This window comes from Haliotis rubra, unplaced genomic scaffold (genome assembly GCF_003918875.1).
Source record: "Haliotis rubra isolate DU_JTF1 unplaced genomic scaffold, ASM391887v1 Scf762, whole genome shotgun sequence".
NCBI lineage: Eukaryota > Metazoa > Mollusca > Gastropoda > Lepetellida > Haliotidae > Haliotis > Haliotis rubra.
Window position 1 is genome coordinate 293,226 of NW_025767482.1, and position 121,670 is coordinate 414,895.

General features: G+C 41.7%; 5 protein-coding genes and 1 long non-coding RNA gene across 23 annotated transcripts; all 6 read left to right on the plus strand.

Moving 5' to 3' along the window:
• The first annotated feature begins 16,125 nt into the window (after positions 1 to 16,125).
• LOC124260436 (cell wall protein DAN4-like) lies at positions 16,126 to 24,714 on the plus strand. Of its 5 annotated transcripts, none has more exons than XR_006894080.1 (6): positions 16,126 to 16,419; positions 21,640 to 21,765; positions 21,883 to 22,488; positions 22,653 to 23,171; positions 23,277 to 23,367; positions 23,980 to 24,121. XR_006894080.1 is itself a non-coding variant. In XM_046694756.1 (6 exons), the coding sequence occupies exons 1-6, from the start codon at positions 16,338 to 16,340 to the stop codon at positions 24,158 to 24,160; spliced, it is 1,047 nt and encodes a 348-aa protein (XP_046550712.1). In that variant the 5' UTR covers positions 16,127 to 16,337; the 3' UTR covers positions 24,161 to 24,714. The 5 variants fall into 5 exon arrangements, 3 of the variants coding, with proteins under 3 accessions (XP_046550713.1, XP_046550712.1, XP_046550711.1); XR_006894079.1 differs by having other exon boundaries at positions 16,127 to 16,419; positions 22,809 to 23,171; XM_046694756.1 differs by lacking the exon at positions 22,653 to 23,171 and having other exon boundaries at positions 16,127 to 16,419; positions 21,883 to 22,257; positions 22,297 to 22,488; positions 23,980 to 24,714.
• On the plus strand, positions 19,162 to 20,560 carry LOC124260437. Its single transcript, XR_006894081.1, has 3 exons — positions 19,162 to 19,394; positions 19,866 to 19,992; positions 20,321 to 20,560. It is a non-coding gene; the product is annotated as an uncharacterized LOC124260437 (long non-coding RNA).
• Positions 24,715 to 26,471: 1,757 nt separating the features above from the next.
• On the plus strand, positions 26,472 to 37,249 carry LOC124260433 (uncharacterized protein DDB_G0271670-like). Of its 6 annotated transcripts, none has more exons than XM_046694749.1 (8): positions 26,472 to 27,934; positions 28,084 to 28,272; positions 28,655 to 28,922; positions 29,016 to 29,074; positions 30,806 to 31,186; positions 34,477 to 34,564; positions 35,107 to 36,384; positions 36,416 to 37,249. In XM_046694749.1, exons 2-7 carry the CDS (start codon positions 28,209 to 28,211, stop codon positions 35,879 to 35,881), a joined length of 1,635 nt encoding a protein of 544 aa, XP_046550705.1. In that variant the 5' UTR covers positions 26,472 to 27,934; positions 28,084 to 28,208; the 3' UTR covers positions 35,882 to 36,384; positions 36,416 to 37,249. The 6 variants fall into 6 exon arrangements, with proteins under 6 accessions (XP_046550705.1, XP_046550706.1, XP_046550703.1 ...); XM_046694750.1 differs by having other exon boundaries at positions 26,473 to 27,934; positions 30,809 to 31,186; XM_046694747.1 differs by having other exon boundaries at positions 26,475 to 27,934; positions 28,655 to 29,074; positions 35,107 to 36,003; positions 36,060 to 36,384.
• A 2,179-nt stretch (positions 37,250 to 39,428) lies between these two features.
• Positions 39,429 to 49,444, plus strand: LOC124260435. Of its 2 annotated transcripts, none has more exons than XM_046694754.1 (6): positions 39,429 to 39,812; positions 46,989 to 47,285; positions 47,592 to 47,936; positions 48,041 to 48,139; positions 48,259 to 48,343; positions 48,563 to 49,444. In XM_046694754.1, the coding sequence occupies exons 1-6, from the start codon at positions 39,752 to 39,754 to the stop codon at positions 48,834 to 48,836; spliced, it is 1,161 nt and encodes a 386-aa protein (XP_046550710.1). In that variant the 5' UTR covers positions 39,429 to 39,751; the 3' UTR covers positions 48,837 to 49,444. The 2 variants fall into 2 exon arrangements, with proteins under 2 accessions (XP_046550710.1, XP_046550708.1); XM_046694752.1 differs by lacking the exon at positions 39,429 to 39,812 and adding an exon at positions 44,461 to 44,683.
• A 6,144-nt stretch (positions 49,445 to 55,588) lies between these two features.
• Positions 55,589 to 115,761, plus strand: LOC124260417. Of its 7 annotated transcripts, none has more exons than XM_046694724.1 (8): positions 79,335 to 79,548; positions 80,456 to 80,755; positions 81,403 to 81,762; positions 81,994 to 82,083; positions 113,061 to 113,141; positions 113,461 to 113,557; positions 114,074 to 114,535; positions 114,581 to 115,761. In XM_046694724.1, the coding sequence occupies exons 1-8, from the start codon at positions 79,419 to 79,421 to the stop codon at positions 115,290 to 115,292; spliced, it is 2,232 nt and encodes a 743-aa protein (XP_046550680.1). In that variant the 5' UTR covers positions 79,335 to 79,418; the 3' UTR covers positions 115,293 to 115,761. The 7 variants fall into 7 exon arrangements, with proteins under 7 accessions (XP_046550683.1, XP_046550679.1, XP_046550680.1 ...); XM_046694725.1 differs by lacking the exons at positions 79,335 to 79,548; positions 80,456 to 80,755; positions 81,403 to 81,762; positions 81,994 to 82,083 and adding exons at positions 107,359 to 107,676; positions 107,988 to 108,555; positions 110,159 to 110,458; positions 110,933 to 111,289; positions 112,065 to 112,154 and having other exon boundaries at positions 114,074 to 115,761; XM_046694726.1 differs by lacking the exons at positions 79,335 to 79,548; positions 80,456 to 80,755; positions 81,403 to 81,762; positions 81,994 to 82,083 and adding exons at positions 107,359 to 107,676; positions 108,046 to 108,555; positions 110,159 to 110,458; positions 110,933 to 111,289; positions 112,065 to 112,154 and having other exon boundaries at positions 114,074 to 115,761.
• Positions 57,880 to 64,786, plus strand: LOC124260419. 2 transcript variants are annotated; one of them, XM_046694729.1, is made up of 6 exons: positions 57,880 to 57,957; positions 58,655 to 59,011; positions 59,214 to 59,303; positions 59,946 to 60,026; positions 60,883 to 60,976; positions 64,444 to 64,786. In XM_046694729.1, the coding sequence occupies exons 1-6, from the start codon at positions 57,894 to 57,896 to the stop codon at positions 64,709 to 64,711; spliced, it is 954 nt and encodes a 317-aa protein (XP_046550685.1). In that variant the 5' UTR covers positions 57,880 to 57,893; the 3' UTR covers positions 64,712 to 64,786. The 2 variants fall into 2 exon arrangements, with proteins under 2 accessions (XP_046550685.1, XP_046550686.1); XM_046694730.1 differs by lacking the exon at positions 59,946 to 60,026.
• Positions 115,762 to 121,670: the final 5,909 nt, after the last annotated feature.

Below are 121,670 nucleotides of genomic sequence, written 5' to 3' on the forward strand. Positions count from 1 at the left end.
AACATGGAAGGTATATCTCCTTAATATCCTACCTGCTACACTAATGCCTGTAGGCCACCGGGTGGTAAACTGGCGTTACGAAGGGAGATGCGGTGTAGCTGTCCGCAATCACAGTCTGGTTGCAGAAACGTATATTTGACTTATATACGTGATAGATATCAACAAACGTTAGCAGTGCATGTACAACGAGCAAGTTAGTTCTGTAGTGTTAATTAATACATTCTGTGCTTCTACTGAGTGGCAACATTCTGTGCTTCTACTGAGTGGCAACATTCTGTGCTTCTACTGAGTGGCAACAATCTGTGCTCCTACTGAGTGGCAACATTCTGTGCTTCTACTGAGTGGCAACATTCTGTGCTTCTACTGAGTGGCAACATTCTGTGCTTCTACTGAGTGGCAACATTCTGTGCTTCTACTGAGTGGCAACATTCTGTGCTTCTGCTGTGCTTCTAGTGGCAACATTCTGTGCTTCTACTGAGTGGCAACATTCTGTGCTTCTACTGAGTGGCAACATTCTGTGCTTCTACTGAGTGGCAACATTCTGTGCTTCTACTGAGTGGCAACATTCTGTGCTTCTACTGAGTGGCAACATTCTGTGCTTCTACTGAGTGGCAACATTCTGTGCTTCTACTGAGTGGCAACATTCTGTGCTTCTACTGAGTGGCAACATTCTGTGCTTCTACTGAGTGGCAACATTCTGTGCTTCTACTGAGTGGCAACATTCTGTGCTTCTACTGAGTGGCAACATTCTGTGCTTCTACTGAGTGTCAACATTCTGTGCTTCTACTGAGTGGCAACATTCTGTGCTTCTACTGAGTGGCAACATTCTGTGCTTCTACTGAGTGGCAACATTCTGTGCTTCTACTGAGTGGCAACATTCTGTGCTTCTACTGAGTGGCAACATTCTGTGGCTTCTACTGAGTGGCAACATTCTGTGCTTCTACTGAGTGGCAACATTCTGTGCTTCTACTGAGTGGCAACATTCTGTGCTTTTACTGAGTGGCAACATTCTGTGCTTCTACTGAGTGGCAACATTATGTGCTTCTACTGAGTGGCAACATTCTGTGCTCTACTGAGTGGCAACATTCTGTGCTTCTACTGAGTGGCAACATTCTGTGCTTCTACTGAGTGGCAACATTCTGTGCTTCTACTGAGTGGCAACATTCTGTGCTTCTACTGAGTGGCAACATTCTGTGCTTCTACTGAGTGGCAACATTCTGTGCTTCTACTGAGTGGCAACATTCTGTGCTTCTACTGAGTGGCAACATTCTGTGCTTCTACTGAGTGGCAACATTCTGTGCTTCTACTGAGTGGCAACATTCTGTGCTTCTACTGAGTGGCAACATTCTGTACTTCTACTGAGTGGCAACATTCTGTGCTTCTACTGAGTGGCAACATTCTGTGCTTCTACTGAGTGGCAACATACTGTGCTTCTACTGAGTGGCAACAAGTGGTCCATGTGGCCACTTTTCTTTGTTAATTTTCATTTCCAGTATACACCATCATGATCAATGTTATATATGGCGACACTCCAGTCAAAATCCGGTTTAGAATTAGCATTCAGCATCCCTATGGTAGTCGTAGGAAGCGACGAAAAGGATCCGGTGTTCAGCTTGTCTTCCGAAAACAGTGTACAGTATACAACATATAGTTAAATGTCAATCTTTTTGTGTTTATAACTTGGGTATGTGTGAAAATCTGGTTATAACCCGTCCGAGCGTTAATGACGATTACAACTATTAGGTATAGGTGCATACTAGGTATTGGATGATAGATTATAGATGGCGCTGTACAGTAGCGACACGCATCGTTAGAGCTCTCCAGAAATTATTTTATTATTATCTCAGATGAGGTAACACCATAAAGTTTCGAAGTTTGGGGCTTAGACAGAAACGCAGAAAGAGAGAACCCGGAAGTACAGTTCAGACTCCCTCTCCCAAAATTCATTCTGTCAAATGTCGGAAATCTACGGCGCCAAAAAAATGAAATGGAAGCTTGTGTGGAGAATATGTATGAGTTAGGAGAAGCTGTCTCCTGTGCTTTACGGAGACATGGTTGGACAAGACTATCTGCAATAAGGACATTGAACTTTTGTCTATTTCACTGCGGCCCTATTATCTTCCTAGAGAATTCAGACACGTGTTTGTGACCAGTGTATGTATTCCGCCGGATGCTAGTTCAAGCAGTAACGGGGCTGCGGACACTATTCATACTACTGTGGACAAACTTCATTATTTTTCACCAAAATTCATACTCGGAGATTTGGACGCATGTGATTTAAAACATGTTCTGCCACCGTACCATCAGTATGTGAAGTGTCCGACATGATCTAGAAAAACTATTGACTTGTGCTATGGTAATGTGAAAGACGCCTCCAAATCTTTTGCAAAGGCTCCGATGGGGACCTTTGATCACAAGATTGTTTATCTTATTAGTTCCTTCGTATCGTCAGCATTAGAGTAAGAGAAGCCAGAGTTAAATATGTAAAGTCATGGACTAACGATTGTTTAGAGCAGTTGAGAGCGTGTCTTGTATGTTTCAACATACTAGTGATATATTTGAATGAGTTTACAAATACTGTAACTGATTATATAAATTTCTGTACAGAAAACATTATGCCTGTCAACTGTATTTACATGTTTCCTAATAACAAGCCTTGGGTTACTAAAGCGTTCTCAACAGTTTTAAGGAAAAGGGCTTTTTGTGTAGGGGACAAGGTCAAGGTCAAAGCGATTCAAGAAGAGATTGCTTGTTTAACAAGGAATACAAAAAAAATGATTGAAAGACAATTTTCTGTTCATAATTTACGTAATGTATGTAGTGGCATAACAACTATGATTGGAGACCACCACCAGTAACCCTTCCTTACCTCCTTTGTCCATCTGGCTTCCACGCTCACCTTTGTGCTTGCAATCACAACTAGTGTACTTCAACCTACTTACGTATCATCATGCCATTGTATGTCAAACTCATCAATTGTATAAACTCAACTCTAATCACAATCAATCACTCTGTACATCAACCTCCTCTGCTGAAATCACTTATCAAATATCCAATGTACATCAACATTGTTAATTGTATATACTCACTATGCAGCAATGTATATATTCTCCTTGTTACAAATTGTTGTATCACTTGCTTGATAGCGGTGTTAGTACCTACACCGAAATGTCGCACTCATTGCAATAAAGAAGTTGACTATCCAAAGAACTTAGTTTTCCCTCATCTTCACAACTTCTAAAATGCCTTCAGAGAACTTGTTGTTGAATGAAATCAGCCATGTTCTTGACCCATTACACACAATATATTATTTGCATGCAGAGCTAAGCGTGGTGTAAATGATGCACCCATCACTCTGTTAAACAATATCTATGAGCATTTAAAAAACTGATACTTATGTCAGAATAATGATTTTCATTACTATTCAACCTTATTTATTGATTGATCAACTTTACAAAATGAATGCTTATTCTAACGCCATCAAATCTAGTTTGTAAGGATTAATAATATGAAATAATCAATTGTAAACACATCCGTGGCACTCCAGATGATCGTGTTATGTATATTTTGTACACCAATGACTGTAAATCCAACGCAGAAACATGTTTTACAGTTAAATTCGCTGATGATGCTACATCGGTAGGCCTTGTTAGGGATCAGAACTTAGCTACAGAGCTGAAATTTCAAAATTTGGAGAATTGTACAAATCTTATATTTTTTAATCTAAAAAAACCTAAATGGGCACCATATTTCCAAAAAAGCAAACAAAATTCTAAGTGATCCTGCTCACATACTTTTTTCTGAATATTCAGCGCTACCTCCTGGACGCAGGCTTTAGAACAAACGGGGGTTGTAACTCCTTTTTTTCCAGTTAGGATTCGATGTATTAATAACAAATTCAATGAATGACTTTGTATGTCTTCCAAATGTGCAACATAGATTTTCTTGTCAATACCAATATTTGTGTACTTGATCCTGATCCTTATTTGTGCATTTGTATCCTGATTATCTTATACAAATAGTTTTATGATTATCATTTGCGATGTTATGCGTAGCTGTTTCATTAATGTAAAAACTGGAGATCTGTACATGGTGCAAATCAAATTTCCCTTTGGATAATAAAGAAAATATTTTATCTTATCTTACTTCATCTTATCTCAGGTAAAACGAAAAAAGCAAGCTGACATCGTTCTACAGTAGCAGAGTGGTGACACAATGAGTAGCTACATTGTCATACATTATCTACAGGACCAGCAGTGGTGACACACTGAGTAGGTACATTGTCACACATTATCTACAGGACCAGCAGTGGTGACACACTGAGTAGCTACATTGTCACACATTATCTACAGGACCAGCGGTGGTGACACACTGAGTAGCTACATTGTCACACATTATCTACAGGACCAGCAGTGGTGACACACTGAGTAGGTACATTGTCACATTATCACACATTATCTACAGGACCAGCAGTGGTGACACACTGAGTAGCTACATTGTCACACATTATCTACAGGACGGTGCAGTGGTGACACACTGAGTAGGTACATTGTCACACATTATCTACAGGACGAGCAGTGGTGACACACTGAGTAGGTACATTGTCACACATTATCTACAGGACCAGCAGTGGTGACACACTGAGTAGGTACATTGTCACACATTATCTACAGGACCAGCAGTGGTGACACACTGAGTAGGTACATTGTCACACATTATCTACAGGACCAGCAGTGGTGACACACTGAGTAGGTACATTGTCACACATTATCTACAGGACCAGCAGTGGTGACACACTGAGTAGGTACATTGTCATACATTATCTACAGGACCAGCAGTGGTGACACACTGAGTAGCTACATTGTCACACATTATCTACAGGACGAGCAGTGGTGACACACTGAGTAGCTACATTGTCATACATTATCTACAGGACCAGCAGTGGTGACACACTGAGTAGGTACATTGTCACACATTATCTACAGGACGAGCAGTGGTGACACACTGAGTAGGTACATTGTCACACATTATCTACAGGACGAGCAGTGGTGACACACTGAGTAGCTTCATTGTCATACATTATCTACAGGACCAGCAGTGGTGACACACTGAGTAGGTACATTGTCACACATTATCTACAGGAGCAGCAGTGGTGACACACTGAGTAGGTACATTGTCACACATTATCTACAGGACGAGCAGTGGTGACACGCTGAGTAGGTACATTGTCATACATTATCTACAGGACGAGCAGTGGTGACACACTGAGTAGCTACATTGTCATACATTATCTACAGGACGAGCAGTGGTGACACACTGAGTAGCTACATTGTCACACATTATCTACAGGACGAGCAGTGGTGACACACTGAGTAGGTACATTGTCACACATTATCTACAGGACCAGCGGTGGTGACACACTGAGTAGCTACATTGTCACACACATTATCTACAGGAGCAGCAGTGGTGACACACTGAGTAGGTACATTGTCACACATTATCTACAGGACGAGCAGTGGTGACACACTGAGTAGCTACATTGTCATACATTATCTACAGGACGAGCAGTGGTGACACACTGAGTAGGTACATTGTCACACATTATCTACAGGACCAGCGGTGGTGACACACTGAGTAGCTACATTGTCACACATTATCTACAGGACCAGCAGTGGTGACACACTGAGTAGGTACATTGTCACACATTATCTACAGGAGCAGCAGTGGTGACACACTGAGTAGCTACATTGTCACACATTATCTACAGGACGAGCAGTGGTGACACACTGAGTAGGTACATTGTCACACATTATCTACTAGGACGAGCAGTGGTGACACACTGAGTAGCTACATTGTCACACATTATCTACAGGACGAGCAGTGGTGACACACTGAGTAGCTACATTGTCACACATTATCTACAGGACCAGCAGTGGTGACACACTGAGTAGCTACATTGTCACACATTATCTACAGGACGCAGCAGTGGTGACACACTGAGTAGCTACATTGTCATACATTATCTACAGGACGAGCAGTGGTGACACACTGAGTAGCTACATTGTCATACATTATCTACAGGACCAGCAGTGGTGACACACTGAGTAGGTACATTGTCACACATTATCTACAGGAGCAGCAGTGGTGACACACTGAGTAGGTACATTGTCATACATTATCTACAGGACGAGCAGGTGGTGACACACTGGTAGGTTCATTGTCATACATTATCTACAGGACCAGCGGTGGTGACACACTGAGTAGCTACATTGTCATACATTATCTACAGGAGCAGCAGTGGTGACACACTGAGTAGGTACATTGTCACACATTATCTACAGGACCAGCAGTGGTGACACACTGAGTAGGTACATTGTCATACATTATCTACAGGACGAGCAGTGGTGACACACTGAGTAGGTACATTGTCACACATTATCTACAGGACCAGCAGTGGTGACACACTGAGTAGGTACATTGTCATACATTATCTACAGGACCAGCAGTGGTGACACACTGAGTAGGTACATTGTCATACATTATCTACAGGACCAGCAGTGGTGACACACTGAGTAGGTACATTGTCACACATTATCTACAGGACCAGCAGTGGTGACACACTGAGTAGGTACATTGTCATACATTATCTACAGGACCAGCAGTGGTGACACACTGAGTAGGTACATTGTCATACATTATCTACAGGACCAGCAGTGGTGACACACTGAGTAGGTACATTGTCACACATTATCTACAGGACCAGCAGTGGTGACACACTGAGTAGGTACATTGTCATACATTATCTACAGGACCAGCAGTGGTGACACACTGAGTAGCTACATTGTCATACATTATCTACAGGACCAGCAGTTGTGACACACTGAGTAGGTACATTGTCATACATTATCTACAGGACCAGCAGTGGTGACACGCTGAGTAGCTAAATTGTCACAGATTATCGACAGGACGATCAGTGGTGACACACTGAGTAGGTACATTGTCACACATTATCTACAGGACCAGCAGTGGTGACACACTGAGTAGGTACATTGTCATACATTATCTACAGGACCAGCAGTGGTGACACACTGAGTAGCTACATTGTCACACATTATCTACAGGAGCAGCAGTGGTGACACACTGAGTAGCTACATTGTCATACATTATCTACAGGACGAGCAGTGGTGACACACTGAGTAGGTACATTGTCACACATTATCTACAGGACCAGCAGTGGTGACACACTGAGTAGGTACATTGTCACACATTATCTACAGGACGAGCAGTGGTGACACACTGAGTAGCTACATTGTCATACATTATCTACAGGAGCAGCAGTGGTGACACACTGAGTAGGTACATTGTCACACATTATCTACAGGACGAGCAGTGGTGACACACTGAGTAGGTACATTGTCATACATTATCTACAGGACGAGCAGTGGTGACACACTGAGTAGCTACATTGTCACACATTATCTACAGGACCAGCAGTGGTGACACACTGAGTAGGTACATTGTCACACATTATCTACAGGGACCAGCAGTGGTGACACACTGAGTGGAGGTACATTGTCACACATTATCTACAGGAGCAGCAGTGGTGACACACTGAGTAGCTACATTGTCACACATTATCTACAGGACCAGCAGTGGTGACACACTGAGTAGCTACATTGTCACACATTATCTACAGGAGCAGCAGTGGTGACACACTGAGTAGGTACATTGTCATACATTATCTACAGGGACGAGCAGTGGTGACACACTGAGTAGGTACATTGTCACACATTATCTACAGGAGCAGCAGTGGTGACACACTGAGTGGCTACATTTGTCACACATTATCTACAGGACGAGCAGTGGTGACACACTGTGAGTAGGTACATTGTCACACATTATCTACAGGGACCAGCAGTGGTGACACACTGAGTAGCTACATTGTCACACATTATCTACAGGACCAGCAGTGGTGACACACTGAGTAGGTACATTGTCACACATTATCTACAGGACCAGCAGTGGTGACACACTGAGTAGGTACATTGTCACACATTATCTACAGGACCAGCAGTGGTGACACACTGAGCTACATTACATTGTCACACATTATCTACAGGACGGCAGTGGTGACACACTGAGTAGCTACATTGTCACACATTATCTACAGGACCAGCAGTGGTGACACACTGAGTAGGTACATTGTCACACATTATCTACAGGAGCAGCAGTGGTGACACACTGAGTAGCTACATTGTCACACATTATCTACAGGAGCAGCAGTGGTGACACACTGAGTAGCTACATTGTCATACATTATCTACAGGAGCAGCAGTGGTGACACACTGAGTAGGTACATTGTCACACATTATCTACAGGACCAGCAGTGGTGACACACTGAGTAGCTACATTGTCACACATTATCTACAGGACCAGCAGTGGTGACACACTGAGTAGCTACATTGTCATACATTATCTACAGGACCAGCAGTGGTGACACACTGAGTAGGTACATTGTCACACATTATCTACAGGACGAGCAGTGGTGACACACTGAGTAGGTACATTGTCATACATTATCTACAGGACGAGCAGTGGTGACACACTGAGTAGGTACATTGTCACACATTATCTACAGGACCAGCAGTGGTGACACACTGAGTAGCTACATTGTCACACATTATCTACAGGACGAGCAGTGGTGACACACTGAGTAGGTACATTGTCACACATTATCTACAGGACCAGCAGTGGTGACACACTGAGTAGCTACATTGTCATACATTATCTACAGGACCAGCGGTGGTGACACACTGAGTAGCTACATTGTCACACATTATCTACAGGACCAGCAGTGGTGACACACTGAGTAGCTACATTGTCATACATTATCTACAGGACCAGCAGTGGTGACACACTGAGTAGCTACATTGTCACACATTATCTACAGGGACCAGCAGTGGTGACACACTGAGTAGCTACATTGTCACACACATTATCTACAGGACAGCAGTGGTGACACACTGAGTAGCTACATTGTCACACATTATCTACAGGACCAGCAGTGGTGACACACTGAGTAGGTACATTGTCACACATTATCTACAGGACCAGCAGTGGTGACACACTGAGTAGCTACATTGTCACACATTATCTACAGGACCAGCAGTGGTGACACACTGAGTAGCTACATTGTCATACATTATCTACAGGACCAGCAGTGGTGACACACTGAGTAGGTACATTGTCACACATTATCTACAGGACCAGCAGTGGTGACACACTGAGTAGCTACATTGTCACACATTATCTACAGGACCAGCAGTGGTGACACACTGAGTAGCTACATTGTCACACATTATCTACAGGAGCAGCAGTGGTGACACACTGAGTAGCTACATTGTCACACATTATCTACAGGACCAGCAGTGGTGACACACTGAGTAGGTACATTGTCACACATTATCTACAGGACCAGCAGTGGTGACACACTGAGTAGCTACATTGTCACACATTATCTACAGGACAGCAGTGGTGACACACTGAGTAGGTACATTGTCACACATTATCTACAGGACCAGCAGTGGTGACACACTGAGTAGGTACATTGTCACACATTATCTACAGGAGCAGCAGTGGTGACACACTGAGTAGGTACATTGTCACACATTATCTACAGGAGCAGCAGTGGTGACACACTGAGTAGGTACATTGTCACACATTATCTACAGGACCAGCAGTGGTGACACACTGAGTAGCTACATTGTCACACATTATCTACAGGACGAGCAGTGGTGACACACTGAGTAGGTACATTGTCACACATTATCTACAGGACCAGCAGTGGTGACACACTGAGTAGGTACATTGTCACACATTATCTACAGGACCAGCAGTGGTGACACACTGAGTAGGTACATTGTCACACATTATCTACAGGACCAGCAGTGGTGACACACTGAGTAGCTACATTGTCATACATTATCTACAGGACCAGCAGTGGTGACACACTGAGTAGGTACATTGTCACACATTATCTACAGGACGAGCAGTGGTGACACACTGAGTAGCTACATTGTCATACATTATCTACAGGACGAGCAGTGGTGACACACTGAGTAGCTACATTGTCACACATTATCTACAGGACCAGCAGTGGTGACACACTGAGTAGCTACATTGTCATACACATTATCTACAGGACCAGCAGTGGTGACACACTGAGTAGCTACATTGTCACACATTATCTACAGGACCAGCAGTGGTGACACACTGAGTAGGTACATTGTCACACATTATCTACAGGACCAGCAGTGGTGACACACTGAGTAGCTACATTGTCACACATTATCTACAGGACAGCAGTGGTGACACACTGAGTAGGTACATTGTCATACATTATCTACAGGACCAGCAGTGGTGACACACTGAGTAGCTACATTGTCACACATTATCTACAGGACCAGCAGTGGTGACACACTGAGTAGGTACATTGTCACACATTATCTACAGGACCAGCAGTGGTGACACACTGAGTAGCTACATTGTCACACATTATCTACAGGACGAGCAGTGGTGACACACTGAGTAGGTACATTGTCACACATTATCTACAGGACCAGCAGTGGTGACACGCTGAGTAGGTACATTGTCATACATTATCTACAGGACCAGCAGTGGTGACACACTGAGTAGCTACATTGTCACACATTATCTACAGGAGCAGCAGTGGTGACACACTGAGTAGGTACATTGTCACACATTATCTACAGGACCAGCAGTGGTGACACACTGAGTAGCTACATTGTCACACATTATCTACAGGAGCAGCAGTGGTGACACACTGAGTAGGTACATTGTCATACATTATCTACAGGACCAGCAGTGGTGACACACTGAGTAGGTACATTGTCACACATTATCTACAGGACGAGCAGTGGTGACACACTGAGTAGGTACATTGTCACACATTATCTACAGGACCAGCAGTGGTGACACACTGAGTAGCTACATTGTCACACATTATCTACAGGACCAGCAGTGGTGACACACTGAGTAGCTACATTGTCATACATTATCTACAGGACCAGCAGTGGTGACACACTGAGTAGGTACATTGTCACACATTATCTACAGGACCAGCAGTGGTGACACACTGAGTAGCTACATTGTCACACATTATCTACAGGACCAGCAGTGGTGACACACTGAGTAGGTACATTGTCACACATTATCTACAGGACCAGCAGTGGTGACACACTGAGTAGGTACATTGTCACACATTATCTACAGGACCAGCAGTGGTGACACACTGAGTAGGTACATTGTCACACATTATCTACAGGACCAGCAGTGGTGACACACTGAGTAGCTACATTGTCACACATTATCTACAGGACGAGCAGTGGTGACACACTGAGTAGCTACATTGTCACACATTATCTACAGGACCAGCAGTGGTGACACACTGAGTAGGTACATTGTCATACATTATCTACAGGAGCAGCAGTGGTGACACACTGAGTAGGTACATTGTCACACATTATCTACAGGAGCAGCAGTGGTGACACACTGAGTAGCTACATTGTCACACATTATCTACAGGACCAGCAGTGGTGACACACTGAGTAGGTACATTGTCACACATTATCTACAGGACGAGCAGTGGTGACACACTGAGTAGGTACATTGTCACACATTATCTACAGGACCAGCAGTGGTGACACACTGAGTAGCTACATTGTCACACATTATCTACAGGACCAGCAGTGGTGACACACTGAGTAGGTACATTGTCACACATTATCTACAGGACGAGCAGTGGTGACACACTGAGTAGGTACATTGTCATACATTATCTACAGGACCAGCAGTGGTGACACACTGAGTAGGTACATTGTCACACATTATCTACAGGACCAGCAGTGGTGACACACTGAGTAGCTACATTGTCATACATTATCTACAGGACGAGCAGTGGTGACACACTGAGTAGCTACATTGTCATACATTATCTACAGGACCAGCAGTGGTGACACACTGAGTAGGTACATTGTCACACATTATCTACAGGGACCAGCAGTGGGTGACACACTGAGTAGCTACATTGTCACACATTATCTACAGGAGCAGCAGTGGTGACACACTGAGTAGCTACATTGTCACACATTATCTACAGGAGCAGCAGTGGTGACACACTGAGTAGCTACATTGTCACACATTATCTACAGGACCAGCAGTGGTGACACACTGAGTAGGTACATTGTCACACATTATCTACAGGACGAGCAGTGGTGACACACTGAGTAGGTACATTGTCACACATTATCTACAGGACCAGCAGTGGTGACACACTGAGTAGGTACATTGTCACACATTATCTACAGGACCAGCAGTGGTGACACACTGAGTAGGTGTCACATTGTCACACATTATCTACAGGAGCAGCAGTGGTGACACACTGAGTAGCTACATTGTCATACATTATCTACAGGACCAGCAGTGGTGACACACTGAGTAGGTACATTGTCACACATTATCTACAGGACGCAGCAGTGGTGACACACTGAGTAGGTACATTGTCACACATTATCTACAGGACCAGCAGTGGTGACACACTGAGTAGCTACATTGTCACACATTATCTACAGGACCAGCAGTGGTGACACACTGAGTAGGTACATTGTCATACATTATCTACAGGACCAGCAGTGGTGACACACTGAGTAGGTACATTGTCATACATTATCTACAGGAGCAGCAGTGGTGACACACTGAGTAGCTACATTGTCACACATTATCTACAGGACCAGCAGTGGTGACACACTGAGTAGGTACATTGTCACACATTATCTACAGGACCAGCAGTGGTGACACACTGAGTAGGTACATTGTCACACATTATCTACAGGACGAGCAGTGGTGACACACTGAGTAGGTACATTGTCATACATTATCTACAGGACCAGCAGTGGTGACACACTGAGTAGCTACATTGTCACACATTATCTACAGGACGAGCAGTGGTGACACACTGAGTAGGTACATTGTCACACATTATCTACAGGACCAGCAGTGGTGACACACTGAGTAGCTACATTGTCATACATTATCTACAGGACGAGCAGTGGTGACACACTGAGTAGGTACATTGTCACACATTATCTACAGGACCAGCAGTGGTGACACACTGAGTAGGTACATTGTCACACATTATCTACAGGACCAGCAGTGGTGACACACTGAGTAGGTACATTGTCATACATTATCTACAGGACCAGCAGTGGTGACACACTGAGTAGCTACATTGTCATACATTATCTACAGGAGCAGCAGTGGTGACACACTGAGTAGGTACATTGTCACACATTATCTACAGGACCAGCAGTGGTGACACACTGAGTAGGTACATTGTCACACATTATCTACAGGACGAGCAGTGGTGACACACTGAGTAGGTACATTGTCATACATTATCTACAGGACGAGCAGTGGTGACACACTGAGTAGCTACATTGTCACACATTATCTACAGGACGAGCAGTGGTGACACACTGAGTAGGTACATTGTCACACATTATCTACAGGACCAGCAGTGGTGACACACTGAGTAGCTACATTGTCATACATTATCTACAGGAGCGAGCAGTGGTGACACACTGAGTAGGTACATTGTCACACATTATCTACAGGACGAGCAGTGGTGACACACTGAGTAGGTACATTGTCACACATTATCTACACGAATAATCACAATATAATATACTAATAGGTCTATAATACATATAATAATAATAATATCACATAATAATAATAAATGTTAATCTGTAAAACATAATAATGATGATAATGGTCTAATGATACATAGGGACAGTCTTTTACCATATTGCTAAACACCACGCTTGTGAGTAAGAAAGATTATTCGTTTCTTGTGAAAACAATATTTTACATGGGGACACTCTTTTACTGGTTACGGTAATCCATTAATTAATTAATATGTTGGAAATGTGGCTTTACCGTCTACAGCCATGTAATTTAAAGGTGTCCTCCCAAAAGTTAGACGTCCCAAAACTTAGACGCGTTAAAGCAACCAAGGTTATGGTTGGTTACACTGAGGTTCACTACACTGTCACCTTCGTTAATTAATGGACTAGTCCGAAATGTACTTATCCAAACACAAAGAGAAGAGATTGTGGATAATGACAATGACTTTATTTGACATAAAACAAAATAAGTTATTTCAACAAGATAATTATAAATGATCTATGGATGACTTTGTAATGACTTTATTTGGCATTAAAAACCCTTGAATTTAACAAGATAATTTAAATGGTCAATCAAATCATTCAAGATTTAAGATTTCACATCTTTCACATAATTCACTATACAGGCAGTAACAAGGCAAGAATGTCAACCAAGTCTGAGCAAATGCCTAACTGCATCAAGGAACTCCATGTTTGTCATCCCTGCTGCACGCAGTCTCCCTTGCAGACGCATCAGCCTGTTCTCAGTTTCCCTGTACACCCTCTTCGTCTTCCACATCGCCAGTGAACAAACTCTCCCCTGACTCTGTTCTTGGTGTATGTGTGACGAAGGAATACCTGAGGAGTACCCTTCTGTGACTTCACGTATTCTACTCTCTGAAGACCAGCCATCGTTTGTTCTTAACCCTTAGTTAGTTATTTGCTTTATTTAGCGTCGCACGCACAACTAAGGTAAAAAAGGAACAAATATGAAATAGGTAAAGAGTAATAGAGATGTGGAATTTAATATATATGTAGTGTAATAAATGGTTATTGTTATTGTTTGAGGACAGAAATCTGTTTAATTTGATTGTATTTTGTTAATATGTTGCTTTACAACCAACCCATGTTTAAAAACATATTTATTAAGTGAATAATGATGAACATATAAACGGTTAAAAAATGAAGTCGATAAAAAGAGAGAACTCATTTCAAAAGTTAAAATAACACATATACATATTTATAACAATTTTTTAAAATGGTAAAAAGTCGAATTATTGCATTATTGTTTTTGTTGCTAGATTGTTTGGTATAATTTTGTATGAATAAAATATTTAGTGAGTGGTTTAATTAATTTGGGGTTTGTTAGAAGGTGCTTGAGATCAGAAGAGTTAGCATTATTGAATTTGGCAAGTGATACATATGCCGTTTGAACGTTGTGAAAACACATTTGGAGAACCCAGTGATTGAGTAAGCCAGTCAACATTACCATTCTGACTAGGTTGTAATCACAGTCATGTCTGATTGATTTGTCTGGCAACTGGGACGTCTGACTTTTGGGACGTCTAACTTTCGGAGTAAAATATGGCCTTCCCGGCAATAGTCATTTCTGAAATGTTGCTTTCCCGGCCTGACACCGAATGAACGTTCAGTAACCCAAGCTTGTAAGAGGCGACTAACGGGATCGGGTGGTCAGGATCGCTGGCTTGGTTGACACATGTCATCGGTTCTCAGTTGCGCAGATCGTTGCTCATGCTGTTGATCACTGGATTGTCTGGTCCAGACTCGGTTATTTACAGACCGCCGCCATATAGCTGGAATATTCTTGAGTGCGCGTAAAACTAAACTCACTCACTCACTCACTCCTGCACGGCCTTTTGTGACAACAGTGCACAGGCACGAGGAAAGTGGTATGATTGTAGTGCATGTTGTATTGGGAGGTCAACAGGTGGTGGTAGTTTCATCTGGGGTCATTTGTAGTTGTTTAATTATTAGAAACGTATTTTTTATCAATTGCTTTTTTCCCTGTCATGTTGCAGGGAAGGAGTGTGTTTTAATTCACTCTTGTAAACAAGTCTTGTACACAGCGGCTGGTAGAGTTTTACATCCATGTGACGGTGTTGTTGTCTGCATGTCCGCATGTCCGCGCGGGCAAACACACAATGGACCTGGCAACTAAATATCAGGCACACCAGGTCACTGTTACAGGCGACTTACATATATATCGTGTATCGCGGTTATTCAAAGCAAACAGCCACCAGAAACACCATGATCCTTTTCCTGACACAATATTGACTCATAACTAGCTCGCAGGACAAAAGAATGTTAACATCCCGTCGACGGTTGACTGCAAATAGAGCAACGAGCGGGTTCTCTATGCGGAACTTACATCCTTGTCACCCTGTTTACACCGGTGTGCACACGGTCTATGTGGTTTCAATATGTCTATGCACTACTAGGAGTTAGGAGGTACTGTTTCATCGACTGCTGGTGAGAACACCATGTTGTTATGTCAACTACTCCACGATTCCAACCGGGACAATAAATGACAACTACGTCTTCGTTCCCAACATCTCTCACGTACTGATGTTTTGAATGGTGATTAAAATGACTATATTCCATGCTTTCTCCGTGACTGTGATGTTACTTCAAACCTGCCAGAGTGTGCTGTCACAAGGTGAGTAATATGCTCTTAGCTGGAAGCTTAACCTAACATAACACCACCTCGAGTATCTGCTTCTTCAACTGTTATTCACTGAGAATGGATTATATTACATGAACTATCTGTCTTCGGTGATGAGGCAGATAGGCAAGTACTATGTTAATCGTGTCATCTGTCACAGTGAGGCCAATAGCGGAGGATTATTATTAATCGTGTCATCTGTCTACAGTGAGGCCAATAGCGGAGGATTATTGTTAATCGTGTCATCTGTCTACAGTGAGGCCAATAGCGGAGGATTATTGTTAAACGTGTCATCTGTCTACAGTGAGGCCAATAGCGGAGGATTATTGTTAATCGCACCAACTGGTTTCATTGAGATAAGTAGTGCAGCACTATATTATTCGTATCATCTGCCATAGCAGAGGTCAGAAATGTCATTTGGCATCAGAGAAGTCATCAGAGAATTTGAGATTGGTTGTATTATCTCACTTCACTGAGTTCGATAGAGGAGGTTTATGGTATTTAGAACTATTGTTTGGCTTCAGTGAGGTCGATAGAGGAGGTTTATGGTATTTGTATTGTGTGCATGAGGTTGATGGTATTTGTATGGTTTGGCTTCAGTGAGGTCGATAGAGGAGGTTTATGGAATTTGTATTGTCTGGCTTCAATGAGGTCAATGGATGAGGTTGATGGTATTTGTATTGTCTGGCTTTAGTGAGGTCGATAGAGGAGGTTTATGGTATTTGTATTGTCTGGCTTCAGTGAGGTCAATGGAGGAGAATTATGGTATATATATTGTCTGGCTTCAATGAGGTCAATGGAGGAGGTTTATGGTATTTGTATTTTCTGGCTTCAGTGATGTCTATGGAGGAGGTTTATGGTATTTGTATTGTGTGGCTTTAGTGATGTCTATGGAGGAGGTTTATGGTATTTGTATTGTCTGGCTTCAGTGAGGTCAATGGAGGAGAATTATGGTATTTATATTGTCTGGCTTCAATGAGGTCAATGGAGGAGGTTTATGGTATTTGTATTTTCTGGCTTCAATGAGGTCAATGGAGGAGGTTTATGGTATTTGTATTGTCTGGCTTCAGTGAGGTCGATAGAGGAGGTTCATGGTATTTGTATGGTTTGTCTTCAATGAGGTCAATGGAGGAGGTTTATGGTATTTGTATTGTCTGGCTTCAAAGAGGTCAATGGAGGAGGTTTATGGTATTTGGATTTGTGGCTTTAGTGAGGTCGATGGAGGAGATTTATGGTATTTGTATCGTTTGGCTACAGTGAGGTCAATGGAGGAGGTTTATGGTATTTGTATTGTCTGGCTTCAATGAGGTCAATGGAGGAGGATTATGGTATGTGTATTGTCTGGCTTCAGTGAGGTCGATAGAGGAGGTTAACTGTATTTATATTGTCTGGCTTCAATGAGGTCAATGGAGGAGGTTTATGGTATTTGTATTGTCTGGCTTCAATGAGGTCTAGGGAGGAGGTTTATGGTATTTGTATTGTCTGGCTTCAGTGAAGTCAATGGAGGAGAATTGTGGTATTTATATAGTCTCGCTTCAATGAGGTTAATGGATGAGGTTGATAGTACTTGTATATTTTGGCTTCAATGAGGTCAATGGAGGAGGTTTATGGTATATGTCTTGTCTGGCTTCAGTGAGGTCGATAGAGGAGAATTATGGTATTTATATTGTCTGGCTTCAATGAGGTGAATGGAGGAGAATTATGGTATTTATATTGTCTGGCTTCAATGAGGTCAATGGAGGAGGTTTATGATACTTGCATCGTTTGGATTCAGTGTGGTCGATGGAGGAGGTTTATGGCATTTGTATTGTGTGGCTTCAGTGAGGTCGAGAGAGGAGGTTTATGGTATTTGTATTGTGTGGTTCAGTGAGGTCGATAGAGGAGGTTTATGGTATTTGTATTGTGTGGTTCAGTGAAGGTCGATGGAGGAGGTGTTTGTATTGTTTAGTGGAGGTCGATGATTTGTATTGTCTGGCTTCAGTGAGGTCAGTGGAGAAGTTTATGGTATTTATGTTGTGTGGCTTCAATGAGGTCAATGGATGAGGTTTATAGTATTTGTATTGTCTGGCTTCAATGAGGTCAATGGAGGAGGTTTATGATACTTGTATCGGCTTCAGTGATGATGTCGATAGAGGAGGAGTTTATATTATTTGTATTTGTTCATCGATGAGGAGGAGTTTATGGTATTGTCCAGCTTCAGTGAAGTCGATAGATGAGTTTGATGGTTTGTATGGTTTGTGTTCAATGAGTCAATGGAGGAGAGTTTATAGTATTTGTGTTGTCTAGCTTCAAAGAGAGGTCAATGGAGAGGTTTATGGTATTTGGATTGTGTGGCTTTAGTAGGAGTCGATGGAGGCGATTTATGGTATTTGTATTGTTTGGCTACAGTGAGGTCAATGGAGGAGGTTTATGGTATTTGTATTGTCTGGCTTCAATGAGGTCAATGGAGGAGGTTTATGGTATGTGTATTGTCTGGCTTCAGTGAGGTCGATAGAGGAGGTTTACTGTATTTATATTGTCTGGCTTCAATGAGGTCAATGGAGGAGAATTATGGTATGTGTATTGTCTGGCTTCAATGAGGTCTAGGGAGGAGGTTTATGGTATTTGTATTGTCTGGCTTCAGTGAAGTCAATGGAGAAGAATTGTGGTATTTATATAGTCTCGCTTCAATGAGGTCTATGGATGAGGTTGATGGTACTTGTATATTTTGGCTTCAATGAGGTCAATGGAGGAGGTTTATGGTATATGTCTTGTCTGGCTTCAGTGAGGTCGATAGAGGAGAATTATGGTATTTGTATCGTTTGGCTACAGTGAGGTCAATGGAGGAGGTTTATGGTATTTGTATTGTCTGGCTTCAAAGAGGTCAATGGAGGAGGTTTATGGTATTTGGATTGTGTGGCTTTAGTGAGGTCGATAGAGGAGATTTATGGTATTTGTATCGTTTGGCTACAGTGAGGTCAATGGAGAAGGTTTATGGTATGTGTATTGTCTGGCTTCAGTGAAGTCGATAGAGGAGGTTTATGGTATTGATATTGTCTGGCTTCAATGAGGTCAATGGAGGAGGTTTATGGTATTTGTATTTTCTGGCTTCAATGAGGTCTATGGAGGAAGTTTATGGTATTTGTATTGTCTGGCTTCAGTGAGGTCAATGGAGGAGAATTATGGTATTTATATTGTCTGGATTCAATGAGGTCAATGGATGAGGGTTTATGGTATATATATTGTCTGGCTTCAGTGAGGTCGATAGAGGAGAATTATGGTATTTATATTGTCTGGCTTCAGTGAGGTCAATGGAGGAGTTTTATGGTATTTGTATTGTCTGGCTTCAATGAGGTCTGTGGAGGAGGTTGATGGTATTTGTATTGTCTGGCTTCCATAAGGTCACTGGAGGAGGTTTATGATACTTGTATCGTTTGGATTCAGTGTGGTCGATAGATGAGGTTTATGGTATTTGTATTGTGTGGCTTCAGTGAGGTCGATAGAGGAGGTTTATGGTATTTGTATTGTGTGGTTCAGTGAGGTCGATAGATGAGGTTTATGGTATTTGTATTGTCTGGCTTCAGTGAGGTCAATGGAGGAGAATTATGGTATTTATATTGTCTGGCTTCAATTAGGTCAATGGATGAGGTTGATGGTATTTGCATGGTTTGGCTTCAGTGAGGTCAATGGAGGAGTTTATGGTATATGTATTGTCTGGCTTCAGTGAGGTCGATAGAGGAGAATTATGGTATGTATATTGTCTGGCTTCAATGAGGTCGAGAGAAGAGAATGATAGTATTTGAATGGTTTGGCTTCAGTGAGGTCAATGCAGGAGGTTCATGGTATTTGTATTGTCTGGCTTCAGTGAGGTCAATGGATGAGGTTGATGGTATATGTATTGTCTGGCTTCAGTGAGGTCGATAGAAGAGGCTTATGGTATTTGTATTGTGTGGCTTCAGTGAGGTCGATGGAGGATGTTTATGGTATTTGTATTGTGTGGTTTCAGTGAGGTCGATAGAGGTGATTCATGGTATTTGTTTTGTCTGGCTTCAGTGAGGTCGATAGAGGTGATTCATGGTATTTGTATTGTCTGGCTTCAGTGAGGTCGATAGAGGTGATTCATGGTATTTGTTTTGTCTGGCTTCAGTGAGGTCGATAGAGGTGATTCATGGTATTTGTTTTGTCTGGCTTCAGTGAGTCTAGCATCGACTGGCGGCATGGACACCGCAACATCAGCACCGACATCAGCATCAATCCAGCCATCCACCTGGCAGTCCCAGAGTACACAATCGCCTGTAGCTACATCTGTAGTCGCACGCACTGGACTTGATACATCTCTCACTGGACCCGCTGGACTTGATACAGCATTAACCATACTTGATACAATCCTCACTGGTCTTGATACAACTCCCACTGGAACCACTGGACTTGATATAACAACCACTGGAACCACTGGTCTTGATACAACACCCACTGGAACCACTGGACTTGATACAACAGCCACTGGAACCACTGGTTTTGATACAACAGCCACTGGAACCACTGGACTTGATACAACAACCACTGGAACCACTGGACTTGATACAACAACCACTGGAACCACTGGACTTGATACAACACCCACTCGAACCACTGGACTTTATACAACAACCACTGGAACCACTGGTCTTGATACAACACCCACTGGAACCACTGGTCTTGATACAACACCCACTGGAACCACTGGACTTGATACAACAACCACTGGAACCACTGGACTTGATACAACACCCACTGGAACCACTGGACTTGATACAACAACCACTGGAACCACTGGACTTGATACAACACCCACTGGAACCACTGGACTTGATACAACACCCACTGGAACCACTGGACTTGATACAACAACCACTGGAACCACTGGTTTTGATATAGAAACAACATCAGCCTCAAAAACTACAACATTGTCAACAGAAACAACTTTACCAACAACAGGTTCTCCCATATTTACTGACCATTTGACACTATGCTAAATTATTGCTTACTTACTTCATTGCTTACAATAATGCCCCAGTGTGTTTGAAATTTGCCTTCAGTTAAAGATCCGTGTGTTTTTGTTTTTTAAAAAAAAAAAGGTAAGTTGGCATTTAATCGTACAAGTGGGACCTTGGTGAATCTGTCTTGTTTAACTGTGGGCAGTAACAGCATAAACAATGTCCATTTTGTAAATGTCTCACATCGCCTCTAAACCAGAAACGCCATATCTGCCATCAACAACATCTGCTGACACGTCTACAACGACACAGGGGGATTCACAGACGACGACAACAGCAACAACAACCGTCATGGCAGCTGCAACTGATGACTTCATGATGACAGGTAAAGACGCTAATTGTACTGCTGTTATCTCTCCGATACAATAACCGTCTATAAGTCACCAATTTCAACATGAATCAGACAACAATACCTGTCTAGATTATGACATTTGTGCTCCAGCTTCATGGACTGGCAACGAGGATGCCCTACAGTCTACAACGTTAACGCAGGGTGTCTCTTCATCTGCAACTACATCTGTCACTGCATCCCTTTCAACAACATCTACGTCCACAAACCCATCTACATCTACACCCCCAATTACACGAACAACTACATACTCTACAGGCCTAGCTACATTCCCATCTATGTCTGCATCAACAGTTACATTTACATCCACATCTTCATCTGCACATTACTCAGCTACTGCTACCTCCATACACACATCCCCAATGCCATCTGTAACTACATATGCTTCTACACCCTCATCAGCATCTATATCTGCATATCCGGCGCTAGCTAAATCAACACCTACGTCTTCTACATCTGGCCCAGATGATACGTCAACGACTTCTATATCTACATCTGGCCCAGCAGATACGTCAACGACTTCTATATCTACATCTGGCCCAGCAGATACGTCAACGACTTCTATATCTACATCTGGTCCAGCAGATACGTCAACGACTTCTATATCTACATCTGGCCCAGCAGATACGTCAACGACTTCTATATCTACATCTGGCCCAGCAGATACGTCAACGACTTCTACCACAGCCAACAATGACGGTGCGTATCCATATATTACAGACAAAGAAGTGCACTCAGTAAGTTCATAGTAACCAGAGATTCTGTCCCTGCAGAAAGTATCCAGAGAGTGAGTTAGATAACCGCCCCGTCAGTGGCAAGTGTAAGGTGTTAGCAAGCTACAGTGTGCTACGATATTCTTGCAGAGACGTTCAGGCATATTATACCGGCTGTATCCAGTGTAAGGTGTTAGCAAGGTACAGTGTGCTACGATATTCTTGCAGAGACGTTCAGGCTTATTATACCGGCTGTTTCCAGTGTAAGGTGTTAGCAAGGTACAGTGTGCTACGATATTCTTGCAGAGACGTCCAGGCTTATTATACCGGCTGTATCCAGTGTAAGGTGTTAGCAAGGTACAGTGTGCTACGATATTCTTGCAGAGACGTCCAGGCTTATTATACCGGCTGTATCCAGTGTAAGGTGTTAGCAAGGTACAGTGTGCTACGATATTCTTGCAGAGACGTCCAGGCTTATTATACCGGCTGTATCCAGTGTAAGGTGTTAGCAAGGTACAGTGTGCTACGATATTCTTGCAGAGACGTCCAGGCTTATTATACCGGCTGTATCCAGTGTAAGGTGTTAGCAAGGTACAGTGTGCTACGATATTCTTGCAGAGACGTCCAGGCTTATTATACCGGCTGTATCCAGTGTAAGGTGTTAGCAAGGTACAGTGTGCTACGATATTCTTGCAGAGACGTCCAGGCTTATTATACCGGCTATATCCAGTGTAAGGTGTTAGCAAGGTACAGTGTGCTACGATATTCTTGCAGAGACGTCCAGGCTTATTATACCGGCTGTATCCAGTGCTGCTGCGGGTGTTGCCCTCCTGACCGTGGTCCTTGTGTCCGTGATTTGTTACCGGTAAGAGAATCCCTCTTTCTACAACACCAGGATAATACCTGTCACTAGAGGTAGACATTAACCATTGGACCAATACAGAACTTTTGTCGGAAGCAATTATTGATACATTGCTTCCATAAAACTGATACAATAGTCTGTGGGCCGGTGTGGGGAGTCTCCGATCAGATTACCCTGTGGACCAGGTAATAATTGTCGGTGCTGATTGCATGTCACCGTGGCCCGACTTGCCATTGGACGTTTATCAGCCATTGCCTCGTCATGCTCGGCCATTTACAGCCCTTTTCCATATATCTGGAATATCAAAAATGAAACATACAACTTTATGGATGACAACTTCTTATTTATTGCATTCAGCGACGTTTCGATGTCCTGGTTAGGACATACCTCTGTAACACAGAGGGTCTCCTTAAAAAGCTTTGCCGTTGTTCTGTACAACTTGAAGTATAACCCGCACAATTATCTAGCCAGGAGGTCTTTGAATGGCATTTAGAAGTGATACACCTAAGGAAGATACACATTATCCATTGCTTGTTTTTAGATATTTACTCGTATTCACAAGATGTTGAAAGCATGGATCGCTGCTTACATACATGTCTCATCTGCCTGTTTTAGAAGAAGATCACAGGAGAAACCCCTCGCCGATGCAGATGACATCAGTTACCACAACTTCCGCGTCGGTCGAATGGAGCTTCAGTCGGTCAGGAAAGACGACCCTTACCTGGACCTTGATTCTGATTTCACTAGCCAGGACGTTGAAACTAAACACAAACTATCTACGTTCGGTCGGAGTTGAACGCGTCCTGTTGAAACAATGTCATACATGATAAAGATGGTTTCATGGTTTCATTGACAGTGTTAATGGAAGCGCGAGTGTGGTTGTTTCATGCAGTAAGGTAATTATCTGTCACAGGGGCGCTCAAACCAACCATTGTTAAATACTGGCATTCTTAATATGACACGGATATGTACAGATGAAGAGCCTCCGTGATCCGTGGCTCCTCTCTTACTGCTCTGCTATTGTTTTGTGGCTGCTGTTACTTCCCAGTTAATGCTCTGTTACTGCTCTGCCCTTGTTTTGTGGCTGCTGTTACTGCCCAGTTAATGCTCTGTTACTGCTCTGCTATTGTTTTGTGGCTGCTGTTACTGCCCAGTTAATGCTCTGTTACTGCTCTGCTATTGTTTTGTGGCTGCTGTTACTGCCCAGTTAATGCTCTGTTACTGCTCTGCCCTTGTTTTGTGGCTGCTGTTACTGCCCAGTTAATGCTCTGTTACTGCTCTGCTATTGTTTTGTGGCTGCTGTTACTGCCCAGTTAATGCTCTGTTACTGCTCTGCCCTTGTTTTGTGGCTGCTGTTACTGCCCAGTTAATGCTCTGTTACTGCTCTGCCCTTGTTTTGTGGCTGCTGTTACTGCCCAGTTAATGCTCTGTTACTGCTCTGCTATTGTTTTGTGGCTGCTGTTACTGCCCAGTTAATGCACTGTTACTGCTCTGCTATTGTTTTGTGGCTGCTGTTACTGCCCAGTTAATGCTCTGTTACTGCTCTGCTATTGTTTTGTGGCTGCTGTTACTGCCCAGCTAATGCACTGTTACTGCTCTGCTATTGTTTTGTGGCTGCTGTTACTGCCCAGTTAATGCTCTGTTACTGCTCTGCTATTGTTTTGTGGCTGCTGTTACCGCCCAGTTAATGCCTGTTACTGCTCTGCTATTGTTTTGTGGCTGCTGTTACTGCCCAGTTAATGCCTGTTACTGCTCTGCTATTGTTTTGTGGCTGCTGTTACCCCCCAGTTAATGCACTGTTACTGCTCTGCTATTGTTTTGTGGCTGCTGTTACCGCCCAGTTAATGCCTGTTACTGCTCTGCTATTGTTTTGTGGCTGCTGTTACCGCCCAGTTAATGCACTGTTACTGCTCTGCTATTGTTTTGTGGCTGCTGTTACCGCCCAGTTAATGCTCTGTTACTTTGTGGCTGCTGTTACTGCCCAGTTAATGCCTGTTACTGCTCTGCTATTGTTTTGTGGCTGCTGTTACTGCCCAGTTAATGCACTGTTACTGCTCTGCTATTGTTTTGTGGCTGCTGTTACTGCCCAGTTAATGCACTGTTACTGCTCTGCTATTGTTTTGTGGCTGCTGTTACTGCCCAGTTAATGCACTGTTACTGCTCTGCTATTGTTTTGTGGCTGCTGTTACTGCCCAGTTAATGCACTGTTACTGCTCTGCTATTGTTTTGTGGCTGCTGTTACTGCCCAGTTAATGCTCTGTTACTGCTCTGCTATTGTTTTGTGGCTGCTGTTACTGCCCAGTTAATGCTCTGTTACTGCTCTGCTATTGTTTTGTGGCTGCTGTTACTGCCCAGTTAATGCTCTGTTACTGCTCTGCTATTGTTTTGTGGCTGCTGTTACTGCCCAGTTAATGCTCTGTTACTGCTCTGTACGCAGCGTACGGTGTATGGGGTTACTTTTTTCCAAACGTCTCTTTGTCAAGTGACATTATTTCCTTCTTGCATTCATCCGTGTATCAAGTAAGCTGGAGCTGTACATCAAGAGTATGACAACCTTTGTGTAAGTCTCACTGACATATCATATGACGGGAGCAAATATATGACAACCTTTGTGTTAGTCTCACTGACATATCATATGACGGGATATATACATCAAAAGTATGACAACCTTTATAACATGTTATATTTGGGATTACACTTTCTTAGTAAAGTACACATTCTAGTACTTTTTGGGTTGAGTCCCATCCAGGATTCGAACCCACACCCTCAAAGTCAGGCACCTAATCGCCAGCACACAAAGTCAGACGCCTAGACCGCTCAGCCACCGCGGCTTCCACAAAAATGGAAGTCGGACAACTGGTAGTCTAGACAGCGGACTTTGTGTACCCCTCTGATAAGTGTAAATTGGCACGGCTCCCATGGCCGAAAGCTATGAAATACTATGACAACCTTTGTGTAAGTCTCACTGACATATCATATGACGGGAGCAAATATATGACAACCTCTGTGTAAGTCTCACTGGCATATCATATGACGGGAGCAAATATATGACAACCTTTGTGTAAGTCTCACTGGCATATCATATGACGGGAGCAAATATATGACAACCTTTGTGTAAGTCTCACTGACATATCATATGACGGGAGCAAATATATGACAACCTTTGCGTAAGTCTCACTGACATATCATATGACGGGAGCAAATATATGACAACCTTTGTGTAAGTCTCACTGACATATCATATGACGGGAGCAAATATATGACAACCTTTGTGTAAGTCTCACTGACATATCATATGACGGGAGCAAATATATGACAACCTTTGTGTAAGTCTCACTGACATATCATATGACGGGAGCAAATATATGACAACCTTTGTGTAAGTCTCACTGGCATATCATATGACGGGAGCAAATATATGACAACCTTTGTGTAAGTCTCACTGACATATCATATGACGGGAGCAAATATATGACAACCTTTGCGTAAGTCTCACTGACATATCATATGACGGGAGCAAATATATGACAACCTTTGTGTAAGTCTCACTGACATATCATATGACGGGAGCAAATATATGACAACCTTTGCGTAAGTCTCACTGACATATCATATGACGGGAGATATAATCAGAACACCACATGTGAAATGCTGCAAAAAGACGTCCGATGCAAATACACGGCAGTGCTGCAGGCAGAACTGATTGCCACGAAACCCAACAATGGTTGAGGTAATTATCTAAAGTTCCTGCAAAGGATAAAGTGATTATTGCCAGTTAGATCTGAATTCAGGTTCAGTAGTCAGAATAAACAAGTTTGATACGCCAGCCGTATTGAATTATGAAATGTTTATTAGATACTAAAAGAGGATATACACATCACATGTTGCCCACCACCGGAAGTGATACTCACAGTACAGTACTTGTTTCCATCAATATACTTTACTTCAATGTACTTGTTTGAATTCAGCACTTCATCTGCACTGTAAGATTTATATATTGTGATATAAACAATAGGAAAATGGGTAATGGTGTTGCTTTGTTCCTCTAGTATTACTGCATTCTTGCAGCGGAGAGAGTGAGTGAGGGAATGAGTTGTATCTGGAGTAGGAGTATCGGTACCACTAACAATTGATGAGTTAAACCGCGGTTGTGGAAAGGTTTTGTCGCTTTCATGTATTTCCTGTGACTGGTATGCTGATTATTGGACGGGGCTGGTCACATGACGAGCATGGTAATGGCAGAAGGGCGTATCCTGTTTACGTAACGCCCGTGTCACCCGAATGTGTAAACATGTTTTTCCAAACCAGAATGGGACCACGATCGGGTCACGCTGACTCACATTCGTGACCGATCAAGTGTTAGGTTGCCATGGTAACTGCTATGTAAAACCAGTTGAATAGCCATTACCCGGTTTTCCTGCTATGGCCACGTGACCAGGAAAATTAAACACCCTTGAAGTCATGGATTTGAAATATAGTCAAGTTCAGAGCTATCACACACCACAACAAGCAGGAACTGTAAATCTAGGTTCAGGGGACGGTATTTGTGTAGAGAGGGCAGACCTACCTTGTAAGTACATTGTCAGGAAAACCATGGACATATACAACGCTGCTTCCGATGGTAATCTTTTCAAGGCACCAGACGCGTATACTTTCACCAGTATGTATGTATGCGTGTGCGTGCGTGCATGCCTCTTATACTTTCTTTCTGTGTGTCAGGTTGCAACCCCTGTTATCTAACGTGTATCAGTTCACCACAGCGAGCGCTGGGACGATGAGGACACGGACACAAGGCGCACATCCATGAACTACATCGGTGTTCTTCTCGCTGCACTACACTTAAAATGGCAGCATTGAAACTGTTACCTCTTGTGGTCATAGTCGTCCTATTCCCGGAGTCCATGTCACGTGAGTAACGGACGCAACAGTAACAACGTTCGCGACTCTCCTAGTTTTGTTTAGACTATTATTACACAATCGGGTTTACACCTGTGTTGCATCCCGGGCTTTTGCACTTAAACGCAAACCTCGAGTCTGTCCTTAACATAATCCTGATACAGTGTTAGACCAAGGAAGGTATGATTGTTGCAGCTGTTGTTGTTTTGTATGATAGCATGTGTACATAATCTTTTTATATCGGTATTATTGAATGTAACCAATTTGTAATTTGAACAATATGGAATGTGTGGTGTATTCCATCCACTGGTACATGCAATAAAGCTGGTTGTCATTTCTTCACTGTCGTTTGTGTTTTCAGCAAGCACAGTCTTTTTCACAATGTCTTTTTCAGCATCACGATTGTCTGTGTCAGCTTTAGCCTCATCAACTCCGACGTCGTCATCACAACAGTCTCAGTCGACTACTACCACGTCACCACAACCGTCTTCTTCAGCCTTGTCCTCATCAACTCCGACGACGTCATCACAACAGTCTGAGTCAGCGATGAGCTCATCAACTACAAGGTCACCACAACCGTCTGTGTCAGCCGTGTCCTCATCAACTTCGACAACGTCATCACAACAGTCTCAGTCAGATATGTCCTCATCGACTACTACCACGTCACCACAACCGTCTTCTTCAGCCTTGTCTTCATCAACTCCGACGACGTCATCACAACAGTCTCAATCAGCGATGTCCTCATCAACCACAAGGTCACCTCAACCGTCTGTGTCAGCCGTGTCCTCATCGACTCCGACAACGTCTGCTTCAGGTACAGTCGACAGTAAGACTGACGTTTCGAGGTCTGTCTTTCCTAAAATAAACTTGTCTCCCGTCTGAAATGCCTGACCAGCTATATTTAACGGTACAAAACTGTCAATCCGTTGATTCCAATGAGCTTGTATAAGAGATTAAATAAATTGATTGGAAGCCTTATTTAATCACTTATACAAGCTTTGTACATCAAATACATCTATTGTATATGCATCTCATCCCCAATGTTGGGTTTCACATATCCTTAAGTTACTCTTTGAAACTGGTTTTTTTTACGTTTGGAATAGCCAAGAATGTAGTAACATCAAGATTTTATAGTTTTTGTTTACACAGAGATGTAAAGATATTGAGTATCAATATTGGCATTCCAAGATTTTAACGTCATCCTTTTTTAATAATTATGGAAATTTTCAAACTCTTTTGGGTGAGGTGTGGTGAGGTGAAATTGGGTTTAACGTCGTGCTTGAGAATATTTCGCTCATATGACGACGTGCATGCGTGTGTATGTATATGTGCGGCTGCTTGTACTAGTCCAGACTAAAGCTGGTTCTATAGTGCTAGCCCACTGAGATACCATGCCGCAGTGAAGCATGAATACACCACCCAGACACATTATACTGACTCCGAGCCGGCCAGTCCTTGTTGTACCCATTAATGCCGAGCACCAGGCAGGGACCAATAAGTACCATATTTTAACGTCTTTTGGTATGACGCGGTCGGGGATCGAATCCGCGACCTTCCGCTCTCCGGGCGGACATCTTTTGGGAGTTGAGAAGTATGTATTAGAGCTGTAAGAATGTACTGTAAATTTGTTGTGCATCGCATTCATTGAATGTTCATTTACTACTTTTTAAATGTTTGAAAGATCACAACCAACTGTTATGCTCGAAGTGTAATTAAGGATGTAGAGAACTGTTTATACGACCATATTATTATAACAATCCATCCCATGATAAACTTGTCTCATTAATGTCAACAACATATTCCTGTTCTTATAAAGAAGATATCACTGTTCCTCAAAAGATATTTACCATGTTAAGTAGTTTTGCGTGGTATATTAGTGTATCTTGCGCACTGTATGATTTGCGTATCTTTGCACTATGGACCATGAGGTCTTAAATGCAAAAATAAACTCACATCTCATCCCCATTCTATTGTAATAACAACGCATGTATATATTCTCTAAAACTCTTTATCGTGTATCACCTGCTTGACAACGACATTAGAATCTATGTCGAAACGTCGCCTTTCACAGGATAAAGAAGTTGTATATCCATAAAAAAGTATCCTAATTCTTCATCACCCCAACTTCTAAAATGTCCGTCAAGGAAGTCTTCTAGGTTTACTTGAGTCACCATTATATTGACATATTGTTATACGACGCATCTATCATTCCTGTTATTTTATCGGTGGACGTTGTGAGGATGTCGGTTAACAATGTACTTACATAGCCTACATGGTTATTACGTCAATAAACATGGTTCTAACCTCCAGATAATAGAATACCCTTAACATTATAATTACATCTATCAAGGTCATTTGGTCAGTTTACTTGTTATAACTTCACTGTACATTCCCTGTACACCTGTACACATGTTAAAAGGTTTACAAGACAATTTACACTTCGGTTAATAACGTGACGTCAGATTCCATGTTGTAACTTCTGTTACCATAGTAATTATATCTCCTGGCACGGTTCTTGTGTAAGTGTATGTGGTTATGGCTTCAGCAGCAAGTTCGTCTGATACATCGTCGCCTTCATCACCAGAGTTGGTGACATCAGCCTCGACCTCCCTCAACAACAGTTCATCTGATTTATCAACCACTTCAACAACACCCAAACTGTCTGCATCGACAGAAGCATCAAGCCCTTCAACGGCATCGACGGACCTGAAGTCCACGTCTCCGTCAGTGACAGCGACACACTATACAACGGGTAGCACCAGTGGAGAGCCTCACTCGTCATCAGCAACTTCATCAGCAGCTACAGAGCATGCAACCTCATCCCAGTTTACAACTACACCAGTAGCTGGAACATCCTGGTCGACACAATCAACATTATCAACTGGGTCATCAACTACGGAAAAATCAGCTAAAGAGACAAAAACAGGTGAGACAGGAGAAGGAATAGCAGAAGGATGTAAGTGAAAATGACGTAAGGCTGGAGGAATAAGTCAAGAGGTAAGACATTAAGATGTAGGTGAGAGGAGGCAGACAGAAGGATGTAGGTGAGAGGAGGCAAAACAGAAGTATGTAGGTGGAAAGGACATACGACTGGAGAAGGTAAGACAAAAGGTAAGAAATTAGGATGTAGGTGGAAAGGACATAAGACTGGAGAAGGTAAGACAGGAGGCAAGGCAGAAGAATGGATAGGGTGCAAGACAGAGGGATGTAGGTGGAAAGGACATAGGACTGGAGAAGGTAAGACAGGAGGCAAGACATTTGGATGTAGGTGAGTTTAGGCAAGACAGAGGGATGTAGGTGGAAAGGACATAAAACTGGAGAAGACAGACAGGAGGCAAGACATTTGTGGGTGAGTTTAGAAAGGACATAGGACTGGAAAGGAGAAGGTAAGACAGGAGGCAAGACATTTGGATGTAGGTGAGTTTAGGCAAGACAGAGGGATGTAGGTGGAAAGGACATAAAACTGGAGAAGGTAAGACAGGAGGCAAGACATTTGGATGTAGGTGAGTTTAGGCAAGACAGAGGGATGTAGGTGGAAAGGACATAAAGGCAAGACAAGACAGGAGATAAGAATGAGGGAGTAGAGGGAGGGTAAGGCAAGACAGAAAGGACATGTAGAAGGTAAGACAGAGAGGCAAGACAAAGGACATAAGACTGAGAAGGTAAGACAGGAGGACAAGACATTAAAACTGGATGTAGGTGAGTTTAGGCAAGACAGAGGGATGTAGGTGGAAAAGGACATAAAACTGGAGAAAGGTAAGACAGGAGGCAAGACAGAAATGGAGGGTGAGTTTAAGAGCCGGTAAGACAGAGGGACATTAAGGATGTAGGTGAGTTTAGGCAAGACAGAGGGATGTAGGTGGAAAAGGACATAAAACTGGAGGAGGGAGGTGGAAGACAAGAAGAAGACAGAGGGATGTAGGTGAGACAGAAGAATATGGAGGTGAAGGAGGGATGTAGGTGGAAAGGACATAAAACTGGAGAAGGTAAGACATGGAGGTAAGACAGAAGAGGGATGTAGGTGAGAGGAGATGCAAGACAGAGGGATGACAGGAGGCAGGCAAGACAAAAGGATGATATGTGTGAGAGGAGAGCAAGGCAGAAGGGTGTAGGTGAAAAGGACATAAGACTGAAGAAGGTAAGACATGAGGTAAGACATTAGGATGTAGGTGAGTTTAGGCAAGACAGAGGGATGTAGGTGGAAAGGACATAAAACTGGAGAAGGTAAGACATGAGGTAAGACATTAGGATGTAGGTGAGAGGAGGCAAGACAGAGGGATGTAGGTGAGAGGAGGCAAGACAGAGGGATGTAGGTGAGAGGAGGCAAGACAGAGGGATGTATGTGAGAGGAGGCAAGACAAAAGGCAGGTGAGACAAGAGGCAAGATAGAAGGATGTGAGAGGTGAAAAGGACATAAAAGACTGGACAAGGAGAAGACAAGAGGCAGGCAAGACAGAGACAGAAGGGTGTAGGTGAAAGGAGGAAAGACAGAAGGGTGTAGGTGAGAGGAGGCAAGTAAATTTTTATGGTAAAAATTTGAAAATTCACACGTCTACAGACAAAGAGTTCGCCTAGATAACAGCATCCTTTATTGTTGTATTTCTGTTTACTTGAGTCCACTAGTCCACAAGTCAGTACTTTGTATGGCCTCCATTGGCAGCAATTACTGCTCGGCACCGTCTCCTCGGCACAGACTGCATAGGTCGACGAAGTCGCTCTTGCGAACTTCTTCCCCACTCTTCCTGCAATGCGGAAGTGTCTGACGCTTTTCTTTACGTTGACGTACACATCGACCGAGTTCATCCCATCTATCGGGTTTAGATCTGGTGATCGGGAAGGCCATGGCAAGACATTGCCGTTAGAATTGGCAAGGTAGCGGACCGTGACACGTTCTGTATGTGAAGTACCGCTGTCATGCTGGAACAACACCCTTTGTCGGTCCATAATCGAAGCATGTGACGTGCGAGGATTTCGTTGATTTGCTGTCAAATTCCCCTCAACAACCACTAAATCAGATCTTTGAGATCTTTGTGTGCTGGATATCTCATCCAACACCATGAAACTTTCTCCACCGAATCTGTCACCCTATCGAATGCAATTAGGGACAAAACGATCAGGGGCAATGTCACCAGTGAAGAAGGAATCCTGATTCATCAATGAACCAGACCCGCCTTCAGTTTTTAAGATTCTAGTTCCGGACTCGACGTCACCACCACAAGCGATTGCGCCGATGGAATTCTCTCAAAACAGGGGCGACAACTGGCCTTCTTGGTCGAATGCCCACTTCACGCAATCCCCACAGCTGTGGCAAGACGCAAGTGAGCAACCCAGATGAAGCGGTCCTGGGCATGGGTTGTAACTTTTGGATGGCCGCTTCTCGGGCGATTTTGGGCGGAATTGGTCAGCACGATCGGACACGGTGCTCTGTTAAACGTTGAAATGTCGGGCAACTGCAGACTGCAACTCCCCAACTTCAAGGCGGCCTACGGCGATGTTTCGATTGGCGGCACTCAGTCGTGGCATGATGATTTCCTCTTTTCCAGGCAAAAACGAATGACAAAATTAAACACAACGTTTGCCATTTCAAAGTGACCGATACCGCATTCTTTTCCACCTAATTGCACGTGCATTTTGCTTTGCGTGCTTTCTTGGTGACGTTTTGGCGAATATTTCTTCTAACGCTTTTAAAACAAGGGAAAAAGTTAAAATTGACGCGTTTGGGCGCTGAATCTGTTTACAATCACACAAGATGACGTTTGGAAAGAAATAGCATATTTGTATTATTTTTGCCGCCGCTGCATGCGTCCAATATTCTCCAAATAAACTATGTGTTTCTTGTTTTGAAGGGTGTATAAGTTATATTCTGAAGAGATAATAAGTTCACCCCACCTGCAGTGACCAGAATCCACTGTATGATTAACAAATACTATTCTATTATACTAGTAGGTAGCGACAACCAAACTCACTGAATTAGGGTGTTAAGATATTGAGCAGTGCACCACTTCAGTACATCGTGTGACTGAAAGCTAGAGCATTCGCATTTGCTGTACTTGTGATGTTGACATAGAAATGTTTGACATTTCCTAACCATCGCCGGCTATGTCGGCTTAAAAGTTTCCTTTTGTGAACACATGAAGATAGAAATTAGTGAACAAATAGACCGTCGATGTTGTATTTCATATATGGCAGACGAGTTCACAGCTGTTACACTTCCAGATGATTCCGTGGTGACAATAGTGCTGGCATCCGGAGTAGCAGCAGCGAGCGTTGTCGTGGCTGGTGTTGTCCTTATCGTATTTTGCAGGTAAAAGAACACAAAACAGTCCATTAAGATCGTATTACGTGTCTCTCTGATGATCCAAACGTAAACTATCAATTAAACTCGATTTAAACCTGCACCGACATATAATGTTTCCGGTCACGTGACATCTTATCACATGTACCCCTACTGAAACGGCAAAAATGGATAAGTTTGAGTACAGAAGAGTCATAAAGTTTTGGTCCTCGAGTGCCACCCGGTGAAGCACATTGAAGAGCGACTGACAGCAGTTAGAGTACCCCATGGGACTCAAACTTATCCATTTCTGCCGTGTCAGTAGCGGTACATGTGATTAGATGTCACGTGACAGGAAACTGGTGACATGTGCATGTCAATATTACGTTTATGTGAATGATATAAGGTGTCTTCAGTATCATACAGTTATTTTTATCATGCACATATCAGAAGTATTTTGACTCAAAACTTTTGATAGCCCTTCGAATATTAAGAGTGACCATGAAGTTGACAATTTTATAACACGGTTGATCCTGCTGTCTGGTTTTACATAATCACTGTTGTTTCACCAGGAGGAGAAACGCCAAGTCCGAGCCAAACCTCGAGGAAACAAATGAACATTCTGCTATCGGTCGAACTGAACGGTCTGCGTCTATCGTGACACTAGTGACTGGCCTCAAGGGTGTGTTGGGAGCCAACTGCTGGGAAATAGACCCTGCTTACTTCGTCGCCACCAAAGTTGAAGAATCTGACAACGTGAAGTCAAATGAAGAGCACTTAGGGCACACGGGGACAAGCGACTGTAGTGTTGAAACAACGGTGCGTGCAACTGCAGACTCACTCACCAGCGTTTGTGAAAACAATGAACTAACAGGTCCAAACTCGGCCACCATTCAGGGTCAGGTCGCTGGTCAGGCGCCCATAAATGGTCGGCCCAAGACAGAATGCCAAGAAAGGATAAAGGATCACATTAACACAGAGAGTCAAGGAAATAAAGACAGCCAGTGTGCGACAAACGATCACGTCATGACTGATAGTCAGGGTGCGAGAGACGGTCTAGTCAAGACTGATAGTCAGTGTCAAGTAAATGTTGAGACAAAGGGTACAAATTATGAAAAGAAAGGTCTTACAAAGATAGGCGAAATAGTTGTGGTAGATGGTCAGACTACGATGGATGGACCAGCCAAACTAGATAACCAGGGAGCGGAACAACACGGCACCATGACAGCAGATCTACTGGAGAGATACGATGAAGGAAATGATGACACAGAACGTCTAAGGGTCAAAGAGAGCTCAACACCAGATGCTTTCAGGCTGAGAGCTGGCATGGTAAAAGTGTTCCCGTGAAGTATGGCCATTAGTCTCGCGGCGTCCGGCGGTGGCGGGGGAGGACACCAGCAGGTGTCAGGAATGTACACTATGTGTGTGGCGACCAGTGGCCTGCATACAATGACGTTGTACATCGGAAGGTGGCTTGTATATGATCATCTTTACAAGGTGACCTGTATATAATCTATCTCGCAAGGTGACCTGTATATAATCTATCTATCTCACAAAGTGGCTTCTATATATTCTATATCACATGGAATCTGTATATAATCCCAAAATGCCCCTTATACATTATGTATTACACAATATGGCTTGTATATGACCTCTCTCACGAGGTACCTCATTAGGTGGCTAGTATCTGACCCATCTCAGGTCCTGGTAAAACAACGGCCGACATCATGAATAGCAGGGCAGGACATGACCAGTGTTGGCACTTATACCAAGATCATGGTGTACAGAGAATAGTATCACCCATAGAAGGATCCTTCCCAGAGGGAGATGACATACTCATATTGCACTATGTAATGTACGTGCGGAACAATCTTAAAATAGCTTTATTATTATTTTGACCTTTCCCCCACGCCCATTTGCAATTGAAATCCTTTTCAAACATACTGTAGTCTATATTCATTCACTCGATAATACAACTAATTTATCAGTTTACGCTATAACTGGGTGTATCACATCCGGGTGGTGCCCTGATTTAGCTGGAGGAGGAAGGTGCTGTCAGCTTCCTTGTGTCCATAGCTTGTGAATCTATCATGGGTGTTCACATTCAATCCAACGAACCACGCCTTTGTAAATACGTTTCATTGACGTTGCTACCCGCTATGATACGTATGGATTACACAATTCTATGCTATCACAGCCACGGGGCTACCTCCGTTATCATATATGTTGAAACAGTTTTCCTTACAGATATGTTTTTATAATAAAAGGGTTTCCTTATAAAATACCCAGTCTTGAATATCCTCAGCAACATATTCCGTTTCATGTAAAAGGATAATTACTTGAAAATTACTTGAATATTTGGTTTTATGTATCGTTGTACAAGATATTGTAACATAGGATATACAGAAGAAGGTTAGGAAAGTTGTGTAATGTTTGTTTTCTCTCAAACTTCCCAATAGGTTTGAAATATAAACGCGTCAGGTAGCAGTTTACAGTTTGTTACAATATATATAGCGACCTTGCTATTAGTTGTTACTGTTTTAATCACAACTATCCTTTTCATGCATATCGCCCTGCTGGGTTTTAATCCCTATCCCTATCAGATGTATATAAGTCTATGCTGTGCTGTAGAACTTCACTCTTGCTTGTCAACGGTGTAAGGATCTATACCACAACGCCAGATCATATCAGAATAAATAAGTTGTTATTCATAAAGTGTGTTGCCTTTTTGTATTGGAGTAATTGGCAGTAACAGGTGGAAGTGAACACATGTCTGGGTGGAGATACTGATCCTTCTACAGCTGTGAACAAGTCAGTTCATCATGTGTCAGGGCGTACCTCCACAGGTCAGGTCGTCATGTGTCAGGGCGTACCTCTACAGGTCAGGTCGTCATGTGTCAGGGCGTACCTCTACAGGTCAGGGCGTATCTCTACAGGTCAGGGCGTACATCTACAAGTCAGTTCATCATGTGTCAGGGCGTACCTCTACAGATCAGGTCGTCATGTGTCAGGGCGTACCTCTACAGGTCAGGTCGTGATGTGTCAGGGCGTACCTCTAAAGGTCAGGTCGTTATGTCTCAGGGCGTACCTCTACAGGTCAGGGCATACCTCTACAGGTCAGGTCGTCATGTGTCAGGGCGTACCTCCACAGGTCAGGTCGTCATGTGTCAGGGCGTACCTCTACAGGTCAGGTCGTCATGTGTCAGGGCGTACCACTACAGGTCAGGGCGTATCTCTACAGGTCAGGTCGTCATGTGTCCGAGCGTACCTCTACAAGTCAGTTCACCATGTGTCAGAGCGTACCTCTACAGGTCAGGTCGTCATGATGTCAGGGCGTACCTCTAAAGGTCAGGTCGTTATGTCTCAGGGCGTACCTCTACAGGTCAGGGCGTATCTCTACAGGTCAGGTCGTCATGTGTCAGGGCGTATCTCTACATTTCAGGTCGTCATGTGTCAGGGCGTACATCTACAGGTCAGTTCGTCATGTGTCAGGGCGTACCACTATAGGTCAGGTCGTCATGTGTCGGGGCGTACCTCTACAGGTCAGGTCGTCATGTGTCAGGGCGTACCTCTACAAGTCAGTTCATCATGTGTCAGGGCGTACCTCTACAGGTCAGGTCGTCATGTGTCAGGGCATACCTCTACAGGTCAGGTCGTCATGTGTCAGGGCGTACCTCTACACGTCAGGTCGTCAAGTGTCAGGGCGGACCTCCACAGGTCAGTTCGTCATGTGTCAGGGCGTACCTCTACAGGTCAGGTCGTCATGTCTGAGGGCGTACCTCTACAGATCAGGGCATACCTCTACAGGTCAGGTCGTCAAGTGTCAGGGCATACCTCTACAGGTCAGGGCATAACTCTACAGGTCAAGTCGCAATGTGTCAGGGCGTATCTCTACAGGTCAGGGAATACCTCTACAGGTCAAGTCGTCATGTGTCAGGGCGTACCTCTACAGGTCAGGGCATACCATTACAGGTCAAGTCGTCATGTGTCAGGGCACACGTCTACAGGTCAGGGAATACCTCTACAGATGAAGTCGTCATGTGTCAGGGCGTACCTCTACAGGTCAGGGCATACCTCTACAGGTCAAGTCGCAATGTGTCAGGGCGTACCTCTACAGGTCAGGGCATACCTCTACAGGTCAAGTCGCAATGTGTCAGGGCGTACCTCTACAGCTCAGGGCGTACCTCTACACGTCAGGTCGTCAACTCTACAGGTGTGTCAGGGCGTACCTCCACAGGTCAGTTCGTCATGTGTCAGGGCGTACCTCTACAGGTCAGGTCGTCATGTCTGAGGGCGTACCTCTACAGGTCAGTTCGTCATGTGTCAGGGCGTACCTCTACAGGTCAGTTCGTCATGTGTCAGGGCATACTTTTACAGGTCAGTTCGCCATGTGTCAGGGCATACCTCTACAGGTCAGGTCGTCATGTGTCAGGGCGTACCTCTACAGGTCAGGGCGTACCTCTGCACGTCAGGTCGTCAAGTGTCAGGGCATACCTCTACATGTCAGGTAGTCATTTGTCAGAGCGTACCTCTACAGGTCAGGTCGTCATGTGTCAGGGCGTACCTCTACATGTTTCCACTCAGTATGTCCAGTACAACAGGACAACTTCATAACACTCTACAATACTGTCGACGCTTTTACTCGTTATGTCAGTGCAAGGGCAAGATCATACCACCCTACAATATTGTCAACGTTTCCACTCAACTCTAGTTGTCCTGGACATCTCAGGGGAATGTAAACTGTACATTACTGGAACGGATCTGTGAGACATGAAGTGACATTCACTGACTGTGTCTGAAATGATACATGCAATAAGGACGGAATACACTGCATCTCTATTTTGCGCTAAAGGGCGCCTTGACCCTGTTTTGTCAATGTCTATTTAAAGTACATCACATATGCATGTTTAACATCAAAACACGACACACCCAGTGAAGATATCGAAAGAAACACGAATATGTTTATTCAATAAAATAAGGTGAATGTCGTTATGAAACCACCGAACACGAGTAGTTAAGATCGATGAGGCGTACGATAGATATATATTCAAACAGTCACAAGTCCGACTGACTCGGAGTTTGTCAAGAACAGAGTACTCACTCGAAGTTTTACCAGACAGAGATTGATATGTCAACTGGATACTGAAGAGGACAGATGTGTCAAGAGCGACACAGTCCCGAGGAGGAGACGCTCTGTATCCTCTGTCTGAACCAAGAATGACTACCTCATGGAATAACACTCTGTGTTACCTGGGCTTCTTCACCAGCCTGACACTGGGTGAGTTTCAGGTATATCTGACACCGGGTGTATTGTTGCTGATTTAACCCTTAGTGAGTTTCAGGTATATCTGACACCGGGTGTATTGTTGCTGATCTAACGCTTTGTGAATTTCAGGTATGTCTGACACCGGGTGTATTGTTGGTGATTTAACCCTTGGTGAGTTTCAGGTATATCTGACACCGGGTGTATTGTTGCTGATCTAACGCTTTGTGAACTTCATGTATGTCTGACACCGGGTGTATTGTTGGTGATTTAACCCTTGGTGAGTTTCAGGTATATCTGACACCGGGTGTATTGTAGGTGATTTAACCCTTGGTGAGTTTCATGTATGTCTGACACCGGGTGTATTGTTGGTGATCTAATGGTGGGGGTATTTCATGTATGTCTGACACCGGGTGTATTGTTGGTGATCTAACGCTTAGTGAGTTTCAGGTATATCTGACACCGGGTGTATTGTTGGTGATCTAATGGTGGGGGTATTTCAGGCCTGTCTGACAGTAGGGGTATTGTTGATGATCTAACGCTTAGTGAGTTTCAGGTATATCTGACACCGGGTGTATTGTTGGTGATCTAATGGTGGGGGTATTTCAGGCATGTCTGACAGTAGGGGTATTGTTGGTGATCTAACGCTTAGTGAGTTTCAGGTATATCTGACACCGGGTGTATTGTTGGTGATCTAATGGTCGGGGTATTTCAGGCATGTCTGACAGTAGGGGTATTGTTGGTGATCTAACGCTTTGTGAGTTATAGGTATATCTGACACCGGGTGTATTGTTGGTGATCGAATGGTGGGGGTATTTCAGGCATGTCTGACAGTAAGGGTATTGTTGATGTTGGTGAGCTTCACCATAAGTGGCAAAGGTCTAGGACCTGTATCACTCACTCACTCACTCACTCTCACTTCTGAAACATTCACAGACATTCGCAGAAAAACAATCCATGTGTGGTTGTGTTTCAGCAAAGTTATGAACCCATCCGAACACTGGTGTAACAATCCCGCGACTGTACAAATGTCTTCATACGGCGATACGTACACGCCCTATCATCACATGATTGAACCATCGGATCAATCAGATGTGTCGTTTCATGAACACATGCCAGGAGATTCCAACGGAAACACCTACTTGCACCTGGATATCTGACAGTCAAGATGGCGACCAGGACTACAGAAAGCTAGACGAAATGCAACACTGAAGAACCAGCAAGCAATCTGCACCAAAGTGACCCAAACTCAGAAGTAGCGGATATCACTCCAAAATAAAGTTTGTATAAAGCATGATGTTCTTAACGCGGTGAACGGATCAGACTGACTCAGAAGAAACTCGTCCATTCACTGTGTGTAGTATACAACACAAACTGCCTGTGAGGCGCTAGAAGGTGAACTGTGTGTAGTATACAACACAAACTGCCTGTGAGGCGCTAGAAGGTGAACTGTGTGTAGTATACAACACAAACTGCCTGTGAGGCGCTAGAAGGTGAACTGTGTGTAGTATACAACACAAACTGCCTGTGAGGCGCTAGAAGGTGAACTGTGTGTAGTATACAACCCAAGCTGCCTGTAAGGCACTAGAAGGTGAACTGTGTGTGGTATACAACCCAAGCTGATTGTGAGGCGCTAGAAGGTAAACTGTGTGTAGTATACAACCCAAGCTGCCTGTGGGGCGCTAGAAGGTAAACTGTGTGTAGTATACAACCCAAGCTGATTGTGAGGCGCTAGAAGGTGAACTGTGTGTAGACTACAACCCAAGCTGCCTGTGGGGCGCTAGAAGGTGAACTGTGTGTGGTATACAACCCAAGCTGATTGTGAGGCGCTAGAAGGTGAACTGTGTGTAGTATACAACCCAAGCTGCCTGTGGGGCGCTGGAAGGTGAACTGTGTGTAGTATACAACCCAAGCTGATTGTGAGGCGCTAGAAGGTGTACTGTGTGTGGTATACAACCCAAGCTGCCTGTGGGGCGCTAGAAGGTGAACTGTGTGTAGTATACAACCCAAGCTGCCTGTGGGGCGCTAGAAGGTGAACTGTGTGTAGTATACAACCCAAGCTGCCTGTGGGGCGCTAGAAGGTGAACTGTGTGTAGTATACAACCCAAGCTGATTGTGAGGCGCTGGAAGGTGAGCTGTGTGTGGTATACAACCCAAGCTGCCTGTGGGGCGCTGGAAGGTGAACTGTGTGTAGAATACAACCCAAGCTGCCTGTGGGGCGCTGGAAGGTGAACTGTGTGTAGTATACAACCCAAGCTGATTGTGAGGCGCTAGAAGGTGAACTGTGTGTAGTATACAACCCAAGCTGCCTGTGGGGCGCTGGAAGGTGAACTGTGTGTAGTATACAACCCAAGCTGATTGTGAGGCGCTAGAAGGTGAACATTCTCAATAAAATACGTGAATTTGATATCAAAGTTCACAAAGGCTATGACTACACATCACCTGTCAAATGTAAAGACCCGTAATAAATCAAAGCTTTTGTACATTTGGAAAACATCCAAAATAAACACATAAGAAAGTATTTGCTGTGTGTCAAATTTCACATGACACGAGTTTCAATAGCGCGACTACCTGCTTTAGTCAACACATACAATGACCGATTGATATGTTGGACTGGGCTGTCGGCGTGATCGTGATTGTTACATAAAAAGAGGTTTAGTCAACACTAAATCATAGTCAATTATTAGAAGAGGAGAAATAAATGTTTTTCTTTATCGGTTCAGGTAAATATTGAATCACTCGATTCGAGAGTCATCCTCGATTCGATGAGGCCTACTGATTTTCAAATGCCCAGTGCCAACTTGGTAGAATCCATTGCATTCTTCCTGCAGGTCAGCAGGAAGCCCGTTGAGAGTGGTCGGTGGTTGTTGACGGTGTTGTGTGCGCCGTCCAGGACATCCCTGACATCTGGCCATCTGACGTTCAACAACTACTACATGTACCAGATGTCCCCGTTACACTGTCCAACTATTTATCTCAGTAATCATATAAAACATCAGTACGCGTGACCGCTTTTATTGAATAGTGCAAAGTACACTGGTCACAAAGCAGTTGAGGTTGAACGTTGGTCACGGAGAGTCTGTTGATAGGTAATGATGTGTGGCAGCTTCCTTCCTGACTACAGACTCAGGGTAGTGCAACGGACCACACGCAGCACATACGGTGTGTACTTGATCAGTGACTTTGTTCAATAATGCCTCTGTCCACCAAGCAGAGACTGGGTAGCTAATGGTGAGACGCTCATATGACTGTTTACCATCTAGCACCTCTCAGACAGCTTGATCAGGGTAATACTGTTAGTGCTTTGAGCACACACCTTGTGTGTGGAAGTTATCGCAATGTCAGGAAACACATAATTAATATCAGCGACTATTTCAACAGTACATAACAAATATTTTACTTTCTTGATAACAGGGTCAGTTGTTTGTACTTCAAACAATGAAGGTTCCAATAAATTCACACCAAGACAGTCATCACCAAACACTCAACATTACTTGGCTTTACACCGAAAGAACCTAGATCCGTGAGGAGGATATCCTGAAATACATGTAACAGAATGATTTGTCTACTGTCTGCAACTACACAGTGCCCACGCAGACACCCGGGTCATGTTAGTCTCCTCCTTACAGGGTCACGACGTTAAATAACGAACTACTCAGGTGTATATTCCCCCTACATTGTACACCTGTCGGCTCCAAATGTTGTTATAATGTTAAACTGAGGCTGTAGTTTCCACAGCATGGAAGAATCTCTTTATCCGTCACAAATGTAGATCTGTCAGTGGACCTTCCCATATAAACTGAAGGACATGAGACCTCTCAAATACCTTCCTTTGAGGTCTCCGTGGTCCTGGGAAGACCCTTTACATGCTGACTCATCAGTACTGTTTCCACTGTTTTCCAAATCAATATGAACCAAAGTAAAAATAACAGTAAGTGCTCAACGTAAGACATGTGGCCTCGGAGCGTATTGTATGAAATCGTTCAATAATTGGAAATATCGACATCCCTTCCACTGATTTACCCATCGTGACTACAACAAGGGGAACAGGTAAAACAAAGTCCATCTGTAGATAAATCTGTGCTGTTTGATCCAGAGTGGCAAACATTCCACAAACATAGTGCCAAGCAATATCATCTTTGACGTCTTGATTTCACTGATTTTAGTACATCTTGAATGCACGTTCTTGTTCCGAGTAGCGGCATACGCTGGGGCTGCAGCAGCTTAACTCGTAGTAATCATTCACAGATAGATACCCCGTGTATATCTCAGGTGAACAGATGACTTCTGCTTGTGATGGTGCCATCGGTAGTGCACGATAGTCAAACACCTGCTAGCATTGCTGTCTGATGGAGATTCGTGAACGCATTCTCATGGATTCCGCTTTTTGTCGAGATTCCCTTGTTCCATTGGGGGTGGCCGTTTTCTCTTATCGTTGGTTTATATATTTTGTAAACTAACTGACAGTAAACACATGTAGGTGTATCGTGGTTCATAAAGAAATCAAACACAACAAAACTCTTTCTGTTATTTGACCCACAAGTTCTTTGCATCAGAGTACATGATGGGCTCCGTGGGATGATACGTGGGAATCGAACCAGGGCCTGGGTATGGGCAGACTGGGCGCTACTGAGCTGACAAGTGTCTTGTATGAATCACAACCTACTGAAAGGACTGCCTGTATTCACAGCTTACAGCAAACGAAACACCTCTATTCAGATGACACATAGGTAGAGTTGAATGACGGGTGCTATGGGCGACATATTACAGCCTTCATGTGACAGCGGCTGTGTGTGATATGTGTTCAGCAGAACAGACTCAACTCATGTATCTTCTGTTGGTGGAGGCTGTGTGTATTCTGACTTTCATCAGATGTCTCGTGTCAGGTTCGTTGTACATAGATTGAAACAAGTAGCCAACATGCGTCTGTTGTCTGACGGAATACTTAATGCATGACATCTTATGTTCCGGTGACCCTAACTTGTGTATGAAGAAACGTTTATGCTGAACGTTTCGATACGTATTCTAACCTTCCTTTGTGACAAGATTCTTTGCATGAATACTCAATGCCATTTAGAATTTGGTCAAATGTAGCACATGCTATATTTTGGATAACACTTTCTCAATTAAGTACACATTCTAGTACTTTTACTGGGCTGAGTCCCATCCGGGATTCGAGCCCATGCCCTCTAGACTACCAGTTGTCCGACCTCTATATGTGTGGAAGCCGCGATGGCTGAGTGGATTAGACGGCTGACTTTTTTGTGTTCACTCTGAGGATGTGGGTTCGAATCCCGGATGGGACTCAACCCAATAAAAGTACTATCTCCAATCCATATAAGCACACTTCACATTACAGGTGGGTTTGTCCAAGTCAAAGGATATCTATATAAGCACACTTCACATTACAGGTGGGTATGTGCAGGTGAAGGATATCTATATAAGCACACTTCAAATTACAGGTGGGTCTGTGCAGGTGAAGGATGTCTATATAAGCACACTTCACTTTACAGGTGGGTCTGTCCAGATGAAGGATGTCTATATAAGCACACTTCACATTACAGGTGGGTCTTTGCAGGTGAAGGATGTCTATATAAGCACACTTCACATTACAGGTGGGTCTGTGCAGGTGAAGGATGTCTATATAAGCACACTTCACATTACAGGTGCGACTGTCCAGGTGGAGGATATCTATATAAGCACACTTCAAATTACAGGTGGGTCTGTCCAGGTGAAGGATATCTATATAAGCACACTTCACATTACAGGTGCGACTGTCCAGGTGAAGGATGTCTATATAAGCACACTTCAAATTACAGGTGCGACTGTCCAGGTGAAGGAGGTCTATATAAGCACACTTCACATTACAGGTGCGACTGTCCAGGTGAAGGATGTCTATATAAGCACACTTCAAATTACAGGTGCGACTGTCCAGGTGGAGGAGGTCTATATAAGCACACTTCACATTACAGGTGCGACTGTCCAGGTGAAGGATGTCTATATAAGCACACTTCAAATTACAGGTGCGACTGTCCAGGTGAAGGATATCTATATAAGCACACTTCACATAACAGGTGGGTCTGTGCAGGTGAAGGATGTCTATATAAGCACACTTCACACATAACAGGTGGGTCTGTGCAGGTGAAGGATGTCTATATAAGCACATTACAGGTGGGTCTGTGCAGGTGAAGGATGTCTATATAAGCACACTTCACATTACAGGTGAGTCTGTGCAGGTGAAGGATGTCTATATAAGCACACTTCACATTACAGGTGGGTCTGTGCAGGTGAAGGATATCTATATAAGTACACTTCACATTACAGGTGGGTCTGTGCAGGTGAAGGATGTCTATATAAGCACACTTCACATTACAGGTGGGTCTGTGCAGGTGAAGGATGTCTATATAAGCACACTTCACATTACAGGTGCGACTGTCCAGGTGGAGGATATCTATATAAGCACACTTCACATTACAGGTGGGTCTGTGCAGGTGAAGGATGTCTATATAAGCACACTTCACATTACAGGTGCGACTGTCCAGGTGGAGGATATCTATATAAGCACATTTCACATTACAGGTGGGTCTGTCCAGGTGAAGGATGTCTATATAAGCACACTTCACATTACAGGTGGGTCTGTGCAGGTGAAGGATGTCTATATAAGCACACTTCAAATTACAGGTGCGACTGTCCAGGTGAAGGAGGTCTATATAAGCACACTTCACATTACAGGTGGGTCTGTCCAGGTGAAGGATGTCTATATAAGCACACTTCAAATTACAGGTGCGACTGTCCAGGTGAAGGAGGTCTATATAAGCACACTTCACATTACAGGTGCGACTGTCCAGGTGAAGGATGTCTATATAAGCACACTTCAAATTACAGGTGCGACTGTCCAGGTGAAGGATATCTATATAAGCACACTTCACATAACAGGTGGGTCTGTGCAGGTGAAGGATGTCTATATAAGCACACTTCACATTACAGGTGGGTCTGTGCAGGTGAAGGATGTCTATATAAGCACACTTCAAATTACAGGTGGGTCTTTGCAGGTGAAGGATGTCTATATAAGCACACTTCACATTACAGGTGGGTCTGTGCAGGTGAAGGATATCTATATAAGTACACTTCACATTACAGGTGGGTCTGTGCAGGTGAAGGATGTCTATATAAGCACACTTCACATTACAGGTGGGTCTGTCCAGGTGAAGGAGGTCTGTAGCAGCGTGCCCCATGGGTCTGTGAGGCTGGATTGTGCACATCCTGGCAGGATCCACCTGGTCCGCGTCCTGTACAGGAAGGCTTCACGAGGATGTCTCACACAGGATGACACGTGTGAATATCTGCAGGAGACTGAGAAGCACGGTCTGACAACCAGCTGTGCGGGGGTGTCGGTCTGTCTCCAAGCTATATCGAGCTTCTGGTTGACTCACAAGTGTGGAAATACGACGTCATATACCGCGGCAGCATACTACCACTGCATCGACGGTTGGTAGTTTCCCAGCATCTGTGCACTAATGACAAAAATAAGTTAATCCTTTATAACTGGTGCATGAGCACCCTTTCCGTTCTCCCTCACATGGCATCTAACAGGAAATATGTACTAGAAGGGAGCGATGAGTCTTGCAGTCAGTGCAGATTGTATAACGAAGAATACGACATGTGGATAACAACTTGTTCAGTGCATAGAGCGACGTTTCGGTGTAGACACCGTCATGCAGCTAAACACAGTATTCTACACACGTTGGTCTGTTTTGCATACGCTGACGACATGAACATGCCTTATGTTTACAGATTCCATCGCCGACATCTGCAGCAGTTCAACAGCCTCATCCAATGAAGACATGACGCTGTACCTTGCATCCTCCAATTACCCATACGAATCAAGGAACACATACAACACGTGTCAGTGTGACGTCACAGGGACGTCAATGAACGTGACTATACTCGAACTATTCTTCAGGCATCGTGACGGCATAAGGGCCAATATAACACTGAGGGGCGACAACTCTATATGGCAGTCTTTCTCTCACAGTTACTTTGTGTACAATACACCGGTGATGGAGAATGTGTCACGTCTGGCGCTGACGTTTCAAACATACGGACAGCAAGGTCAGCATGTCTGGCTGAAGGTCAGAGGTATGTTCAGGAAATCATATTTGTCAATTATCCAGGAACGGATTCATGATTTTTTCTCTTCAAGAAGACTACCACCAGTTGATTCAGCTGACATGTTGTTCCAGGTGTATCCAGCCTCACAGCCACGTGCAGCGGCGGTACAGGGCCGACATCACAGAGGCCCACGAGGTCAGACCCGTCCACTCCACCCATACACAAACAAGGTGAGTACTAGATTCCGTGCAATTCCCAATAGAAGGTGGAGGTCTGAACTTGGTTTCCCTGTTAATCCTCCCTGACTGAGAAAGAACCCACGTTATATATCCGCGTCTGTATGTTTCAGACAACACCATACTGATATTGACTGTGGTATCTGCTGTTGGTGCCGTGGTGCTGATCCTGGTTGTAGTCGCTGTAGTTGTCTGGTGGTGAGTGTATCAAGACGTGCTTAAAGTCACAAAACAAATATTATCTTCGATACAAACGATTTAAAGTCTTGAACACGAACATAATAGAAAGTAAAAAGCATATTTTCATACCAACCAAGTTTATATTTGCAAGGCAGATCTATATATTACCTGTTACCTGTGCCTACTTCCCAATAAACTGTACAGGGCACATGTCATCGATGTTGTTGTCTCCTTCAGTATTGCAAGACGAAGAAGAAAAGCTTACGAAATTGAAGCCGACGATACGTATACTTACTATGACAACGAGATAGACCACGTGATGGATCCGTCCATTGAGCCAGGTGAGTGCGATGTTGGACGCACAGGCAGCGACATTTGCAGCAACAATGTTCGCTACTCTGGAAACAGGACTGGCAGAAACACTAATGTCAACAACAACATTTCCACCACCAACATCTACGACCACTTGGACGGAGGACACATGTACATACGTGGTAACACGGCATGTTGACGTACGACCGCCTGGAAGGGGATGCCTAACGCGGAATATTGAGAAGCAGAACATCTATCTTTTGTGTACCCAGCGGCAGAGGGATGTGTTGAAAGACATGGTTGTGACATTCGAGACATCGTTGAAGTGATTCAGTGTACAATTCAGTGATTCAGTGTACAATTCAGTGATTCAGTTTAGTGATATTCAAACGTATATTTCATGAGGAGATCTGAAGTGTTAAATTGATATTGATTTGAATGCATGATACATTTAACAGGGAAGAATGGTAACATGTGCCTAATTAAGTAACTGAAACCTACCCTTTCTTATCTCCTACATAAGGTAACCATGAATGGATTCACTCTCAGTCCAGTAGGTTGTTGTGAGCCAGTGCCAGTTGTTACGGTTTAGAAATTACTGAGACAAAGGCTAGCGCTTATGAGTCCCCTTTAAACCGGCAAAATAGAACACAAACAAGTCTATAATGTTCATATATATATTGAATAAAATAACAAGGTTACAATAAATGACAGTACAGATTCCTAATATAATGCAATTAGGTCACGATTGTAAAATATAACTCACTAAAGTCCTTATATTTCAAATCAACAGATGTACTGATTGAAGATTGTTGACAGCTGTTGAAAGTTCAAAGCAGACGTGGCCTCTTGAGTGGTTGGTCTTGAAACGTCAATGTTGGCAGACAGATGAGCGTAAACACAAAGTCGTCCCGTCATACATATCAGCAACCATCTCTTATATATGTATTATAAAGTTCTAGAGAATTCTAACAAAAGCTATGCCACACCACCACCATCTAGAATGCCAGATACAGGACAGTCTTTCCTTAACCTACCTATCTTAAAATTCATTTATCAAACTAATCCTATTTATAGCGTGGCTCCCTATGGCTGCCAAGTGGCTGTCGAAAGACTCGTTATGGACCTAATGTGGCCCTGGCTAAATATAAATGACCCTGACTAAATATAAATGACCCTCAAGATCAGGTTGAATCACACGTTTTGTGTCGACCAGATTGATTTCTATTGGGAAAAAGCACCATGGCTTTGACAGATTCAAAAACGATCAGTTGCGAGTTTGCATAATTCAGTGTGGATCCTCGCACTTTACATGTCTCTTTAACACTTTTGGTTTTGAAATTATAGTGCTTTGGCCCCCTTGAACAAAAGGCCTAAATGGGGTGCCCTTTCAGTGCACCTATTAGTTCACCTGAATCACCTGTTAAAATCACCCAAAGGAGAGTAATGTCCCCAGCCTGATTGACAAAAAGAGTCCGTGTCGCCATACAGGACACGTTCTTGTAGCATGCCCGACACACTGTACCGCTATAATTGTCACAGAAACACATATAAATATTCAGTGTCATTAAACTACATGTATACTGTTTATTGATTGGTTGATGAGATTTTTAATCGCACATGATGCCCGTCAGTCACATGATATCCCCCATTTCTGATGTCACAGAAATTTTAAGGTCGCTCCTAAATTTGGAATATAAACCTTTCTCTCTAGATGATCAGTAAATGTCACAAGAAGTGCTGACTACTAGGACAGAGTAATCTTAGGATTCCACTGATGGTGTAACTCTAGCGACACACTCGGTGTTACCGGGGCCAGGACCTACATTGGGAGTACTAGACTGAGGCCAGACACACTCGGTGTTACCAATGTCAGGACCTACATTAGGAGTACTAGACTGAGGCCAGACACACTCGGTGTTACCAATGTCAGGACCTACATTAGGAGTACTAGACTGAGGCCAGACACACTCGGTTTTACCGGGGCCAGGAACTACATTAGGAGTACTAGACTGAGGCCAGACACACTCGGTGTTACCAATGTCAGGACCTACATTAGGAGTACTAGACTGAGGCCAGACACACTCGGTGTTACCAATGTCAGGACCTACATTAGGAGTACTAGACTGAGGCCAGACACACTCGGTGTTACCAATGTCAGGACCTACATTAGGAGTACTAGACTGAGGCCAGACACACTCGGTGTTACCGGGGCCAGGAACTACATTAGGAGTACTAGACTGAGGCCAGACACACTCGGTGTTACCAATGTCAGGACCTACATTAGGAGTACTAGACTGAGGCCAGACACACTCGGTGTTACCAATGTCAGGACCTACATTAGGAGTACTAGACTGAGGCCAGACACACTCGGTTTTACCAAGGTAAGGACCTACATTAGGAGTACTAGACTGAGGCCAGACACACTCGGTGTTACCAATGTCAGGACCTACATTAGGAGTACTAGACTGAGGCCAGACACACTCGGTTTTACCAAGGTCAGGACCTACATTAGGAGTACTAGACTGAGGCCAGACACACTCGGTGTTACCAATGTCAGGACCTACATTGGGAGTACTAGATTGAGGCCAGACACACTCGGTGTTACCAATGTCAGGACATACATTAGAGTACTAGACTGAGTACTAGACTGAGGCCAGACACACTCGGTTTTACCAAGGTCAGGACTTACATTAGGAGTACTAGACTGAGGCCAGACACACTCGGTGTTACCAAGGTCAGGAACTACATTAGGTGTACTAGACTCAAGCCAGACACACTCGGTGTTACCAATGTCAGGACCTACATTAGGAGTACTAGACTGAGGCCAGACACACTCGGTGTTACCGAGGTCAGGACCTACATTAGGAGTACTAGATTGAGGGCAGACACACTCGGTTTTACCGAGGTCAGGACCTTATCAGAATGCGACGAGTTCAACAACAACATTGGTTCCCCGTCAAAGCTTACAGGTGGTGCCATATGTTTATGGCTGACGTCACTGGCAAGACGCAGGGCAGCGGCAAATTCAAACTCGCGTAACAACCAAATTATTAAAGAACTGACCTTAATACTTGGTGATGTATCCCTTGGCAGCAATTATTTTCCTCAGACGGCGTGGGATAGACAAATACAAGTTTCTGATATAGTTCACAGGTATGTTTTCCCACCTGTATCGGATCTCTCGCTCCGAGTCCTCACGGGTATTGATGTAAACAATACGTTGTCGCAGGCGGTGTTTCAACAGAAGCCAAACGTTCTCTATAATATACGCATCTGGAGACTGTGCTGGGCAGAAAATGCCATTTATGTCATTTCTTTGTTAATTGTATTCTGCTACAATACGGGATCTGTGCACAGGCGCATTTTCGTCTTGAAAAATATAATTTATTCGGGAAATGCCTGACAATAACAGGACACAACTCGGAATCAAGAATATCAGTGTATTTCTGTGCATTTATATTACCTTCTACAACAGTTAGTGCTCCAACACCATGCCAAGTTACGCAGCCCCAGACCATCAAAGAAAGACGTGCATGACACCCGGGACTCAAACACTGAGGGGTGTACTCTTCTCCCGGCCTTCTCCACACATTCACACGTTTGTTTTCTCCAATGACTCTTCTCCATTCTTCATTAATTCCCAATCGAAGTTTTCTTCTGGCATATCCGGATTTTTTTTCGATAATGATAATTACTTTCAAATAATTTTCTTTGAATTGTACGCTCGGAGACAGTTCTGATCCTTTTCTGGTTAAACCTTGAGGTGATTTCCGACAAATGAGAATTCCGACTGTTTTTTACTAAATTTAAAAGTTGACGAGTATCCCGTGCAGTCAACGATCGACGTCCAGTTCTTGGGCGATTCTCTGTGCTTCCACGTTCCAGAAATGGCTTTACAACACTGTAAACTGAGTTCCGAGGTAAACCAACATCCCTGGCAAATTCACTGTATTTTTGGCGCTGTTGGAACTTCGCAGTAATCAAATCTGTAACAGACTGTGACAATTCCCTTTTTTCCCTATGGTACTGGAAGTCGCCTGCGTAAACAAGCAGGCGACACAAAACGTCACGTGACTGTCACATAAAATTCAGTGTCCCGTTGAATTTCAGGACCGTTCGTCGCCTGTGTCATACAAAATTTGTATTTTTAATGAACCGTTAAATTTCATGACTCTCGCTATTTGGGATACTTTTCTCACACTGCTGTAGCAACCAGGGCATACACATATACCCAGAGATAAATTTGAATACAGTTACTCAAACATTTTAACCTACATAGACTGGATTGTAGTCTCTGTTACATTATTTTCATGTCGTTTTAGGTTAAACCTCTTGTCAATAAATCATAAATGTATTATTATGGAATTATGATTATGATCACGAGACTGTCTGATCTACTCGCGGCTACACCGATAATGGCTATCACAGTGGTGGGAAATGTCGAGGGTGCTTTAAAGATTAGGTTATAAATAAAAGGGCACCTCAACAAATCGGCACCAAGCGAAATATAATTAACAATTGTTATGCCAATTAACATGTTGACTAATCAATGACTTTCATGACATAGTGGATAGCACCTATTGTTCACGGAGACAGTAATGTATTCCTTACACTGCTACATATTGGAGAAAAAGGACATTTAATCAAAAGCATTTAGAGCAAAATGCTCACAAATTCAAAAGTCTCCTGCCATTGCCCCATTTACGCCTACTTAATACAAAGTCGTAGGTCCATGAGGTATTCATCTAATCACTCTGCATGTAAGGTGTGCTATGACATTACGGATCAGCATAGTTGGGGTTTTAGCTGACCCTCGAGAGTTGCCTCCCTTGGCAATACACAGTGGACTACTTCTGTAGGTCCTATGTGTAGTTCTCCGCGCATTTCCATATGGATATTTAACTAAAGAACAGACCCCAAACAAACCATCTTTTTCAGATGCATGTTTCCAGCTCCAAATTCTTTTTCTTATATCGGAATTTACGTATTATGACCAAAGGTAATGTGAGATAATTGTGAACATTCAACTAACCTTTAGCATCGCTTGGATAATTAATCATGGATATTGATCGCAGCAATATATTCTCAATATCCTATTCTATATATATATGTTACAGTCAGATGTGAAATCAGTCATTTCGTGAAATGACTAAGACGATCAGCCACTTTGCTATTGGCTATATAAATAGGTTTGGACGTTTCCGTCAAATTTGATGTACATGTTCTTGATAACGATGTTCGTTATGCACGAAACAATTCGCCAAAACGCATTTTGTGGCCCCGACTCTTAGAAACACGAAACACATGTCTTAGTCGGATACATGGGATAGATCGTGCGAAAAATCGGTATAAATGGCCCGTCCAAAGTTGAATGGCTGATCCACTAACACGAAATGACTGATTTCACAATCTGAATATATATATTCTCGTTTCAGCGAGTTTGGTTTATCTACAGCTATAACTATTACTAGTGCTTGGCTGTTACTAGTGCTTGGCTGTTACAATGGAAATGATGGTCCCTGATTGATGCGAGAATATACAAGCACTGTATCGACTGTGCTTACATAAGTCTACCGAGTGTGAATGAATGAATGAATGAATGAATGAATGATGGGAATCCGAAGATCATACAAAGGCAAACACATTATTTACAATATATCACTTGCACTAAACATAATGGAACAGCGTTTGTAGTAAAATGAAAGCATGCGATATGTAGCACTGTTCTTTAATAGATAATTCACAATGTACAACTTGCGAGCAGTAGGGAGGTTGTGGTTAGTAGATTACAGCAGGTGTTTCTTTAGATTCCATACGAAGTGACAAAATGGCACTATTATGTATGCCCATGTATCATAGTCAGTTGTTTCAGTTAAGTCATGTGTATCTGCGCCGAGAAACAGTGCCAGCATATCATCGTCGTCAAGCATATCTATTTTCACATTTTTATCAACATCAAGTCAGGCAAGAGAAGAAATTATTTCTGTCGGACATGAAGGATTCACAGTGCTCGATAACATGGCAATCATAGTCATAGCAATATCGAATACAGTGGTTACATTCTTTTGACACTTTTGATCCGATATTAACACCGAGTAGTAGGGGTAGCCTTAAATGTGCATAGAGGTGGATCAGATTATAAACGACGTGCATTTGTAATCGTGTGTGAATTTTACAGTATCGTGAGAGATCCGGTCTCTGTGCTAGTCTCTCTTTCTCCAAACGTTTTGTTCATTCTACAAGAGACGTCTGATTATAATAGACCTCCAGGCTTATTTACTTGGGATTGAACCACTGCAAATATAGTCATTGATATAGTGGTCTAAGTGATATTTTAGCAGTATGTAGCCGGTTGCTTGTCGGACGGCTAGTATTATCAGGAGCGTTGGTAATGATATAAGCACAGAACAGATCTTTCGTTATTGAGTTGCAATCATTATTACAGAGCCTTCGTAATAATTGTAATCTACATTTGTCTATGTAACCATTCATTGACCACATTCCTAATTTTGAAATAGAAGAATCTGTTGGATGACTTTTACCTAGGTCTGACTGATACGCTAATATACAACCACTGTATCGACTTGTGCTTACATAAATCTGTCAAGTGTTGTTTGGTTTTAAAGGACTTGGAAACACCTTCAAATTTAATAATTGTAGACATATGAGGGAAGGGTTACTGCTCATTAATGACCCTGATAATGTCAGGTACAATAACCTACTTGACTAGTACCACGTATTCGCGTGTGTATTGAGAAGCAATGGAGAAGCAACAGGTATTCTCTAACACCTGGTATCTTCACGAATTGATGCTGGTACATAAACACATGCTCGGGGTATCGTCGTGAACGTCCAACGGCTTCTTCACATTACCCGTACGTCTTGACTAAACATTCCCCCACAGTGCATCGTAACCTGCGCTCACAGGCCGAGGCAAGCGTAACCTGTGTCTATACCCGTCAGTAACACGAATGTTGCAGTTGTGTACACCAGTGTTGTAAAGTGTGTAGACTCATACGTCTGTGATCAGGAATGTGAACTCCGCTGGCAAGTTGAGATAGCTGTGTCTGTGGTTCATTTTAATGAGTCCTGTATCAAACATCACACCATTATCTGACTTAAATAGAATAAGGTTTTGACATGCGAATACAGGTGAGGCCGTTGACAGTCTGTGTATTACGAATCAGAACACCGCGTCACGGGGGGTTGTCACAGTCCCAGGGCCCTCAACGACGACGTCCGGGGTGGACACCTCCTTCTAATGTGAACACTCCTGGGTGATATTGAAGAAACTGTTTGCTTCTTTAGACTTGGAAACAGGAACAGTGATCATGTCAACGTGGATGTGTGTAGCAGTTGTATCATCTGTCCTCTCTGTGTTACTGGGTGAGTTCCATGTGTCCTATACAAGGATCAGTGATTGTATTGGTTGTATGCCGCTAGGGCGGTATTTCACTTACAGCATGTCATGTGAGTGGCACAGTCATACTTAGCTTAGGTCAAATACTTTCACCTCTTTAGTCAAACCGTCACAACGGGTGTGGTGCTGGAAAGGACGACCTATCGTTGTCGACGAAACACAGATTGGAACACGTGACACGATGTCCTGGCGCAAGCTTTCAGAAAGAGCTGCAAGGAAACATGGCTCTTAATTTGGTGTTTATGGGCTGTTATGACAGTGCTGTAATAGTACTAAACGTTTATATCAGTATTGTTATTATAGTATTTAGTTTTATATCATCATTGTTATATCAATTAAGTGTCATATCATTTCTGTTATATCAGTAAAGGTATATATCAGTACTGTTATATCAGTAAAGGTATATATCAGTAATGTTATATCAGTAAAGGTATATATCAGTACTGTTATATCAGTAAAGGTATATATCAGTACTGTTATATCAGTTAAAGGTATATATCAGTACTGTTATATCTGTAAAGGTATATATCAGTACTGTTATATCAGTAAAGGTATATATCAGTACTGTTATATCAGTAAAGGTATATATCAGTACTGTTATATCATCAAAAGGTATATATCAGTACTGTTATATCAGTAAGGTATATCAGTACAGTTATATATCAGTACTGTTATATCAGTAAAGGTATATATCAGTACTGTTATATCATCTGTCAAGGTATATATCAGTACTGTTATATCAGTAAAGGTATATATCAGTACTGTTATATCAGTAAAGGTATATATCAGTACTGTTATATCAGTAAAGGTATATATCAGTACTGTTATATCAGTAAAGGTATATATCAGTACTGTTATATCATTAAAGGTATATATCAGTACTGTTATATCAGTAAAGGTATATATCAGTACTGTTATATCAGTAAAGGTATATATCAGTACTGTTATATCAGTAAAGGTATATATCAGTACTGTTATATCAGTAAAGGTATATATCAGTACTGTATATCATCAGTAATATCAGGTATATATCAGTAATGTTATATCAGTACTGTTATAAGGGTATATATCAGTACTGTTATATCAGTAAAGGTATATATCAGTACTGTTATATCAGTAAAGGTATATATCAGTACTGTTATATCAGTAAAGGTATATATCAGTACTGTTATATCAGTAAAGGTATATATATCAGTACTGTTATATCTAAAGTATATATCAGTACTGTTATATCAGTAAAGGTATATATCAGTACTGTTATATCAGTAAAGGTATATCAGTAATACTGTTATATCATAAAGTAAAGGTATATATCAGTACTGTTATATCAGTAAATATCAGTACTGTTATATCAGTAAAGTATATATCAGTACTGTTATATCAGTAAAGGTATATATCAGTACTGTTATATCAGTAAAGGTATATATCAGTACTGTTATATCAGTAAAGGTATATATCAGTACTGTTATATCAGTAAAGGTATATATCAGTACTGTTATATCAGTAAAGGTATATATCAGTATATCAGTATATCAGTACTGGTATATATATCAGTAAAGGTATATATCAGTACTGTTAGGTATATATATCAGTTCTGTTATATCAGTAAAGGTATATGTCAGTACTGTTATATCAGTAAAAGTATGTCAGTACTGTTATATCGTCAAAGGTATATATCAGTACTATTATATCAGTAAAGGTATATAAGTACTATTATATCAGTAAAGGTATATATCGGTACTGTTATATCAGTAAATGTAGAGTTGACGTGACAGTCTGTACACAGTGTGTAACGGTGTGGCTACATGTGAGATGGAGGTGCAGAAGTTCTGGATGGACGCAGTCTGTGGAGACACAACAAACTACAAAGCTGTCATATCCTATGAATGTATATCCGGTATGTAACGTAACAGCCAAGTTAGGATTCCCACGTTTGTGAAACCAGTATAAGGAGTCCTCTGTCGTTATATTACATGAATGGAACATTTGGTGTACAATATCGCCACGCCATAAATAATGTGACAAATGTTTCAAACTGCAACTTTAGAGCTAACTTTAGATGTCACCTACATGTCACTGACCATTGTAACTGGTTTTTGTTGACCTCTCCGACTTTATCTGCGGCAGTACTGTACAGCTTCTCTAGCTAACGTCCCATGTTTTGTACACAGGGCAGTGAGGGAAGCTACCTCTGAACCACTCACTGGTCTTCAGTAACCCATGCTTGGCGTAAGAGGTAACTAACGGGATCGGGTGTTCAGGCTCGCTGACTTCGCTGACAGATGTCATCGTATCCCAGTTGTGTAGATCGATGCCCATCTGTTGATCACTGGATTGTCTGGTCCAGAGTCGATTATTTACTGACCGCCGCAATATGGCTGGAATATTGCTGAGTGCGCCGTTAAACAACCAACTAACCTGAACCACTGTCGTCTACACAGTGTTGGGCTGATCAGCCTCAATTCTTTTATTATTAAGTTGATCTTTCATAGTGTCTGTCAGAAACACAACAGACAAAACGTGCAGCTTGGACTGTTTCCAGCAGTAGGAAGGTTGATGTTTTACAACATATTGACGTGAACGTTGTTTTCCAGACGCCCCCATTGATGTCTGCAACAATGTGACACAACTCTCCAAGCAGAACGTCAACAGACTCTATCTTGCCTCACCCAATTATCCAAGTGGTACAAACTTATCTCCTGGTACATGCTCGTGTGACGTCACAGGGGGTAACATGAGCGTGACTATCCTTGAATACTTCTTCCTTCCGGCGAATGGCGTGAAAGCCAATTTGACTCTGACTGGAGACACTTCCACTTGGGAGTCTTTTACAGCGGGAATGATTGCCTACAACAGTTTAGTCATGAACAGCACAGACAGTCTGAAGATAGTCTTTGACGCAATACCAACTTCACAAAAGAAAAAAGAAGTCATGTGGTTAAAAGTAGAAGGTAAGACTCCCAATATGTAAATCATTTACGGTCGGGATACATTGCACAGGTATCCGAGTGGCCCACCTTGAAAACTGACGAGAGGATTTTGAGGTATTATCAGAAAACAAATCTTATGTAAACGTGCAGTAATTTTTATGTTGTTTAATATATAAAACATGAAGCCTTCTTGCTTTCTGAGGGAATGCATTGTTCTATTTAGGTTCACCTGTAATACACATAGCATGCAATGGAAGTCCACCCCCGCCCTCCATCATTCCAGCTACTACGGACAGGACAACCCACGATACAGGTCGGTGTTATCACTGATCTCTTGTATGGTATATCCAGGTTGTATAGCTGTATGTAGATCTATTCAACACGTTGAACATCTTTACTTTGAATTATCTGTAGTTCAGTCCTATTACGTTTCTCTAAGCGTGGGCACACCGCATGTAGTAAACATTTGTTACAATACCACTGTTACTGCATCGTTCCTTGTTTATTTTGCTATTATTCAGTTGTTGATCACCTTAGTTTAACAAATAGTTCACTGAACTGATCTTTACTTTCTTATTACTGAAGCAATAACACACACACACACACACACACACACACACACACACACACACACACACACACACACACACACACACACACACACACACACACACACAACACACACACAAATAACATCACACACCGTTATCAACAGTAAAATAAATCGTACTGTGCAACATCTTTGATATTTTTATCCAATGACAATAGTGAAATGCATGCATCTATAACTCTACTTCTGTTCTTTTGAGTTTCTCACCCGAGTGTGTAGGGATAGTTATTATCATGTATTGGGAATACACGTTTTATTACCTACTGGATCTTGCATATCTTTATCCATATACGACTTGCTTTACACTCCCGAGAAACATCTCATTATGTTGGTGTTTGTGTCCAGGTTCTCTCTCCTCCCTCACCACTTCTAACACCACTGTAGCTGTAGCTAGTACCTCGCCGGGCAGAACACAGGGACAACCAGGTGATTGTAGCCACACTTTGTGTTTATCATTGTTTTGTTTGCTGCACGCTACTTTCATTACAATGTTTACTGCTTGTCAGTAGCGGTCAACAGTCTGGTGTTAGGTGTTGGAAGTGGAGTAATGTTTAGCTAGTCTACGCTCTGTAGATGTGTGGATGTAGGGTAATGTTTAGCTAGCCTACGCTCTGTTGATATGTGGAAGTAGGGTAATGTTTTGCTAGCCTACACTCTGTTGATATGTGGAAGTAGGGTAATGTTTAGCTAGCCTACACTCTGTTGATATGTGGAAGTAGGGTAATGTTTAGCTAGCCTACACTCTGTTGATGTGTGGATGTAGGGTAATGTTTACCTAGCCTACACTCTGATGATGTGTGAACGTGGCGTAACGTTTAGCTAGCACGTACCTTATCACATCAGATAAATGCGTTTACCTTTCCACGTTGACGGTCCCATTGACTACGCGTTAGTGAAGACTACATATTATGTTGTTGTACTTCTTCAACATCTGCAACCACAATACAGATAAGTTTGTATCATTCATTTGTAGCAGTTCAGGATGATGTACCACGTCTTATATAGGTTTCCACACTATGTACATTGCTTTGAAGGTACAGTGGCTAAATGTTTAGAACCACCATATTAGAGTTCCCACGATGGCCTGCTTCAATATTACTTGTACATGAACGTGACTCTTTCCTCTTTTATGATACATCTCTGATTGTCCCTAAACGAGTCCTATCTTAATCAGTGATAAATGGTAAACATCTAGGTGTATTTAGTCGAGCCACACTTTCGTACATATTTGGTTTAAATCTGAGATAGTCATAACATTGGCGTGTTTTGTTTCCTGCTGTAGGTGACAGTGACTTTGTTTTGATGGTTGTGTCCAGTGTTTGTGGCATGGTCATCGTGCTTCTACTGGTCATTGTAGTCGCACTCTTCCTCTACTTGTGAGTACTATCGTCGTCATTGTAGTCGCACTCTTCCTCTACTTGTGAGTACTATCGTCGTCATTGTAGTCGCGGACTTACTTTACTTGTGAGTACTATCGTCGTCGTTGTAGTCGCACTCTTACTCTACTTGTGAGTACTATCGTCGTCATTGTAGTCGCGGACTTACTTTACTTGTGAGTACTATCGTCGTCGTTCGTTTGTGAGTACGTCGTCTCTGTAGTCGCACTCTTTACTCTTGTGAGTACTATCGTCGTCGTTGTAGTCGCACTCTTACTCTACTTGTGAGTACTATCGTCGTCGTCATTGTAGTCGCTCTCTTACTCTACTTGTGAGTACTATCGTCGTCATTGTAGTCGCACTCTTACTCTACTTGTGAGTACTATCGTCGTCGTTGTAGTCGCGCTCTTCCTCTACTTGTGAGTACGTCGTCATTGTAGTCGCTCTTCCTTTACTTGTGAGTACTATCGTCGTCATTGTAGTCGCACTCTTACTCTACTTGTGAGTACTATCGTCGTCGTTGTAGTCGCACTCTTACTCTACTTGTGAGTACTATCGTCGTCATTGTAGTCGCACTCTCTTACTCTTGTACTTGTGAGTACTATCGTCATTGTCGTCACTCTTTACTCTACTTGTAGTCGCACTCTTCTACTTGTGAGAGTACTTGTCGTCGTTGAGTACTTTGTGATCGTCGTCATTGTAGTCGCTCTCCCTCTATCGTACTTGTGAGTACTATCGTCGTCATTGTAGTCGCACTCTTACTCTACTTGTGTAGTACTATCGTCGTCATTGTAGTCGCTCTCTACTCTACTTGTGAGTACTATCGTCGTCATTGTAGTCGCACTCTTACTCTACTTGTGAGTACTATCGTCGTCATCGTCGTTTCGTCGTAGTCGCTCTCCCTCTTACTTGTGAGTACTATCGTCGTCATTGTAGTCGCACTCTTACTCTACTTGTGAGTACTATCGTCGTCGTTGTAGTCGCACTCTTACTCTACTTACGTGAGAGTACTATCGTGAGTACTATCGTCGTCGTTGTAGTCGCACTCTTACTCTACTTGTGTGAGTACTATCGTCGTCGTCATTGTAGTCGTACTATCGTCGTCTTGTAGTCGCTCTCTTCCTCTACTTGTGAGTACTATCGTCGTCATTGTAGTCGCACTCTTTATCTCGCTTGTGAGTACTATCGTCGTCATTGTAGTCGCACTCTTACTCTACTTGTGAGTACTATCGTCGTCATTGTAGTCGCACTCTTACTCTTACTCTTACTTCGTCGTGAGTACTATCGTCGTCATTGTAGTCGCTCTCCCTCTACTTGTGAGTACTATCGTCGTCATTGTGTGAGTACTATCGTCGTCATTGTAGTCGCTCTCTCCTCTACTTGTGAGTACTATCGTCGTCATTGTAGTCGCACTCTTACTCTCTACTGTGAGTACTATCGTCGTCGTTTGTAGTCGCACTCTTACTCTACTTGTGAGTACTATCGTCGTCATCGTCGTCATTGTAGTCGCTATCGTCGTCATTGTAGTCGCTCTCCCTCTACTTGTGAGTACTATCGTCGTCATTGTAGTCGCACTCTTACTCTACTTGTGAGTACTATCGTTATTGTAGTCGCTCTCTCCCTCTACTTGTGGATACTAGTCGCTTTCATTGTCATTCTACTTGTGAGTACTCGTCGTCTTGTGGTCGTCGCTCGTCGTCGTTGTAGTCGCCTCTCCCTCTACTTGTGAGTACTATCGTCGTCATTGTGAGTCGCACTCTTACTCTACTTGTGTCTATCGTCGTCATTGTAGTCGCTCTCTCTCCTCTCTACTTGTGAGTACTATCGTCGTCATTGTAGTCGCACTCTTACTCTACTTGTGAGTACTATCGTCGTCATTGTAGTCGCTCTCTTACTCTCTACTTGTGAGTACTATCGTCGTCATTGTAGTCGCTCTCCCCCTCTACTTGTGAGTACTATCGTCGTCATTGTAGTCGCTCTCATTGTAGTCGCTCTCTCTTGTGAGTAGTACTATCGTCGTCATTGTAGTCGCACTCTTACTCTACCTGTGAGTACTATCGTCGCCGTTGTAGTCGCTCTCTCCCTCTACTTGTGAGTACTATCGTCGCCGTTGTAGTCGCACTCTTACTCTACTTGTGAGTACTATCGTCGTCATTGTAGTCGCTCTCTCCCTCTACTTGTGAGTACTATCGTCGTCATTGTAGTCGCACTCTTACTCTACCTGTGAGTACTATCGTCGTCGTTGTAGTCGCTCTCTTCCTCTACTTGTGAGTACTATCGTCGCCGTTGTAGTCGCACTCTTACTCTACTTGTGAGTACTATCGTCGTCATTGTAGTCGCTCTCTCCCTCTACTTGTGAGTACTATCGTCGTCATTGTAGTCGCTGTCTTATCCTACTTGTGAGTACTATCGTCGTCATTGTACGAGAGGCGATCAAGAAGTATGTGGAATCACCAAGAAAACGATTCAAATGCAGTTATTTTTATGTTTCATTTTTCTACATATTATCTGTCAAGTCCAAGCAATTTGGTTTTGCTATGTTCCAGTCTCACTCACCATTTTGTTTGACCTTTTATCTTGGTACTCTCAAAAAACGCAAAATCTACAATAAATGCATCAAACTTCACGAAACAAAATATGCAAGAAATATTTTGTGTGTTCGGAGATTGATAGAAGTCCCCTAGATAGAAGTCCCCTACAATCGCTTGTTAAAGTGACTGCCCGCTTCATGTTGACTGAAAGAGCTTGTTTTGGAGACTACCGATCCCCCTTTCAGATGACGTAATCATCAGGGCATAGCTTATTCTAATGTTTTCACTTATACATACATGACGCCAAGGGTTCAAACTAAACACTGAATGGTCACACAAGTGTCTATTCACAATATATTGTAAAACAGTGCCAGCTTGAATATCTGGACACAATGTTTTTGAAAGATTAAAATGGAGGTGTCCTTAAAAAATAGCCCCCGACTAAATATAAATCAGGCAGTCTAACTCTTTGACTGTTGATCATGACGGGAAGTCATCCAATACTATACTGAACATATTTTATATGACATTATCTGAGGGCATATCATTATCCAAGAGGTACCAAAAGACAAATCGTTTTTCATTTTCTGCAATTTTGTTAGAAATGTTACACCCACATGTGTTGTGATGACAAATATCTGGTTAACCACATTACCCACACATGTGAAATATTGGATATGGCTTTGCTAACGATTCCTTCAAAATGAAAAGGAAGCTGTTCAAACATTGGATATCGAGAATATAGTTAGGCTACGTACTTTTTGATCGACCCTCGTAGAATGTCTGTAAAACTGTCGAACCTGGTGTTTTGTCAAGTTGCTGTTACACCAACAGGCAAATTATAGAAACACATTCACTGTATTTAATCTGTCTGGAGAAGATGAAACGGAACGTGTTTTTTCTTTCATCTTACCACGGGTTTGATTTTCATTTCAGCAAAGTTCTGAAACCTTTGAGGAATTCTTCATCATCACCAGATGAGACAAACGAGGAGCCCACCTGCACACAGTATGACAACGTGATGCAACCACGTGACCACATGGAGTCCCCTGTACCCAGCGGTGATGTGGCAGACACGCAAAGTACCCCGGGTATCTACAGCGGGCTGAGTCCCTACACCAACCTGGATCACGAGTACGGGAAACTGCATGTGTATAGTCTTGTAGGTTCTGAGACGACAACCAGAGCTGAGGACAGTGTGTAATTGAGAGTGAATACCAGCAATATTGCATCTGTATCAAGGCGAAGGTTATGTTGCAATAGATATCTTTCCATAATCCGAATGAATTATAACTATTGCTTCAACGCCGTTAACAGAATCTTAAAGGTCACATGCCATGCAAAACACAACTTTGCAGATTTTGATACCTTTCGGTATGGACTTAAGTTAACAAATTATCTAAAATGCAAATTCAACTTATAAAGTTGAAACATAACGCGATGAAACAAAACCCTGCGAAATCGGAGTTCAAACGATTCACTAAATTCACCCAAGCTAGGGTGAAAAGTGGGGTCAACAGCTGTGCTGCATGCGTTGCGCTCATAGCGCATGCGCAGTGAATAGGTTCGCGCAGCTTGAAGCGGGATGCCTGGATTATAAGGTCGTGAGCAGGAATAGTCTAAACTTGGTTGTATACACAAACAACAATTAGTAAATAATCAGCTCGTTACATAAAAGAACCCTGTTAAGGATCTAGCTCTACTCGGCTATGTGTCAACCAGTGAGGCGTTCGACATTTCAAGACGGAAAACCTTCGCTGGCGGTGAGTACTCGGAGTAGGCTTTGAGTTGAGTTGAGTTAAGTTGGGCTTTACGTCACATCGGCATTATTCCAGCCATATAGTGACGAGAACAAGTCTGCATTAATATACATTGTAAGTACAAAGTGGTTTCGTTTCAAAGACATACATTCATTACGTTGTCATTTTAGAACAGAGAATGTCATAGCATTAAATTGAAAAGCAGGTAAATTCGTTAGTGACATTACACAGTTACAATTTATGATATAGATCAACTTCCCTCAGGTAGTTCAGTATCAGATGAGCGCTCACGCTGGAGAACAGATCTTTCAGATTGGTTGCGTGATAATGCGAGTCCCTTGCAGATGTAAAGTCCACACAGTCAAGCAGAATGACAGTACGGTGAAAGCCTCATCGCAGGAGAGACATATGGGGTCCATCCCCATCCGTTTTAGCAGATAGTCATATGTAAATCGACTGTGGCCAATAATACGACATCGTCGTAAAATTACTTCATCACGTCTTGACTGGCAACCCAAGTAGGTATAACCGATTGTTGGCTTCAATTCATGGAGTTTGTTTCTTCCTACTTGAGTGTCCCACCTTTTTTGCATCAGGTCCCGAGTATAGCTTTTGATAGTGGGTTTGAAATCACTGTACGGGATTAGCAGTGGAGATAGGGGCTTTTCAAGAGCTGCTTTTGCTGCAGCATCGGCCTTAGTGTTACCTGCTATGCCGACGTGACCCGGCAACCAGCAGAGGACGATGTCATATTGGCCAGTAGAAAGGTCGTTGTACAGTTCTAGTATGTCGAGGATGATTGGGTGACTTGAAGTCACGTTTAGAAGTGCTTGAAGGCAGGATAATGAATCTGTAAAAACGATGAAGTTTTTGGACTGAACTATTTTTCAAATGTTTTGTTGATATTTCACAGGCGCGAGCTTTCTATATGTTATGACAGTAGATTACCGATTTAACTGTTTATATAATTTCATTCGACTGTTTCACCACACGTTCTTCTTACCGAGTCACTTTCTTAGTTCGATACTTAACAGCAACGTCGTGTTTTAGCATTGTCAGAATTTCTAACCATGATATAGATGTGCCTCTGTCACAGACAAAACTCATGTCTGTTTTATTGACACCTATGTGTCTGCCTGCCTGTCTGCTAATGACAATATGCAATACACACCTTCAATCATTGACTACATGCAATTTAAACACCTATCAGACGATACACCATAAACAAAACGCATTGATTTATGGCTCGAGCACCTGAGTTCTGTCTCTGTCACATAATGTAATTACACAGACAGGCAGGTGTGATAATTGTACACATGACATGTTATGATGTCTGTTGATTGCAAAATGCCATGCACAAAAATGAGCATGTATTTACAAAACCCAAGATCTCTATACACACACAAAGCGCCGTGAGCGTATCGGCAAATGAACCAGCCAATGAAAATCCTCGTTGCGCTTAAGTGCACGCCCACCCGCTCTGACTGGGTTCGGTATCCCGGGTGTTTCGTTTCGAGGGTAGTCAACCCAATTACAAAATATTGCACTTTTGATTTCCGATTGGTAAAGTCTTCACATCCATTGTGGATGAAAGGTTACGACATTGGGCTGAATGTTATCAGTTATTATCGGAATCGCAGGCTGGTTTTAGGGAGGATTATTCCACAACTGATAATATATTTGTGTTACATGCCCTGTGTCAAAAAATATATTAGAAAATCAAAACATCGCTTCTATACCGCTTTTATTGACTTCCGTAAAGCATTCGACTATGTAGTATGTATGAAAACGTTTGTGCATGTGTAAAGGTTGATTCTCGCCGTACAGATGTTTTCGCTACGTCATGCGGGGTAAGACAAGGCTGTATGCTCAGCCCTCTGCTATTCATCCTGTTCATAAATGAGTCGGTAACAGAACTAGAGAATAGTAATACAAATGGCATTTTTGTAAGCGATGCCATTGGCCTGATCAAGTTATTATTTTTTGCAGATGATGTTGTCCTGGTATCGGATTCTGTTATTGATCTGCAAAGAAAATTGAATGTTTTGGAATCTTTCTGTGATAAATGGGGCATGGAAGTAAAATTAGATAAGTCAAATATTATTGTTTTTCTCAGTGGTGGCTATCTTAAACAAGGTTGAAAAATGGTTCTACAGAGGTATGCAGATGTCAGTAATTACACAATACTAATAACCTTGGTATAATATTCACTTCCACACTAGTATGGTCACGCGCATGTGAAACTATTGCTTTGCAAGTCAGGAAAGCGTGTTTTCCTATATTTAGTATATTCAGTAAATATTTTGATATGTCACTTAAAACAGTTACTAAAATGTTTGACACTAAAATATTACCTTTTCTTTTGTATGGTTGTGAAATCTGGGGTTATACATATCGAGAATCTATTGATGAAGTACAAAGTGCCTTCTTTAAAAGATACCTTTGTAAATACTGCTAATCCAGCGCAGTACTGGGAGTGATTGGGCGGCATAACGTAAGTGCATATTACTTTTGTAAATGCGTTGGCTATTGGTGCAGACTGATCCGTATGAATGCGAATAGATACCCGCACGCTTGTTATACTATGATGAAAGATCAAGATGAACACGGCACTACAAACTGGGTGTCGCACATCAGAATGCTACTTTTTAAAACTGGATTCCCATATACAGTGGAAACCGCCTAAGTAAAGGCCAGCCCTGATAAGTTGTTCATTGTTTTATGTAGCTTGCGAGTATCAGTGAGTAGACCAATTAGCAATGTCAGTGAGTTTATCAAGTTTACATGATGAATGACTTGAAGCAGGCCGTCATTACGGTCACGTGACAAGTAATAAACTCTCGCGGCGAAATCGGAATAAGATCAGTTGGAAAAAATGCTTGTTCATCTTTTATAAATTGTTGCCTGACAAAACTTTGGACTTGAAAGGTGTTCATTGTCACGGTGGAAAGCGTAGCAAATAAAGGTTGACATGCATGGTCGCAGCCAATATGACAGGCACAGAGAAAAGCTTTTGTGGAGTAATAAGTTAAACTGTTATACTAAAAAAAATGTTTGATTATGTTTGATTATGTTTGATTATGTTTGATTTTTATTACTTTGTATTATAAATGTATTACTTAACTCAATGAAATTTTATGGAATAAAACATGTCATATTACTTACAAATGTTGTCTGTTGTTCTGCTGAATACATATATATGTACATTGTTCATGCATATGGTTGTCATTTCCGGGTTTTGATAAGTTTGGATAAGTAAAATACCTGATAAGTAAACAATTTTGGCGAGTCCCTTGAAATTTTAGTTATCAGGTTTCCACTGTATCTAAATCGACCATGATTGTGGAGATATGAAATATTTTCTAAGATTGTGTAAACAGCGATGCATAGATTTAGAAATTTAAAGTTGGTGTAAAAAATCAATAGTTCAACATTTCTTTGCCATTATAGTTCTTATAAATCATTATTAACTACAGAATTATATTTATTATCAAATTCTATAGATAAAGATTTGAAAGTTGTTGATATTTGATAAGTGTGACAATATGGCTGTCGAAGATGAATTTCATTTCATTTTGGATTGCCATCACTATAATATTAGCAGAAAATATTAGCCAAAATATTTTCATCACTACCCTTCCCGAGAAAATCTACAACTTATGTCTTCAACAAATGTTAATATTTTGAAGGGACTCGCGCTGTATTTGAAAATAAACCTTTATGTAAAAAAATGACACCCATATTTTGCATTAACTTGATTCCATGTGTTATATAAACCTATTTATCATTTCTTGTACAATATAACTAATCCTACATGTCTTATCATTGTACTTATCCCACATTTTGCAGTAACATGATTTCATGTGTTATATCAACTGAATTATCATTTCTTGTACAATATAACTATTTCTACATGTATTGTCATTGTACTTATCAGAAATAACTTACAAGCAGTAAGCATTCAACACAGAACTTTGTATTTCAACAGTTTGTAATCTGGGCCACGAGGCCTCCAATACTGAATAAAGACTATACCAAATATACACCATAAACAAAACACATTGATTTATGGCTCGTGCACCTGAGTTCTGTCTCAGAGAGAGAGAGAGAGAGAGAGAGAGAGAGAGAGAGAGAGAGAGAGAGAGAGAGAGAGAGAGAGAGAGAGAGAGAGAGAGAGAGAGAGAATTTTTCAGAGAGAGAGAGAGAGAGAGAGAGAGAGAGAGAGAGAGAGAGAGAGAGATTTGATTAGATTATTTGATTATACAAGTTGTGAGTAACGGGATCTGCCGCTAGTATCACATGCAGTATACAGTATATCAAGTGCAATATACTGTATACCACATACACTATACTGTGTGCCACGCGCAGTGTGCGCCGGGCGAATTCCCGGCTGGGTCGTAACACCGATAGTCTCCCCCTCTCCCCTTAGCTAACACCGCATGGGGGATGTAACGAGGTCACAGGTCAGGCATGTACTGGTCAGCTGTTTGGCCGCTGGCCTGATAATGGGTGCATGATTTAAACATACTCTTGAAATTCTGAGACTGTGGCTTTCTGCTATGGTCTTATTAGGTCAAGAGTAGGATGATCCTGATGACCACTGCACGAGAGGCATGTGGGTTGTGGACGAGGTTCCACATGGTCTTGCCATAATACCATTTTAGGAAGACAGATTATCAGATCTGAGATATAGTCGAATTAATGAGCGTTGGTTAGTTAGTTTGGAACTGGGAGCTGAGCACTAAGCTCCTAGTTAAACACAGCTCACAATAAAACGTTGTGGACCCGCAGACGGACTTGTGTTGTCACTTTGAGGAATATCCGCCAACACACAACAACAACCAACACCTACAACAACATAGTAGTAGACAGCCTGAAACGTCTACGGACTGGTCCTGCTACGGCGGATATATTGGTGGAGACAAGATCTTCGGTACCTCCAAGCACCAAGCACAAAAATAGAAGTTATAACAAGACAAAGTCTTCGTCTGGGGCCCTCAACAACAGCAACAACAGTGTCAACAAAGAACAGCCACAACAAAACGCAACAAGGCATTCTCAAGGTATTCTGTGTGATCTGTGCTCGTCATTGTATTTTCATCATTATCATCCGTCCTCGAAGCCATTGTCATTACCCTAGTGATCATCACTTCGGCCTGCACCAAGCCCCTGTGTACTGTTTTCTCAAATAACTTCGGAACGGATCAGCAACAACTCTGTGACAGGGTTCGGCGACCACGTCATTACCTGAACTTTTAGAACTCTCTGCCCCACTGCCTTACTGTGTGTTGGCCGAATAACCTACCGGAACATTTCTCAGAACAATAGTGACATTTGTTTTCAAACAGTGTGTTTGTTATATAATTCTTTGGAACACTGTTGGTAAGAAATCTTTTCTGTTACCATTTTGTTTGCATTAAGCATGGATGTTCTTTATGACCCATGGGGCTACCCATACAGCCCGATAACATCAGAATTTAACTCCTGCTCTTCAAGAGCGCCTGCTGAACGCCAACCGACCCCACCTCCACCCACATCCAATACACGCCAGCCCTGCGTCACATCCATATTGCATTTTCTTTTGCTATTGTGCATATGGACATACTTCACAATGATTGTACATAGCTAAACACCTTCTTTTAACATCTCACATATACACAATGCATCACCTCCGTTCACCGCCTCGGTACATTAATATTAATTAGAGTTGATTGTATAACCTTAAAGATATGTTTCCATATCTGAGCTGTTATTCCTTGATGATTTTTATGCAAATAAAGTTTAGATTTCTTTAGGAGATACTCATCGCACGATCGTGTATTACATTAATGTTATCTCTTTTGAGTTTGAATGTTAGTAAATGAATGGGAACGAGTGTAAGGTGATTTGATCGATTATGATGATTGGCCGTATGTACGATATCCTCCTCTGTGAATTATAGTTGTGATATTGATATTGATTTGCCAAAGTATAATATGATATGTTATTTTCAATTAAGTTATATTTATAATGGCGGACACTGCGTGTGAGAGGATGGAGAAGAGAGAGAGCAAAGAAGAGAGAAAGAATGAATGGAGAAATACGTTTGTGAGCAAGAGAGATACACATATTTTTAATCAAGCTACAAACAAATTCTATTTTCTAATGGTCAGCGTTGCACTCATCAAAATATAACTTGAGTACGAAAGTAGGAAATAAGTAAATTAACCAAAGAAAAGACTCAGGCTAAAGACATAACATATTGCACCCCTTAGTTCACCTACACACAAATACATGACACATGAAACTTTGTTAGTATGTACTTGTTTCGTGGGTCGTGGTAATTGTAATTCTGTGTTTGTTTCTTAGTATGTAATGTATTTGTATTATAATTTGAAAACATTGTAATTATGTTGATGTGCGTATGTGAAAGTTACAACCATATATACAGCCTCGAATAATGAACAACAATGTACCAAAAACCTATAAGCCATCAATAATTTGACATGAAATTAGATATAATACCCAAGATATCATTTAGTTCGGTTATATGTACTATATCTATATTCAAGTATGAAAGTTAGACGGCTGAAAGATTAGCGCAGTTTTGTGTCTCGTCCGGGTGTTATATTTAAGAGTAGTACAGTGATGAGGTGAAGAAAAATAATAATGATGAAGTTATCGCCATGGTAAATGTTAATGTTTTGTAGTGTTTTTGTGTGTTACTAACAAGGCTGCGCTAAGAAAGGCGAATGAATGCTAATGATTTGTTTTAAGCACAACGTGAATGCCGAGCGTGGTTGGGTGGATGCAAGAGTGACGTGAGTGAGTGTACTTTCATTAAGAGGGTGTGTTTTGTTAAAACACAAGTGATGACTGATATACTACATAGGTCACATAAACACTAAAAACAAAACAGGTTCAACATTTGGCATTTTCCTCGCTAGCGGTACCCAATAGTTGTAAAACCAGCATTAACAGATAAATCTTTATATATTTATTTGAAAGACTGTATATCTTGGCTGTTTATGTATGTAAGTCAACGTCCTTCGTGTTTTATATATTATTAATGAAAAAAAAGTGGTCCACGGCAAAACATTGTACATTACATTAAATCTGATTATAAATCAATGTCCATTTCTAATAATGTCTGCTTTACCATTAGATTATGTTTATGTATGATTCATTTTGAGTTGAGTTGAGTTGAGTTGAGCTTTACGTCACATCGGCATTTTTCCAGCCATATAGTGACGAGAACAAGTTTGCATTAGTAAACATTGTAAGTACACACTCTGAGTGAGTTTTATTTCAAAGACATTTATTTATTACATTGTCATTCAAAAGCAGAAAAAGTCATAGCATCAAATTTAAAGGCAGGCGGTTTGTTACGTTTCATAGTTACAATTTATGGTTGTTACATTTCACAGTTACAATTTATGATACAGATGAACTTCCCTCAGGTAGTTCAGTATCAGATGGGCGCTCACGCGTGAGAACAGATCTTTTAGGTTTGTTGCATCATAATGTGAGTCCCTTGCAGGCGACAAGTCCACGCATTCAAGCAGAATATGCTTGACGGTGATCACCTCATTGCAAGAGACACACATGGGGGGTCCATCCCCATCCGTTTTCAGCAGATAGTCATGTGTAAATCGACTGTGGCCAATACGACATCGTCGTAAAATTACCTCATCGCGTCTTGACTGACAACCCAAGTAGGTATAACCAATTGTTGGCTTCAATTCATGGAGTTTGTTTCTTCCTACTTGAGTGTCCCACCTTTTTTGCATCAGGTCCTGAGTATAGCTTTTGATAGTGGGTTTGAAGTCACTGTACGGGATTAGCAGTGGCGATAAGGGCTTTTCAAGAGCTGCTTTTGCTGCAGCATCGGCCTTTGTGTTACCTGCTATGCCGACGTGACCCGGCAACCAGCAGAGGACGATGTCATATTGGCCAGTAGAAAGGTCGTTGTACAGTTCTAATATGTCCAGGATGATTGGGTGACTTGAAGTCACGTTTAGAAGTGCTTGAAGGCAAGATAATGAATCTGTAAATACGATGAAGTTTTTGGACTGATTTTGCTGTTGAATGTAGGTCAAAGCTGAGAAGATAGCTTTGGCTTCAGCGGTGAAAATGGAACTGTTGTCGGGGATCCTAGAGGAGACAGTCTTGGCTCCGATGACTGTAACGCTGGCAACTTGGCCATCGTCCTTGGATCCGTCTGTGAAAATGGATCTGTGAGTGTTATACTTCGTACGTAACTGGTTGTATTCCTGTTGGAACACCAAGGGATTTGTTTCAGACTTTTTGAGTTTGGTGAGGGTAAGATCGACCTGTGGTTTCACCATTTGCCATGGTGGTGAGGACAGAAGTCGGTATGGTGCAATGATGTCGAGATCAATTTTAGCTGCAGATATGTGTGGTTTGATCCTGATTCCAAGTGGTGGAACCAGGCTTGGCAGTTTAGGAAATAAGTTTTCATAGAGCGGGTTGAAAACACAATTGTATGCTGGATTGGGCTCATTTGAACGTAATTTAGTGATATACTGCAGTGAGAGTTTAATGCGGCGTTGTTCAAGGGAAGGTTCATTGGCCTCTGCATATAGACTGTCTACCGGAGAGGTCCTAAAAGCTCCCAGGCAGAGCCTCAGTCCTTGGTGGTGGATAGAGTCTAATTTTTCTAAATTGCTTTTTGCAGGCTCCACCGTAGACAATGGAGCCATAATCTAGTTTTACTGCGAACTAATGATCTGTACAAGTGAAGTAGGGTGGTCTGATCCCCTCCCCACTCTGTATTTGAAACTACTTTTAGCAAGTCTAGAGCCTTCAAGCACTTGGTTTTCAAATATTTTATGTGTGGTAAGAATGTCAGGTGGCGGTCGAATATGAGTCCAAGGAATTTGGCCTCTTCTACTACCTTGATGGGAGTACCATCTAAAGTTAGGTCTGGATCCTTGTGTGGTTTGTATTTACGACAAAAGTGAATACAATTTGTTTTGGATTTTGAAAACTTAAAACCATTTTCATTGGCCCATTTTTGGATTTTGTTAAGGCAGAGTTGTAGCTGCCTTTCTATTGCGTGCATGTTCTTACCACGACATGAAATATTGAAGTCATCCACGAAAAGGGACCCATCAACGCAACTGTTCAGAACGTTAGTGAGGCTGTTAATTTTGATGCTAAAAAGTGTGACAGACAGGATGCTGCCTTGGGGGACGCCCTGATCTTGGTGGAAATAGTCGGACAGTGTGGAACCCACCCGAACTTGAAATTGTCTGTTATTTAAAAACCGAGATATGAATTGAGGTAATCTACCCCTCAATCCAAACTCGTGTAAATCTTTTAGGATACCATGTTTCCATGTTGTATCATATGCTTTTTCTAAGTCGAAAAAGATAGATACTGCATGTTGTTTGTTGACAATGGAGTTTTTGATGAATGATTCTAGACGCACCAGATGGTCAATGGTACTTCGGTTTTTTCGGAAACCACATTGGAGGTCACTGAGGAGGTTATTGGTCTCCAGGTACCAGATTAATCGATTGTTGACCATGCGCTCCATGGTTTTGCAAACGCAGCTAGTTAGTGATATAGGACGGTAGTTTGAGGGATCAGTATGATCGCGGCCAGGTTTTGGTTATAGGGATGATAATGGCATTGTGCCACGAAGGGGAAAGTGTCCGGATGTCCAGATGTCATCAAATATATTTAGGAGTGTTTCCAAGCCTGAGTCAGGGGAGGTGTTTCAGAAGCTGATAATGGATTTCATCAGCTCCTGCCGCAGTGTCGTGAGCCTGTCCTAGGGCAGTACTTAATTCATGGAGGAGAACATTTCGTTGTAATCCTCCCCATTATCAGAGTTAAAATTGACTGGTTTCTTTTTCTTGTTGGGTTTGATATTTCTGGAACCGAGGGTTATAATTTGATGAGGAGGAGTGGTTTGCCAAAGTTTCACCGAGTTTGTTTGCAATCTCAGATTTATTTGTTAGTAGGAGAGTCACCATCTTTCAGGTGGTGAACTCCTGATTTTGACCCTTGCCCCTTGATCTTTTTGAATCATGTTCCACACCTTGGACATGGGTGTGCGGGAGTTGATTTTGGACACATATTTCCTCCATGAGCGGCGTTTAGTTTGTTTGAAGGTACGTTTTGCCCTGGCATTTGTCATTTTAACAGCATTCAGGTTGTGCACTGTAGGATGTTGTCGGAAGTATTTTTCCGCCTTCTTCCTATTTTTCCTAGCTTGTTTGCAGTTTGTATCAAACCATGGTTTGCGTATGTGCGGGTTTGCAGAGGACTTAGGAATACTTTTGTCTCCGATGGCATTTAGGACGTCTGAAAATAGTTCCATGGGGTCAGGAACATTCCTGAAGTTGTCCGGCTTAAGTTTTTCTGAACATAGGGTTTGGAATAAAGGCCAATTGGCCTTCCTGTTGGAACACCAAGGGATTTGTTTCAGACTTTTTGAGTTTGGTGAGGGTAAGATCGACCTGTGGTTTCACCATTTGCCATGGTGGTGAGGACAGAAGTCGGTATGGTGCAATGATGTCGAGATCAATTTTAGCTGCAGATATGTGTGGTTTGATCCTGATTCCAAGTGGTGGAACCAGGCTTGGCAGTTTAGGAAATAAGTTTTCATAGAGCGGGTTAAAAAACACAATTGTATGCTGGATTGGGCTCATTTGAACGTAATTTAGTGATATACTGCAGTGAGAGTTTAATGCGGCGTTGTTCAAGGGAAGGTTCATTGGCCTCTGCATATAGACTGTCTACCGGAGAGGTCCTAAAAGCTCCCAGGCAGAGCCTCAGTCCTTGGTGGTGGATAGAGTCTAATTTTTCTAAATTGCTTTTGCAGGCTCCACCGTAGACAATGGAGCCATAATCTAGTTTACTGCGAACTAATGATCTGTACAAGTGAAGTAGGGTGGTCTGATCCCCTCCCCACTCTGTATTTGAAACTACTTTTAGCAAGTCTAGAGCCTTCAAGCACTTGGTTTTCAAATATTTTATGTGTGGGTAAGAATGTCAGGTGGCGGTCGAATATGAGTCCAAGGAATTTGGCCTCTTCTACTACCTTGATGGGAGTACCATCTAAAGTTAGGTCTGGATCCTTGTGTGGTTTGTATTTACGACAAAGTGAATACAATTTGTTTTGGATTTTTGAAAACTTAAAACCATTTTCATTGGCCCATTTTGGATTTTGTTAAAGGCAGAGTTGTAGCTGCCTTTCTATTGCGATGCATGTTCTTACCACGACATGAAATATTGAAGTCATCCACGAAAAGGGACCCATCAACGCAACTGTTCAGAACGTTAGTGAGGCTGTTAATTTTGATGCTAAAAGTGTGACAGACAGGATGCTGCCTTGGGGACGCCCTGATCTTGGTGGAAATAGTCGGACAGTGTGGAACCCACCCGAACTTGAAATTGTCTGTTATTTAAAACCGAGATATGAATTGAGGTAATCTACCCCTCAATCCAAACTCGTGTAAATCTTTTAGGATACCATGTTTCCATGTTGTATCATATGCTTTTCTAAGTCGAAAAAGATAGATACTGCATGTTGTTTGTTGACAATGGAGTTTTTGATGAATGATTCTAGACGCACCAGATGGTCAATGGTACTTCGGTTTTCGGGAACCACATTGGAGGTCACTGAGGAGGTTATTGGTCTCCAGGTACCAGATTAATCGATTGTTGACCATGCGCTCCATGGTTTTGCAAACGCAGCTAGTTAGTGATATAGGACGGTAGTTTGAGGATCAGTATGATCGCGGCCAGGTTTTGCAGTATAGGGATGATAATGGCATTGTGCCACGAAGGGGAAAGTGTCCGGATGTCCAGATGTCATCAAATATATTTAGGAGTGTTTCCAAGCCTGGAGTCAGGGAGGTGTTTCAGAAGCTGATAATGGATTTCATCAGCTCCTGCCGCAGTGTCGTGAGCCTGTCCTAGGGCAGTACTTAATTCATGGAGGAGAACATTTCGTTGTAATCCTCCCCATTATCAGAGTTAAAATTGACTGGTTTCTTTTCTTGTTGGGTTTGATATTTCTGGAACCGAGGGTTATAATTTGATGAGGAGGAGTGGTTTGCCAAAGTTTCACCGAGTTTGTTTGCAATCTCAGATTTATTTGTTAGTAGAAGTCACCATCTTTCAGGTGGTGAACTCCTGATTTTGACCCTTGCCCTTGATCTTTTGAATCATGTTCCACACCTTGGACATGGGTGTGCGGGAGTTGATTTTGGACACATATTTCCTCCATGAGCGGCGTTTAGTTTGTTTGAAGGTACGTTTTGCCCTGGCATTTGTCATTTTAACAGCATTCAGGTTGTGCACTGTAGGATGTTGTCGAGAGTATTTTTCCGCCTTCTTCCTATTTTTCCTAGCTTGTTTGCAGTTTGTATCAAACCATGGTTTGCGTATGTGCGGGTTTGCAGAGGACTTAGGAATACTTTTGTCTCCGATGGCATTTAGGACGTCTGAAAATAGTTCCATGGGGTCAGGAACATTCCTGAAGTTGTCCGGCTTAAGTTTTTCTGAACATAGGGTTTGGAATAAAGGCCAATTGGCCTTAGTAAAATTCCATCTTGTTGATGGTGGTTCATCCGTGGGGTTGATAGGAGTAAGAATTGTTGGGAAGTGGTCGCTTCCACAAATTTGAAGTGGTATATCGGCAAACCATGGTACCTCATTCACAACCCTCAATAAGGACGTGAGGACACGTCCTTTGTCACGATAGGATCGTATATCACATGCAGTATACAGTATATCAAGTGCAATATACTGTATACCACATACACTATACTGTGTGCCACGCGCAGTGTGCGCCGGGCGAATTCCCGGCTGGGTCGTAACACCGATAGTCTCCCCCTCTCCCCTTAGCTAACACCGCATGGGGGATGTAACGAGGTCACAGGTCAGGCATGTACTGGTCAGCTGTTTGGCCGCTGGCCTGATAATGGGTGCATGATTTAAACATATTCTTGAAATTCTGAGACTGTGGCTTTCTGCTATGGTCTTATTAGGTCAAGAGTAGGATGATCCAGATGACCACTGCACGAGAGGCATGTGGGTTGTGGACGAGGTTCCACATGGTCTTGCCATAATACCATTTTAGGAAGACAGATTATCAGATCTGAGATATAGTCGAATTAATGAGCGTTGGTTAGTTAGTTTGGAACTGGGAGCTGAGCACTAAGCTCCTAGTTAAACACAGCTCACAATAAAACGTTGTGGACCCGCAGACGGACTTGTGTTGTCACTTTGAGGAATATCCGCCAACACACAACAACAACCAACACCTACAACAACATAGTAGTAGACAGCCTGAAACGTCTACGGACTGGTCCTGCTACGGCGGATACTAGCTTAAACCTGCTCACTCATTAAAGCTGACCAGTGTCATCACTTATTTAAATGTCACAACACTGTGGTGTTACCTAAAAAGTCTGGCGTTTTTTGTACAAGTTGTTACTGCCGTTGGTGGCAGTGTCATCAGTATCCCAGGAGGGACATGTGTACCTCCCTAAGTCCCGTGTTTTACAGCTAAAACGCTGTCTTGAGGTGACGTGTAATCACTGGCTAGGAAACACGAGGCGTGCTAACACCTGCTGTTATTTGCCCGCAAAGGCAACACGAGCGAAGTCCATCGAAGATGCCATTAGGGCTGTAGCTGGGTATGGGTAACTCTAAGATGAAGTTCTTCTGTAGCAGATGCAGTACACATATGACACGTTTGTCTTGTCCAACCCGTCCCGTCACAACCTGATTCCAACGCCCATCACGATTGTTTACCTTGACGACGGGCTGGTGACACGAGTGTCACCAAGACAGGTTATAACGCTGTCACCAGAACCATTTACCTCGCTATAACGCACCCGGATCCATTATGGTTCTAAACCTTTCTGTGTCCAGACACTTAGCCAACAAAGAACTAATAATATGAAACTGAAATATTTCACTCTTTTCTCAATATTTCTCCCTTCAATACAGATTCTACCAATGATTTCTATGCAAGGATAACAAACACCATATTGATCACTAATCATGTCGATCACACCAGCTATTCTCGTTTGCCCGCAGGAAACCTGACTGCTGACAGTACATGAGTGTTGTGTACACACGTCTGTCTTACAGCGGGACGAGATCGTCTAGACTCACTTATGGTGCATGGCTGACAGAGCTGACCCTGGGTCATCTGTGGGGTACACTTTAGACTGGATGGGGAAGGTCTCCTGGACAATGTGGGGCACGTGTTTCAGTCTGGCGGTCCTTGGATGGCTGCTACATGCGTCCCGCGGTGAGTTCATGGATTGATACATAGATACATACATACAAGATACATACATGCAAGATACATACATGCAAGATACATACATGCAAGATACATACATGCAAGATACATACATGCAAGATACATACATGCAAGATACATACATGCAAGATACATACATGCAAGATACATACACGCAAGATACATACACGCAAGATACATACACGCAAGATACATACACGCAAGATACATACACGCAAGATACATACACGCAAGATACATACATGCAACATACATACATGCAACATACATACATGCAACATACATACATGCAACATACATACATGCAACATACATACATGCAACATACATACATGCAACATACATACATGCAACATACATACATGCAACATACATATACATACATACATGCAACATACATACATACAACATACATACAAGATACATACATACAACATACATACATACAACATACATACATACAACATACATACATACAAGATACATACATACAACATACATACATACAACATACATACATACAACATACATACATACAACATACATACATACAACATACATACATACAACATACATACATACAACAATACATACATACAACCATACAACCATACAACCATACATACATACAACCATACATACATACATACATACATACATACACACACACACACACACACAACATACATACATAGATACATATGTACATACATACATACATACACACGGTATATACATACATACACACACACACACACACACATACATACACGCACACGCACGCACGCGCACACACACATTTTTGTATCAAAGTAATAAGTACTTGAAGGCCTTTCACACAAAACAATTCTCTGTCTTGAGTTCGTATTGATATCTTTATGTTTACATTCAGGTCAGACCCTCCGTACTGTACAAACTTGTACCAACTCTACCTCGGAATCACTGAAGTTGACGTGTGACACAGGGGAGATAATCCATGTGGTCAGTGTACAGTACCATAACATGACAGCAGGTTGTGAGTCTCCACCTGGTGGCAGCTGTGTGTTCCGTCAAGAGACTCAGGCCGACAGTCTGTACACAGAGTGTAACGGTGTGGCTACATGTGAGATGGAGGTGCAGAAGTTCTGGATGGACACAGTCTGTGGAGACACAACAAACTACAAAGCTGTCATATCCTATGAATGTATATCCGGTATGTAACGTCGTTATATTACATGAATGGAACATTTGGTGTCCAATATCGCCACGCCAGAAATAATGTGACAAATGTTTCAAACTGCAAATTTAGAGCTAACTTTAGATGTCACCTACATGTCACTGACCATTGTAACTGGTTTTTGTTGACCTCTCCGACTTTATCTGCGGCAGTACTGTGCAGCTTCTCTAGCTAACGTCGCATGTTTTGTACAGAGGGCAGTGAGGGAAGCTACCTCTGAACCACTCAATGGTCTTCAGTAACCCATGCTTGGCGTAAGAGGTAACTAACGGGATCGGGTGTTCGTTCAGGCTCGCTGACTTCGTTGACACATGTCATCGTATCCCAGTTGTGTAGATCGATGCCCATCTGTTGATCACTGGATTGTCTGGTCCAGAGTCGATTATTTACTGACCGCCGCAATATGGCTGGAATATTGCTGAGTGCGCCGTTAAACAACCAACCAACCTGAACCACTGTCGTCAACACAGTGTTGGGATGATCAGCCTCAATTCATTTATTATTAAGTTGATGTTACAGAGTGACTGTCAGAAACACAACAGACAAAACGTGCAGCTTGGACTGTTTCCAGCAGTAGTAAGGTTGATGGTTTACAACATATTGACGTGAACGTTGTTTTCCAGACGCCCCCATTGATGTCTGCAACAATGTGACACAACTCTCCAAGCAGAACGTCAACAGACTCTATCTTGCCTCACCCAATTATCCAAGTGGTACAAACTTGTCATGTTCTGGTACGTGCTCGTGTGACGTCACAGGGGGTAACATGAGCGTGACTATCCTTGAATACTTCTTCCTTCCGGTGAATGGCATGAGAGCCAATTTGACTCTGACTGGAGACACTTCCACTTGGGAGTCTTTTACAGCGGGAATGATTGCCTACAACAGTTTAGTCATGAACAGCACAGACAGTCTGAAGATAGTCTTTGACGCAATACCAACTTCAGCAAAGAAAAAAGAAGTCATGTGGTTAAAAGTAGAAGGTAAGACTCCCAATTTGTAAATCATTTATCGTCATTTTTATTAACACAGCACTTTCAGACGGGATACATTTCACAGGTATCCGAGTGGCCCACCTTGAAAACTGACGAGAGGATTTTGAGGTATTATCAGAAAACAAATGTTATGTAAACATGTGCAGTAATCTTTATGTTGTTTAATATATAAACCATGAAGCCTTCTTGCTTTCTGAGGGAATGCATTGCTCTATTTAGGTTCACCTGTAATATACATAGCATGCAATGGAAGTCCACCCCCTTCCTCCATCACACCAGCTACTACGGACAGGACAACCCATGATACAGGTCGGTGTTATCACTGATCTCTTGTATGGTATATCCAGGTTGTATAGCTGTATGTAGATCTAGTCAACACGTTGAACATCTTCACTTTGAATTATCTGTAGTTTCGTCTTATTACGTTTCTGTAAGCGTGGGCACACCGCTAGTAGTAAACATTTGTTACAATACCACTGTTACTGCAGCGTTCCTTGTTTATGTTGCTATTATTCAGTTGTGGATCACCTAAGTTTAACAAATAGTTCACTGAACTTAACTTCTTATTACTGAAGCAATATGTGAGACTATATGAAGTCGCACGTCAATTGTTTGAAAGTAAGTGTAATGTAAGTGGCAGTAGTAATAAGCATGATGAAACTACTTATTACTGAAGCAATAACACCCCCCCCCCCTCCTGAAACACTTATCAACAGTAAAATAAATCGTACTGCGCAACATTGTTGATATTTTTATCCAATGACAATAGTGAAATGCTTGCATATATAACTCTACTTCTGTTCTTTTGAGTTTCTCACCCGAGTGTGTAGGGGTGGTTATTATCATGCATTGGGAATACACGTTTTATTACCTACTTGATCTTGCATATCTTTATCCATATACGACTTGCTTTACTCTGCCGAGGAACGTACCCATTGAATGATAAACCATGACACATACCCTGGGCCTATATATACGTCTAGGAAGTGATGTCACTTTTGTAGTAGCATGGAATTTGGGGTTCTTCCGTAATGAAAACCACAAGGCTACGGGATGTGAGTTGACGGCATCTTTATTACACTGGGACGATATCCTCCACCATATCCTCCTTATACATAAACCCTGAAACAATTGGTGAACAATGTAAACCTACTCAGGTATCGTGTCATACACTATATACATCAAGACTTAGACACGTGGTACATCATAGGTATTGTATCAAGTGCATGCTGCAATGTTTACAACATACAATACAGGTCAACTCTAATCAATACAAATCACCGCATATAAATAATACCATGGATGTATATAATACATCTGTAATGATTTCTAGGGATAGTCATCCGGATGGGATGACTGCTGATTATAGATACGCTAATATGGGAGATAAGATAACATAACATATGCAACACCTACCAGGTATATGGACCTAGGTTTAACAGATCCAGCAATCCCTCATACCATACAGTCCTGTAAGGATCTGTAGTAAATAAACATACATAGTACCACAATATTATCTACATACAAGTCAATACACACCACACATGGCTAATGCATGTCATTACACGCTAACTACAATAGTACCTAGTACATTGTATTATACCTACTTCATATCATGCACACTTATGTACATGCATATGCACATACACCTGCCCATATATATATATATATATATATATATACTATAATATATATATATATATATATATATAGTCATACACCTATATATATATATATCCACATACACGTACATACCAACATCACGTGATTACATTGTTTCACACTACATATATATATATATATATCCACATACACGTACATACCAACATGACGTGATTACATTGTTTCACACTACATAATATGCGTGGGTTTACGTTAATACAATAGTTACATTAAATGCATGACTATTAAACCCGTCATGATATAGCTTCCCTACATTAGTTATATATGCATATGTATATATTAAGTAGACTATACCATTTCTACTTTACCAGAAAATGGTAGGGATACAACACCTATATACTTCTATGTATATCAAACAGATATATGCATGTCTTATAGAACAGATATACTCACATTAAAACACAATATACAACAGTACAGATAAAGTGCTAACCGTGGAAATATACTATAATCCAGATACCTTTTAAAACCTTTACTGTAGTGTGGGGCTGCTTACTGCTCGAATGCTTGAAAGTAACTAAATTAGCAGGCCAACCACTGAGTTTAAACTTTGTGTTGATTACATAAGCAAGACAAAAGACTGAGGCAGGTCAGGGCTTTGGGTATTGTTAAGGTTGGTGTTCATGCATTGATTGATATGCTTTGCTGGCGTATGCTTCAGTTGTATTGTAAGTATTCTAAGTATGTTAAAATAACCAATATTTACAGGTGTGTATTGTGTACATAAAAACAGGTACATCTTCAACTATCAGTACCAACTAACATAAAATATAACACTGTAATATAAAATACTACACTGCCACACTTGTAGTTTCTGGTACAACTGGTTTTTAAAATATCAACCTGGTACGAGATAGGCCTTCGGGGTGGAGAGAGGTGTTTTCGCGATCATTGAGTTAGGGGTTGGGGGGATGGGGTGGGGGATGGGGTGGCACTGCTACTGGATGGTTCACAACTGTATCTGAGAATATATGAAGTCGCACGTCAAATGTTTGAAAGTAAGTGAAATGTAAGTGGCAGTAGTAATAAGCGTGATGAAACTAGATGTAAAACATATTGTTGTTATGGCCAAAATTATGAGTTGGAATTATTTTTATGTCAAAACTTTAATTTTTGTGCGAAACTAAATTGGTCTACAGTTTGGGACAGTTAGCTCCAGCCAGGGGCCAAGGGAAGTAATTCTAGGAGTTGAGAGAGGACTAGAGATGTGAGCACATGGTCAGTGGGACTCCATGTAATGGTGTTAGGTGTGGATTTGGATTTGGAGTGTTGGCTCTATATGTTAAGGATTTGAGGACCTGTATCATTATATATATTAATGTCAATCATTCAAGGACTGATGAAGAATAAAAGTCAAGTCAACTGTATTGAAGGTATTGGCATTTTTTGTTGAAGAAGTGCATGACATGTGACTTTGAAGTTGAACTGAATTTGAATTGAGTATAGACTCATTAGAGAGGAGCAAAGGATTTGGAAACTACATTTCATTGACATTAATATGATTATGACTTTCTAGAATTGAATACTAGAAGAGGATAAATTCTGAATGTGGAAAACAAGCCATAACTCAACATGAGCTATCTTGAAAGTGTTAGACCAAAACGTCAGCAAAAATTTACTGACACAGGTTTAGAATATCAAAAGAAGGTGAAATATGATAACTTGAAACTGACTTTGAGGAAAGTTATGAACAATTTGAAGTGTGTGGATGAACTTATATCAGAGGGTGCAGATTATGAAGTCGTCAGAACTGAATACAGTAACTTTCTTCTTGTATTTGAGGAATTGTTTTGTGATGAAGAGGAATATTTCAGGCTAACAAATGAACAAGAAAGACAAGAGTATAATGATAAAACTGATAGCAAAAGAAATGAGTTGATGCTCTTAAAAGCTCAAGTTGACAGTTTTATTGAGAACGGAGCTAGAAAACTGGTAAACAATACAAGAAGAATTGGACCCCATGATAGCGTGTCCCAGACAAAGTCAGATAAAACTAGTTTATCACAGGTTACTTCAGTGACAGCTGCTCGCATTAGAGAGGAGCAAAAAAAAGCTGAAGTCTTGGTTAAAATAGAGGCTTTGAAGAAATTGCAGGATTTAGAAATCTCCAAGATGAAACTTAAAATGGAAGAAGAGAGGATGTACCTAAAAAGAGAAATGGCAATAGCAGAAGCTAGAACAAAGGTTTTAGAAAATTTTGAAAATTCAAGTGTAGCAAGTACTTGTAGGTCCCAGATAATGAGACCAAGTCATGACAAAGGTATCAATACAGAAGATAGAACCGGTAGTCATTCACCACTAAAACAAGAGATACACAAGTCTGCAGACAGTAGTTTCATTAGTGAAACCATGAAGAAAGAAGTAGATACCAGATCATACATACATGAAGAGGACAGTAAACAAACAGTTGATGAGAGACTGCGATTAACACAAGGCATGTTTAGAAAACAGTGCTTCACTGAACAGACACCAAGTCACAGGGAGGTTAATTATAAGCACTATAGAGACAATAGAAGAGATAGATTCTATGAAGAGGAACAGCCATGTTTTCAAGGTGGTTACATGAGAGACACTCTCAACCTGAACAGGAGGATAGAGTCAGAATGGGAAGAGTTGAACTATGAAACTAATCCACATCCACATGAAATGCTTCAACCACAGCGATTTGTCACAGCAGAGACACAAACACCTAGTAGACCAACCCCCAAACAGCACTCTATGAATCCTGAGGAAGCAATCTCAAGCGTCGTCAATCAGCTCCGTAAACCAGTTCCAGAAATCATCAAGTTCAGCGGTAATCCGTTGGAGTACAACAAATTTATTCGTCAATTCCGGACAAAGGTAGTTGCTTATGCAGAAGATACAGATGAAACTATGAACTTCTTAGAACAGTTTACAACTGGGGAAGCTCACAAAATTGTATCTAGCTTCAGCTACTTGGACTCACGAAGAGGCTATAAAGCTGCGATGAGAGAACTAGAGAGTCGCTATGGTGATACAGAAACAATTGCATCAGCATTCATCAAGAAGGCTCTAGCCTGGAACCCCATCAAGAATGACAGCGTAAAAGCGCTTGACGAATTCTCAATTTTCCTCACAGAATGCATGAACGCAGTAGAAAGCATTGAAGCTATGAAGGTGTTAGAATACCCTGACAATATCAAAAGGCTAGTCATGAAGCTGCCTTACTACTATCATGACAAGTGGAGAGGCTATGTGGAGAGACGAAGAAGTGAAAAACAGCTGATAAGATTTCATCACCTTGTAGACTTTGTCAAGCTGGAAGCCAGAAAAGCAAACGACCCAATCTATGGCAAGTTGGCACTAAGGATTGAACACAAACCAGTTCAGAAGACACAACACAGCAATAAGAATCCAGTATATAAAGACAAGCAAATCTCTTTTGCTACTGATCTTCCCACCAAGCAGTACAGTCAGAGTGAAGAGTTACAGTCTCTGACAAGAGCACAAGCTTATCTTGCACCGTGTATTTGCTGCCAGTCAAACCAACATGGCGTTGAAAGGTGTGAACAGTGGAGATCTCTACAACATATAGCCAAGATCAACATACTGAGGAACAAAGGTCTTTGCTTCAGGTGCTTGAGACATGGACATGTCAGTAAGTCTTGCCCCCAGAAGGAAGCTGCACTATGTAAGAGTTGTAAGGGTCAACACCTAAGCATTCTTCACAAGGACAAGATAGATGAAAAGGTTGACAGGCAGGACAAGGTTGTGACAAGGCAGGTCGGAGACAACAAAAGTCCATTGAGTGCTTGCGCCGAGCTTCACACACAGGAAGATGACACAGGGGCTGGTAAAGTACAGTGCACGATGGCTATTATCCCAGTCAAGGTGAGATACAAGGACAGTTTGAAGTACATTGAGACTTATGCATTCCTCGATCCTGGGAGTAGCGCATGCTTTTGCACAGAGGCATTGATGAAAAGGCTAGGTTGTGAAGGAAGAAAGAAGATGATATCTCTCGAAACTATGGGTAAGCCCCACATTATGTCGACATATGAAATCAGCGGTCTTAGAGTCTGTGACCTGGACATGAAATCTACAATTGAGTTGCCTAAGGTTTATTCCAAGGAAAAGTTACCTGTATCAAGAAACCACATTCCACAACAAGATGATGTTTCAAAATGGCCACACCTATCTGACATCAACTTAAGCAAGAAGAAAATGGAAATAGAATTATTGATCGGCAACAATGTACCAAGCGCATACACACCCCAAGAAGTGAGAACAGGACCAATCAATGCACCACATGCAACAAAGACAATCCTTGGCTGGGTAGTATGGAACCTTCTTCGAGATTCTGTGACTGATGTCGACAACATGCAATATGCCAACAGAATAGAAGTAGCTGCTGTAACAGAAGAGGAAGAAATGAAAAGTATCAACAAGATGTTGAAAGACTCGATGAATTATGATTTCCCGGAACGGACAATAGATGACAGAAAAGAACATTCACAGGAATATTTGATGTTCCTCAACAAGGTGACACAGTCATTGGATTTCAAAGTTGGACATTACACGATTGGATTACCTTTTAGAAGTGACAACGTCAAGTTACCAAACAACTCAAGTCAAGCACTACAACGCCTTGGAAATCTAATGAGTAAGATGAAGAAGGATGCAGACTTTCATTCTGACTATACAAATTTCATGACCAAAATTATCGACAAGGGTTATGCGGAACAGGTGCCAAGCAATGAATTTTACAGAGGTGACGGACGAGAATGGTACATTCCACACCATGGCGTCTACCATCGCCAGAAGCAAAAGATTCGAGTGGTATTTGATTGCTCCGCGTTACACCAGGGCATCTCTCTGAACAACCAGCTATTACAAGGACCTGACCTAACCAACAGTCTGCTTGGTATACTGTTGAGGTTTAGAGAAGAAAGAGTTGCCATAATGGGGGATATAGAGGCAATGTATTACCAAGTGAAGGTTCCAAAAGATGATCAAGATTTCCTACGATTCTTCTGGTGGCCTGGTGGCGACTTGTCAAAGGATCCCTTGACCTACCACATGACTGTTCACTTGTTTGGAGCCATCTCCTCACCGACTTGTGCGAACATAGCTCTCAGACAAACTGCTGTTGACAATGAACCATCCTTTCCAGAAGAAGTCACAGACCTGATACAAAAAAACTTCTATGTGGATGATTTCCTAAAGTCAACGTCAACAGATGAGAAGGCAAAAGCACTTATCCAAGAAGTAACTCGGCTATGTTCTAATGGAGGCTTCCATTTGAACAAGTGGATTAGTAACAGCCATAGTGTCATGAACTCAGTACCCATCAAAGAGCGTGCTGAAGGTACCATGGACCTAAACCTTGACAAAGACCAACTTCCATCAGAACGAGCACTTGGTGTTCATTGGAATGTGGAAGAAGATACAATCAGATTTGATGTGAACATCAAACCCAAGCCAGAAACAAGAAGAGGTATTCTGTCTGTAGCAAGCTCTGTTTTCGACCCTCTTGGATTGTTAGCACCATTTACGTTAACTTCAAGAATACTGCTGCAAAACCTATGCAGATTGAATATCAACTGGGATGACGACATTGGTGACAAAATGAAAAGGAAGTGGCAAGCTTGGATTGAAGATCTAAAGTTGGCAAGTGAACTTGAAATCCCAAGATGTTACAAACCACCTGATTTTGGAGAAGTTAGCGCTTGTGATCTACACATGTTTTCTGATGCCAGTGATGCAGGCTACGGTGTCGCTGCCTATATTTGCATCACAAACAGTCAAGATGAAATCCATTGCGCCCTAGTTCTTGGAAAGTCAAGAGTGGTTCCTCTGAAAAAGATCACAATTCCACGACTCGAGCTCACAGCTGCAGTTCTATCTGTGCGACTAAGCAAAGTGCTGACAAGAGAACTTGAATACCCACTGCAACATGTCTACTTTTGGACCGACAGCATGTCCGTTATACGGTACATAAGTAATGAAACTACCAGATTTCACACTTTTGTTGCAAACAGGGTTGCGTTGATCAGAGAAGCTACAGATGTTGAACAGTGGAACTACATAGACTCAAAGTCTAACCCAGCAGACATGGCATCAAGAGGTATCAAGATGAAGAGACTGATAAACTCAAGTATTTGGTGGAATGGACCAGAAATTCTACAGACTCCAATCAAAACTGGAAACCAAGATCAAGAGGATTTAAAAATTGGGAGTGATGATCCAGAAGTTAAGTGCTTTGTCAATAGCACAATGACTGAAACGTGTGATGTGATAGACAAACTATTCCTCCATTTTTCAGACTGGATGAACTTAAAGAGATCTGTTGCATGGATTCTTGCAGTGAAAGGACAACTTTCGCGACGAGTGAAGATAAAAAAAGAAAACAGTCACAGATTTCCAAGAAAAGAACAAGAAAAAGAAAGATGAACAGTCACAAAAAACAAGAGTTGCGAAAGAACTGTCAAACAAGATGATAGATGAAGCAGAAGAGTCCATTGTACAATATGTGCAGTCACAACATTATTCAGCTGAAATATGTGATCTGCAGCAGAAACGGAATTCCAGACAAATCAAGCACTATTTATCCTTGCGCAAACTTGATCCCATTCTTTCAAGAGGCATACTTCGAGTTGGAGGTCGAATCGACAAAGCAGAACTTTCTTATGATGCTAAACATCCTATCATACTGCCAAAGAATTCTCCTATCACTGAAGTCATCGTAAGAGATGTTCACAAAAGGGTTGGACATTTAGGGAAAAACACAATGCTGTCTGAACTTCGTCAAAAGTTTTGGATTGTAGGAGCAGGAAATGTAATCAAAAGTGTCCTGTCTAAATGCGTAACATGCAGGAAATATCAGGCTCAAACTCTGGGACAGAAGATGGGTGACTTGCCGCAAAGAAGATTGTCAACTGATGAACTGCCGTTTACCAACACAGGAATGGATTTCTTCGGACCAATATTGGTGAAACGTGGGAGAGTCTGTGTCAAACGTTATGGTGTAGTTTTCACCTGTTTAGCCATAAGGGCTGTCCACTTGGAAGTGGCGCACAGCCTCGACACGGATTCATGTATAAATGCTATTCGCCACTTTACTGCGAGACGAGGCCATGTGAAATCCATTTACTCAGACAATGGAACCAACTTGGTTGGCTCTCAGAAGGAATTAAAACTGGAAATTCAGAATTGGAATAGACACAAAATCACAAAAGAACTCCAACAAAAGCACATTGAATGGCGCTTCAACCCACCTAGTGGCTCACATTTCGGTGGAATTTGGGAGAGACTCATTAGATCAGTAAGAAAGATTCTTTATTCTCTCATGCAAGAGCAAACTATTCATTTGGATGATGAAGGGCTACAAACTCTGTTTTGTGAGATCGAAGCAATTCTCAACAATCGGCCGATTACAGAATTATCTTCAGATCCCAGTGACCTGACCCCTTTAACTCCAAATCACCTCCTGCTACTTAGACCTGGTGAAAACTTTCCACCTGGTATCTTCGACAAAGATGACAGTTATGGGAAACGTCGCTGGAAGCAAATCCAGTACCTTTCAGACATATTTTGGAAAAGGTGGCAGAAAGAGTATATAGTACTGTTAAATCAGAGACAGAAGTGGTGTTTCCCGAAAAGAAACGTACAAGTCGGAGATGTTGTGCTCATAGTTGATAACACTCCGAGGAACTCCTGGGCTATGGCCCGGGTCCTAGATGTTATGTCTGATGGGAAAGGGCTCGTTCGTGCTGTTCGAGTCAAAACTCGGTCAGGCGAATACGTTCGACCAGTGCATAAGCTGTGCATGCTGCTAGAAAATGACTGAAGACAAGATTGTCTCCCCTGGTCTTCAGTGAATGTGGTGAACTTTAATTATTAATGTTGTGTATCACCATTTCAAGACCGAAGATATCTGATGAACTGACATGAACTTAAAAATCTGAAAGAAGTTTTTCATTTTATGTTATATATTGCTTTGCATACAGAAAGGTTTTCTTTTACACATTTTATCGCTATTCAGCAAATTAAATATAAATTTGTCGGATGTTTGCGGTATAAGGTTTTAATATCAAACTTCAACTACTCCAGTAGTATTTATTTAATTTTGTGGGAATTTCATGCAAAAGGTTTTATTTAAATTTTGACTGTTTTTTTTTGGTTTTTATCATGTGTAATTGCTTCCATTTGGGTAATGACGCAATTAAGGGGCTGGTATGTTATGGCCAAAATTATGAGTTGGAATTATTTTTATGTCAAAACTTTATTTTTTGTGCGAAACTAAATTGGTCTACAGTTTGGGACAGTTAGCTCCAGCCAGGGGCCAAGGGAAGTAATTCTAGGAGTTGAGAGAGGACTAGAGATGTGAGCACATGGTCAGTGGGACTCCATGTAATGGTGTTAGGTGTGGATTTGGATTTGGAGTGTTGGCTCTATATGTTAAGGATTTGAGGACCTGTATCATTATATATATTAATGTCAATCATTCAAGGACTGATGAAGAATAAAAGTCAAGTCAACTGTATTGAAGGTATTGGCATTTTTTGTTGAAGAAGTGCATAACATGTGACTTTGAAGTTGAACTGAATTTGAATTGAGTATAGACTCATTAGAGAGGAGCAAAGGATTTGGAAACTACACTTATATTTAAAATTCAGAGGTATTACAGTTACTTAAATAACAAATATCACTTCAAGAAACATCTACCTAATGTAGACCGGGGGAATAAATTTAGAGACATGCTCTAAACTGTGTTTTTACTGATGAAAATACCAAAAACTTAGAAAAATAAGGGGTAGTTGGACGTTATTTGAAACAAACATTAACTGCCTGTGTTACGTCATCAGCATGCACGGTATCGACAGGTGAAATTGACACCTGAGCACACGCTCGGGCGAGGGGTCATCTCAATAGATGTTTTCTGCAAAATGTTGAATATGTGTACGTATAGTATACGCATCAGTTATGTAAGGGATCATTTGTGTATGTGTGTTTGTTGTGACATAAACATACGAATTACTGTACATTGGAAAGAATCCTATCACTTGTGGTATCTTATCGATTGATTGTAGAAATGTGCAACGTTTTAATAAATGTTTTGCATGTCAACAGTATAGTTCATTGAAAAAATATGGATGTAATTCGGTCAGTTTAATCTAGTTGTGAACATTGGCCAAAGATATATTATATATATTTTTCTTCTCATAAAGTTTGTAGACCGTCCGTCTAAGCACTCCCTTGTCAAAGTTGTCAAGGATGGTTTTACGTCTCGGTTTTGCATATGAGACGGTCCCTGTCTTGTCTGATTTGTTTACAATATTGTAAACTTGTTGGTAAGACATGCCAACAGCTCTACAAGTTCTGTAATAAACCCTCTCTACACTAATGAAAGGTTTACCTCTGTCTTTTTTAAGCAGAAAAAACCTATAAACCTTTGCAACAATCGACTGCAAATCGTTGGCCATAGTGCACGCTGTGATAAAGATGTGCATGCATGACGGGAAACCTATTTATCAAGACTTAACATTAATATTAATATTTCTTCAATACAGAAAACGATAATTAAGTAAAGTAACACAAACATTCAACATTTATTTGTTTAGGAAAAACGTTAATTCATATTTTTACACCACCTGTATTATTAGCATAAATGTAAAGACTATTTCAGATTTCTGTTGTTGAACTCTGAATAAATCTTAAGTTGCTGTTTTGGTACCAAATTCTCTCCTGTAAACTGCCCTTTAAACGCATGGGGATGCTAAATTGTGGATTGAAATAAAACTTAGGTAGACAATAGGCGAGTTGATATATTGACAACATAGTACATTTATCACCTTTATCAAGATACTAAGGCTAAAAAGCATTTTTCTAGCATTTCCGACAGTACTATAGTACCTCGCCGGGCAGAACACAGGGGCAACCAGGTGATTGTAGCCACACTTTGTGTTTATCATTGTTTTGTTTGCTGCACGCTACTTTCATTGCAATGTTTACTGCTTGTCAGTATCGGTCAACAGTCTGGTGTTAGGTGTTGGAAGTGGATTAATGTTTAGCTAGCCTACGCTCTGTTGATGTTTGGAAGTGGAGTAATGTTTAGCTAGCCTACGCTCTGTTGATGTTTGAAAGTGGAGTAATGTTTAGCCAGCCTACGCTCTGTTGATGTTTGGATGTAGGGTAATGTTTAGCTATCCTACGCTCTGTTGATGTGTGGAAGTAGGGTAATGTTTAGCTGGCCTACACTCTGATTATGTGTGAACGTGGCGTAACGTTTACCTAGCCTACACTCTGTTGATGTGTGGAAGTAGGGTAATGTTTAGCTAGCCTACACTCTGATGATGTGTGAACGTGGCGTAACGTTTAGCTAGCCTAAACTCTGTTGATGTGTGGACGTGGCGTAACGTTTAGCTAGCCTACGCTCTGTTGATGTTTGGAAGTAGGGTAATGTTTATTTAGCGTACACTCTGTTGATGTGTGGAAGTGGGGTAATGTTTAGCTGGCCTACACTCAGTTGATGTGTGGAAGCGTAGCCTACACTAACGGCGTAACGTTTAGCTAGCCTACACTCTGTTGATGTGTGGAAGTAAACTCTGGCCTACACTGATGTGTGAACGTGGCGTAACGTTTAGCTAGCCTAAACTCTGTTGATGTGTGGACGTGGCGTAACGTTTAGCTAGCCTACGCTCTGTTGATGTTTGGAAGTAGGGTAATGTTTATTTAGCGTACACTCTGTTGATGTGTGGAAGTGGGGTAATGTTTAGCTGGCCTACACTCAGTTGATGTGTGGATGTGGCGTAACGTTTAGCTAGCCTACACTCTGTTGATGTGTGGAAGTAGGGTAATGTTTAGCTAGCCTACACTCTGATGATGTGTGGACGTGGCGTAACGTTTAGCTAGCCTACACTCTGCCTACACTCTGTTGATGTGTGGAAGTGGGGGTAATGTTTAGCTGGCCTACACTCTGATGATGTGTGAACGTGGCGTTGATGTGTGGAAACGTTTAGCTAGCCTACGCTCTGTTGATGTTTGGAAGTAGGGTAATGTTTATTTAGCGTACACTCTGTTGATGTGTGTGAAGTGGGGTAATGTTTAATGTTGTGGCGTAGATTATGCGTGAACGTGGCGTAACGTTTAGCTAGCCTACACTCTGATGATGTAATGTTTAGACACGTGGCGTAACGTTTTTAGCTAGCCTACTCTGTTGATGTGTGGACGCGTCTGTTGATGTGTGGAAGTAGGGTAATGTTTATTTTAGCGTACACTCTGTTGATGTGTGGAAGTGGGGTAATGTTTAGCTACCTACTCTGATGTGTGGATGTGGCGTAACGTTTAGCTAGCCTACACTCTGTTGATGTGTGGAAGTAGGGTAATGTTTAGCTAGCCTACACTCTGATGATGTGTGAACGTGGCGTAACGTTTAGCTAGCCTACACTCTGTTGATGTGCGGAAGTAGGGTAATGTTTGTGAGCTAGCCGTTTACGCTCTGATGATGTGTGAACGTGGCGTAACGTTTAGCTAGCCTAAACTCTGTTGATGTGTGGAAGTATGGTAATGTTTAGCTGGCCTACACTCTGATGATGTGTGAACGTGGCGTAACGTTTAGCTAGCCTACACCCTGTTGATGTGTGGAAGTAGGGTAATGTTTATTTAGCGTACACTCTGTTGATGTGTGGAAGTGGGGTAATGTTTAGCTAGCCTACACTCTGATGATGTGTGAACGTGGCGTAACGTTTAGCTAGCCTACACCCTGTTGATGTGTGGAAGTAGGGTAATGTTTAGCTGGCCTACACTCTGATGATGTGTGAACGTGCCGTAACGTTTAGCTAGCCTACACTCTGTTGATGTGTGGAAGTAGGGTAATGTTAGGTGGCCTACACTCTGATGATGTGTGAACGTGGCGTAACGTTTAGCTAGCCTACACTCTGTTGATGTGTGGAAGTAGGGTAATGTTTAGCTGGCCTATACTCTGATGATGTGTGAACGTGGCGTAACGTTTAGCTAGCCTACGCTCTGTTGATGTTTGGAAGTAGGGTAATGTTTATTTAGCGTACACTCTGTTGATGTGTGGAAGTGGGGTAATGTTTAGCTAGCCTACACTCTGATGATGTGTGAACGTGGCGTAACGTTTAGCTAGCCTACACTCTGATGATGTGCGGAAGTAGGGTAATGTTTAGCTAGCCTACACTCTGATGATGTGTGAACGTGGCGTAACGTCTAGCTAGCCTACACTCTGTTGATGTGTGGAAGTAGGGTAATGTTTAGCTGGCCTACACTCTGATGATGTGTGAACGTGGCGTAACGTTTAGCTAGCCTACACTCTGTTGATGTGTGGAAGTAGGGTAATGTTTATTTAGCGTACACGCTGTTGATGTGTGGAAGTAGGGTAATGTTTAGCTGGCCTACACTCTGATGATGTGTGAACGTGGCGTAACGTTTAGCTGGCCTACACTCTGTTGATGTGTGGACGTGGCGTAACGTTTAGCTAGCCTACGCTCTGTTGATGTTTGGAAGTAGGGTAATGTTTATTTAGCGTACACTCTGTTGATGTGTGGAAGTGGGGTAATGTTTAGCTAGCCTACACTCTGTTGATGTGTGGACGTGGGGTAACGTTGGGTTAGCCTACACTCTGTTGATGTGTCGATGTAGGGTAATGTTTATTTAGCGCACACTCAGTTCAATGTTATAATTTCCATTTTGTCCAGGAAGCACTTGTCAGTGTGTTTAACACAACACATGTTTATCTATTGTTGTCCAGGAACACATGTGTGAATGAAGAAGCTTGTTTATCTTTGTCAGTCCCACTCCGGTTTACCCGACGTTTTACTTGTAGGGTCGGTAAGTCTATGTAGGCATGTACCTTATCATATCAGATAAATGCGTTTACCTTTCCACGTTGACGGTCCCATGGACTACGTGTTTAGTGCAGACTACATATGTGATTATAGAACTGATTATGTTGTTGTATTTCTTCAATACAGATAAGTTTGTATCATTCAATTGTAGCAGTTCAGTGTGATGTACCACGTCTTATATAGGTTTCCACACTATGTACATTGCTTTGAAGGTACAGCGGCTAAATGTTTAGAACCACCATATTAGAGTACCCACGATCACCAGCTCCAATATTACTTGTACATGAACGTGACTTTTTCCTCTTTTATGATACATCTCTGAATGTTCCTAAACGAGTCCTATCTTAATCAGTGATAACTTGTAAACATCTAGGTGTATTTAGTCGAGCCACACTTTCGTACACATTTGGTTTGAATCTGAGATAGGCATAACATTGGCGTGATTTGTTTCTTGCTGTAGGTGACAGTGACGTTGTTTTGTTTGTGTCGGTTTGTGTCGTGCTACTACTGTCATTGTAGTCACTCTGGTCTATCGTGCTACTACGTCGTCATTGTAGTCGCACTCTTCCTCTACTTGTGAGTACTATCGTCGTCATTGTAGTCGCACTCTTCCTCTACTTGTGAGTACTATCGTCGTCATTGTAGTCGCGTCGTCTCTTCCTCTTACTTTGTGAGTACTATCGTCGTCATTGTAGTCGCACTCTTCTCTTCCTATCGTCGTCATTGTAGTCGCACTCTTCTTCTACTTGTGAGTACTATCGTCGTCATTGTAGTCGCACTCTTCCTCTACTTGTGAGTACTATCGTCGTCATTGTAGTCGCACTCTTCCTCTACTTGTGAGTACTATCGTCGTCATTGTAGTCGCACTCTTACTCTACTTGTGAGTACTATCGTCGTCATTGTAGTCGCACTCTTCCTCTACTTGTGAGTACTATCGTCGTCGTTGTAGTCGCACTCTTCCTCTACTTGTGAGTCGTACTATCGTCGTCGTTGTAGTCGCGTCATTGTAGTCGCTCTTCCTCTACTTGTGAGTACTATCGTCGTCATTGTAGTCGCACTCTTCCTCTACTTGTGAGTACTATCGTCGTCATTGTCATTGTAGTCGCACTCTTCCTCTACTTGTCGTCGTTGTAGTCGCAGTGAGTACTATCGTCGTCATTGTAGTCGCACTCTTCCTCTACCTGTGAGTACTATCGTCGTCATTGTAGTCGCATTCTTACTCTACTTGTGAGTACTATCGTCGTCATTGTAGTCGCACTCTTTCTCTACTTGTGAGTACTATCGTCGTCATTGTAGTCGCACTCTTTTTCTCTACTTGTGAGTACTATCGTCGTCATTGTAGTCGCACTCTTACTCTACTTGTGAGTACTATCGTCGTCATTGTAGTCGCACATTTCCTCTGCTATTATCTGAGGGCATATCATTATCCAAGAGGTACCAAAAGACAAATCGTTTTTCATTTTCTGCAATTTTGTTAGAAATATTACACCCCAATGTGTTGCGATGACAAATATCTGGTTAACCACATTACCCACACATGTGAAATATTGGATATGGCTTTGCTAATGAGTCCTTCAAAATAAAAAGGATATCGAGAATATAGTTAGGCTACGTACTTTTTGATCGACCCTCGTAGAATGTCTGTAAAACTGTCGAACCTGGTGTTTTGTCAAGTTGCTGTTACACCAACAGGCAAATTATAGAAACACATTCACTGTATTTAATCTGTCGGGAGAAGATGAAACGGAACGTGTTTTTTCTTTCATCTTACCACGGGTTTGATTTTCATTTCAGCAAAGTTCTGAAACCTTTGAGGAATTCTTCATCATCACCAGATGAGACAAACGAGGAGCCCACCTGCACACAGTATGACAACGTGATGCAACCACGTGACCACGTGGAGTCCCCTGTACCCAGCGGTGATGTGGCAGACACACAAAGTACCCCGGGTATCTACAGCGGGCTGAGTCCCTACACCAACCTGGATCACGAGTACGGGAAACTGCATGTGTATAGTCTTGTAGGTTCTGAGACGACAACCAGAGCTGAGGACAGTGTGTAATTGAGAGTGGATACCAACAATATTGCATCTGTATCAAGGCGAAGTTTATGTTGTAATACATCTCTTCCATAATCCGAATGAATTATAACTATTGCTTCAACACCGTTAACAGAATCTTAAAGGTCACATGCCATGCAAAACACAACTTTGCAGATTTTGATACCTTTCGGTATGGACTTAAGTTAACAAATTATCTAAAGTGCAAATTCAACTTATGAAGTTGAAACATAACGCGATGAAACAAAACCCTGCGAAATCGGAGTTCAAACGATTCACTAAATTCACCCCAGCTAGGGTGAAAAGTGGGGTCAACAGCTGTGCTGCATGCGTTGCGCTCATAGCGCATGCGCAGTGAATAGGTTCGCGCAGCTTGAAGCGGGATGCCTGGATTATAAGGTCGTGAGCAGGAATAGTCTAAACTTGGTTGTATACACAAACAACAATTAGTAAATAATCAGCTCGTTACATAAAAGAGCCTTGTTAAGGATCTAGCTCTACTCGGCTATGTGTCAACCAGGGAGGCGTTCGACATTTCAAGACGGAAAACCTTCGCTGGCGGTGAGTACTCGGAGTAGGCTTTGATGTGAGCTATTTTTCAAATGTTTTGTTGATATTTCACAGGCGCGAGCTTTTTATATGTTATGACAGTAGATTACCGATTTAACTGTTTATATAATTTCATTTGACTATTTCACTACACGTTCTTCTTATTGAGTCACTTTCTTAGTTCGATACTTAACAGCAACGTCGTGTTTTAGCATTGTCAGAATTTCTAACCATGATATAGATGTGCCTCTGTCACAGACAAAATTCATGTCTGTTTTATTGACACCTATGTGTCTGCCTGCCTGTCTGCAAATGACAATATGCAATACACACCTTCAATCATTGACTACATGCAATTTAAACACCTATCAGACGATACACCATAAACAAAACGCATTGATTTATGGCTCGAGCAACTGAGTTCTGTCTCTGTCACATAATGTAATTACACAGACAGGCAAGTGTGATAATTGTACACATGACATGTTATGATGTCTGTTGATTGCAAAATGCCATGCACAAAAAATGAGCATGTATTGACAAAACCCAAGATCTCTATACACACACAAAGCGCCGTGAGCGTATCGGCAAATGCAATGAAATGCTTCGTTGCACTTAAGTGCACGCCCACCCGCTCTGACTGGGTTCGGTATCCCGGGTGCTTCGTTTCGAGGGTAGTCAACCCAATTACAAAATATTGCACTTTTGATTTCCGATTGGTAAAGTCTTCACATCCATTGTGGATGAAAGGTTACGACATTGGGCTGAGTGTAATCAGTTATTATCGGAATCGCAGGCTGGTTTTAGGGAGGATTATTCCACAACTGATAATATATTTGTGTTACATGCCCTGTGTCAAAAATATATTAGAAAATCAAAACATCGCTTCTATACCGCTTTTATTGACTTCCGTAAAGCATTCGACTATGTAGTATGTATGAAAACGTTTGTGCATGTGTAAAGGTTGATTCTCGCCGTACAGATGTTTTAACAACGTCATGCGGGGTAAGACAAGGCTGTATGCTCAGCCCTCTGCTATTCATACTGTTCATAAATGAGTCGGTAACAGAACTAGAGAATAGTAATACAAATGGCATTTTTGTAAGCGATGCCATTGGCCTGATCAAGTTATTATTTTTTGCAGATGATGTTGTCCTGGTATCGGATTCTGTTACTGATCTACAAAGAAAATTGAATGTTTTGGAATCTTTCTGTGATAAATGGGGCATGGAAGTAAAATTAGATAAGTCAAATATTATTGTTTTTCTCAGCGGTGGCTATCTTAAACAAGGTTGAAAAATGGTTCTACAGAGGTATGCAGATGTCAGTAATTACACAATACTAATAACCTTGGTATAATATTCACTTCCACACTAGTATGGTCACGCGCATGTGAAACTATTGCTTTGCAAGTCAGGAAGGCGTGTTTTCCTATATTTAGTATATTCAGTAAATATTTTGATATGTCACTTAACTTAAAACAGTTACTAAAATGTTTGACACTAAAATATTACCTTTTCTTTTGTATGGTTGTGAAATCTGGGGTTATACATATCGAGAATCTATTGATGAAGTCCAATGTGCCTTCTTTAAAAGATACCTTTGTACAAGGAAATACTGCTCATCCAGCGCAGTACTGGGAGAGATTGGGTGGCATAACGTAGGTGCATATTACTTTTGTAAATGCGTTGGCTATTGGTGCAGACTGATCCGTATGAATGCGAATAGATACCCGCACGCTTGTTATACTATGATGAAAGATCAAGATGAACACGGCACTACAAACTGGGTGTCGCACATCAGAATGCTACTTTTTAAAACTGGATTCCCATATACAGTGGAAACCGCCTAAGTAAAGGCCAGCCCTGATAAGTTGTTCATTGTTTTATGTAGCTTGCGAGTATCAGTGAGTAGACCAATTAGCAATGTCAGTGAGTTTATCAAGTTTACATGATGAATGACTTGAAGCAGGCCGTCATTACGGTCACGTGACAAGTAATAAAATCTCGCGACGAAATCGGAATAAGATCAGTTGAAAAAAAATGCTTGCTTATCTTTTATAAATTGTTGCCTGACAAAACTTTGGACTTTAAAGGTACTCATTGTCACGGTGGAAAGCGTAGCAAAGAAAGGTTGACATGCATGGTCGCAGCCAATATGACAGGCACAGAAAAAGCTTTTGTGGAGTAATAAGTTAAACTGTTATACTAAAATATTTTGTTTGATTATGTTTGATTTTTATTACTTTGTATTATAAATGTATTACTTAACTCAATGAAATTTTATGTCATATTACTTACAAATGTTGGCTGTTGTTCTGCTGTATATGGTTGTCATTTCCGGGTTTTGATAAGTTTGGATAAGTAAAATACCTGATAAGTAAACAATTTTGGCGAGTCCCTTGAAATTTTAGTTATCAGGTTTCCACTGTATCTATATCGACCATGATTGTGGAGATATGAAATATTTTCGAAGATTGTTTAAACAGCGATGCATAGATTTAGAAATTTAAAGTTGGTGTAAAAACTCAATAGTTCAACATTTCTTTGCCATTATAGTTCTTATAAATCATTATTAACTACAGAATTATATTTATTATCAAATTCTATAGATAAAGATTTAACAAGTTTCGTATACTTTCTCATAACCTGAAGATTCAGCACCAACGTTTTAAGAAAAGTAAAGAAAGCGCTGACCGATCTGCCCTAATATGCGATAAGTGTGACACTATGGCTGTCGAAGATGAATTTCATTTAATTTGGATTGCCCTCACTATAATGTTAGCAGAAATAAGTTCATTCCAAAATATTTTCATCACTACCCTTCCCGAGAAAATCTACAACAACTTATGTCTTCAACAAATGTTAATATTTTGAAGGGACTCGCGCTGTATTTGAAAATAAATCTTTATGTAAAATGACCCCCATATTTTGCATTAACATGATTTCATGTGTTATATAAACCTATTTATCATTTCTTGTACAATATAACTAGTCCTACATTATTATTGTACTTATACCATATTTTGCAGTAACATGATTTCATGTGTTATATCAACTGAATTATCATTTCTTGTACAATATAACTAGTCCTACATGTATTATCATTGTACTTATCCCATATTGTGCAGTAACATGATTTCATGTGTTTTATAAACTGAATTATCCTTTCTTGTACAATATAACTACAATGTATTTCCACATGTGTTATCATTGTACTTATCTCATATTGTGCAGTAACATGATTTCATGTGTTTTATCAACTGAATTATCATTTCTTGTACAATATAACTACAATGTATTTCAACATGTGTTATCATTGTGCTTATCCAACATTTTGCAGTAACATGATTTCGTGTGTTATATAAACTGAATTATCATTCCTTGTACAATATAACTACAATGTATTTCCACATGTGTTATCATTGTACTTATCTCATATTGTGGAGTAACATGATTTCATGTGTTTTATCAACTGAATTATCACTTCTTGTTCAATATAACTACAATGTATTTCCACATTTGTTATCATTGTACTTATCCCATATTGTGGAGTAACATGATTTCATGTGTTTTATCAACTGAATTATCACTTCTTGTTCAATATAACTGCAATGTATTTCCACATTTGTTATCATTGTACTTATCCCATATTGTGCAGTAACATGATTTCATGTGTTTTATCAACTAAATTATCATTTCTTGTACAATATAACTACAATGTATTTCCACATGTGTTATCATTGTACTTATCCCATATTGTGCAGTAACATGATTTCATGTGTTTTATCAACTGAATTATCATTTCTTGTACAATATAACTACAATGTATTTCCACATGTGTTATCATTGTGCTTATCCAACATTTTGCAGTCACATGATTTCATTTTCTATAAACTGAATTATCATTTCTTGTACACTATCACTAGTCCTACATGTGTTATCATTGTACTTATCCCATATTGTGCAGTCACATGATTTCATTTTCTATAAACTGAATTATCATTTCTTGTACAATATAACTAGTCCTACATGTGTTATCATTGTACTTATCCCATATTGTGCAGTAACATGATTTCATGTGTTATAGAAACTGAAGTATCATTTCTTGTACAATATAACTAGTCCTACATGTGTTATCATTGTACTTATCCCATATTGTGCAGTAACATGACTTCATGTGTTTTATAAACTGAATTATCATTTCTTGTACAGTATAACTACAATGTATTTCCACATGTGTTATCATTGTACTTATCCCATATTGTGCAGTAACATGATTTCATGTGTTATATAAACTGAATTATCATTTCTTGTACAATATAACTAGTCCTACATGTGTTATCATTGTACTTATCTCATATTGTGCAGTAACATGACTTCATGTGTTTTATAAACTGAATTATCATTTCTTGTACAATATAACTACAATGTATTTCCACATGTATTATCATTATCCCATATTGTGCAGTAACATGATTTCATGTGTTATATCAACTGAATTATCATCAACAGCTCTCGTATAATTGGGATTGAGATTAAAGTTCGAGACCTGTCAACACTTTATCTGTTTGGCGTCTACATGCCTACCTCCTCTTATGGATATGAAGTTTTGAAACAAGAAATTGACATACTTCAAGACCTATATGGTTTCTATGAAAGTAAAGGAATAGTGCTTTTCCTTGGCGATTCCAACATCCCACTTCAGCGCCACAACTGCTTCACAGAAAGAAGATCCGGCCTGCTACAAAGCTTCCTCGATAATAATAACTTAGTTATTCTTCAGAATACTGACTCCTTACCATATACCTTTGTCCCTTCTCAATCAATGTTAGATCTTGTACTCGTGCCAAGGGAACATCAGCTAATTGTGAAAGACTTTCTGATTCACCCAGAAGATGATCTCAACTGTGTCTCAGACCACCTGCCAGTCTCTGTCTCCCTACATGTACGTTATCACCCTGAAGCGGATGTGACACCACAGAAACCCTTGACATCATGAAAAAAATGTGATGAAACAATACTCAAAGACTATCAAAATACACTAAGCATGGAATTACATATGGCAAACCCCAGTGACGATATAACTGATGCTAGTGATATAGATTACCTCTACCGGCACATCACGGAAAGTGTCACAAAAGCAAGCACAGCTACTCTACCATTATCAAGATTCAATCCCCACACAAAACCTTACTGGTCACAGGAACTGAAGGATGCTCACAAACGTCAACGACAAGCTCAACGTCTATGGATAAACGAAGGATGTCCAAGAGGGCCAGAACACGAGAGTTACTCTAAATATAAAGGTCTTAAACGTGACTTCAGAAAAGCCCAACGAAGAGCCATTCAAGAATACACCGAAAACTCACTTCAGGAATTTGAAAGCTCATATGAGTATGATATAAAAAGCTTTTGGAAACTGATAAACAGAAGAAAAGGAAAGAAAAACAACTTTTGTGCTTATCTCACCTATAACAACAGAGATACTTGGGATTCTGACGACATAGGGAATGTCTTTGCTGACTTTTATGAAACAGTACACTCCCCCTTACGAAATCCCGAATTCGATGATGAATTCTACAACGCCACAAATTCAAAGGTTTCTCAATTATTACAATCAGAATCTTTTCAGCACATTGCAGCCCTGAAAGAACAAGTTACCCGGAGTGAAGCCAGCAGCATAGTTAAGAACCTCAAGAAGTCAAAAGCTCCTGGAGATGACAATGTACAAAACGAACACATCATCTATGGTGGACAAACTTTAACAGCATATATAGTAAACCTGTTCAATGGAATGCTAAAGCTCGGTTTTATTCCAAATCGTTGTAAGTCAGGAATAATTATTCCTATCCACAAGGGGGGCAACAAACCAAAGAACGATCCCGGAAATTATCGTCCAATAACCCTGCTCCCTGTCATTTATAAGCTCTTTGAGAAACTTTTGCACAACAGACTAACATCCTGGCTCACGCTAAACAACTTCACAATTCCAAATCAGCAACAACAGGGTTACCAAAGTTGAATCGGATGCATGACTGCAGAGTTCAACCTAACGGAATCAATATGTCAAAATCTTGAATTAGTAAGCAAAGTTTATACAGCATTTTTAGACAATAAAAGAGCTTTTGATACAGTGTGGCACAACGGCCTGTTTCTGAAGCTGTATCAACTTGGCATTACAGGGCAATCCTGGAGAATCCTTACCAACGCATACACCAACCTCAAGAGTTCAATCTTTGTAAATGGCATTCAGTCTAGACTCTTCCCCGTACACCAAGGTGTAAGACAAGGCGGTGTGTTGTCCACTCTCTTATATCTCATTTTCATTGATGAACTTCTTGACGAACTTGAGGCATCAAGATGTGGTGTGAATGTTATTGATCTTAAACTTGGAAATCAAACATTGGCTGATGACATCACCCTACTTGCAATCACACCAGAGACCCTGCAGACCCTCTTGGATATTGTGTCGAAGTATTCACAGAAGTGGAGGTATGAACTTAACCCCTCCAAATGCATCGTAATTGTGTTTGGGTCCAAAGCTGGTCACTCCTCAACCTTTAAGTGGCGCCTAACAGGCGATCATGTCTCCACAACTGCCTCTACCAAACACTTGGGAGTACAATTAAACCAAAACCTTAAACATGAAGATGTTGTAAAGGAAGCTTTTAGAAAAACCAAATCGTGTTTTCATGCTCTAATGAGGATTGGCTTAAAACCAAAAGGTGTTAATCCCCTCATATCCGACGATACTGTCCGTAAAACAGTTCTACCTTGTATGCTGTATGGCTGCGAACTGTGGACACAGCTCTCTCAGCAGGATATACGGTAGCTCTCCACAACATGGCACTATATGGCAAAATCTCTACAAGGCTTCCAACTAAGGACAAGAACAGATATGTGTCTCAGTATGATCAACTGGATGCCTATTACAGAAGAGATCTCAAAGCGTCAACTTATGTTTTTTCATAGACTGTGTTCACTCTTACCTGACAACCTACCAAAGAGGCTCCTCCACAGAAGAATATATCAATATCTTCATAACCGCAACAATCAACAGACAGGCTTCATACCTCACATAATCAATGTCCTACAGAAGTACAACTTGCTGGACACTCTGAATCGGTACTTGACTAGCAACATACGAGTGGAAATACGAGTGGAAGAGACTAATCACCCACAGAATCGCTACCAAATACAGCGCTGAATGGACGGAACGCACAAGCAATCACCCAGACTTTGCACGATTCAGAATGCTGCATGACGTTCTTGTACAGTACAACTACAATGTATTTCCACATGTGTTATCATTGTACTTATCCCATATTGTGCAGTAACATGATTTCATGTGTTATAGAAACTGAATTATCATTTCTTGTACAATATAACTAGTCCTACATGTGTTATCATTGTACTTATGCCATATTGTGCAGTAACATGACTTCATGTGTTTTATAAACTGAATTATCCTTTCTTGTACAATATAACTACAATGTATTTCCACATGTGTTATCAATGTACTTATCCCATATTGTGCAGTAACATGATTTCATGTGTTATATAAACTGAATTATCCTTCCTTGTACAATATAACTACAATGTATTTCCACATGTGTTATCAATGTACTTATCCCATATTGTGCAGTAACATGATTTCATGTGTTATATCAACTGAATTATCATTTCTTGTACAATATAACTACAATGTATTTCCACATGTGTTATCATTGTACTTATCCCATATTGTGCAGTAACATGATTTCATGTGTTTTATCAACTGAATTATCATTTCTTGTACAATATAACTAGTCCCACATGTGTTATCATTGTACTTATCCCATATTGTGCAGTAACATGATTTCATGTGTTTTATCAACTGAATTATCATTTCTTGTACAATATAACTATTTCCACATGTATTATCATTGTACTTATCAGAAATAACTTGTAAGCAGAGAGAAATGCTCACTGCTGTTTGATTATTTGATTATACAAGTTGTGAGTAACGGGATCTGCTACTCGCTTAAGCTTAAACCTGCTCACTCATTAAAGCTGACCAGTGTCATCCCTTATTTAAATGTCACAACACTGTGGTGTTACCTAAAAAGTCTGGCGTTTTTTTGTACAAGTTGTTACTGCCGTTGGTGGCAGTGTCATCAGTATCCCAGGAGGGGCTTGTGTACCTCCCTAAGTCCCCCGTTTTACAGCTATAGCGCTGTCTTGAAGTGCCGTGTAATCACTGGCTAGGAAACACGAGGCGTGCTAACACCTACTGTTATTTGCCCGCAAAGGCAACCCGAGCGAAGTCCATCGAAGATGCCATTAGGGCTGTAGCCGGGTATGGGTAACTCTACAATGAGGTTCTACTGTAGCAGCAGCAGTACACATATGACACGTCATTGAACATCTGACCAATGCATGTCGACTGATATCACATCTACACACGCGACACTACACACACATAAATATCAGCACAATACTCTTCCGTTAAATGTTCAGCCTAAAAGAACGACCTGTGTCTGGTGGAGCGTGATTAGTCCCTCGGTCGGCTGTCTGTCTTGTCCAACCAGTCCCGTCACAACCTGATTCCCACGCCCATCACTATTGTTTACCTTGACAACGGGCTTGTGACACGAGTGTCACCAAGACAGGTTATAACGCTGTCACCCGAACCATTTACCTCACTATAACGCACCCGGATCCATTATGGTTCTAAACATTTCTGTGTCCAGACACTCAGCCAACAAAGAACCTCTTGTCATACACAGACGGTAAAAAGGTATGTGCCAAACATTTATATTGCATTTATAATTATTTCAATAATAGCCGCGTTATAATGGGGTACAACTCACACATCAACATTCTTCCCCCGTGGCAAGTGACCAGGTCGTTGTTGTTGTTGACATGCGTGATAGTGCGGGGGACACACCAGACGTCCATGTTTCGGAAATCTGAGTCTGAAATATTGAATTCTTTTCTCTATTTCTCCATTCAATACAGATTCTATCAATGATTTCTGTGTAAGGATAATAAACACCATATTGATCACTAATCATGTCGATCACACCAGCCATTCTCGTTTGCCTGCAGGAAACCTGACTGTTGACAGTACATTCATGAATGTTGTGTACACACGTCTGTCTTATAGCGGGGCGAGATCGCTATACCTACATCGACAGGAACTGTGGCAGTCAGGTTGTAGAACTGGGTAGAGAGACACTTAGATCTATACATGATGGGAATCCTGGACGCTGTACCCGCAGTGGGCGTGTGTGATGGTAGTTAAACCCGGTTGTTGACAGATTCCTGGATCGGCTCTCCTCACACAGATTTCAGCTGATATGTCACGGTGTCAGTGAAGCATGACACAGACACAGACTCGCAGTAAGAAACACAACAGAGCTGGTGGACTCCATTACAACCCCGTGAGACACACAACAGAAGACTGTAGTGATGGCTGATCCTGCGGGCAGCCTGACAATCTCCTGACATTACAGTCCATGTACCACGACTATGCTCACTGTGGTGCATGAAGGACAGAGCTGACCCTGGGTCATCTGTGGGGTACATTATAACTGGATGGGGGAGGTCTCGTGGACAATGTGGGGCACGGGCTTCAGCCTGGCGATCCTTGGATGGCTACTACATGCGTCCCGCGGTGAGTTCATAGATAGATACAGTACAACCAGAAATAATTGAGAATTAATGATAGTAAAAATGTTAATTTTTTCCACTCATCACTCACGTATAAATGTGAATATTAGCAGAACATAACTCCAGATTCAAAGACAGGTGAACAGTTAGTATTTTGTCAAGTCACCATGGGCAGCAATGCAGGCTTCAATACGGCGGGGCATACTACTGATCAAAGAAGTTAGAAAGTCGTGGTCCATGCTGTCCTAATATCGGACCACCTCTTCTTTCATTTCAGCAATATTTGTCAGATTTTTCTTATTGACACTTTCCTTCATAAGTCCCCAAACATTTTCTATTGGATTTAGGTCAGGGTTATAGCTTGGCCAATCTAATAATGTCATATTGTGGGTCCGAAACTAGGCCTGTGAATGCTTTCAACGATGTTTTGGGTCGTTGTCCTGCTGGAAAATCCAAACATTTCCAAAGAACATGTGAGCAGATGGAAGTAAATGTCACTCGAGAATATCTGTGTACCGCTCACTGTTCATATTCCCTTCAAATACACAGAGGGGCGTTGCCCCTGACACAGATATGCCACCCCACACGATAAATTTTGGACTGTACTTTGGGCGCTGATACAAAGGTTTTTCAGTTTGTTTGGTCCTGAATTTCGAATTCAGTGTATTAGGAAACAGCCACACAGAACTTTCATCTGAGAAAATCACATTGTCCCAGTTAAAGTTTCTATGCTGTAAGCACCAGTTCAACCTTTGCTCCTTTTGTTCAGGTTTCATGATCGGTGATGGAATTCTTTGACTTTTTTGCCAACCCATTGCATGCAGCTTTAATTGTCTCCTTACAGACAGCCACAGTTCCTCTATCAATCATATCCAGCCTTAAGTTTTCTGAGCTCCTTCGTTTGTTTTTAGAAACAAGAATACCATATTTCTGCGCCTCCCTGGTCATTAATGCCATATCCATTTGCAATATTTTTCAAAACATGATAAACAGTGGACAAAGGGATGCCTGGTCTACTTGAAATCACTTTAGCTGATCTGATGTCCTTGTTATAATACTCTAAAATCAACTTCCTCTTCTCTAAATCATCCATACCGAGGATCACTGAAAATGTCGTCTGCTAGCAAGTAAACAAAGGGTGATAACTCTTCACAAACTAATGAAGAAGGATTAACTGAGTTGTCTCTCTTGAATGAAACCAAGCACTTGATAGCTGGTCAAGGTTGTATATACTAGAAATCCAATTAAACATATTCCTAAAATTCTCAATAATTTCTGGTCATACTATGCATAGATACATATATAGAACGTCATATTAGTGCATTTGGATCGTTTGTATTGAACGAGAAGATGGCATGGGAGCAGAGAAACAACGAGTTCGAAGAACCCCATTACATCTTCGAGTTACTTAATAAAACGAAAGAAAGTAGAACCGGCAGGGGTTCAATACGGAATCTGGGGTGCAGTACGGAATTTGACCACGTCATGCGTATTGGACTCCTGTATTACTATTTTGTATCAAAGTAATGAGTACTTGAGATGCCTTTCACACAAAACATATCTCCTCCGTCTTCAGTTAGTATTGATATCTTTATGTTTACATTCAGGTCAGACCCTCCGCACTGTACAAACTTGTACCAACTCTACCTCGGAATCACTGAAGTTGACGTGTGAGACAGGGGAGATAATCCATGTGGTCAGTGTCCAGTACCAGAACATGACAGCAGATTGTGAGTCTCCACCTGGTGGCAGCTGTGTGTTCCGTCAAGAGACTCAGGCTGACAGTCTGTACACAGAGTGTAACGGTGTGGCTACATGTGAGATGGAGGTGCAGAAGTTCTGGATGGACGCAGTCTGTGGAGACACAACAAACTACAAAGCTGTCATATCCTATGAATGTATATCCGGTAGGTAACGTAATTGCACATTGCGCAACATTGTGATAAATGTGCAATTGTAATTTATAATTTATGATTAGGCGTCATAGGGCATTGTTTCGAGAACGTGCTTTCGAACAAAATCACGTTATATTACGTAAAAGGGTATTATGACGTATTTTTAGAGTTTGTGGTGCTGTATTCTAAAGGTAGGCCCAGAGTTAGGATTTGCCCACGTTTGCGAAACCAGTACAAGGAGTCCTCTGTCGCTATATTACATGAATGGAACATTTGGTGTACAATATCGCCACACCACAAATAATGTGACAAATGTTTCAAACTACAACTTTAGAGCTAACTTTAGATGTCACCTACATGTCACTGACCATTGTTACTGGTTTTTGTTGACCTCTCACAACAGACAAAACCGTGCAGCTTGGACTGTTTCCAGCAGTAGGAAGGTCGATGTTTCTAAAACATATTAATGTGAACGTTGTCTTCCAGACGCCCCCATTGATGTCTGCAACAATGTTACACAACTCTCCAAACAGAACGTCAACAGACTCTATCTGGCCTCGCCCAATTATCCACGTCTGAACATTGCATCTTCTGGCACGTGCTCATGTGACGTCACTGGTCATAACTTGAGCGTGACTGTCCTTGAATACTACTTCACCCTTCTGGGGGATGTAAGAGCCAATTTGACTCTGACTGGAGACACATCCACCTGGACTTCTTTTACAGCGGGAATGATTGCCTACAACAGTTTAGTCATGAACAGCACAGACAGTCTGAAGATAGTCTTTGACGCAATACCAGCTTCAGCAAAGAAAAAAGAAATTTTGTGGTTGAAAGTAGAAGGTAAGACTTTATTCCCGGTATGTAAATCTTTTATGGTCAATTTGATTAACACACCACTCCCAGACAGAGACATTGTACAGGTATCCGAGTGGCCCACCTTGAATACTGACGAGAGGATTTTGAGGTACAGTATTATCAGAAAATAAATCTTATGTAAACATGTTAGATTTGGGATTACACTTAGTAAAGTACAGATTTCTTTGTGTGGCATTTTTGGAAGTTGAAGTCAGATAGAACAAGACTAGTATATATGGATGACAATTTCTTTAATTCTAGAGCACGACGTTTCTTGTACTTTTGTTGGGTTGAGTCGGAACTGGTACTCTAGACTTTGCGTACCCCTCTGATAAGTGTTAATTGGCACTTTCAGGGCACAAAAATAATCAAATGTAACATATATGTATGTTATATTTGGGATTACACTTTGCATTACATATGTTACATTTGACCACTTTCTAAATGGCATTGCTTTCGGCTGTGGAAGCCGTGACAATTATCACTTATCAGAGGGGTACACAAAGTCCGCAGTCTACCAGACTATCATAATAAATGTTATTTAAACATGTGCAGTGATGTGTATGTCAGTGGCGGATGGAAATGACTTAAGACCACATTGAAAAAAAAACAAATTGCGTTGGCGAAGCCAAGGGGGGTTCAGGGAAACACACAACACACACACACACACAAAATTCCTGGATTCGCCCATGTTTCATATATACTGTATATAAACCATGAAGCCTTCTCCTTTTCTAAGGGAATACATTTTTCTATTTAGGTTCATCCGCAATACAAGTAGCATGCAATGGAAGTCCACCCCCGCCCTCCATCACTCCAGCTACTACGGACAGGACAACCCACGATACAGGTCGGTGTTATCACTGATCTCTTGTATGGTATATCCAGGTTGTATAGCTGTATGTAGATCTATTCAGCACGTTAAATATCTTTACTTTGAATTATTTTTAGTGCAGTCCTATTACGTGTCTGTAAGCGTGGGCACATAGCATGTAGTAAACATTTGTTTCATTGCCTGTTCGGTTACTGCATCGTTCCTTCTTTATTTTGCTATTATTCAGTTGAGGATTACCTTAGTTTGACAAATAGTTCACTGAACTTAACTTTCTTATCAGCAATAAACCCCCAAAACACCAGTCAATAGTAAAATACATCGTACTGCGCAACATTGTTGATATTTGTATCAAATGACAATAGTGAAATACACGCAGTTATGACTTTACGTCTGTTCTTTTTAGTTTCTCATGTAGGGATGGTAATTATCATGTATTGGGAATACTTGTTTGATCTTGCATGTCTTTGTCCATATATGACTGCCGTTAAACAGCCTAGAAACTTACTATTAAATAATAAACCCCAAGACACATACCATGGGCCTATATATTCGTCTATGAAGTGGTGTCACTTTCATCATCTATCCCAAATATGGTACAACTGGTTTTCAAAATATCACCCTGGTAGGAGCTAGGCCTTCAGGTGGAAAGAGGTGTTTCCCTGAGTACTGAGGCAGAGGGAGGGTAGAGCTACTGTTCGTGTGTGTGTGTGGGGTGGGTGGGTGGGGTGGGTGGGGTGTGTGTGTTTGGCTATATGAAGTCGGGCGTCAATTGTTCTAGGTGGCAGTAGTAATAGGCGTGATGGAACCAGAAGTAAAACATGATACAAGGACCCATGGATCCACAGAAAGGAAGGAGATAGTAAAGTCGAGGGGTTAGTTTTACTCCGTTTTTCACCTCAATATGTTGGTGTTTCTGTCCAGGTTCTCTCTCCTCTCTCACCACTTCTAACACCACTGTAGCTGTAGCTAGTACCTCGCCGGGCAGAACACAGAGACAACCAGGTGATTGTAGCCACACTTTGTGTTTATCATTGTTTTCTTTGCCGCACGCTACTTTCATTACAATGTTTACTACTTGTCAGTATCGGTCAACAGTCTGGTGTAATGTGTCGGTACCTGTCGAACAACTATACACAAGCAAATATTTTGAAATAAATCTTGGTTTATATTTGTTTGCATCTTAAATTACGTATGTATGTCTGGAAGGGATGTGGCCCCCACATCTGTGTAGAATGGTGACGAGCTTCACTAAAGGATATATACCTGGATAACCCCATTGTATAATCATTTATATTCCTAATCCGTGACACTTCTTTCCCAGACGGTGACAGTAGTACAGTTGCTGTTGCTGTGGGGTGCGTGTTTGCTGTCATTGTTATCGCTGCTCTCATCGTCATAGTTATCTTCATTATGCTGAGGTAAGGTCAATCCGTTCATACACCATGAATACACACTGCCCTCTCCGAGGTCATCAAATACAACACGATGTGCCATGATTTGGATAACTGTCGCTCTGTAAAGTCTGTACTCTAGTATCTATTGGGTTGAGTCTTATCACTGCTGTGAACCCAGCTTTCAGCCTTAGAGGCCGTGTCTAGTTATCCTGTCTTGATCTTGACTACAAGTTGTCTGTAGTGGTGGATTGCATCGCTGTGGTGGAGTGCATCTCTGTGGAGTGCATCACGGTTTTCTGTCCTTTTAAAATAGTGCCTCAATCTGAAAGTGTGGATTCGAATCCCGGATGGGACTTAACCTTCAAAAAGTACTACAATATGTACTTCACCGAAAAAGTGTACCCCAGAATATAGAATATGTTTATTGAAATGTTGATCACTGCAATGTTAACACCCTTCCCGGTTTAACTGATCTTTACAGATACCATTAAACGATATCTCCCACAAGTGTTTTAGATTGTGCATGTATACATATTGCAGAAGGAAGAGACTGAAACCCTATCTCAGCTCAACACAGAAGCCAAGCAATGGACGTAAGGAAGACGAAGCCCATGAGATGCCGCGCTACGTGACAGATGTACCATACTGTACCACCGCTGACCAGATACGTCGACCACCCAGTGCCGAGTATGCTGAACTGCACGCTCACGGAGCAATCAAAGTTTACAATGTCAAGGTCAGTGTGGCGAATTCAGATGGAAGAGATCAAAGTTCTAGTTTAAGCGCTACCCCGGGTTCGGCTGTACCATACACTTCAAAACGACTGGAGGAACTGTACGCCAAAGTCATTCCTAAGAAATTCAGGTCAACGAAGAACCGAGATGAAGTGAAAGACAAATCAACGAAAGACGAAACAATAAGAGACAAATCAGTGAGAGACGAGTCAGTGAGAGACAAGTCAGTGAGAGACAAATCAGTGAGAGACGAATCAGTGAGAGACGAGTCAGTGAGAGACAAGTCAGTGAGAGACAAGTCGGTGAGGGACAAGTCAGTGAGAGACAAATCAGTGAGAGACAGTGTCCACGCTTACGACAATGCTACCGAGGAGCAAGTGACAAAGCAGCGACCAGTCAGTAAAGGTGGAAGACATGTAAGTGAACCTGACTATCAGGAAATAGGTGAGGTGTCTGAACATACAACTAACCTACAAGCTGTACAGGATCCCCCCGTGTTCCTTCCTCACCCCCCTCCATCATCTCCATCTTCTGATCAAGGTCTTCCTGTCCCGGAGACGTCGGAGGGAGCCGACAGAGATGTCGAGGAAATGAAGTCCGATCAGAAGAAGAGGACGAAGAACAAGAGGAGAGAACGAAGCAAATCATCAGACAATGGTGTGTCTTCCAAGGAGAAGAAAAGGAAGAAACGTAAAGGAAAGATTTCCAAATCAGAGAAAGAGAAATCAAACATTCAGTATGAAGAAATTGAAATCCCTTCTGTCTATAAAGAAGGTTCTGTGGATCCTGCAAATGCATCAACGTCCCCCTCGACAGACTCCGGTAATACGGACAACGTGATGGTGGACAATGACCTGTACGAGGGAGGTCCAGCCGACGGTCAACACACGGAGAGTTCCGGTGGTCAGCGTCCACAGAGTCAGCACTATGAGGACATCAGGCGCGGCGCTCACTCCGCACTGACGCATGTTAACATTGACATGAATCCTGGTCGGCCTCCTCCATATGAAGAAGTGACGATTTGAAATCCCACTAAGCCGAGAAGGTCAACAAACTGTCTGACTGAGTTTTAGTTTTAAGCCGCTTTTAACAATATTCCAGCAACATCACGGTGAGGGACATCAGAAATGGGTTTCACACATTGTACCCATATGGGGATTCGAACCCGGGTCCTCGGCAGAAGGTCAACAAAGGCCCCAGTGATGTGAGACTACTCACCACAAGGTGGTCTCAGGTATCAAGTTGTAAATCCCAAACGAAATACTGGTTTACGTGTTCTGACCGGGAACAGCATAATATGTATATAAATTGTGTAACAGAGGCAATGCTGAAAGTTAAGACTTACGATATTGAAATGAGATTTCATTGCATAACAACCTTGCCCATGCATTGTTCTGTTGGTGTATAAAACCAATTAAGTGACCTCGTACGACAGACATGGGACCATATGTGACTCGGAGTGCCTACGATGGCGTGTCTATGTGTACATGTGTCTTTACACATGCATGAGATATATTAAAACCATCTACTATTTATATATATATATAAATAAAAACAATACCATTGTCGACGAATAACAACACCTTTGTGGACGATATTTCTAGACGACAATGCTGTGTAAAGATATAACATCACTGGACAAGAAAACAGTCTTAAATATCCACAGACACAGGTTTAGTTTGGTATGAAGGGTAAAGACTTGTTTGATGAACTTGTACAATATAGCGCCCTGGAGTCGGTTTGAAACAGTATTACACTGGTTGGATCACACGTGTTACTTTCCGACCACTGACTATGTATTACACTGGTTGGATCACACGTGTTACTTTCCGACCACTGACTATGTATTACACTGGTTGGATCACACGTGTTACTTTCCGACCACTGACTATGTATTACACTGGTTGGATCACACGTGTTACTTTCCGACCACTGACTATGTATTACACTGGTTGGATCACACGTGTTACTTTCCGACCACTGACTATGTTACTTTCCGACCACTTACACTGGTTGGATCACACGAGTTACTTTCCGACCACTGACTATGTATTACACTGGTTGGATCACACGTGTTACTTTCCGACCACTGACTATGTATGTATTACACTGGTTGGATCACATCACACGTGTTACTTTCCGACCACTGACTTGCTTTGGATCCGACCACTGACTATGTATTACACTGGTTGGATCACACGTGTTACTTTCCGACCACTGACTATGTATTACACTGGTTGGATCACACGTGTTACTTTCCGACCACTGACTATGTATTACACTGGTTGGATCACACGTGTTACTTTCCGACCACTGACTATGTATTACACTGGTTGGATCACACGTGTTACTTTCCGACCACTGACTATGTATTACACTGGTTGGATCACACTTTCCGTGTTACTTTCCGACCACTGACTATGTATTACACTGGTTGGATCACACGTGTTACTTTCCGACCACTGACTATGTATTACACTGGTTGGATCACACGTGTTACTTTCCGACCACTGACTATGTATTACACTGGTTGGATCACACGTGTTACTTTCCGACCACTGACTATATTACACTGGTTGGATCACACGAGTTACTTTCCGACCACTGACTATGTATTACACTGGTTGGATCACACGTGTTACTTTCCGACCACTGACTATGTATTACACTGGTTGGATCACACGTGTTACTTTCCGACCACTGACTATGTATTACACTGGTTGGATCACACGTGTTACTTTCCGACCACTGACTATGTATTACACTGGTTGGATCACACGAGTTACTTTCCGACCACTGACTATGTATTACACTGGTTGGATCACACGTGTTACTTTCCGACCACTGACTATGTATTACACTGGTTGGATCACACGTGTTACTTTCCGACCACTGACTATGTATTACACTGGTTGGATCACACGAGTTCTTTCCGACCACTGACTATGTATTACACCTTTCTGGATCACACTAAGTATTACTGACAAATCAAACGTGCTATGAACAGAGAGTATTTATAAAACATCATCTAACCTACCAGTCTGTGTTATGCCATTGCTATGTCTTTCAGTGTATGTCTTCCGTATCTAATTAAACTAATACCACACCTATACACTACAGTGCTGTCCGTATTCTTTGAGGATTGTGTGCACATCAAGATATGAGGTCATGTATGCAATGTGCAAGGATGCAAGTCCGCTTCGTGCGCGAATGTGATTTAGCTTTCAGCATCTTCAGGTATAAAATGTGTACATAATGTATTAATTATCGATAACTATGAAGGGTTTGAACGTTCTGTTAATTACGCAGTCTCATATTCCAGGCACGCATAACGAACCACGTTTAATCATTAAGAAAGGGCACGGGAATATCAGACTGATTTCTTCCACAGCTCACTGGATGCACAGTTGAACACTAATTGATCGTACCCAGTCTTGCTTGTTGTGTAACATGTAAACAAACCTATAGCAACTGACGGGTTATATTTCAGTCTGTACAGTAGACTCATAACAGATTCGAAATGAGATCACCATGACCTCAATGATTGGGTAGGATAGCAAGTAAACCGAGCTGAGGTCCAGGGGTAAACTCCAAGTGAAATATTGACGCGGACCCACTTACACAAAACGATGTTCGTGCTACAGTCATTATTGGTCGAGACTAAGTACAAGGGAATCACTAAAGATTAATGGGTTTGGTACGTAGCTGGTCACTGCAAGCTGTCTATATATAGACTACATAACTTCAACAATTTGCCCAACATGATTCCACTGGGCCTCATGAGGGCAGTAATAGCTGTACACAGCAAACAAACCTGCATATGTAATGTCAAAACAGGGCATTAGGTACGGTGGGGAAGCGTATGGTTCAAAACGTTTCTTCTTCTGTTGGAAGGCCATTGTTGGTCTTCTCTCATGGGTACAATATCGCCGGAACATTCCTGCTAAAAATTGAAGACATTCAAATGTGCATTATGAAACCTTAGAAATGTAGTAGCGGATATGGGTGAATGTTGGTGGGTGGGTGGATGGAGCGCACACAACACAACGCTACTCGTGGTCACAGATGACAGCCACTTTATTTATCCATTAAAAAGGAATGTTTGGAATAACTCTGAAAATATCCTTAATATAACTAAGTATTTGAACATAAAGGTATAACATGTAGTACAATGTCTATATAGTCTTAGAATACAGCTAGCCCAGACAAAGCACGTACTAGCATAAATACATCTTTAAATATAAATAGCAACATGAAAACTATTCATACATACATATATCATTTATGGCATTCAATGAATATATTACAAATATACATGAAGAAACTATATAGAGTTTATTACATACAAGATCATAAAATACACTTACCCCTGTGTGGCAATGAGTGTACACACGCTCATCAAGCTCATCAAGGATCATCAATCATCATGGATCATTCTAAGAAATGTTAAAATACAACCTTGATAATACTAATAATGGTATATAAAATAAGTTATAATAAAAGCAACAAATCTCACATCCACCCTCACTATTTCATACCACATTCATATGATTATACATTTACACAATATGTTAAGTCATAATTTAGTGTTCATTAGGCTTAGACTGGTATTTACCTACCTCATACGCCATGTTCAATGTAAATAGCTAATTGATATTTATTGATATAATTTAGATAAATTACACTTCCAACCAACTGTACTGATGGTTGGAAAACAATAGATACATTTATCTACACACCGATGCATTAATGTAACACTTCTTTAAGAAATACACTATATACAACACCATATATACACATACAATATATGCACTGACTTGAATAATAAGATCCTCATTACAATCCAGAAATACTCCACAAAACACAAATCATAGTGATCTGATCCTCCAGAAAGATCTAAGTGACTGCCAACAGGTTATGTGTGACAGCCACCTTAAAACTAAACAGACAATAGGTGGCAAGCTGACCAGAGAAACTGAGGCGGAGGGACAAAAGAAGCTTGTGCAGAGTGTAAGAGTATGGATCAGAACCTGGCCTGACCCAGTAGGGTGGCTATTGTTAATTGAGTAATTGCATAAGTGCAGGGATACATTTAACTGAGAGGGTTTGTTATATTTTATCTGTAAACATAAAATATGATACCTATACAACATACAATAACTATATACAAGTACTTAAAATTGAAACTTATAAACTATGAAACTAATAATGATTAAAACATGACTTGGCCACAGAAAGATGCATGTCGAGGCATGCAGCACCGTATATAATGATACTACTAAAATAATAATAGTCAATATATAAAGCACATTAAGCGATGCCAAGTGCATGCTCTAAGAGCACAATGAGTTTAGACAGAAAGTCAGTCAGTTTGAAACAGCTTGGTCTCAAGGTGAGCTTTGATGAAACCAAACGTTGGACATTCTCAGATATGAACCATACAATCCTTGCCCACTTATTTCAGTGATGCGATATCACCGCTATTTTCACTCTTGCGCCCACTGGAATATTTTGCTTTTTATTTGTGTTTTAAGTGTTAGTGATGTAAGTACTCACACTGACACAATTTCAACACTCCCACAGAGCGGTGTCGGGAAGGCAGTTGTGTTATTGATGGTGTGATGCATGATGAAACTGATGGCGACAGACAGCATGTTATTACTGCAGGGGAACTGACGCCATCTACACCCGTTGAGCCTCCTGCTCTGTATTTACACGATCATATTTCCGGTTAATGGTTACCTGCCATTGGTTGATGGGAGAGTCAACATAAACATTAAAATACGCCCTTTTCCAAATGGCAAGGAGAGCTTCTTTCAACGTGGGTTAGTCAGAAAACAGTACATGTTGACAATGGTGTAGCCACATGCCATACATCGCCAGACTATACATGACCCCTGTGCGATGAAGAAGGTGTCGGCTTGTTTGGGCCCAGTCTTCACACCCTACATCCGGCACGTCAGGTCTGTGTTGTGCTCGTCGATGCGATAGGAAATCACGACTTACCATGAAATATGAAAGATATATATTTTCCTCAAATATGTTTCTGAATGAATTTAACAATAGTTTCTCACACACATTGTCATGACATAGGGTGGTAGTGGTTGTCCAGACAAACAGACACACAGTTACTCTCAGTCGATGGAGCAAGACTAGAACTGATGATCATGTGTGTGAAAGCTTGGCGTGGATCACGTGTGATGAATGTTGATGAATGTAGAATCCGGGCTGAAGCCTGAGTCTGATTTAACGTCGGGCAATCTTCCAGCTATATTACAGCATGTCTGCTTGGGAGGAATATCAGAAGAGATTCAAGTCAAATATATTTATCACTTTAAAGGCGAAACTCGTAAGAGCTGGTGTGATGCTGACAAACCCTAAACAAACAATGGCGGCCAACCAATAAACATAGGTTCCTGGGCCCGGTTTCACAAAGCTCTCGTAGCGCTACGACTACCGTAAGTCAATGTACAGTATGGGAGGTACGAATGCTACGAGAAAAGTTACGAGATCTTAGGCTTACGAGAGCTTTGTGAAACGAGGCCCTGGTGTGTCCAAGGGCCGCAGTCCTGCACACAGAATTGTGGATGGGGTGGTTAGAGGGTTGATGCACTGAATAGACAGCAGTTTGGTTGGGTAGATTGTAGAGGTACTGGGTACAGGATGGGGAAGAGGGCTGAAGGTAGTTTGAGAGGGTAAAGGGTCGATGGAGAGGGTAGATGGTGACGCAGAGGTATTGGGTTGAGAGTAGATGTAGACGGTTGAGGTCGAGGCTGCCGGAGATACATACAAAAGGAGCAGTCCTGCTGCATGGATTCCCACACATTACCTCTAGTACCACGTGCTTGTGATGAGCACCGACCGGTTACAGTGTTCGTATGTGAGCTGGCAGGGTGTGTGTCATCGTACATGGTGCTGCCCTGCCAACACCTGATCACTTACCGACGCCATAACACCGGTATCCTGTTGTCTGCCTCGTTACACAGCAATCTTGCTGCAATACTCGCACACCCGCCCCAGACTGTATAGACGTCATATAACATATAGATATCTTGCTGCAATACTCGCACACCCGCCCCAGACTGTATAGACGTCATATAACATATAGATATCTTGCTGCAATACTCGCACACCCGCCCCAGACTGTATAGACGTCATATAACATATAGATATCTTGCTGCAATACTCGCACACCCGCCCCAGACTGTATAGACGTCATATAACATATAGATATCTTGCTGCAATACTCGCACACCCGCCCCAGACTGTATAGACGTCATATAACATATAGATATCTTGCTGCAATACTCGCACACCCGCCCCAGACTGTATAGACGTCATATAACATATCGATATCTTGCGTTAATTATCTTTAACCCTCTAGTTCCATACACATCACGATG

What these genes read in the sequence shown, in the direction of transcription:
- LOC124260436 (XM_046694755.1), top strand. Translation starts at nt 16,338, where the DNA reads ATGGTGATTAAAATGACTATATTCCATGCTTTCTCCGTGACTGTGATG. An exon ending in TGATGACTTCATGATGACAG is followed by an intron (nt 21,766 to 21,882) that starts GTAAAGACGCTA and finishes TTTGTGCTCCAG; the next exon opens with CTTCATGGACTGGCAACGAG. An exon ending in TACCACAGCCAACAATGACG is followed by an intron (nt 22,489 to 23,276) that starts GTGCGTATCCAT and finishes ATATTCTTGCAG; the next exon opens with AGACGTCCAGGCTTATTATA.
- LOC124260433 (XM_046694746.1), top strand. Translation starts at nt 28,209, where the DNA reads ATGGCAGCATTGAAACTGTTACCTCTTGTGGTCATAGTCGTCCTATTC. An exon ending in TCCGACAACGTCTGCTTCAG is followed by an intron (nt 29,075 to 30,805) that starts GTACAGTCGACA and finishes TTATGGCTTCAG; the next exon opens with CAGCAAGTTCGTCTGATACA. An exon ending in AGCTAAAGAGACAAAAACAG is followed by an intron (nt 31,187 to 34,476) that starts GTGAGACAGGAG and finishes TTACACTTCCAG; the next exon opens with ATGATTCCGTGGTGACAATA.
- LOC124260435 (XM_046694752.1), top strand. Translation starts at nt 44,596, where the DNA reads ATGTGTTCAGCAGAACAGACTCAACTCATGTATCTTCTGTTGGTGGAG. An exon ending in ATACTACCACTGCATCGACG is followed by an intron (nt 47,286 to 47,591) that starts GTTGGTAGTTTC and finishes TTATGTTTACAG; the next exon opens with ATTCCATCGCCGACATCTGC. An exon ending in TCCACCCATACACAAACAAG is followed by an intron (nt 48,140 to 48,258) that starts GTGAGTACTAGA and finishes TGTATGTTTCAG; the next exon opens with ACAACACCATACTGATATTG.
- LOC124260419 (XM_046694729.1), top strand. Translation starts at nt 57,894, where the DNA reads ATGGACGCAGTCTGTGGAGACACAACAAACTACAAAGCTGTCATATCC. An exon ending in CATGTGGTTAAAAGTAGAAG is followed by an intron (nt 59,012 to 59,213) that starts GTAAGACTCCCA and finishes TGTTCTATTTAG; the next exon opens with GTTCACCTGTAATACACATA. An exon ending in CAGGACAACCCACGATACAG is followed by an intron (nt 59,304 to 59,945) that starts GTCGGTGTTATC and finishes GTTTGTGTCCAG; the next exon opens with GTTCTCTCTCCTCCCTCACC.
- LOC124260417 (XM_046694722.1), top strand. Translation starts at nt 79,419, where the DNA reads ATGGCTGACAGAGCTGACCCTGGGTCATCTGTGGGGTACACTTTAGAC. An exon ending in CATGTGGTTAAAAGTAGAAG is followed by an intron (nt 81,763 to 81,993) that starts GTAAGACTCCCA and finishes TGCTCTATTTAG; the next exon opens with GTTCACCTGTAATATACATA. An exon ending in CAGGACAACCCATGATACAG is followed by an intron (nt 82,084 to 113,060) that starts GTCGGTGTTATC and finishes GTTTCTGTCCAG; the next exon opens with GTTCTCTCTCCTCTCTCACC.